Below are 112584 nucleotides of genomic sequence, written 5' to 3' on the forward strand. Positions count from 1 at the left end.
TCAGGAAAGAAACAATTATATCTCTGGGGAGATTTTTCTCCCTTGCTATCTTTGAATTAATTCTATAAATTTCATCAATTTCTTGCTCCACTTCTTTACTTGTTCTTCCCATAAATTCTGCCAGGAGATTCACCATTCTAGTTGGTAGAGCCTCATTTTCTTGTTCTGGAAGTTTCCTAAATCTCAAGAATTTTTCCTTATGTTTCATCTCCAACCAAAGATTGTCATCTAGGTAGGATTCTCTTTCTGTTTCCAGTCTTTCTATCTTGCTCTCCACATTCTCAAGTCTATCGTCCATATGTTTCATTTCATCTATTAGCTGGTTCATTCCCTTTTCCAGCGTTCCTATTTTTTTAACCTCAGTTTTTATTCCAATTAAATCCTCTTCAATCTTTTTAACTTTTTCATTTGTTTCTAGAATAGTATTTGTAATCCGATCCAGCTTGGCCAGCACCTCATTAATTGCCAGCTTATCAGGAGTGTTCATTTGGCTAGCTGATGTTCCTTGTCCTGTGGGCTGAGATCTCTGGTTTTGTTTTCTAGGTGTCATATTTGATTTTTTTTCCTTTCTGCCTTCCTGTGCAGCAATTAGTCTATGCAGCTTAAAAGACACAGGGGCTAGGCAAAGACCCTGGTTTAGGTTCTGTTTCCAACAGTTCTAATTTATAGTCTTATTAGACTTATCAATCATTATTTAGTAAGCGCAGACTCCGTGGTGTAACACAGTCAGTTAAATTATATAACGCTTAGCACCTTGTACTCGGCGGTGCCTCCAGAAGAGCTTCACCTATTGGCTTGAGACACAAATGGGAGATGGAGCTAGGGCAGGAAATTTTCTGGGGCGACGCCCCTGTTCCCCCGTGGTGCGCCTGATGGGGGCCTGCAGATTCCCCTTCTCTCCCGGGACTCGCCCCCACGCTCACCGCTCTTCGGCACTCTTCTTTAGTGCCTAGTCCTCACAGGTTTGCAGCTGTTAGCCGCGCGGGTTGCGCTGCTCCGGAGCTCAGGAGCTCTGCCGCCTCCACAGTCCGCCTCCCGGGCGCGCCTGTCGTCCCTTCCAACCCGACCCGCACTTTGCCCTTCGCAAAGCCCTTTATACCTGGGCTTTGATGTCATGCACAAACCTTGTCAGCAGCAAAGGCTTGTGTTTGTTTATGTCTCCAACGCTCCGGCCGCTCGCGGAGCTTCTCTCTCCACCAGAAGTAGCACCGGAAGCCATGTTAAGTTTCATCATCAAGGCAACTAATGGCTCCCCAGGGCCATTTGAGGTCAAGAGGATGGGGGCGGGGGGAACACTTAAGTCTCTCTCTACCCATGCCTCAGCCCTGGTCTATTTCAGAGCCCCCAAGTCAGAATTCTGAGTTCTGAGCACAGAACTCCCTACCCCTCCCCATTGGCCAGACCCAAAAACAACCCCAGGAAAATTATAATGTATAGTTAGGTCCTCATCCACAAAGCTCACTGGGTGATCTTGGGCCAATCACACTTTCTCACGGGTATGTTTTGAGGATAAAATGGAGGAGAGGAGAATGTCAGCTGCCCTGAGCTCCTTCGATGAAGGATGAGATAAACATAAATTAAATAAACACAAATGTTTCCTTACTTTTTTAAGAACATGAGGTCTGTTCTTCCTTGGGTCTAGGTAAAAGTCAGATGTGCAAAGACCTACACAATGTTCAAAATTTATCTGTGGTAATCCACATCAATGGTGAGTAGTAGCCTACACCCTACATTTCTACTCAGCTTTCACTCAGGTCTTCTCTTGTAACAATGCTCATATCTAATCCATGTCCATGAACTGTGTGAAGTCATGTAAAAACCCTGAGGATCTGATTTTTTGTTTTCTTTATTCTCCTTCAGGGTTGGGATTGGTCCCAACAGAGTTGGATCTATGGCAAGGAGGAAGGATAAAAGAAGCATCATCTCTGGAACCTGAGAAAAGGACTAACTTGGAAATGTATAGGACAAGTGGGAACCCACAAGGACTTGTGGGAGGCATCTCATTTCCCCTCCCCCACTATTTCCTCTCCTTGTCCAGAAAGTCCTCATAGCCTCTCTTTTTCCTGCTTCTTTCTGTCCTTCTAGGGTTGCCAACCGCCAGAATCACAATGCCCAGCATGAGAGCATTATTATTTATCTACTTATTTATACTAAATTTTCTCCCCAGTGGGGTCAAAGTAGCATGTATTTTTACTCTTCTCCTTTATATTGGCACAACAACCCTGTGAGGTAGGTTAGTCTGAAAGCATGTGGCTGGTCCAAATCACTCAGTGAGTTTTCACAGCCACCTTAGGATTAGAACATAGGATTGCCAACCTCCAGGTGGCACCAGGAGATCTTCCACTATTACAATTGATCTCTAAACCAATAAGATCAGTTCCCCTGGAGAAAATGGGTGGACTCTATAGCATTATCCCCTCCCCAAGCCCAGCCACCACAAGGCTCTCTGGGTATTTCCCAACTCAGAGTTGGCAACCTTATTTAGCCCCCACTGAGGAAACAACCAGAGAAACGTGAGCATTCTTCTGTCACAGGCCCTGGCTCTAGTTTGTCAGGACCAAACCTCTTCACACTGATCAGCTGGCATTCTCACAACAATATTTTTTTAGATAAAAGGCTAGCTGTGGTGACAATGACCCACTTCTAACCAATCACCATGCACAACTCACTTTCAGCCAATCACCACACACACATGGTTTAGGGCAAGGCTTACACAGAACAGGTTAAAAACCAACACAAACTAAACAGTGGAATGTGGTGGTTACTTGCTCTCTTGTGTACTCACCCTTCTCCCCCACTGCTGAATAATTACAGTGACAGTACCATCTGCAGCTGCCTGAGGAGAGTCATGACTGCTGGCAGCCACAACAGTGCCATTAACTGTTGTGTGGTGATACAGACATCTGGGAAGAGGAGCAGGTGTTCGGGAAGAAGAGAAGGAGGGGCAGAAAGGCAGGAGGGGTCACTGCCTCGATGTCCACCCATTAACCTTTGCATACCTGTGCAGGCATCCAGGAAGAGGAGGAGGACAAGGAGGGAGCTAGTAATGCAGGCCATGGTGGGGGGAGAAAAGGCAGGAGGGATTGGCTCCCTCAATGGGCACTGTTAACCCACCAATAGTTTTCTAGAACCTATTGTATTTGCTTGTACAATGGGCTTTACTGTTAGTGTTATCATACTAACTACTCCTTACTAATATTTTCACCTTAAACAAATGCAAATGCTGACTGCTGAAGTATTATTTAGCACTGCCTCTCTCCTTCTGTGATGCAAAATTATATTCCTGAAAAAAGGTCTCGGGTTTAAAGACTTATGGTCACAACTTTGTCCTTAATAAATTATACTGTTAAGGGACAATGTGAGGAGATATATTTTCAGAAATGCACTGGAAAGGTATTTTCCACAAGTGAGCCATTTGAATCAATTTGATATAGCAGTCTAAGATTGGAGAGACTCGGGTTGGAATCCCCGCTCTGCCTGAGAAGCTTGCTGGGTTACTTTGTGCCACTCACACACTCTCAGTATAACTTCTTTATGATTTTGGTGAGGATAAGGTAGAGAAGAGGATGTAAGTCACTTTGGGTCTCCACTGTAAGTCACTGTAAGACGCAATGTAAGTCATTTTGGGTCTCCATTGGAGACAGAAACGGGGATGCCAGCCTCCAGGTGGAACCTGGGGATCCCCCAGAATTACAGCTCTTCTCTGAACTACAGAGATCAGTTACCTTGGAGAAAATGGTCATTTTGCAGAGAAGACTCGCTGTGATTCCTGCCCTCTCCAGACTCCATTTTCAAATCTCCAGGAGTTTCCCAACCTGGATCTGTTCACCCTACATCCCCACCTGGTTGTCCAGGTGGAGTGGGAGGCCTGGCAACCCTAGCAGAAAGGCAAGGTATAAATCAGGGGTAGGGAACCTGCGGCTCTCCAGATGTTCAGGAACTACAATTCCCATCAGCCCCTACCAGCATGGCCAATTGTAGTTCCTGAACATCTGGAGAGCCGCAGGTTCCCTACCCCTGGTATAAATGAAGTTAAACGAATAAAATGAGAAAGAGCTGTGGCAGTTTCAAGGCTGTTTTGGGGAATATATGCAATCAGAAGGCTGACTCAGGTTCCAAAGTCCACATCCTCCACACACATTTTGCATAGATGCTTTCTGGACATACACATATTGGAACTTAATTCCCAGATGTGTGAGGGCACAAACTGGATTGAGACCATGGTATATAAGAAGTGGTGTTGGCTCCCCCCACTCACACATACCATTTTCTTGACCTAAAATACCCCCAGGTAATCACTGGGTATCTGTTGAGGAATCTTAGTTTTATGTATTGTCGAAGGCTTTCACGGCCGGAATCACTTGGGTGCTGTGTGGTTTCCGGGCTGTATGGCCGTGTTCTAGCAGCATTCTCTCCTGACGTTTCGCCTGCATCTGTGGCTGGCATCTTCAGAGGATCTGATGTTGGGAAAGCAAGTGGAGTATATATATCTGTTGGAGTGTCCAGGGTGGGTGGAGAAACATAGTCTGTGAGTAACAAAGAAGGCAACCAGGTCAATAGTTGAGGGCATCTGAATAGAAGTATGAGTAACAATGAAGACTATAGCATGGGAGTGTCAATGGAGATAGCAAGGTCACTGGTGGGAGCATCTGAATAGAAGTATCCTGGCCTTTGTTTCTTTTGTCTATGGTCATCCTGTGTTTGTGTGGAGCTGGTTAGACACTGTCTTGACTCTAGTATTTTTCAACACTGGCAGCCAAGTTCTGTTCATTTTCATAGTTTCTTCCTTCCTGTTAAAATTGTCCATGTGCTTATGGATTTCAATTGCTTCTCTGTGTAGTCTGACGTAGTGGCTTTCAGAGTGGTCCAGAATTTCTGTTTTTTCAAATAATATTCTATGTCCAGGTTGGTTTATCATGTGTTCTGCAATTGCTTAGTTTTACTGCTAGCTACACATAAATTTCCCCATTGGTGAAATCCCCTGAGGTTGTTTCAAGTGGGGGGGGGGGAGGGTTGGTAGGGAAGGAGGCTGAAACCCATCCCTAGGGTTTTAATCTGGATTGTGCCCCTGCATGCCTAGGAATTAAGTTCCCAGAACAGAATTCCTGGCAAACATCTGCTCCAGAGTCCTCATGGCAATGACACATTTACCACATGGATATAGTAATATATGAATGCTTACAATATATACTAATTATTAGGTGTAGATTGCTGTGATATTCATTAAAATTTGTTGTGCCTGCCATTCAGCAGTTTGACCACTAAGGGTTGCAACATAACAGAAAATACTTTTGTTTTTGTTCCATTAGGTATATCAGATTTTAAAATATAGATTCAAGTGATTGCAACTGTAACCCCTGTGTCTGTGTCCAAAAAAATAGCTGAGATGCAAGGTTATGCTGGTAGACATACATTGGAATGTCCAAAAATCTTTCAATTACGTGAGTCACTAAACAATTCTACATTAACTTAGCTGTCAAGGAATAAGATGATGGTTTTCTCATAGGCTGGCAACTGTGGTAACAACAGGAAGCAGAAAGAAGAAAGCAGATCATTCTCCTAAATAAACTATAGAGTCTTTGTATTGTCGAAGGCTTTCACAGCTGGATTCAACTGGTTCTGGTGGGTTTTCTGGGCTGTGTAGCTGTGATCTGGTGGATCTTGTTCCTAACGTTTCGCCTGCATCTGTGGCTGGCATCTTCAGTGGTATATCACAGAGGGAAGTCTGTTACACACTGTGTCCAGAGATAAGGAAATGTTTGGGGTATATATTGTCCATGTCCCAGGGTGGGGAACCAATCAGTAAGTGTTTGGGTGGAACTTGTTATGCAAAGATGTGGTTGATAGTATTGTATTGCGGGTGGGGCTTATCAGTCCAGGGAGTGATTCACATTTTCATGCCCTGCAGCAGCAGCAGTATTGGTGAATGCAAATCCTGTATTTGGGTGGAGTCCATTGTTCATGAACTTAGCATGCCCTTGGGTTTTGCTTTTGGTGTTTTTAAGTACTGGTATCCAAGTACTTTGTTAATTCTCAGAGTCTCTTCTTTCCTGTTGAAGTTGTCTTGGTGTTTGTGAATTTCAATGACCTCCCTGTGCAGTCTGACAAAGTAACCTTCTGAATTGTCCAGAATTTCAGTGTTTTCAAATAAAATGTTATGTCCAGTTTTGTTTAAGACATGTTCTGCAACTGCAGATTTTTCAGGATGGTTAAGCTGACAATGTCTTTCGTGCTCCTTAATACGAGTCTGAGTGCTGCGTTCTGTGGTTCCTATGTAGACCTTTCCACAGCTGCAGGATATGCGATAGACTCTTGTCCTTTGCTGAGCGTAGCATCTGCTATATTTTCCTGGTAGGTTTGAAGATGGTTTGGAGGTTATGTTTCTTCATCAGTTTCCCTATTTGATCAGTGATTCCCTTGATGTATGGTAGAAATATTTTTCTTATGGTGAACTGTTTCTCCTCAGTCCTCTGGGTTTCTCTTGGTCTTAAAGCTCTTCTGATTTCTGTTGTGGAGTAGCCATTAGCCTGCAGAGCCCAGTCTAGATGGTTCTGGTGGGTTTTCCGGGCTGTGTGGCTGTGGTCTGGTGGATCTTGTTCCTAACATTTCGCCTGCATCTGTGGCTGGCATCTTCAGAGGTGTATCACAGAGGGAAGTCTGTTACACACACTGTAAGCCTTTGACAATACCAGTCTAGATTATTGATTTCATCAGAGAGGAGGTGAGGTTCACAAATTCGTTTTGCACCATCTGTCAGAGTTTTGATTATGCCCCTTTTCTGTTGTGGATGGTGATTGGAGTTTTGTGTAGATACCCGGTCTGTGTGTGTCGGTTTTCTGTATACTGTGTGGCCCAATTGGTCCAAGACATGTAAAAAAGGCAGTTTTCATTCTTTTTCAGTTTCCATGGTAAATTGGATGTTTGGGTGGATGCTGTTAAGATGGTCCAGAAAGTTCAGCAGTTCCTCCTCACCATGGCTCCAGATTATAAAAGTATCATCCACAAATCGGAACCAAGTTGCGGGTTTCCTGGGTGCTGTTTTGAGGGCTTGTTTCTCAAAATGTTCCATGTAAAAATTGGCTATCACTGGGCTGAGGGGGCTTCCCATGGCTACCCCATCGGTCTGTTCATAGTATTCATTGTCCCATTGGAAGTAACTGGTTGTTAGGCAGTGTTGAAATAAAGCTGTGATGTCATCTGGAAACATCTGGCTGATGAGTGCAAGTGTGTCTTTCACTGGAACTCTGGTGAACAGTGAGACAACATCAAAGCTAATAAGTCTGTTGCTAGGGTTGAGATGGAGATTGTTAATTTTTTCGATGAAGTGGGCGGAGTCTTTAACATAATGTGTTGTGTGTCCAATGTGGCTTTGTAACTGTGAAGTCAAAAATTTTGCCAGTTCATATGTGAGGGAACCAATCACACTCACTGATTGGTTCCCCACCCTGGGACATAGACAATATATCCCCCACTAAACATGGACAATATATACCCCACTAAACATTCCCTTCTCACTGGATGCAGTGTGTAACAGACTTCCCTCTGTGATACACCTCTGAAGATGCCAGCCACAGATGCAGGCGAAACGTTTAGGAACAAGATCCACCAGACCATGGCCACACAGCCCAGAAAACCCACCAGAACCAATATAGATTCTTTGTTCTGAATTAGAACCTGTGATATTTCATTTGTTCATACATGATCTAAATCAGAGGTGAGCAGTGAAGTAGGAACACCAGATTACTCCAAATATTGAAAAATGAAACCAGATTATCAAGCATTCCTACAGGAAGTTTTCCATTTTGGTTAGTGGGCAACAATGTGGCATGCGAGGTTCAATGTAAGCAAGTATAAATTGAGTGTATTAGGATAAAAATTCCTAATGTTATACCAGGCCCACAGTAATGATAAAAGGCCAGGAGAGACATCTTGAAGTTGTTAGCTACCTGTGTCAAAGGACAGGGGGAGTGGAGCCATGGCTCAGTGGCACAGGATCTGCTTGGCATGCAAAAGGTCCCAGGTTCAATCTCCAGCATCTTCAATTAAAAGAAGAGTTTGGATTTATATCCCCCCTTTCTCTCCTGCAGGAGACTCAAAGGGGCTTACAATCTCCTTGCCCTTCCCCGCTCACAACAAACACCCTGTGAGGTTGGTGGGGCTGAGAGAGCTCCGAGAAGCTGTGACTAGCCCAAGGTCACCCAGCAGGTGATGTGAAGGACCTCTGCCTCAGATCCTGGAGAGCTGCTGCCAGTCTGAGTGTAGATAATATTGGCTTTGATGGACCAAGAGGTCTGATTCAGTATATGGCAGCTACATGGGCAAACATGAGATAAGGTAGGATATATATATTTTAAATTAAAGAAGTAAAGGCGATGGGCCAAAACAAAACACTATTTTGCACAGTGCATAATTAACTTGTGAGGTTTACTGCCATAGAATGTATTAATGGCAACTAGCTGGCTATCCTCTATAAATCCCCATTTAAGCCAATTAGTCAAGATGACTTAGTGGAATTTCCATGTTCAGAAGCAGTATATCTCTGAATACCAGTTGCTAGGGCTCAACAGCAGATGGAGGCTTTGGCCTTGTGAGCTTTCAATCACATCCTGTTGTCAGTGAGAAACAGGATACAGGACTAGATGGACAACCTGATCCAGCAGGGAACTTCTTACACTATTAATTATGCCAGTGGTGGCGAACCTATGGCACGGGCGCCAGAGGTGGCACTCAGTGTTCATCGGGGGGAGGAATTGCCCCCCACACACACACACACATCTAGGCTGGCCTGGGCCACTGGGCTCAATTATTAGCATTAAACCTAAGACCTAGTTTTGGGGAATCAGTGTCGGTAACCCTGTTAAGCGCTGTTAAACCCCACTGATTCTCATGCAAAGAAGTAAAGCGTGATCCTTTACATGGGAGTAAGCTCGGTTGCTGGCAATGGGGCTTCCTTCTGAGTAAACCCTCCTAGGGTCATGATTCACCCGTTCAAAGAGTTGCACGGTTGCTTCAAAGCAAAGGTAACGACTACCACCAAGCTTACTCCTGTGCAACGCACACCTCGGAGCCAATCGCTTTTTCTAAACTAAAACCTCAGTATTTAGGTTAAATTGCCGTGTTGGCACTTTGCAATAAATAAGTGGGTTTTGGGTTGCAATTTGGGCACTCGGTCTCAAAAAGGTTCGCCATCACTGAATTATGCCATCCTAAGAAGAAGTGGTTAACTCAATTTAAGATGACATTAATTGTAGTGCAATTCTGAGCAACAAAAACATGAAAAGCAGCCTGGTGTTTGGGGGACTGACCACTTCTTTTTCACACATCCTAATACATAATTGAGTAAAGGATAGAATATCACGACAACTTACCTCCCACGAATCAGTGCACAGGACTCACTTTGTGAATTCTGCACACTTATTGGTGGGAAGTTTGTTGTACCAACATTCCAACCACTTCCCCCACGACCACCTTCCCCCAACCCAGGAGCAAGCCAGGCCCAGTGGGGAAGCTGCCCTCTCCTCCAGGTCAGGCAGCAGCCTCCCCAATCCCCCAGCCACCCTCCCCCTGCCCCAAAAAACAATTCAGACCCAGCAGATAAAATGTGCCAACACTGCCAAGCCACCCTCCCACCAGGCCTTCCACTTGCCTCCCTATTTATCTAGTCACCCTCCCCATGCCCCCAAAACCAACCCAGGCCCTCCTGTCTGGGGTCTTGGCCTGCAGACACCCAGCCCAGCCCCAGCAGGGCCCAAAGGGTCGGAGCAGCCTGGAGCAACAGCAGAGCCAACAAAAACCATGGAGCAAGCCCAGCCGGAACAATTCCAGAGTAAGTTGTGAGGGTGGTTGGGGAAGTGGCAGGAGAAGTGCCAAGGGTGAGAGAAGGCAGGTGGCCAGGAAAACCTGCCACCAGTCCGCCCAGTCCCCCACTGGCATTCTCCCCCTACTTTAGAGTCCATTTTATTGCATTTTAAAATGAGTTTTATTGCTAGTACATGTCTAAAGAACCTTGAAAGGAGAAGGAATATTCTGCTCTGATGTAACTCTCCTCTGTTCTTTAAGCAAGAAACAGATAATCCCAGGGAAGGTATATTGAAGAAGAAGAAGAGTTTGGATTTATATCCCATCTTTCTCTTGTGTAAGGAGACTCAAGGTGGCTTACAAGCTCCTTTTCCTTCCTCTCCCCACAACAGACTACAAGGTCACCCAGCAGGAATACAGGAGTGCAGAAATACATCTGGTTCACCAGATAAGCCTCCACCACTTAGGTGGAGGAGTGGGGAATTAAACCCAGTTCTACATATTAGAATCCACCTGCTCTTGACCACTATACCGCACTGGCTCTACGACAAATAGCTGTGTCATGTTGTCACATAAGTAACCATGCACACTTGGGCAGTAGATGGCACTGTTACAGGTTTATACTATCTCTGTTACTTCAGCCTATAGGATAGAAGGCAGCTGAAGCCGGAAGGGATTTTGCACAGCAGGAGAACTGTGCCGAGCTGATTTATTATTCACAGGGCCTTCTTGCAGACATGTGGCAGCAGATCTTACAGAGTGTTCGGTGAGTGTAAAAAGGTAGCAGGCAAGTTTCTGGGGATGCTGATGAAGTTGGGATGGATTGCGGATGGCTTTTGGCTGGAATCTGCTCAGAGGGGGGTGGGGGTCTGGTGAGAAAGAAAGTTCAGCACGGGTTTAATTGCTGGACAGAGGGCCTGGAAATCAGAGCAGCCACTCTAGTTAAGTGTAATGAAAATTGAGAGAGGTGCTCACGGCAAACTCTCTGATTATGCACAGATTATGTAGAATAGATACCAACATGAAATTCAGTTATGTTCTCAGTCACTGAGGTGGATATATGATAGCCACTCCATACACAAACACATCTAGAAAGGCAGGGGCAGTGCATTTTACTCTTTTCAACCATTGTGACAGCGTATGTAAGCAGTTCTTTAAAATGTCTTTAAGGGGAAAGTAATGGATAATTATCATTGAGTCTGACTGGAATCTTAGAATTCCCCCTACAGAGGACGTCAGTCAAGAGGCTACTGAGCTGATCCTTCTTGAGGCAGATTAGCATAGCTAAAGCTGCTTGGGCATGGAATCTGTGCCATATTTTGCTACTGTAAGGCCTGTGAGCAGAGAAATGCATGAAGGTCCAATTACCTGTTCCATAAGCTGCTCACCTTTTTAAGAAACTGAAAAACTGCAAAAGGGAAACGCCCTTCCTGGCATTCAAATATCCAGCTTTTATTTAGTAGGCTGCAGGCACACCTTTTAAGACCTGCATCTAAAGTGTGTGATCTTGCATAAAACTCTTTACTCTTTCAACTGTGAATTTACTATGTAGCCTTAGGTAAGCCCCACCCCACTTACTGCAGAAACAACATCCTCATTGCAATTTCAGAATAATATGCTATTCAAGATAATGTAAACACAAAAAAAGTTTAAAAGCTTATTGTTACTATTATTACTTCTCCACTGTGCCTGCACAGGAACTTTAGTGATATCTGTGTTGCTTCCTTTTGGAGGCAAAGGGCAGACTTTTTGCTAACCATTAACAAAAGGAATCAGCAATCCAAAGCCACAGACTGGGTCAATATTCCCAGAGCATGCAAGAAAGAAAGGGGCCAAGGTTACAGGAGAGAATTGTACATTGTCTCTCAAGCTCTTGTTGGCCAACCCCATCAGTCCAGGTTTCCCCAGAGCGACTTCCTTGCTTAATGTAGAGTTGTTACTCATTTGGATCCAAACATCTTGGCAAACTTTGCCTACTCCAGCACTATAGACCACAATGGCTCCCTTTTAGTTTAAAGTGGATAACAGGTTACAGCCCTTGCTGCAAGACTACTACTTCTCCACATTTTATGTGAGTGATAGCCAGTTGCACTGCTGCTTTGAACCTGTTGTCTTGGCTCCAAAAGGAGGAGACAAGAGAGACTGGGGCCATATTAATGAAGGATACTTTGGACATATTTATATACGTGGCCATACACAACTTCTTTTCTGGGGGTGCAGAGAACTGAAATGATGCCCCCCTTCACTGTATGCCCCAACTTCATTATTTCTTTATTTAGAAACTGTGTATGCTGCCTCTCCAGACCTTTCCAAGGCAGCTCATAACAATGAAATAAAAATAAAAAGCTGAAGAAAACAAAAACAAATACCAATAAAAACATATCACTAAAATAGTCCAACCCACTTTAAAAACATGTAAATAAAAGCAATTCTGCGCATAAGCGCACATGAAATGGAGCAGACTAAAATAATATTGATAAAATAGTTCTCAGGCTAGGAGCAGACGATAAAACATCTTTGTTAAAAGCCTGGATAAAAGTAAAGGCTTTGGCCTGGTGCCACAAAAGATTTAAAGAGAGCTCTGTCTGTGGTCACCACCTGCTTTACCTCTGAAGCCAAGGGACACCGACAGTAGGGCTGTCAATAAGTAGGCAGTCCTTCAGATACCCTGGCTCTAATCTCCTTATGGTCTTACAGGAAAAAACTAATACTTTTAATTGTGTCTGGAAACAACGGGCAGTCACTGCAGATCTTTCATCATACATCTGATACCATTCCTGTATCCCACCCCTATTAACAGCCTGCCAACTGCATTCTGGACCACTGGATGTTTCTGAACACTTTTGAAAGGGAGCCCGATGAACAGTCCATCACAGTGATTTAACCTGAACCCAAACAGCATGGATCACTATGGCCAGATGACGCTTTTTGATGAAGGACTATCTAGGGTTGCTAATCTCTTGCGGTGGGGGTGGGGGGCTGCTGGAAATCTGGATTTATAGCTGTTCCACAGACAACAGGATTCAGTTTCCCTGAAAAAAATGGCTTTGTAGAATGGACTCTACGGTATTATGCACTGCTGATGTCTCTTCTATCCCCAATCCCTCCCTTTCCCAGGCTTTACCCCTAAATCACCAGCCCAAAGCCAGAAACCCTTACATCTGGCACAAAGGGGTATCTAGGGAAAATGTAGCCTGGTACAAAATCTGTGTTTTTTTGCACCAGGTCTTAAAGTCAGTATATGGACCTGGGGGGGAGGGGTGTGGACTCGGAGGGCGATTTCCCCCCCCCCACGTGACTAAATGGCCGTAGCCCAGGGACCTTTGACCCCATATATGACCTCCTATGTGCTGCACACCCCGATCTGGTATTATCAGTTGAAGCAGACAAAAAGAGCTGCATCCCATGGAGCAAATCTTGTGCCTCTAACTATATGTAATGGCAAGGCCCTAGATTCCACAGAACATTTTCGCTTGCAGAAGGAATAGACTTCCCTTGACTTCCCCTCCTGTAACAGGTCAAAATGCGCCCCCCCCCCCCACACACACACACACTGCTGCTCCTGCGTCACACTATAAAGAGTTCTGAAGTAAGGGAGGAACTTAGCAAAAATTGCTCAGCACTTCCATTATGGAAAGTCCTCCATGGGACTCAACCTAGCATACAGAAATATTATTTTACCAAAAGTTTAACCAGTACCATATTACATTACGCACTTTCCCCACTCTTCTAGGTTTTCATGTTCGCAAATGCAGATATCACTGAAGTCTAATGTTCCTATATGGTCTCTTTAAATTGCTAGCAAAGCCAGTGATGAGAGTTAGGTCTGAGACATTGTTGGATGCAGGTATTACTTCTTAGGAGAATCTTATTGGCTATTGCAACAGAACTGAACACATCTGCTGGCTGCAAGTTTTGAGGATTATTTTTAAAAATTATTCCTTCTAGGCTTGCCCAGGCTAGATCTTTATGTAGAACTGGGATGGAGAAAGATATGGAGTCAGTTTCCTTTTCCTCCAAGGCCTAAGGCCAGCAGAACAGTTAATTGGCTCTTCTAAGCTTGGTGTTACTTGCTGAAGAAAGAGGGAGATGTTTCTACAGGTACCTGCCTCTTCTTCAGCGCTTGCCTGCTTTTCCTTGAGATCTGGTTTGGCCAAGACTGGAAGATTCAGCTCCAGTAACTGGAGATGCTCAAGCAGCTGTCTCTTACTGGGTCTCACTAATTGCTGTCCAACAAGTGAGATGAGGAAAAGAAAAAGCAGCATGCAATTGCATTGTGCTGGCCCTCCTTGGAGAAAGCAAAATAGCAGAAATTCACTGTATTTTTTTCTGGACAGAGTCCAGGTTTTTTTTTTTGAATCAACACAGATGCACAAATAATCCCTCCTTAAAAATTACCAGTATTGGCAGAAGGGGCAAGGAGCAAGAGGCATTTCTTGTTTCACTCAGAAAGCCCAGCATGCAGCATCATTTTACAACCTCAAACCATCAGTTTGTACCTATGGCAAGAAGAGCAGCAATAAAACCCTCAATAAGGCCCTGATTTTGAAAATTATAAGTACTGGTTTTTATCTACAGTTCACAGTTAAGCAACTTTTATTAATGTCCATCAGAAGATACAGAAGATACAGATTGACAGAAAAGCATAGCTCTGTAGAGAAATGGACAGAGGGTGGGAGATGCCAGGAGAACAGATGTTTATCTTGGTTGTGCTCACCTCCTGGATTATCTGCACAGTTCCAGTTAAAGGAGACAAGTCCTCTGTAAAATAAGGCTTCTGATAGAAGTAGCTCACCCCCATTTTTGTCTTCTCAGTGTGTTTGAGTGAGAGAGTGAGAATTCCCTGGGAAAATTATGTCTGTGCATTTTTTTTCTCCAAGAGTTCAAAGAGGTGTCTCCCTTTTAACGCAATTACAGCCCTGTGAGGCAGATTGAGAAGTAGTGGCTGCCTCTGGACCACACATTAAGCACCTTAGCTCAGCGTGTATTTAGATTTCCACATTTCACTTTTGACAAGATATCATACTTGCAATGGGGGGGCGGGGCGGGCAGCACAACAAACAATAGACTCACTGACTTTATCAGCAGCATTCCTATACTAGTTCAGTGAGGTCCTTCTAGGACTTGCTGAAAGTGACAGTGAAATGGAGCTAACATCTCAGTTTAACAGTTCTCCTCTCTCTCATTCAGCTCAGCTGCATGCAGCTGGACTCCCCTAGTTCCTCAGAACCTGCACTGGTTCAAAAATTGCAAAGTGGAGAACATTTTTTAAAATTAACTTGAAAGTTAATTGTTTGTTTATCAAATTTATACTCCATCACTCCCTTAACAAGCAAGGCTCAGGGTGGCTTACAACAAAGTAAAATACAATTCAGTAGATAATCTTAAAAACAATAGTAATGATAAAGATATAACACAATTTAAACCACGTATATACATCTATATTGAAACACATCCAGCAATCCAACGGTAAAATGATCCAGTGGGAACACTACAAGAATTGCAAGACATGTGCAAATTAAAAGCCTGTTGGAAGAGCTCTGTCTTGCAAGTGCTATGGAAGCTAACAAGGTCCTGTAGAGCATATGTCTCCTCTGGTGTAACATTCCACCAGGACAGGGCTACTACAGAGAAGGCCCTCGACCTGGTAGAAGAGAAGTGAACCATTCAAGGGCCAGACACCACCAAAAGACTGCATGGTAAAGAGCACAGGCAATGTAATGCATTGTAATAGGAAAAAGTCACTCCTAACCAAGGTTGTTTCAATACCAGAAATGAGGAAAAAAAGAGACAGTTACAAATCTCAATATGTGCTCCCCTATCTCTTTTTCTTCTAAAGCTAGAAGCACCAGGAGTACTGGGGGGGGAGGGGGGTGGCACTTGCAATCCTTGAAAAAGGGTGGGTTTAGGCTCCTCCTTTTCCCCAACACCAGGGCCTAATGTATATCAGATCACTTGGTGGCATATTTTGTAGGTTAACTACAAGTCTGGGAATCAGAGTCTGGATCCCCAGCATGTGCTGTTTGACTGAAAGCAAGCTATAGGATACGACCCAAGCAGAGCCTCTCACTTGGACAAAAATATCCAGTTTTGTCAGTACCCATCAAGTCTGTCTTGCTCAGATTCTTTCAAACTCTCAGCAGAATTGTTACTTGTATAGCACACGATGGGAACAATGGCTGTTTTCCATTGTACACACTTTTAGAATAATATTATCACCTGGAAGAGGTGTAGCTAGGGAAAATGGAGTCCGGTGCAAAATCTGAGTTTTGCTCCCCCCACCCACCCATGGGTGGCCACTGTGATGCTGGAATCCACCCCCAACCAGCATAACTTTCAATGGTGTTTAAACTAGGGAGCCCAGATTCTCCTTTTAAATCCACCTTAAAGGGAGAATCTGAGGTCCCCAGTAAAAACAACATTGAAAGTGATGTTGTTTTGGGGTGGATTCTCCCCCACCCTGAAACAGCATCACTTTCAACGTTTAAACTGGGGACCTCAAATTCTCCCTTTAAATCCATGCTGAAGGGGGTGGATTCAAAAGGAAAATCTGGGAAAATTTGGGGGGTGCCTGGTGTCAGGGGTGCAATTGTTAAGCTAGCAGCATCCAAATTTCAGGGTATCTTTATGAGACTCTCCTGATGATACCAACCAGATTTGGTGAAGTTTGGTTCAGGGGGTCCAAAGTTATGGACCCTCAAAGGTGTAGCCTCCATCTTCTTGGTGGTATCATCAGGAGAGTCTCCCGAAAAATCCCAGAAATTTTGGTGCTGCTAGCCTAAAAACTGCACCCCCTGCAGCACAAAAACTGAAAAACACTTTAAAAAATGCAAAAAACACACACACAAATGAGCCTAATTTTTTTGGGGGGGGGGCAGGCAGTGCAACACTCACCCCCCCACCCCCCATCCCCCTAGTAGCTACACCTCTTTCGCCTGGAGATCCTGAATGTAAGCAAAGATGGATTGTATGGAATAACTGCAGTCGGTTCTTTACTCCCTACTGCCAATTAGATATCCATTCTACTCAATCACCAGAGCTGTGGTCACAATACAGCAGCTGAAGTATTAGAAATTACCTAATTCACATTCTTACCCTTCAGATATCTTATTTCAGAAATGATTTGGTTCACTTTATTATTTTTAAATTCTTAGAGGTTTTTTAAAAATAACTTCTATTGTTTGGTCCTAAGAAAACATCAAGCGCTCACCATCTTCTGCCTGTAAAAGGTGTCCTGTAAGGGCCAGACTAGATGTGGTGGCATCCTTGTGGCCATCTGTAGATCAGGTGTAATTCCAGGAGATCTCACCTGGAGGTAGAAAGTCCTAGCACCACTCCTGCAGTTGTTTCAGCACTTAAAAGGGCACCAGGAGAAACAAGACTTTTGCTTTGTCCTGGTCAGGGCCCTTGGGGCATTTTAAAATCACTTTAAAATAGCAGCAGCATCCTCATGGTGGCCACAAGGACACATTCACATCTAGCTTGACCCTAAGACTCAAAAATATTTGATGCTTATTCTGAATGTTTGCTTTCCTCCCTAGGTCGTATGACATGCCCCAGAGAAATATGATTGCAGTCTCCTGTGTGCTGGGAGGCGGAGGCCTCTTGGTTTATTGGCTTCTGTCAAGACACAGGATGAAGACCCTGGAAATGGGAGATGGATGGTGGGGTTCAGGGGCGAAGTCATCAAGAGACAAAGAAGATGAAGGAATTAGACCCTTTCAAGTGAAAACATCTGAGAAGGAAATTCAGGTACCAGTGGGGATTTAACAGAAATGAATCTAGAAGTGAATTAATAGTACTTGTATTATTTATGTAGCACTTTTTAAAAAATTGATCACATATAAGGTATATCAGGAATTACCAGTGATGCTTTTCCCTGTTAAGATGCTTCCTCCACATAATAATGATTTTTTTAAAATTACTGTTGCAATATCTCCAGTTATAGTATTTTGTGGGGATTCTCTTATCAGGATTTGTACCAGCGCCTTGACCAGGCACGCTATACTCCACCACTGGAGAGTTCTGGTTTCAACTATGGTTTCAACTCCAACTACCTTCAGAAGGTGATCTCCTATTGGAGGAACCAGTTTGACTGGCAGAAGCAAGTTAAAATCCTCAACCAGTATCCACATTATAAAACAACTATTGAAGGTGAATTCTCCATTGATCTACACCTGCCTCTCTTCTGTGTTTGGCCTAATCCTTTTTCTCAAACCCCCTTTCAGTTACTTCAATGAGATTTTCATGCTGATAGCCACCATGTTAACTTTGTTGCTTTTTTGGACAGGGATTGAAATTCATTTTATCCATGTGAAGCCATCTCGTAATCTGAGAGGCCTGACAGCCAAGCCTTTGCTGATGGTGCATGGCTGGCCCGGCTCCTTCTACGAGTTCTATAAGATCATCCCACTGCTTACTGACCCTGCTGCTCACAGGCTGAGTGATGAGGATCTAGTGTTTGAGGTCATCTGTCCATCCATTCCAGGCTATGGCTTCTCAGAGGCCCCCCACCAGCAGGGTAGGCAACAGACGAGACTGTGAGACTTTTTTTTCTAGGTTGGAAGTGAACATTCAAAGGTCCTTAATGATATGATTCTCTCACTTCACAGGCTTTGACACAATGGCTTGTGCTCGGATCTTTCACAAGCTGATGCAGAGACTGGGCTTCCAGGAGTATTATGTCCAAGGGGGAGACTGGGGCTCGCGAATCACCACAAACATGGCCCAGATGCTGCCAAAGTGAGTGACAGAAGTCTTTTTCTTTCAGTCTGTGACATTCTTCTTATTAACAGACTAGTGTCTATAAATGCGAGGTCACAGTCACCCATATAACAGCCTCCTTTCATAAACATTTGGCGTGGTGGTAGTTTGCAAGCAACTCTGCAACAGGCAAGGTCAAGAAAGCAGTCAACTGAAGAATGTTAGCTAGTTGAACTACCACTGCTGGAACTTGCATAAAATGATAACACTGCCAGTGGGTGTAAGCAGTGGATTTTGTCCTCTCAGCATGTCTTTCTCCCACATCTCTAATCTAGACATGGGTTGCGGTGGTAGAGATCCATGTGTGCATATTCACATATTATTCTGTTCATTAATAAAGCAGAGTGGGGTTCTATTTTTACAACAACAACAAAAAGTGAGAATGTGGAGGGCAAATTTTGCCTTCTGTGTTTCCTTGCCCCAGTGTGCTCTGTTGTACAAATGGTTTTCTGCATGCTCTGTTCCAGTATTATAAGTGAGCCAGAGTAGAAGAAAAGTCTTCAAAAGGAGGGAGGGTTTTGGAACAGTGGTCTACAAGATGGTGACTGCAGGTACCGTCGTGCCCACCAACACCTTTCCTGGTACCTGCCAAATGTTTTTGCAAAGTGGGCAGGGCCAGGTGAGACTTTTGCCCAGCAAGGCTTCTGATTGGTCTCTGGGGATTTGGTTGGCTATGCAGAGTTTTAAACGCATTGCTTTGGCACCAGCTGCCACCACAGCACAAAGATCTTCATTATATGACTTAAGGTAAGCTATGGCAGCCATTTTCTAGAAGCAGCCATTTTGTGGCTGCACCCGCCATGCTGTATCATAATTCCAAAGGTGCATGTGTAACCTCAGCTTGTGGTGTTAGGGACAGGTCAGAGCCCTGTCCTTAGAGCTAAAGCTCTCTCCTGTTACTCACAAATAACCATCCATAAGCTTCTTCAGTGTTCAGAGTTTATTGTTTCAATTCTGCGCAGAAGAGGGAACTCTCCTCTGTTTGCAACAGGAAGGAGGTTCGAAGAGCTGCCGCCTGTGCAACATAATTTATAGTTACAAAAACATACCTCCCCGCTTCTTGCTCATTGGGTTGAGTCAAGTAAACGTACAGACTTGGTCATCTTATCCCACCTCTTCTGCTAACCCTTATCTATTTGTGAATTCCTTGCTAGCTCCCTTATCTCTACTAACAGGCTTCAAAGGAGGAGATATGACAGTCAAGCCATTAATCTCTCCTTCTGTTCCAATTAGTACTGTTCAGGTGGGATATGATCTCAGAGCAGGTGTGCTTTATCTCAATTTAGCCAACAAACTTTAAGACTTCTATCTGCTGTCAAGGTCACTATGCTCCCTGGCACCCCTTCGCATTCTTCCGTGTTTACTTGATTTTTAGCAAGCTCAATTCCAAGCCTCATCAGGGATGTTAGCTAAGATGATTTTATATAACGTGCTTCACTCTTTGTGCAGGCTAACTTTTAAGGCTACCTATATGTGTCTATATGGCTTAAAACACTATAAATTATATATGTGTGCATATCAGTGGGTTCTGTGGGGCAGAACCTGGATTGAGTTTGCAACAACAATTTTTAAAAACAAAATGGTTTACTTTCTTGATGGTTTACTTAAGGGCTTGATGAACAGGCTTCAACATGATGAAGGTTTCCAGGAGAACTCTCACCCATTACAACCACAAAAAGAAACCCTGAAACAATAAACTCCAACATTTACAACATAGCAAAAACAAACAACTACCTTCCCAGTAGTTCCCAACAATATTGCTGTCACCTTAACAAGGTGTTAAGGGCTTATAGAAATCAAGGTCCGAGTCTGGTAGCCTTGTCTCCTCCAACTACATGAGGTCTGCTGCCTCGTGCTGCTCTGAGTCTCCACCCCTTACTGGGTCAACCCATTCTGAGCATGGGGGTTACACATGCAGGCTCAAAAAAGTTGGAAACCCAAATTATAGCACCTAACTTCTGAAAGCTCTGAACTTCATTAAAAATAGGCCACATCTTCCACTTTAATATGAATTAGACACATCCAGTTTAGCTTGGGAAGCTTAGGCAAACTTGTATGCAAGTCAAACCCGCTGGGATTATTCCTGAGTAAATATGTTGGTATCAGCCTGCATGCTTTATTTTCCTTGATTTTAGATCTGTAAAGGGGCTTCACCTGAACATGATGTTCCTGACAAAAATTGGTTGGAGTGGCTTTATGTCTTTACTGCTGGGAGCCTATGTGCCATGGTTGGTGGGCCTCACCAGGGAAGACTCACGTCGTTTATTTCCATACTTTAAGAAGCATGTATATGACCTCTTGCGAGAGACTGGCTACCTGCACATCCAGGCCACCAAACCAGACACAGTAGGTTTGTGAATTTACTTTATTTGTGGCTGTTATTGTCAGCAGCTCACTCTGCTCCTGCCCCTGCACAATGCTGATACTGTTGTTAAAATAAAGGAAGTCACAGATTAAACTATATTTGACTAAATGAAGCTTTCAAATGGTCCCCCATAGGAACACACCCTTAGATCTAGTGGACAAGGTTTTAGTGGGTTTTGTGTATCGATCCAGAGCCAGTTGCCTTTTCTCAGCACTTGTGCCAAAATGTAACAATCAAAAATCTGCAAACTGAAACTTGTACAAATAAGTGATTTCAAATCTTAGATGTCAACATGTTAGCTCTGGTCAATGTATTCTGAATCTTTCATACTAAAATGTTTAGCTCCTCCCCCCAACATAATAATGTAATATATGTACATACTTTTACTGCTATATCAGAGAGAATTGTAGGGAGAGCAGGTTCATAAAATGCTCCCTAGTGTGCGCTCACATGAAGAAATGCAGTGTGTGAGCTGAAACTTTATAAATAAAATGAGTAGCAATCCTTGTGATCACAGGAGTTTTTTTCTAGTCTTGCACATTTTTTCAAATTAATGGGATCCTTTCAAGAATAATCAAGACTAACGACAAAAATAGTATTTCATAAGAGGATGGGGTGGAATAAAATGAGTTGAAATACAAAGCCTGGATTTTCTTCCGGATCCTTGAACAAGTCTTTTGCATGATCCAGTTACTAACCCAAGGCTAGAAATTTGGAGACTGTTGACTGAAGGCTGTTGTGTTGCTTTCCTAACCTAGGGTGTGGATTGAATAATTCTCCTGTGGGCCTTGCTGCATACATTCTAGAAAAGTTCTCTACCTGGACAGATAAATCATTCCGGAATTTGGACAATGGAGGTCTGGAAAGGTAGGCATTTGTGCATTGGAAAAACAACCAGCAATTTAAAAACTGAGGAAGGGACAGGGTTAGAGAATCAAAAGGATGAATTCTCCATCTTTTATTATGAGAAGGCAAATTGTGTTAAGTGTCGTCAAGTTGCTTCCAACTTATGGCTACCCTGTGAATTAATGCCCTCCAGAATTTCCTATTGTTAACAGCCTTGCTCAGGTCTTGCAGTCCAAGGGCCGTAGCCTCTTTTTTCTGTCTTATATTGGATCTTCCTCTTTTTCCTACTGCCTTCAAGTTTTCCTGGCATTATTGTCTTTTCCAGTGACTAAATACTCTGCTCTGCCATTAATGCTTTTCTTATTCAGGAAATACTCTCTGGATGAACTTTTAACCAATGTCATGATTTATTGGGTGTCTTCCTCCATTGTGTCATCAATGCGCTTTTACAAGGAGAACTTGTCTCAGAGCCCTGCCAGTGCACCTGACGCCAGGTAAGAAATAGGTATTGGAAAGTATTCCAAGATAAGGCATCCCACTGCACACTGCCTTACATTGTGTAATAAATTTTATGAGGCCTTTTTTCAAGGAGCTGCTTACTCAGTTCCTGAAATATAAGATCATATTTTTGCCATAATGCAAACATAACATAGTTCTTTCTTCAACAGAAAATCTCCCTCCCCCAAACGTATTTGAACATTGTATGCTCTAAAGTTAAGACAGCTCATTTAAAAAAATAACTTGAAGTCACAATGTTAAGGATCCCAATGGCACTTTACAAATGGGTGCATGGTAACATATCTAATTGAAATGTGATTGCTAGAAACACAGAGTTGGAAGGGACCTCAATGGTCATCTAGTCCAACTATCTGCACAATGCTAGAAATTCACAACTACCTCAAACCCTACTTCCCCAATGACACCTGCTCTATGCCCAGAGGAAGGCAAAATAACCACTAGGATCCCTGACCGATCTGGCATGGACGAACATTCCTTCCTGGCCCCAAAGTAGTTGTTGGCATAATACTGGGCATGTAAGAAAGGGTTGCCCCCCACGCCAGATCTGCCTAAATTCACAGAATCAGAATTGATGTAGATGGTCCTCTAACCATCTTCTCAACAAGCCTAAATATGCTCAGCTCCTTCAACCTTTCCTCATACAACTTGGGCTTCAGACTAGGGGTATGCACCATTTTTTACCAGTAGTTTTGGGATTTGTGTTAAAAAGACCTGGAAATGTTTGAGAAAGCTGAAAATATCCAACACCCCTTAGAGGTTTCCCTGGCTTTTTCGGGTCTTTTGAACCTGATCCTGAAAAATTCTGAGCTGTAAGAGCTGTATGATGGGTTTGGCTCATCCAGACTCAGTATTCAGCTCTGCACCTTCCCCTCCTCTGAAGTCTGTATGGTCTTCGCAGGTGGCTACGCCAAGGTAAATGCTGGGCTAGGCCAGGCCGGGCCCAGCATTCAGTTCTCTGCTGCTTCTGAGTCCATGTGAACTTTGGAGGTAGCATTTATTAGATAAGTGATGGAGACAGGGAGGGGGAAGAGGGACCCCCCCCCATTTTTTTAAAGCTAGGGGACCAAAGTGGCTTTTAAAAATGCCACAAAAATATGGCAGTTCTCGGCTCCCTTAAATTACTGCCATTTGGGGGGCAGAAAAGCTTTTTTTCAAGTATATTTTCAGTTCAGCTTTATCTGGATGCACAATCCTACTTCAGACCCTTCACCATCTTCATTGCCCTTTTCTAGACATGTTCAACTTATCAACATCTTTCTTAAACTGCAGTGTCTAAAACTGAACAAAATACTCCAAGTGAGGCCTAGCTGGAGCCAAGTGATAGCATCACTTTATGTGATGCAGCTCAAAATTGCATTTGTCTTTTAGCTACTTCATCACACTGCTGAATCATGTTCAGTGTATGGTCTACTATACTCATTTCCACAGAAAGATCTAAATACAATTGTGAATTCATCTGCCACTTCTTCCTGGACTTAATTTGTAGTAGAATCCTCCACAGGGGTCCTAGTGCCTGCCTTGTTCTGTCTCCCACCCCCATTCGAACGAAAAAAATAAAAAATCATCCTTACCACTTTGTAGAATGAGGACTAACCGGGGAGAGGCACGCAAATTTATGTTTCATTTTTCCCGCTTCCCCCGCCTATCTTAGAGCTCGTACTTTCCTATTTGTTGCACCTGCCATTCTGTGTAAAATTCAGGAGCCTCTGTGCTGCTGCCACCACCATTTGCAGAACATTCCCAGGAGTTTCCTCTGCTTGCACCTCATTGGATAGCCATTTCAATGTAAAAAATTGATAACTAAAGTTTGTTTTTCCAGGCCGTCCCATGCACATGTCATTTCTTTCCTTTCCTTTTTTTTTTTTGAGGAAGGGATCTTCAGAGCTGTGACAACACTAAGAATCTCAGCTGCTTGGAGGGCTGGTCTACCTCGTATTATGAAGCAATGGGTAGACCATGTACCCATTGCTTTTAATGGGAGCTTGGCCAGCCCTCCAAGCAGCTATGATTTTTAGTGTTCTCATATCTACAAAGACACATCCCTCAAAACAAAAAAGGTAAAAAACAACACATTTTTATTCATGATAGAAACAGGTTTATTAACAAAAAAGATGTGTTTCTTACAAACATAACAGTGAGATAACAGAGAGATTTCTCTGAAGAATTTGAAAAGCCTGCTCCTGCTCTGTCGACCATTTTTTCAAAGGAAAGGAATGTTTTCGTTTGAAAAAGGCAAGTTGTACCAATAGTCATTGGAGGAAATATAAATGTTCTTTTATCAAACTACCATGTTTAATAGTGCACAGAATGATAGTTTTGACGAAGACTGCTCTTAAAAAATTATTCTTTAATGCTCATAGACATTTGGGGCTGTTTTCACCTGCGGAAATACATGACTTTCACTTCCACCACACCACTATTGACCAACCATGCATAGATCTTTTGGTGGAAAAGGGTATAAGACTCCTAAATCATTTTTGCAAATACTTCTGCCAAGACAGGTCTCCTCCATCCTATAATTATGAACTTGATTTTCCCAACCTAAATGCAGAACTTTACATTTATTTCTGTTGAAATTCATTTTGTTAGATTTAGCCCAGTTTTCCAGCTTGTCAAAATCATCCTGTATCTTGACTTTATCTTCGACTGTATTTGCTACCCCTCCAAATTTTGTATCATCTGCAAATTTAATGAGCACCTCCTCTATTCCTTCATCCAAGCCATTTTTAAAGATGTTGAACCTACAGGACCCAGGGCAATTTCCTGAGGCAGTCCATTTGCCACTCCTCTCCAAGAAGATAAACCACTAGGAAGCACTTGTTGGGTGTGATATGTCAACCAGTTACAAATCCACATAACATAGAGGATCCAAACCACATTTTATCACCTTGTCAACAAGAATATATGTGAAATTATCATAAGTCCTACTGAAGTAAAAATAAGCTATGTTCACAGTATTGCCCTGATCCTACAGGTAAGAACTCTTTAAAAAAAAAAGGAGATAAGGTTAGCCTGTCATGACTTACAGAAACATACAGTTGGAAGCGGCCACTCAGACAGTCCAGTCCCCTGCTCAATGCAGAACCAGCCTAGGCCATCACTAACAAGTGTTCACCTAGCCGCTAGTGCGTGGGAGCTCACTGCTTCCCTGGGTAGCCAATTCTGCTGCTGAACTACTCTTACTGTAAAATTTCCCTAAAATCCAGCTGGTATTTTTAGGCCCATAATTTAAATCCATTACTGCAAGTCTTTTCCTCTACTGCCAACAAGAACAGCTCCCTCCCTTCTCTTAGTGATTGCCTTTCAGATGTTTAAAGAGAGCAATCATGCCCCCCTCAGCTTTCTCTTCTCCAGACTAAACATTCCCATGTCTCTCAGCCTTTCCTCACTGTGCTTGGTCTCCAGGACCCAGATCATTCTTGTCACTCTCCTCTGCACCCACTCAATTCAGTCCACATTCTTGTTGAAGTGGACTCCAGAACTGCACACAGTACTCCAGGTGCAGCCTGGTCAATATTTTAAAATGCCTCCCCATCCACACTGAACAAGTACTGCAATTTAGTGGCTCCTTTTATGGTTGTTTAAAAAATCAAGCTCACCTCACAAAGATAAAAGCTTCATACATACCACTTGCTATTGTAGTCCAGATCTAAGATTAGAATCTAAACTTTAAGAAAAATGACTTGGTAGCAGTTAGGTCTACTAACCTAATACAAGAGTGTAGCAACAGATTTAGGTCTTAAGTTTTTGTACCTATTAGAAATAGAAAATGGCTAAAACGTATAAATAGAACAAAAATTTAATTTACTGTGCTGTAAACTGGCTTGGAAAAGCTAGACTCAAATCCAGTGGCACCTTTGAAACCAACAAAATTTTCAAGGTATACTTTTTTCAGAGCTTCCTTTGTCAGAAATCATCTGATAAAGGGAGCTTGGACTCTCAAAAACATACACCCCCCGAAAATCTTATTGGGTCTGTTAAGAAGCTACTAGACTTGAATCTAGCTGTTCTTCTGGAAACGAACATGATTGCCCTCTGAAACAGGCTAACAGAAGATATTTCTTGTCATTGCCTAACAAGCTTTCATGTGTTATGATGTCTCTGTCTACAGGATTGATGTTTATGTTCCCACTGGCCTTTCTGCCTTCCCTAATGAACTTGCCCATGCCCCTCGGTCCTGGGCAAAGAAGAAGTTTAAGAACATTGTCAACTATTCCTACATGCCCCGTGGCGGGCACTTTGCCGCCTTTGAGGAACCAGAACTTTTGGCTCAAGACATCAGGCACTTTGTAAGGAAGGTAGAGCGTCTTTGAAGAAACGGCATGCCATGAGCATCTCAGAGATACAAGAAAGAGCATGAAGCTTAGAGGCAATATGCAATAGTTAAAACAAAATATTGTAATTTAATTGCTGCTTAAGCTTCAGAGTCAGATGCTCCTCTTATGAGAAACTGTTGTTGTCACACAAAGAAGTTTTAAAAAATTATTCAATGTGAATCATGTCCTCTTTTATTTAAATTCATTATTCATTCTTCTTCTTCTACTTCATTTTACAGACATTACAGGCAGATTACATTCACACGTGATTTAAGTAGCACCTCTCCAAAACATAAAGCAACACTTTACAGAACATTGTGAACTTTTCAAAAAGAAATAATTTATTGCAGCTGGATTTTGAAGTACTTTTAAGGACTGAGCTCTACTTTATGAGTCCATTTTAGAAACTGCCACCTTCTCCCTGACCCCTTCATCTTCTGAGGAACTACTCCATGGCTTTCGAAAGCTTGTTTATAACAGAGCCTGTGTACAAATTACAGAATAGCTGCAGTGTTTTTCTTTGCTTTGAATAGACATGTTTGTTCAGCCTCTCCCAGAAAGTAATTCAGAACAAACTACCATTGAGTCCCAGAAAGCTTGTAAAGCTGAGATTAGAAAGCCTTTCCCTTAACAACCACTTCTTGCATGTAGCTATTCTATGTAGAACACTTATCAAAATACAATGCTGGTCTGAATAGTATTCAGATACCAGACAAGCAAAAGCATGTCCACATAACAGGCACTTTCCTCCATTTTAGTTTCTTGACACAGAATCTTGCTCTCAGGGCTCAGAAATTACCTATCCTATCAAGGTGCCCCATGTCTAGCTTCCTTTGGGATCTGCAACCTGCGGCTCTCCAGATGTTCATGGACTGCAATTCCCATCAGCCCCTGGCATGGCTGGCAGGGACTTATGGGATTTGTGGTCCATGAACATCTGGAGAGCTGCAGGTTACAGCCCCCAGCTAGTATATTCTTCCTTTGCTACAGAATAGCAGTCGGACCCCCATGCCCATGAGAAAGTCACTCTCCCCAATCTGTTAACTATTTTCACTAAACCTTAAAGAAATACAGTTCCTGACAGTGGCTTTGCTCAAATCATGTAAAGTTTATCTATTTTAGACTAGACCTAGTCTTACAGGAGTCCTCTATCTTAATGTAAGCACTGAATAAAAAATATCAGTATCACAATGCAATGCAGCCTAAAGGAGGTCAGTCTTTCATCTGTCTGACTTATACATTAATTTAAGTAGCACTTCTACTTTATCTTTGGTCAAAGCGAGGGTAGATGAGGTAAGCAACTTCTATATCTTTAGAAATGTAAACTGAAACTTCAAAAGCTGTGCAATTAAGATCTATTTCCACATGAAGCGCTTTTAGGATGTTTACCTCTAGCATTAGTTAAAGGTCAGCACAGCAGAACCATTGTGAAGAAAACAAAGTATTTGAACATTATTCATGCTGACAATTTAAGGGAGAGTGCCTCCTCCAAGATTACTCAAAATACTTCTCAGAAGACCAGTGTCTTCAGGCAGAGTCTAGAAAACATGGGTGAAAATATTGAAGGACTCCAGCTTTTAAATGTCATTATTCCTCCACACAAGAAAAAAGAAGTTTGCTAGGCTGATTTAAAGTTGGGTGTCCCTTATTGAGGTATCTATCATTGCACAGGCAAAGATGAAAATTATGGCTTTCACAATACCCTCAAAAAAATCAACAATGATAAGAGATTGGAATTTAGTAAACATTGCACAGTGATCTAGCAGTGAATATAGTCTACTGCTAATGTAATGTTCTGCAGGAAGTTCCTACAATAGCCCACTTGTTTCAAGTATTGTTTAACAACCAAACAGCAAGGAAAATAGGTTGATGGGTCCCACAACACTGTTTTATCCTTTGAATAAAAGGCTCTTGTAATCAGACTGGAGCTGTTTCCAAGTCCCATCATTCGGAGAAAGCTCTCTAGAGAGTACAGTACAGCCCAGTATAGCTCTTAAAGCACTTCTGGAAAATAGAGTGGAACAAGAAAATTGCAGTTGCAGATGATCAAAGACTTAGCACAGAGCAACATCAATATGAGGTTAAGAATGTCCCATTTAAAACTTTGTCAAGAAAAGTAACGGAAACCCTTCACTGTCACTGGAGCTTGGAACCATATATAATCATTCAAAGCAGAGTTTACTTCTGTGTAAGAGGAAGGGGTTGCACAATCACGGTCACTACAGGATAGGTTGACAGTCAGCTTCCTCCCTCGAGCTGGCACTTTGTAGTTTAGTTTGGGTCGAAACCAGTCAATGCCACAGTTGCGGTGTCCTTGGACCATAACAATGACGCCCATGGTGGGGACAGCTTGAAGATCACTGAAGACATCAGCCAGGAAGAGTGAATGGAAAAGCTTGCGAACACAGGATGCCGTCTGCAGGCTCTCCTGAGTGCTACCTACTGAAATACCCTGCAGGTTGATCTCATATAGTTCTTTAGGGCTCACAGCAGTACCCCCAAGCAGAATAAGAACTCGTGGGACCAATGTCAAACTGAACATAATTTCCAAGTGTTGGAACACTTTCTCCAGGTCACCTAGCACTTGCTGGCATTTTTTATTGCTGGCTGGATCTCCACGATAGACTTTTCTGATCACATCTTCATCCTGTGAAGTAAACAGAATTGAAGCAATGGGAATATTTTAAAAGGGGAAACAATACACACCTTTTATGTCCAAGTACTTCACATGCTTTACCTTAAGGCCTTTGTGGTAACATGTAGTATAGATTGTAATAATGAATGCTAATGAACCACATCACTACTGAACTAAAAAAGGACACTAGCTTCTGACAAAACTTGACACATTCTGCCATAATCACTCATCTTGAATTCTGACATTGTAAGAGATTTCTCCAGAAATTAAAACGTGTCACTAGATATAAAGATCACAATAGTTCTAATTGCTGTTATTCAACAGATTACAACAAAACAAGGTGTTATTCCACCTTTGGGATACTATTGTACATTTCAGTCTGGCATCCAGCCTGGCCATGGGACAGAGACCATGCTGGTCACTCTCACAGACAACCTCCATAGACAGCTGGATTGCAGTGGGTCAACACTGCTACTGCTGTTAGATCTCTTGACAGTGTTAGACATGGTTGACCACCATCTACTTAGTCTCTGCCTTGCTGCAATTGGGTTATGTGGGACAGCCCTTCAATAGTTGATCTTATTTCTTCAACAGAGGGTACTGCATGATACCCTTTGCTATGTAGGGTCCCTTGGGGCAGCACTTGACACCCAGATTTTTTGCTTGATGCACAGCCAGCCAGAGCACTGTCCCAGATACATTGGCCATGTGCTTGGGGGCCATGGTTGAAGCAGAGTCAGTTCAAATGGAATCCATCAAAGACAGACGTCCTGTGACTGGGTTGGGGATGCTTAGGGCCAGGGCCACAGCTCCAGACTCTAGAGGAGTTCAACTATGCCAACTTCATCAAGAATTTGGGTGTGATCCTAGATGTCTCCCTGTTTTTAGAGACCCAGGTCACAAATACCACCAGACCAGATTTTTTTTACCTTCACCAAACCTGCCCTAACCTGATAATAGCCATAGTGATCCATGCAGCAGTCACCTCCAGGCTAGACTATTATAACTCACTCTACACAGGGCTACCCTTGAAGTTGCTCCAGAAGCTTCAGCTGTTCCAGAATGCGGCGGTGTGTGTTCTTGTGGGGACCCCCCAGAGAGCACATATACAATCACTGTTCCACCAACTGCTCTGTCTCCATACTGAGTATTGCTGTTAAGGTGTCATTTTAAAGTAGCTTAGGTAGATTAAGTTTTAACTGTTTTATTGCTATATATGTAAGCTTTGATCATATTATAGATATATAGATATATTTATTGTATTGATGTTAGCTGGCCTGAGTCTGACTTCGTTGGGAAAGGGTGGGATAGAAATTAAAAATTATTATTATTACAAGTAGGTTGCTATTTAGCTGAAATACTTGCATTTACTTCATGAGAATATCAGATTTCATTGTGGAAAATCCCCATTCTACTCACTGAATAGGGCTGGGGAACTCTCTCTCATCCTAATCTACCTTGCATAGTGACTGCTAATAAAGAATAACACTCTACTGCAAACTACTTGGAGGAACTATATGTTATCACATCTCTACAAACACAAGAACATACATTTAGATTAACATGAGCAATTAGCCTGTGTGTTTATGCAACTCTCTGTATGGGGCAGAAAATAAAGGGAAATTATATAGACGGGGAACAAAAATATACCTGTCCTAGCCTACATAGAAATTAGGTGGAAGAATACAATGTTCCAGGAGCTTCACCTGCAAGCTAGTTTAGTCAGGATCTGACTTTGTGATTTCAGCAAGGAAGCAGACTAACCATGAATACTAGTTTGGCCTGGTTCAACAAAGGACTACGCATAGCTTGATAGCCTTTCCCTGGTGTCAGATTAAATTACTGGAGTGGCAAATCTGATTAGCATAGTCAAGGAGATGACCTGGCCATACTAGTGATTAGCGTTCCTGGAAATTCTTCATAGTAAGGCAGATTCTTTGATGGTCCTAGCAGGTGACTTATTCTCCTACAAACCTAGATCATTAAGTATGGCCTCAACTTTGATAAGATCTCAGCAAACCAAAGAACAGAAGTATTATCAAAGCAGGGTTTAGCCCTCCAGGAGAAACCGGTCCGTTTCCCTGTAAGTCAGCTTTTCTGTTGCCTACTGCCTGGTATCAGTTTCCGTAACAAATATGGTTTCCCTTCCCTAATCTCAGACAGCATATGGTCTGAAAAGTCACGGTGACCCAAAACCATCGTTCCCAGGTGAGGACTGTTTCAGAATTACATACACGAGGTTGAAAACTTGGTCCTTTGAAACACTTTGTGAAATTATGAAGTTGGTATTATGATGTCCAAATAGCGAGTGAGCAATTACAAGTTCTTCCTATTAGACAGGAACTGCCATTTTTAAGAAGTGACCAAAAAGTAATATTTATGTATTTCTCCCCTAATTGTAAACTCACCACAAGCTTTATTAGCCCATAATGTTGGGGGTGGGGGGGGTTAAACTCCCCAGTTGTTGCAAATTTGCCCCCCCCCCAGCTTTAAATTTGTAATTAGCACTTCTACATTTTGACTTCAAATAGCATATTATATTAATTGGCTTGTTCACGTTACAGGTAGAGGAAAATTGTACACAGAACGCAAGTAGCTAATACTTTGATTAAATTGGACTGGTCTAGGGAGCAATAAATGCCTCTCTGCGGAAGGGCACAATTCCAACCTTCTTGAAGGAAACAGTTGCTCAACCTTGCCTTAAGAAGGCATCCCTGGACTCTTGTGACCTGAGCAACTATTGTCTAGCAGCTAATTCTCCATTTCCAGGTAAAAGCAGGTGGTGGCCATGCAGCCTCAAGCAATCTTGGAGAAGACTGATTATCTAGACTTACTTCAATCTGGAGTCAGGCCTGAGTTTGGGCAGAAAGGACCCTGCTCATCTTTACTGGCCTGGGGCAGTGTTTAGAGGAGCACATCCTTGTTGATTCTCCTGGACCTTTCTGCAGTGTTTTGTGACACTGATTTTTCTGCTTGTGATCCAGAATGCATTTCAGCAAAATCCTTGTAGCAGAGACAAGCTATCTATGTGCAAGTCAAGGTGTAGATGAAGATTCTACACATTCCCCAAGATGACATCTCTGGTAGGAACTATTAAGTCAAAATAATATTGCAGCTCTAGGGAAGGCTTTTAACAGGCACAGGTAACTGGGTACCGGTTTACTCAAGTTTCCTTACTATTAATTATTACGCTTCCTCCCTTAGCACTTTGTCCATGACAGTTCAATACTACAGATTAGGGTATCGTTCTGAAGAGGCTGGTTAAGATGGGGGGTACTGTGCATCGGTAGTTCCACTCTTATTTGATTAAAGAACATGGTCCTAGGGGACTGCTTCTTGTTACTGTGGAATGTCCCAATGTCCTACTTGAAACTGATAGAAAAGGTAAGAGATTTGGAGTAAGGTGCCACCAGTATGTGGCTGACACCCAGCCGTACTTCACTTAAGATCTGTGTCTGTAAAAGTCCTGAGCAAGTGCCACGAGATGGTGATGGATAAAGGCTAATAAACTGAAGCTCAACCAAGACTGATGTGCTGTAGGTCAATGACAAAGCTGTTTGAGGACTGAGGAGTTGGCCTGGCCTGGAGGAAACCACAGTCCCCCAGAAAGAACAGGTCTGTAGCATGGGAATACTACTGGATCCTGACCTACATCTGGAGTTCCAGATCTCCTCTGTGGTATGGAGGGCCTTTTATTAGCTTTACCTAGTATACCAGCTGTGCCTGTTGCTCAGGAAAGTGTGGTCTGACCACAGTCAGCTATACTCTGATTACATCCAGCTTGGATTACTGTAATGTAGATACCTTTGAATACACTCTGGAAACTTCAGGTCATCTAAAATGCAGCAGCCGTACTACTGTCATGGGCAGGATACAGGACCCATTTGGCTCCCATTTGTTTCCAGGTACAATTCAATGTGCTGGTTCTTACTGTGAAAGTCCCTTCGGGGGAGGGCAGGATATAAATGGAATAAACTAAACTAAATTAGTAGGAGCCAAGGTACCTGAAGGCCTGCCTCATCTCATATTGTCCAACCAACCAGTTAAGATCAGCCTCACAATCACTGCTGTCTGCACCCATATCTCCAAAGGTGAGATGGATGGTAACAAGAACCATGGCTTTATCAGTGGTAGCACCTTGCGGATTGAATGCCTTCCTCCTTAAGGCTCACTTGGTACCTACATTGCTTTCTTTTAGATGCCAGGCCAAAAGATTTATGTTCATCCAGACCCAAAGAGGTTGATTTTTTAACACTTTAGTCTGAAAGCTTATTTTACACTCTTAGTGGTATGGTTTTGTATATTCTTATAACCTATGTTTTTATGATGGGCTCAGTTTTTAATTTATTTTAATATTTCATATATTTTAATACTTGGTTTTTAAAATTATTTTTATTTTGCAAGGCACCCCAGGCTGGTGGCATTAAAACATTATAAATAAATACAAAGAACATTCAGAATCTAATTGGAGGACAGGAGAATAGACAATACATCTTCATAGCACAAGCTGGACAATTTCATCTTTAAGTTTCCCCAATATTATTTATTTACTTCATATTTAGGCCATCTTTTTCTTGGGGCTTGTGGTAGATTGCAAAAGGGAAAACACCAATCATATCTCCCCAGAAACAGTAGGACTAGGATTACAAAACTAGAAAACAATACAAACAAAAGCTGCCTAAAGTCACAAAAACTGCCCAATGCTTTATATTGAAATCTCATAAAATACAAAGTCAGCACAAAAAGGCTCTATCCAAATTCCTTACCTGTTACATAAATATATTCTCTTCAGACAGTTCCTCCCACCCAACCCCAGAAATGACATTTAAACTCATACCTTACCACCTGCTGGCAGCCGGAGTGGGGGGGCAGGGGGGGGGGAATCTGGCAACCCTAACATGAATACCTTGGTAGAGCAACCCATCACTTCATTCTTCTATGTGCATAAACTAGGCCTGTTATTCATGACGGTGTCCGATTAGTTTGGATGTGGAAAGGACACTTAGGCCAAAGCATGCCTGATACAAAAATGCTCTTCAGTGGTGTTGCCAAGGAGTGACAGGGTTTCAGCCTCGTCCGCCACCACCACCACCCGCCCCCCAAATACCTGGCGCGACGTCCTCAGGAGCTGCCTCTGGGAGAAGCAGGCGAACTGCTCATAAGGCAAAGGCAGCTGCTGTCTCTGGTACAGGACGTGGTTCAGAAGCTCGCGAGTGAAATGAAAGCAGCCTTCGCGGGTTACCAAGCCAGGGAAATCCACGGACACCGAGAAGCCGCCGCCGCCGCCCGCCGTGGGAGCCAGAGGCGGGGGCGCCAACGCCACAGTCACGGCGACGGAGTTGGACTCCGGGGCTGATTCGGCCACGCAGGACAGATCGGCCGAAATAGGAGCGGAGAGGGCGGATGAGTGATCCGCCGGGCACGAGAGGTGACCCGCCTCCACCAGTAGACTCAGGCAGGGAGATGGGGGGCGAGAGGGGAAGTGCGCTGAGCCCAAGTTGTTTCCCTCGGTCTCATTTTCTCCCTCCTTTTCCCTCCGTGCGGCCATTTTCTGACTTTTCAAACTCGCTGTAATTTGAATGGCCGCCCACCCAGAGCATCATGGGAACGTTTACTTGCACGTGAGTACCAGAAAGTGTGCCCGCGTGTCGCCATGTTTACTTAGGGCGGAAGTAACTGGTTTTTCTACTTCTCTCGCCGATCCACTCAGAGAGAAGACTATTTCTTATCTTTGACCCAAAGTGGGACGTTCGCTGTCTTTATTCCTAATCTAGTCAAAATTATAGTTTGAAAAGGTTGTGCATTTGTATACTGCCTTACCCAAATAGGATTTACCTCGTCTAGGATGAGGTTGAAATTGGTTTCAAGTTCCAATTTCGCAGTTCCTAGTTCCTTTTTAGCCAATATATCCACAAATATTGATGATGCTTGAAAAGAGTTTCACCCCCAAAAAGGGATTTGGACCACCCCTTTTCAAACTAGGACTCTGTTGTTCAGGGTGACACGTGGATTCTGACACAAACCATGTTACATACAGTTGGGTTTTGCACAAACAACGAAAAACCAAAAGTAATAATCCAAAGGTTACCACACTATGAAAATCCAGTACTCTATATTAAGTGGAAACATATAATTACAATTTATGGACGATATTATAAAATACAAAGTCCAGTCACGATGTGACAACATAACAATATCCAACAAAAAGAGCCTATATTTTGGCACTCAGGGCTGTGTACAATATCATACTAAACTACAAATACCTTCACAGCAAAATATCCATAGCAAATGTAGAATGAAGGTCAGACAAGCAATTGGTGTGTCCACAGCAAACCAACAAACGGGTTTTTTGCACTAATTTCATCTAAAGAGTTCCTCAGTCTACTCCAAAACCTTTAGCTATATTTAAAGCAAAACATATGCCACAATTTCTACTGTACAGCGTAATTCATTATGATAACCCATAACATTGATTTTAAGAGAATCCTTTACTCTTTATATCTTTTATACAACGACTTTCTGGCTACCGCTTTAATTAATTGTGCAATGGCAATTTGGTATGATATTGTTCACAGGAAAGGGATTTGGGCGTCTTAGTTGATAGTTCCATGGGAATGTCAACTCACTGCATGGCAGCTGTGAAAAAGGCAAACTCATTTCATTTTCATTTCATTTTAACCTTTAATGGCATATATATAAAAAAAGGCAAACTCTATGCTGGGGATCATTAGGAAAGGAATTGATAATAAAACTGCAAAGATTGTCATGCCCTTATATAAAGCAGTGGTGCGACCGCACTTGGAGTACTGTGTCCAGTTCTGGTCGCCGCATCTCAAAAAGGATATTGAAGAGATAGAAAAAGTGCAGAGAAGGGCAACAAGGATGATTGAGGGACTGGAGCACCTTCCTTATGAGGAGAGGCTGCAGCGTTTGGGACTCTTTAGTTTGGAGAGGAGATGGCTGAGGGAGGATATGATTGAAGTCTATAAAATTATGCATGGGGTAGAAAATGTTGACAGAGAGACATTTTTCTCTCTTTCTCACAATACTAGAACCAGGGGGCATTCATTGAAAATGCTGGGGGGAAGAATTAGGACTAATAAAAGGAAACACTTCTTCACGCAACGTGTGATTGGTGTTTGGAATATGCTGCCACAGGAGGTGGTGATGGCCACTAACCTGGATAGCTTTAAAAGGGGCTTGGACAGATTTATGGAGGAGAAGTCGATTTATGGCTACCAATCTTGATCCTCTTTGATCTGAGATTGCAAATGCCTTAACAGTCCAGGTGCTTGGGAGCAACAGCCGCAGAAGGCCATTGCTTTCACATCCTGCACGTGAGCTCCCAAAGGCACCTGGTGGGCCACTGCAAGTAGCAGAGAGCTGGACTAGTTGGACTCTGGTCTGATCCAGCTGGCTTGTTCTTATGTTTCGATTCGATTTCGAATACCTTTAATGGCATATAAATTGTTTAAGATTAACTTAGCAAGGTAATAACAGCCTTTACAACTTCTGACGAGTTAATATGTTCTTATGTTATATTGTCACATTGTGGCTGGACTTTGTATTTCATAATATTGTCTGTAAATTGTAATTGTATGGTCACGTAATATAGAGCACTGCATTTTCATAGTATGGTAACCTTGGGGTAATTACTTTTGGGGGTTTTTTTTGCTCTGGTAACATAAGCTCCAATTTGGGCTGTCCTCAGGAAAATTATAGTAGTATGCTGGAAGGATTCACTGAATAAAGAACTAGGATAATCGCATGCCTTCTGCCACCCTCCACCCCAGTAAGTGGTGAACCATCCCAAATCATACATTCCATACATAAACCAAATAAACCACTCATGATCATGAAGCAACCTGCATTTCAGAGTTCAGGAGCACCCATCCTCTTCACATAATCAGACAGGGTTGGTTTGTCCCTGCGTAGCACAGATAGAGTAATTTCCTCAAGAACACCAGCCTCCCCAGTCAACAACACTTTTGCCGTGTCTGGATTCACCTTGAACTTGTTAACCTCTACCTTCTTGATCACAGCCTTCAAGCATAGGCATGTGACACACAGCTATGCTGGAGACTTTGATAAAGATATACAGCTGTGTGTTCTCAGTATATTGATAATATTCAACAACAAAGTTCTAGATGATGATCTCTTGTATAAACAGGAAAAAGCATCAAGACTAAAAGACCTTTATAAGTGTGTTCCCAGGTACTGAATCAATCTCTCCAGAGGACAACTCTGGGAGCATCTAAGCAGGTATAATCAAAAGTAACCCCCCTTTTATTTAATGGGTCTTACTTCCAGGAAAGTATTCTTAGGAGTGCAGCCTCCATAATCTAGCCAATTAAAAAGGCTCGAACCAAGAAAGGGCAGTATTGGTGACTCCAAAGCCTGGCTCTAAGCCAGAGATATTTACAAGGGTCAGATGTGACATAAATGTGACTTGGGAGGGCTGGGCCTGGGGAGGGCTGCCTTGGCTGGTGAGTCCCCAGCAGACTTACCAGCCCAGATCAGCATGAGGTAGAGTGGGGGGTGGCCACTTTGGCTGTCGAGCCCGCAGTGGGCTCAACATCCCAGAATGACACTGGGGGAGGTGGTCAGCCCTGCAAGGTGGTGGTGGCTGCTGCAGCTGGTAAGCCCACAGCAGACCTATCAGCCAAGATCAGCACCCGGGGGGGGGGGGGAGTTGGCTTGTGAGGCCACAGTGGGTTCACCAGCCCAGAATGGCACTGCTGAAGGTAGCTAGCACGGGGGAGGGGAGTCTTGCTGCAGCAGGCTCAACAGCTTGGGGTAAGGTGATTGCCTTAGCTGGTGAGTCTGCATTAGTGGGTGGCTATCTCAGCTGGGGGATGGCTACCTTTGCCGGAGAGCCCACAGCAACCTTGCTAGCCCAAATCAACACTGGGAAAGGTGGTCAGCACTGGGGGTGGCTGCCTCAGCTGGCAGGTTCACAGATGGCTTGCCAGGCCAGGTTGAGAGTGGAATGGAGTGGAGTGGGTAACTGGACTGGTGAGCCCACAGCAGGATGGGATGGCTGCCTGGACTGACAAGCCTGCAGCCGTCTTGTCAGGACAGACAGGCAGTGAGGTAGAATGATTGCCTGGACTGGCAAGCCCACAATGGGGGCAGAGGGTACCCGGACTGGTGAGCCTGCTGCAGGGTGGAGTAGCTGCCTGGCTGGCAAGCATGTAGAGGGGGTGGGTGCCTGGGCTAGCAAGTCCTCAGTGGGGTTGCTGACCAGATCAGGACCAAGGGGGTTGCCTCAGCTGGTTCGTGGGCCTGATAAACCCTCTAAGGGGCTGATTCCAACCCCCAGGCCACATGTTTGACACCCCTGCTCTAAGCAGTTCAACAAAATGACATGGTCCATTATAGACCAATCTAACGAAATCAGCAAAGAATGACCAGAGAATATGTCAAGGGTGGAGACCCAGCTTCAAGTTTGTCTTCAGCCACAGAATGACTTACTGACCTTTGGTATGCCAATATTTATTAATTAGAATATTGACAACCTGCCTTTTCAAACTACAGTTTACAAATGACAATTAAAAGCAATACAATTTATAATGAACAAGATAAACCCCCAAACCACCCCCAAATACCTGCAACTTATGCCCCAATAAAATATCTCATGTGTGAGTGTTAATAAAAATATAAAAAGCTTTTCTGTGGGTTTGTTACATTCTAGAGATAACTAAGAGTGCTAAGAGTATAGTGGTTAAGGTGCCAAACTAAGGTCTGGGAAACTCAGGTTTGAATTCCCACTCTGCCATGGGCAGTTGCTGCATGACCTTGGGCTAATCACACACACTCCGCCTCAACTCTGGCAAGTATTGGATGGGAGACTGTTGCGCCCCTGGACTGTTCAATAGCAAGACTCAGTATTCAGTTGATTTCTTTATTATGAAACAGCATCAGAAATAAGCATTTAGACTTTTGTTGCCAGAACTAAACATAGCCAGTATTGCAGCCACCATTATACCTATCAAATCACCCCACCCTACCTACCAGTTCCCAAGGGGAGATGGCACCCCTCCAGTCCCACTGTCTGTTGGAATAAGAAACTGCCTTCCCCACCCAGGGTCAAAACAACCAACATTCCACGCTACTGAAAGAGCTACAACGGCAAGTGTCTAATGAGCTGATAAGGCCTGAGAAGAAGCAAAGCAGGAAAACAAAGCACAGATGGGAGAGAAGAAAGTGAAGAGACAGGTTCCCACATCCTGGGCAGGAGACAGAAGACATGGCGGGATCAAACACAGGCGAATTGTGACAGATAATACCAAGGACATGAAATGGAGGCAGGAATGTCAAGGACGTGAAAATCCTGCAAGGTTGCAATAAGTCAGTTGTGACTTAATGGCAAGAAGAAAGAGAGAGAGAACTAACAGTGAATCCTAAGAACCCTTTTCTGAAAGGAAGACTGACTGACCAGACTTGAAAAGGAATCAGAGTGGATGTGCTTAGCACTGTTCTACAATGGTTTCAGCCTAGAGTTATGCCTCTCTAAGTGCATTTACTATGAAGAACAGAACTCCTTCCAGATAGGAGCAAGCAAATTACATCCTCCTCCAAACACAGCATCCCCAGGGATAAAGCAACCTGGAGTGGTTATCATTAGAATATCAATTATGTAGCTTACTAAAAAACATTATTTAGTTTTACTAAACCAATGTGATGTAATGACTAGCGTTAGATCAGAGACCTGATTCAAATTCACTCTGTGCCATAAAACTAACTGGGTGGTCTTGGGCCAGCAATAATCTCTCGATTTTAATTATCCTAAAGAGTTTGCAAATTATCCTAAAGAGTTGCAAAGATCAAATGAAAAGATGGATATGGATGATACGTTGAGCTTCTTGAAGGAGGGGTGGAATAAAAGTCAAATAATTAGTTTACTGCCACAGAGGGAGTATTTCTACCTCTCTAAAAATTACAAATATATAAATAATTAGGTCCCAATGTAATCTGACATCAATAATTCACTGGAAAGTTCAAGGCAGCTTCACCCATTTTCTAGTTGCAAGAGTTCTTTACAATAGTCACTGAACTGCACAGAGAAAGTCTTGTACTAATTGCTCTGTTTAGCAAAGGCATTGCATCAGACTAATGCACTGCATTTACTAAACAGAGCAATGTTTTCTGATGCAATGTCTTGCCAAGTACAGTAATACAGGGCACTGGGCAAAGTCCAGAACAAATACTGAAGACGTGGTTATTTTTAAAAATAGAGCCGCCTACTAGAAGCGAGGGTGGGAGGAGGTTGAGCTGTGTGTTCTGACTGCATGATGGGATCTGTAGTTCAGCTGCCTTAATTATTGTGAAGCGCACTCAAGACGACTTACGGCAAGCCACTAAGGTTTTCAAGGCCAGAGACTAACAGAAATTAGGCCACTCTTTAAATTTCCATTTCCTGAGAGTAAGTGCGACTGAATAAAACTTGACTTACTCCGAGCAGACCTGGGCTAATTACGCCCTGAAACCCTGAGGCTCTCGCTCTCCGGACTTCACTGTGCATAAAATCTCATAATTGCTTTACAGCGTCTGTGAGAATGACAGCATCTGCCCCTCCAAAGAAGATATTCAATTGCATTAGCCAGCCCAGGGATGGCACTGCCAGACTCATCTCAGTACCCGCACTGTTTACCGTTTTGGGTCTGAATCAGCGCAAGGGACACTAGGGATTGCATCCACTGCCTTACTTCGGCGAAGGGGCTGCTGGGAGTTGTAGTCAACAGCGTTGCCGTCGGCTCTGTTTCCCGTGGTGCCCTGCGGTTGTTTTCTGACGCTAGGAGCCAGGGCAGAGAGGATCTCAGTGGGAACTAAGGAGCATCTGGGGAAGGAAGGAGGGTCGGGCCGGCGGCGATCCACGATGGATTCGCGGGTGTCCGAGCTATTTGGGGGTTGCTGCCGGCCCGTCGGGGGTGGGAACGGCGGGGGCCTACGAGGCCGCGGCGGCAGCGGCTCCGGTGGTGGGTCTTCCAAGGGGAAGAAGAAAAACGGACGACACCGGGGAGGGAAGGCCAACAACCCACCGTATCTGCCACCGGAGGTGAGTGGATGATGTAGAGCTGTGGTGGTGGGATAAAGACTGTCCTTGGGATACGGTGGGGGATGTCTGCATACTGGCAGGTTGAACAGATCCTGGTCTCCCTTGGTTTTGGAGACTTTTTTTGCGGGCTGCAGTCCTGCACCTGGGTACAGTGCCTCCCCTGGCTTGGGGGAAGATTCAGGACCCTTCACCCTCGTAGTGAGAAAGGATTGCCTGGCTACAGGTGTGTCACTAGTGTGTGTGGGGCGGGATAGGGGTCTTTAGGCTAGGTTGTATTAGGGGAAGGGGTATAAAACCTGTTAGGGGTCGGGAATCTTATCCTAATAAACATCGTTTGGAGTAATTTGACTTGGTAGTTGTATGTTCCTATTATTCATTAGGAGTGTGTAGATGTGGTGGTGGTGGATTGCAGTTCTGCTGTCCTCGATCTTCCTTTTGTTTCACGCCTGTTGTTTTCCAAGCCGTCGCCCCGTCTGATTTGACACTTCTGTTTCCTCTGTTGTTTTGCTTGCTTTGATGTTTATCTGTCGTGTTAATTGCTCCATAATGGATGCCAGGCACACTTGGAAGCGTCTCTTGGCATCCCCGTAGCAGGGGGAAGCGTCAGTAGTTCTGGTAATGTAGCTTTGTCAGCGGGCGAGAGCGAAACTGAAACAACTGATTTTTTTCTTATAGCCACATTCCTGTCTCCCCCTTATTGTTGTCATACTAAATATTGTCTGCCTCCCTGAAGTTGCACTTAAGTTGGTTCAGACCTGGTAGGTTGTGCTCATCAAGAGCACGGTTTGTTCGTGCAAAAGATATTTAATGTGTCTTTTTGAAGATCAAAGGAAACTGTTTTGGGTAGTCCCTAAGAAAAGCTAATTCATACTGACACAGTAAATTCTGTCTGGGCTGTACTACTTTACATACTAGAGTTCTTCTCCTTGTGCCCCAAAACATTCTCATACAAAAAATAATTATTGGGAAAGAGGTTAATAGTCTATATGGGGCGTAGTTCTCGTTGAGGTTCTTGGCCTGTTTTAGGATTTTACCTCTTTGAATTGCAAGAGTCTCACCAAATGGAATGCCCTTTGCACCTTCATTGCCAGTAATTGGCTTTGGTAGTTTTCTTTGGGCACTTGCTAAGTACTGGGTTGCTATAGATGACAACACATTGCATCAGCTAAAAAAATTGTTCTATTCAGTAAATTCATTGCGTGTATACAGAATTTGCTCTGTACAGCTCATCTTACTATTATTGTAAGAACTGTAGCTAGGAGCTATGTGAAGCATCTCTGCCATCCTGGAATCTCCAGTAAATTAATATATGAAGATCAGGCAAAATTCTCCTTTAAAACTATCAGAGGCTAATTCCCAATTACCATTTTATAGCCCTTTAACATAGTGTTGTGCAGTTGCTGAGTGCTTTCTCATAGCATATTTTCATAGAAGGAAATGCCCATTAATGTGATGGGTGGAATTTCCACAAAGGAATGTATATTGTGATGACTCTGGGTAGTGATGGTGAAATTTTATAACACAGTTCTGTATTACCTTTAAACAAGCATTTCCAAGGCAATTTACATAAAGCAGTTTAAACATTTATTATTATTATTATTATTATTATTATTATTATTATTATTATTATTATTATTATTATTATTTATTTATTTAATTTGTATACCGCCCGATCCCCGAAGGGCTCCGGGCGGTGAACAACATTCACTACAATATCACATACAAACATTTTGTTAAAACTTTTCAGCAACAAAGCAAACGTAAAATCCTGTCTGTAGTTAAATTCCAAATTCCTGGCAGAATAATTATTTTATTTGTTTCCAAAATTAGTTTAGTGAAGAAGACATAGGCACTTGAGGAAATATACTCTACAGCTATGGAACTACACCTGTAAATGCTGCTCCTCATAGAAACTAATCACATCTTCCAGAAAGAAGCCCTTGGAACCCTCATAAGTGGATCTTATAACCCTAGAGGATTCATAGAGGAAGATGTATCCAGATATAGGTCCCAGGCCATGTAGGGCTTGAAAAGTCAAATCATGTCCTTTGAGTTGGGCTCAGAATCTAACCAGTGACCAAGGCAGATGTTTTGAACCTGGTGCACTTTGTTCTCGTTTGTGTTAACAAGCAGGCAGGAGCATTCTCTAGCACCTGAAATTTTTGGATCACTGTCAAAGGCAGCCCTAGGAATATAATGCTGGGCAATCGCAAATAACCCATTCTTTCATTATTTTTAAAATGTTTTGAGAGCACAAGCAACTTGGAATCACTCAAGTACCTGCACTCTGTGCTGTTCTCTTATTAGAGCTTGCTAATAGTCTGAATTAATGAAATACTTTGAGCCATTTAAGATGTGAGTTTTATCATTATTATCCTGAATTTCAGATAGCGAGCCAGGTCTCATCAGGTTCTTTGTCCCCAGGTAGCTGCATTGGACAGACCTCTGAAATTTCCACTTCCTTGCTGCCCTCAGATAACATTTGTGTACTGTTTGTAAATATATCTGTGCATGCTGTTTTCTTTATAACTTCCACTGCAGTCTCAATGGGTAATGGATACAAATTACTTGCTGCTTAGGAAGTATGAATTTTGATCCAGAGATCTAGCAGTGATTTCCCCCAAACTTCAGCTGGTAACCGAGGAGGGCGGGGTGGATGCTACATAAATACAATAAAAGGTAGACGAGGAGAGTCCTCCTTACTCTTCATATCTGATCATATAGTTCTCATTTGCAAGATGTGGATTCTAGGATATTAGTTTCTATGCCATTCTTAGGCTTTTCTTTTGCCAAAACAAGCCTACTGTAGACGAAAGAACTCTGAATCTGCTCGTGGCAAGAAACTATAATTGGGAAGAGACTTCTGTTTACTTCCAGACGAGAAAGCACTTTTCAGGAAGAAATTAAACAAACAGTTCTGTTTTCATTCTGCTGTCTGTCTGGTTTATTGCACCTTACCTGAGAATTATTGGCCAATCCCATCTAGGAGATTGAACCAAAATTAGTGTGATGTACTTCAGACATTCCTGCATTTAGAATTTGATTCCAGCCTTTTATAGGTTTGATATTTATAGGTTTGATATTGGTTGTTAGTAACTGGGTAGATTGTGGTATCCTTTGCTTGGTCACAAACTAGTTATTAATAGTGCATCCAACATGGGCCACACATTTACCAAATATGCAGCATTGTCTTTAGCAGGAATATTTCTGGAACTGTACTAAGAAGAGGCAATGGGTAAAATGGATTTTGATTTCATGTAGCTTCATCCTTTTTGTAAGTATGGGTCTAAAATTATATTAGGATGAAAATATTTTTGTCCAAACAGTCCCTGCTAAGTCCTGGCTTTATTGAGTGATCAAATGTGAGGTCAGGAGATATATTAAATGGCGATCTGTACAAGTATCACCAACTTGTGTCTTTTCTTTTAACTAGGCAGAAGATGGGAACATAGAATACAAGGTGAGCCTCTTGTGGGAGGAACTTGCAAGGTTAAAGTTCTTTAGTCTAAAAATTCCCTATCAAAACATGATGTAAATCAAGTTACTGCTCAGCAATTAGAATATGCTTTATAAATATATTTCCAATACACACGTCTATTAAAATTTGGTAAGAATTAAATCAAAACGAAAATACCTTTATTAAAAACTTTGTGCTGGCTGCCTCAAATTCACATTTGTGAATTTATCTTTAAAACTTGAATGTTAAGCCAACAGTGAGAACTTTTTTTGTTTGTTATATTTTCTCTTTTGAAAAATTGTCAACTGTGGTGTTCAGTTACATACTGTTCCTTTATTTAGCTTCCTGGAATTTAACTGTTCCATCTGAACTCATTTAGTGGAGTCACTCTAGGCAAGCTATTTTAATAAAAGGAAAGCTGGAAAATCCTTTGAACATGTTAATGACTTGTATAAAAATGAGCATGAATTCTACTGAAGAATTTACATGCATGCACAAACAGCTTTCCTTTGTGAGGTCCCCTTGCTTTCTGACTTTAATCACTCCTTCCTTTGGGCAGCTGAAACTAGTTAATCCTTCCCAGTACCGCTTTGAACATCTAGTAACACAGATGAAGTGGCGTCTACAAGAAGGTCGTGGTGAGGCAGTGTACCAGATTGGTGTAGAGGACAACGGGCTGCTGGTGGGACTGTCGGAAGAGGAGATGCGCGCCTCTCTCAAAACGCTGCGGCGGATGGCTGAGAAGTATGTGCATCCGCCCTGCTTCTGAGCCAAGGCAAACCAAATATGCTCATAATTTCCAGAAATGCTCTGGGACCTTCTGTTGACATCTCACAGAAAGTTTCCAACTTAAGAAATCTCTTCTAGTAGCCGAATGACTAGGATCTTTTCACTAAGGATATTTTCTCATATTACTACATTCCTTATGTGCACCAAGAAGCATTTCACAATTATAATAGGAAAACGTTTTTCCCTCCTCACATGCTGGAAAACAAACCAGTTCTGGGTGGTTTCTGACAAATCAGTGCTGACATGATCAGTATTAATTTTAATGAGGTTTATTAAACAAGAACTACAGAGACTCAGTATAGATGGACACCTTGTTTTACCTATTTCACTTCACAAGGTGAAAGTCTTAGTTATCTCTGTAGCCATGTCCAGTGATTTCATGTGAACAGGAGTTCTCTCTCTTGTTTAGTAGAAGGTTTTCCTACATGTGGTGTGCGGTATGTTACTACAATCCTTAAACTTTAAAATTAGGATACTTGGCTGATACCCATACCAAAGTGTAAATAAATTCCTAGAAAATGTATAAGCCTGCTGATATCTGTTAATGTACTAACTTTTGTTGCCAAGCAAGAAAGGAGTTAAAGTATCCCCTCTATCTGTCAATTAAATTTGTAAAAAAGCACTGCAAAAAGAACTGCTGAAGTGGGGAATTCTTGCATATGTTCACTTATATACATGTGTGGGATTTTTGTTTTGCCATTTTCAGAGTGGGAGCTGATATCACTGTGCTACGTGAAAGGGAGGTGGATTATGACAGTGACATTCCCAGGAAGATAACAGAAGTTCTTGTCCGAAAGGTCCCAGACAACCAGCAGGTAACAGCCCACTTCAATTTGAATGCCTTCTAATATGGAGGCTCACTCTTCAGGAGGTGGAATTTGACAGTGAATTGGAATCTTGTGCCATGGAGGCACAATTCTAGAATGTTCCATTTTAGGAAACTGTCCATCAGGAAGACTTGATGGATGGGCTGGGGAAGTCCTAGAAGCCTTTTCACTTTCTGAGTGCCACCTTCTAGACCTTGCTCAGTTTTTGGAGGCCAAAATAACTGATTCTAAATTCTTGGTATTGGTGGTGTTGTATCACAAAGTACTATGCATATTCTCCAAATTACCCTGGATCCTAGCAGATTAATTTGCAAGACAAAGTCCAAGTCAGAATTTGCATTTCAGAAACAACCATCTCTATGAATGCATTCAATTTCTTTTTTAAAAATTATAGTTTCCCCTTTTCCCCCCATAAGTTCTTAGATTTGCGAGTAGCTGTGCTTGGGAATGTGGATTCAGGCAAGTCAACTCTACTAGGTGTCCTGACACAGGGAGAGCTGGATAATGGGCGAGGCAGAGCTCGTCTCAATCTGTTCCGGCACCTGCATGAGATCCAGTCAGGGAGGACATCCAGCATCAGCTTTGAAATCCTTGGCTTCAACAGCAAAGGAGAGGTATGGGTCCCCAGCTATGGGAATTGAGTTGCCATTTTACTCCTCTAGGTACAAAGGATGCTGTTTTCTATGAATACTCTGTTTCTTTTGCCTTCTAGGTAGTAAACTACAGTGACTCACGAACAGCTGAGGAGATCTGTGAGAGTTCCTCCAAGATGATCACCTTCATTGACTTGGCTGGCCATCACAAGTACTTGAAAACCACCATATTTGGACTCACAAGTTATTGCCCAGACTTTGCCATGCTGGTGGTTAGTGCTAATACTGGAATTGGTGAGTGCATGTTCTCATTTGATCTACTATTGAGATTTTTTAGAACTACCGTAACATCTGATTAAAAGATGGTGTGTATACCTGTGTACTTTCCAACCATCTTTCATCAAGGTTATGAGTTTTTGTTGGTGCCATCTTCATGACAATGTACAGTAAATGTTTTCAGCAGGGTGATCGCAGAGTGTCACGTGTAACTAGGTTTGAGGTCCCTGCCTTCTCTCAGATTGTCTTTTCCAACATCATGTCTTATACAGCAGGTACAACACGAGAGCATCTAGGCTTGGCTATGGCCCTGAAGGTCCCTTTCTTCATAGTCATTAGCAAAGTGGACTTGTGCTCAAAAGCCACTGTGGAACGGACAGTGAAGCAGCTGGAGCGGATCCTGAAGCAGCCTGGTTGCAACAAGCTCCCCTTGCTGGTAACATCGGATGATGACGCTGTCACAGCAGCCCAGCAGTTTGCACAGTCTCCCAAGTAAGACTTGTTATGTCCCCTTTTTCTGGAAGTGGGAATGGAAGTCACTTGATAGCATTGGGTCAACTATGACTAAATGGTTGGAAGGGAGAGAAATATTAGGCCCTGTGTGGTTTGGTAGTGATGAAAATATGAGGGATGGCATAACTGGTTCCTGAAGAAGCAATTGGGGACTTGTTCCTCCTGTAGCCTGATCCTGTGTATCTTTATTTGGGTGCTGGTCCTATTGAGTTTAAAGGTGCTTTTTGCCTGATAACTGTACTTAGAACTGTAGTCTGCATAAAGCACTGTCCCTATACTTGCTTGTCTGCTGTGAAGTCCTTCCTGTGCCTTCAGTCTGGTCCCCAGGAGTTTAAAAAACCTTGTAGCTGTTCTGAGCCACTGTTTGGTGACAGTGTCTGACCATTTTCCTTACTCCCAGAGAGTACTGAAAACATAGTGGGAGACAACTGCTGCTACCAGCAATTCTGAGAGTATCTCTTGCTAAAGGGAATTGCACGCCTGGCACTTTGTACCTGCGTTGCTGCTTAGTTGCTGCACTTTTTGTTTTGCCCCTGCTAGCTACTGCAGGGGTAGTGTACTGCAGCTTTTCAGTTTCAGGCTATCTCACGCCAGTTCACAGCTGGGTCCTAACTCAAAATGCAGTCCCACTATTTGAAATGTTTGAAATATTGGGATGAATACTAGGTGTTAGGATAGAGAGATGCAGGGATCCTTAAAAGCAGGGGAGCCCTGATCTCAAAGAAAACATTCTTTCTCTGGGAACAGGACTGCAAAAATATCAAATTGCAAACTTGGAGGAGATGAATTTCCTGTATGAGCACAGATCAGCAGGATGAGAGTGACCATTTGTCCACCTGCCATCAAGGAGCAAGATAGGTGGTGATTTACAGGTAGCGAGTGGGTTCATGTATGTTGATTGGAGAAAAGGTACACATGGAGATCCACTTTCAGTTTCATGATAAGTCAAAGATTAACCCTCCCAGCCAGAATAGAAAGACATTTCTGTTAGTCGTGCTGTTAGTCTGTCTAGACATTCTGTCAGTTTTGCTAGCCAAGGGACAAGAACAGGAAACTAATGAAGTCTGTCTGGATCAGTCTGTAGTTCCAACGTTTTTGTAGGCTTACTTCCATTCCAGGGAAGGGAATGCATTGATGCTGTCATTAGAACTGTGATGGGAACTAACAAATTTCCTCCCCTACTCTGTGAAAACACATGGCCACAACTTATGTACTTATATTCGATCTGAGCTATACAGTTGTCTTCCAGCTGGAATTGTCATTATTAGGTATCATCTGAAGAAATACAAAATATTTCTCAGCCCATGAAAAATAACTCAACCAGAAGGAATCCTTGTGAATTCAGGGTAAACAGTTAACTGCTGGGCTGGTATAATCCATATGGATCCATTGCAGGAAAACCTTTGTTAATTCATCACTCATGGGGAGTGGGAGTTGCTAGTTTATCAAATGTGCCACATACTCTTAACATTATTCTGTCCCATTCCTACTGAGAAGAATCCCCAGCAACCATACCCTACCCCACTGGGAATACCACAATGACAGCTCCCATGCCTGGCAGGACTCTTCCCCTTGCTACAGAGCCATTAGCAAGAAAATAAGCAAGCCAGCTCTACCAGAGCCACTCCTGAGAGCGCAAGGCAGGCTGAGGTACTTGAGAACATCAGATGGCACTGATGACTGTTGGAGGCCCAGAGTAGTGGCAACGATCAGGCTGGCCTGCTGGAGAGGTGGAAATGGTGCACATGACCAAAGGCATAGTGATATGCTGGATAAAGGGGGTGAGGTTGCCCCCTGCAATGCCAGTTAAGTAGGTATTCTGGATAACAAAGATTGTAGTTTGCTTTGGGATAATCTGCTCCAAACCAGAGTGGTGGGTTTTTTAGTCACCAGTTGAATTCTTTCTTGTGTGTTTACAGTATCACTCCAATCTTCACCTTATCAAGTGTTTCTGGAGAGAACCTGGATCTCGTGAAAGTTTTCCTCAACATCCTTCCTCCTCTTACTAACAGCAAAGAGCAAGAGGATCTAATGCAGCAGCTTACTGAATTTCAGGTATACAAGGGTCTCTTCTTTCACTGGGGGTCTCGGTACTACCTCCATTGTTTGCAAGGGCAAGCACCTCTTGCATTCTTTCCATTGAGAGGTGAAAGTGTAGCGATCCATGGAAATAATGAATCTTAATTTATATATGAAAATAGATTTCACTTATGTTCCTGTTACCATTTAATTGCTTCTGAACCTTTTTCAGCTCTGAAAAAACATCTAGGGATTGTTCCTAAGTTCTAGGGAGGAAGGCCATGTGTTGACTCTCTGTCTCAGTTGTTGCAGTTGTATAGCTGAAGTGCCTGTTTCTGTCTGATTGCAGGTGGATGAAATCTACACAGTGCCTGAAGTGGGCACTGTTGTTGGAGGAACTCTGTCAAGGTGGGTGCTGCTCCATGCACAAAGTCTTGGGGTTGGCATGAATAAGGAGGCAATGCAAAGAACTTTAGGCCTGCAGAAGATTGGCCATGTAGCTGAGCATTTCCTGTTCTCATTGTAGACCTAGGAGTGCTCTGTGTGTCACTGCCTTGGGTCCCCTGCAATAGTCCTAATAATCCCCGAGTGCTGCACAGAAGTTCCCTACCTCTGAGTGGAACTGAGCCACCTGGGAGAGCTTCCCCTGCCAGGCCACCCAATCTGCACAGCACCAATATGGTGACTGCACGGCCGTGCAACTTACAGGGAACATTGGCCCCATTTTGCTGGCAAGAAGCAAAATACAAATACTGTAACTAGAACCAATTACTGTTTCACCTGTGACCAAAGGGAGTCAAATTGAATTGCAAAGACAGAAGCAACCGTGAAACCATGTCTTAAAAGATCTTGTGTGCCCATCTGTACAGATAGGTGTGCTATCTATTATTTGGAGAATATAAGACTCCCATGTTCTCTTGAAGTGAAGCTGTTGTTCTGGGTATCGAAAGCAAGCAACAGAGGAATGGTTTAACCTTGTGAATGGGAGCTAAATATGGTCTCTGGATTTTGTGCATTTGCCAGTGGAATATGTAGAGAGGGAGAGAACCTGGTGGTTGGTCCAACTGATGATGGCAAATTCCTCCAGCTGAAAGTGTGCAGTATCCAGCGGAATCGTTCAGCGTGCCGTGTGCTTCGGGCTGGGCAGGCTGCTACACTTGCCCTTGGACACTTTGATCGCTCACTACTGCGCAAAGTGAGTCCACCTCTTATCTCTGGAGCTATGGTTTTGAGACTCCCCTTCACCTTTCTTGGAATTGTGTCCTGAGTTGAAGCTATTGTGAAGGGTTGCAGACTGTGGTTCCTCTGGAAGATACTCTGGTTTCTTTTCAATAGGCATTTTGACTCAGGTTGGGAATAATGGAATAAGAGTCTTCAGATGGAAATCTTAAACTTGACCATGAACTTAAAGCCATAGAGCAGAAATTGGTCATTAGGTTGTTACTCACCCGCCCTGGTCCCTTACCTGGGTAGTCTTCCTGTATATATTTTCTCTGCTATCCCTCCATTCTGTAAATCTGGGTAACAACCAGCTTCTTGCAACTGAAGAACATCGGGAAAGATGGTAGTAGCCTGTTTCTGTACCTTTGGCAGAAACAGTTGGCTCTTGTGCTGGAGTCCCTCTAGCCGAGAGATTGTATCCATGCAGTAGAACAGATGTTGAATCATTAACTCATTTTTTTTCTTTAGTTGTGGCTTATTTTTCACTCCAAGGGCTTGCTTTATAACCCCTCTTGTGCTGTGTTTCCTGTCTTCTCGCATGATTTTCACTTTTTATTTCTTACGACTGGTAAAATAAGGGAATTACATTCTCTGTAGTTAAATGTATTCTTTCTGCTGTTAAAATTAGGAGCTTGCATGTATTACCTCAACCCAAGGATTGAACACTTTTTATTTAGTTTAATATTTGATACTTGTTTTTTGATTTGCCGAAAGTGCTTTGGCACGTAGGCACTGACATTTCTGAACTGGAACAGGTAGTAGCCCCCTTTTTGTCTGTGGGATAGGAAGGGATGGGTGCTGCTGTCAAGAGAACTGGCCTAACACTCTTACTGTCTCCCTTAGGGTATGGTGATGGTAAGCCCAGAGATGAACCCCACTATTTGTTCAGTGTTTGAAGCTGAAATTGTTCTGCTTTTCCATGCCACAACTTTCCGGAACGGATTCCAAGTAACAGTGCATGTTGGCAATGTGCGGCAAACAGCAATTGTGGAAAAGATCCAGGGAAAGGTAGGTCTGTGGCTGAGAAGAGTGTTGCCTTCCTCTCTTCTCAAGAAAGCACTCAGCATCTTATCCCCCTCATCAATATTTGCTGGCTATTTTATAAGCTGAGCAACCGTCCATTGCATTTAGGCCTCCTCCTTGAGATGCCTTCAATATCACCAGGGCTTTTGCTGTAGTTCAGTAGTCTCACTGAAGTAGTTCCAGAAACACTCCAGCACTTGGGGACAGAAACATCCTCAATGGGCCACCCTTCCTTTTCTTCCTGGTTTCTGGAATCCCAAACCCAAATAGCTAGGCTAGCTATTACCTTATAATCACACCATCTCCTCTCATTCAGGACAAGCTGCGGACAGGAGAAAAGGCTGTGGTTCGTTTCAGGTTCATTAAACATCCTGAATATTTGAAGATAGGAGCCAAGCTCCTGTTCCGCGAAGGAGTTACCAAAGGTATTGGACATGTCACACATATCCAAGCAATCACCATTGGAGAGAATGGCTTAGAAGAAGGCCTAAGCTCGGTGCTGGTCAGTTTCTGACTTGCATTGGATCTCTGAGATCTCCTGATGACAGCAATAGAGGAAGGGGAGGAGCCGCCTCCCACCCACCATCTGGAGTTTCTGCTTGGTCTGTCTTTTTACATCGGCATCTTTCTTCCGTACCACAGAGGGTTGCTGAACTGAGTGCTCTGGAGCAAGTTGAGAATGTTTGCACTTCACCTGCTTCATTTCGTTGCTTTCCCTGAAGTACACAAAGAGTGGCTGCATCTTTTTCCAGGCCTGGCAACAACTGGGTTTGTTGACTTTTGTTGGAAGTTATTTCTGAGTAGAGGGCAAAGCCCTGTGGGTGTTGGATTGTAGCTGAGGGATTCTGCCACCTGTGAGGCAAGAATAATTGACCCACTTCAGCCTTCTGGGCTCAGTCCCTGTTTGGTCCAGCTTTGCAGATTGTCACAGATGAGCTGAACAATTTGCACTGCTCACAGTGCAGCTCAGGACCTTTCTAATCATTTTTAAATTATTGCTGGTTTCATTTTAAACAGATAGTTCCTCAATTTTAATTAGTGTACTGGATTTTAGTAGCTTAATTTCCACGATGTTTTTTAAAGGGTTGGCGCAAGGAAGGAACATATCCCTGAAATAGCCTTTATTTGATGGTAATAATAATAATACCCCCTTCCCCTCATATCATGGCTATGAAGTTGTTAACAGCTACTCTCTTCCTCAGTAGAGCTGACAAGATTTCCTAAAGGAGTTCTAGACCAGTGTGGAGATCTCATGCACCTCAGTATTTGCTGGCTGTTTCCTCAGCTGAGCTCCTGCTGTTGGTAGCCTTAACTGAGATGGCCTTATGTTCTGATGAGTTTCCCTGATGAATCCATGGGTACCCAAGCCTAATGTGTTCCTCGATAAACTTGCCTTAATTTGACATGGTCAAACCAGTAAGAGGTGTTTGGCCATCACAGGGAAGCTTGAGACTTTACTGTAGTTATCATGATTCCCATTCAGCCTTTCTAACTCCAGCTTTTTGCTTACGTTAGCTTTATTCTTGACAGACAACCATCTCTACACCTACAGTATGCAACTGAAGCTATGGTCCTGACATTTGTATGCTATGGGACAGTTTTCAAGCATACAGAAAGCTGTGCCTCTTGAAGGATGTTGAAATTGACAACAGTGTTTTTGCTTAATTATTCCTATATATTTCAGCTGCTGTTTCAATAAGGGTTGAAGTAGTCAGGAGTTAACATGGCCAGTGAGGAGAATGACCTGTACTAAAATGCTCCTTCTATTACCATGTTTTGCTTTATCTTGTCCTGTTCAGAGAAGACATTTTTATAACTGCTGATAGTGCCACACAGATGGCTGAGTTATGTTTTCTTTCAAAGCATATTGGAACCCGTGATTGCTCTCCTTCCTGGTGATGCTCCTTGCACTTCCGCTGGTCATTTGCCTTCATTTGATGGGAGAGGAGAAGAACATCAGTCCGTTTAATCTGAGTATCATGTCTTAGGAGACATTATCCATCCCAGCTCTCCCTTAATCAGTCAGTGTGGTTCCATGTGCACAGCACTCTTGATCACACCTGATTATGAAAAAGAAACTGATCTCATAGTGTATACCAGGCTTGGTCTGGCCACATTGCCAGTGTCAATCTGCCCTGTAGCAAAGGAGTGTTTTATTATCACTGTGAGTTATAGTGAGTTATTCAGTTGCAAACTTTCAAGGTGCTGTTTCAACCCTTGTGAAAGATGACGTTTGGTTGTCTCCCACCCTTGCCTTCTATTGCGTGAGTGTTCTCAGTGCCATGCTTTTCATGTTCATGGTTTGTGTGGATTCTTTGAAGCAGCGAGGTGTTTTGGCCTCCTATCTATATATAATGTACAAAATAAAGATGTTTTATTGAATAATACTTGGTTGTAATGTCAGGGCAACAGTAATGCTGCTGAGAAATGACAGCATCAGTGTGTTAAGATGTTGAGCTGCCTCCTGTAAAATCCCTATTGCATGAAAAGGGGCAAGTACACACACTGTTTACCTGCTTATCTGATCTTCCGGAGCATGTGCTTGAGAACCTTACCAGTCTGAGCATAGCAATTTGGGTATGAAATTTGGGTATGAAAGAAGCAACTGAAGAGAGCAAATAGTTGCATAATTAATTTAGCTGGCTGCTACCTAAAGAATGGAGATGGAGTGTCACATTCCGGTTGCTTTCTATGTCTCATTTTCTTGTCTTAATTATACCCTAGAGTCACTTAACTGGTTTAGTGACCTCTACATGCTTTTTCTGTAATGGGACAGTTGCTGCCAAACAAAGGGTTATTGAAACTGCAGAACTGACGTCACTGGTGTTCTTAACATTAGCAAGAACAGGAAAGAGAGAGAAATATTTTCCCTTGAAAGAGAAAATAGCAATCAAGGTCATTGCAGAACTAAAAATCGTAGTATACTTCTGTACTTCTCTAGTCCTTCCTTTGGTTATTTTTGCTGTAACTTTCCCAGTATATAATTCAGCTGGGCCCCTTCTTAAACCATCTCTCATCTGAGCATCATAACCTCACCTACACAAACTATTTATGTGTTGCTGGAGTAAGAACTCCCAATCTTAGCTCTTTCAGCTCCGAATAATCCATGTTTTAGAACAGTGTCAGAAATTGAGGTAGCATTTCCCATGAAATTTATTTAACTTATGAATGCCTGCAGCATATATCACTACTTGGGTTGCCAACCTCCTACTGAAAAAAAAAGTGTTACCCCTTGAATAGCATTTAATGTGTGGAAACAGGCATGTGGAACTGTTTCATAGCACGGAGATAAGTTAACATCACCTCCCAAATAACATTCCATTTCACTTTTTAAAAGGACAGGAAACACTTTTTCCATGCTACTGGCAACTCCATCAACCAAAGAAGTATAGCTAAACACCAGTACAATTTAGGTGTTTTTGTTAATGTAGAAAATCTAGTTTATACACATAGCCTGAAAAGTTCACAAACAGTAATCTACAACTGGATTTCAGTTTGTTGGCCTGAAGTGGTGTGTATGCAGAAATCTGGTTACCCTGCTTGAACCTATTTTCCTTTCATGCTGCAGTCTTTCCTCAGGGTCTCCTATTTCCAGCTGCAGCTTCAGGGGGAGGGAAAGGGCAATAAAGTTCCACCCCAGCAATGGAAAATATGGTCTGGATCCAACCTTATGTACAACTTACTTCAGCAGCATCAGTGTCATTGACTTTTTTCTTGACATATCAATTTAAAGGGGACTTTCTAAAAGTAGTTAACAGCTGCTTGTGTCCAAGAGGTCTTCACAATGCCAGTCCAAGAAACAGTCCGTTTTAATGACAGTAAACCAAAAGAAGAGCAATGTTGACTGTAGCAGAAGCAGGTACTAGTACTCCATTCAGTACATGGGCAAGGAACACAACAAGTGGTGGCTCATTAAAGACAGAACATTTATTCCCACATAGACTTCTGTGAATTACAGCTCATCAACAGATGCTTGGAGAATAACAACATTAGGGGATGTAAAGTGCCTCTGTCCTGACTTGGATGGCCCAAGCTAGCCTGATTTTGTCAGATCTCAGAAGCTAAGCAGCATCAGGCCTGGTTAGTATTTGGATGGGAAACCACCAAGGAAGTCCAGTGTCACTATGGAGAGGCAGGCAATGGCAAATACCCTGTAAAATCTGTTGCCAACACAAGGCTAATGCAACACATACTTTATCAGAGAATCTGTATTCTTGCAGAAGTCAAAATGGGAGTGACCAACACTTCTTGTTTTCTTCAATTATGTAGCTGGCCACACAGATCCAGCTGATCTCAAGAGCATCAGCAGACCATAGCAAATTTAAAAACAGTGTTTATTGTATTTCATCATAAAGTTTAATCGTGAGACAGGCAAAAGGTACAGTTAAGGTAACTATCTTTTGCAGTTCCTGACGCTCTAAAGAACACCAGCTGGGAATAATTTATTAGTCATATTTTTAAAAGATGGGACACAGAATTCAAAGGTTCACCTTCTTTCTCTGAGATAAGGCTTCAGCTGTCCAGGTAAATGTCAGTCTAAGAAGGAAGACGCTTGAAAAACGAAAACAAAGTCCCAGCTATGTCTTTCCTTGCCCGTTTGGCACTGGAGGCTGTGGGTGTCCTTGGTTTACTCTTGCCCTTAACTGGAGAGCTGCTAACAGCCCCTGTTAACCTGACAGGGCTGGGTTCCAAGAGCATGTCCTGCAGTTCCACAGCAAAGTGATAGTCTAAATGCTCTGGATAATCCCACACCAACACCTCTTGTTTACACTTTTCACACTTGATTTGGTCCCCAGAAACAGTTTTCTCTTGGAAAAATCCAACCGCAAGTGGCACACTCTTTTCTTTCCCCAGATCAGGTTGCTCTGAAGAGGCCTTGAGCACCCCTGTTTGTACAAGTGCAGTGTTAACTTCACTAAGCACAGTGGCCTCTGCTGGTCCTGCATCAGAGCTGCACAAAGACTGTTCTACACAGGGCTGGCACTGGAAGTCAGAGTTCCTCCTGGGGATGCTTTGTTCCAGAAGATCATTTGCAATCTGCCGGTTAACGGGAATTAATTCTTCAGGCCATGAAATGGATGCTACTGATGGTATTGCATTTGCTTCAGTAACCCCAGAAGAACAGGACACAGTTGTAGTTTGAGCTTGTTTCTTTTCTTCTGCCCTCTGGAACAGCATCTGAATCGTATTCCCAGCCTTCTTGCTGGTCTCCTTTAGGGGGCTTCTAAGAGACTTGGCCTTTGGGCTAGTTGTACAGATACTATTGGGCTGGGTATACTTGCTGTCTGTACTCAGGAAAGTAGTAATGTCAGCAGAGGATAGCGTGGCAACCTCTGAAAACTTGCTTGCAGAAAGTTGGAGAAGCGTGATTGGAGGAGACCTAAAAATATGGACAAAAATTCCAATGTAAAACTTTTCAGAACAAAGTTGTTTAATGAGGCAACAGGCAAGGCAGACACTGTCCCATAAATGAAACTATCAAATATTCCTTTCCTCAATAATTTTGCCAACGGTTGGCTTTCATGTTAAGAGACCTTCTTTAACTTAGCATTAATTATACTAAATATCTCTGGGGCAACAAAAACCTCAGACTATTTCCTATTTGATGAAATAGCCCATAGCCTTTGCTCTCCTATATAATAATAATAAGCCTTTATTTGGCATAATACAGTAAGATCATAACACAATACAAAAACTGTGATAAGGAGTTTACAGATACAAAAGTGTGAGATAAAATATAAACTATTGGTTATGCATCACCTCCAATAAAAAACATGCTACCAATTCACAAGTTTCATTATCAGAACTGTCCAAGAGGAAAGGGAGTCTGCCTGACTCCCCCATTTCGCTGGGTATCCTAGAAAAGATATTGGAATATTTTAATCTGATGTTTGCAGATTTAGGGCAGCAGAGCAACTGATGTGCCAATGTTTCAATTTGTTGTTCACCACAAGAGCACACCCTTTTGCTCATTTTCAAGTTGTTAAATCTACCACGCAATAAAGCAGGGTGAAAAACATTGAAACGAGCAAGTGTGAGAGCTCTTCTCCGAATAGGATTAGTCAGAAAATACAAATAAGGAGCCATCCTATTTTGATGTAGAGGTATTGAAAGATGTAAGGGTGAACAAGTTTTCATAGCAGCCCTAATTAAATTAATCCATTAGCTTTCCAACAGTTTTTGTTTTAACAAGTTGTAAGATTCTGAACTGGATAGCGGGAAAAGTGAGTGGAGGGATATATCAAGTGATTCAATCTTTCTCTCTATTAGAGAGAACCATGGATTAACCTGGGTATCAGATAAAAGTAGGTGAACCAGCGAATGCTCGTTGTGTAAGAAATGCAGGCGAAGCCAGAATTTAAAGGCTTTCGACCAGGCCCTATAAACTAATGAATTTTGGCCCAGCTCTAAACAAAGGGCCGCATAGGGAACACAATTTGGCAGGCTTGTAATTTTACGAAAAAAATTGGATTGGACCATATTCAAGGAATTGTCAACTGCGCTGAGCCAGATAGGAACTCTATAAAGTAGCTGCGCTTCTATCTTGGAGTTAAAGATTTTTAGTGCTGCTGGGACAAGGGAGTGGCCCTTTCCATAAAAAAAGCATACAATAGCTGAATAACTGTTGGTAGCAGATGCAATAGCAGCTTTTTTGTGGGGTAACCACGAGAGGTTATAGGAGAAAATAATTCCAAGATATTTATATTGGTTAACCTGCTCCACTGGCACATTATTAATTGCCCAGTTGTGTTTTTTATATTGTTTGGCAAAGACCAAGATCTTGGTCTTATGATAGTTGATGGCTAGTCCGTTATCTACACAATACTGCCCACATCTATTCAGCAGTCGACTAAGTCCAACTTTTGAACGAGATAGAAGAACGGTATCATCAGCATATAAAAGTATTGGGATATGCCTTGTGCCTAATTTAGGGGCATGACTGTTAATTTCCGATAAGGCGGATGGTAGGTCGCTCAAAAATAGATTGAAAAGGGTTGCTCTCCTATATACTTCACAACATACTACAAGTTTCTGCAGTACCTCTGCATCTTCTGCAGTACCTCTCACATATGCTTATGGAAATCGTCTTTGTTCATCTTACATACAAAAGAAAAAAGACTACTTTTTCAGCATGATTCCGAACGTGAGGTTGTGTTCAACGTCATTTTACTTTTCATTCCATTCAGCATAGACTGCGTAGTTTATAGGCCAGTAGCAGGGATAAAATCTAACTCTTCTTTTCTGCATTCAGGAAAAAAATTCTCACCATGCAGTCTGCTGGCCTCCAGCTGTATTGTAATTCTGGATGACAGCGAACGCATCTCTGCTGATTTTCTGAGAATCATAATGGGACAGGGCACAGCAGCGGGATAGACCACTAGCATATTTACCACCCTGCAGGCGGATGCCAGTAGTCAGCAGTTTAGCTACTCGATTGTTCTGTTGAGAGAAAAACAACAGCATTCAGATAAAATGCACATTGGACATCAAGAACTTCTGAAGTTGACAGCAGATTACAACTCCTCAGATCTTCCTATTTTTTCCACTATTCTGTTCTATTACAGCAAAAAAATGTAGGGGGATTTAATAGAACTCTTTCAGTTCACAATAAAATTTGCCCCTGCAGCTCACTAGCTGCTCTCTGTACACTGCAAGAAAATCCAAATAATTAGTGTACAGAGAAGAAGAAAGAAAAAGCACCTGCCCATATCCTGGTGTTTATCTTGTAACAGTCACATCCAACCTTTCTTCAACATTCCTCAGTGTGACAGAAAAAGATTTTCCCATTAAAATAATTATGTGAAGAAGATTTGGCCAGGCTCATCCCACAAGCTTTAAGGCAAAACATGTATTCGAGTTTTTCCCCTACATCTAAGCCCAATATTATGGTAATTGCATCAAGCTTGCTATATATGTTTTGGAGCAAATGCACTGCCTGCATCAATTCACCTGAATTACCTTTAAGAAATGCCAAGTACTGTACCCAAGATCATTTAGCCAAATATTTTCAGTTACAAGGACTATCACCTGCTCAAAAGCATCTAGGATAGAAGGGAAAGTAATATATTGATTTATTTTTATTTATTAAAACATTTATACCTTGCCTTTTCTCACGATTCAAGATGGCTTACAATAACAGTTTAAAACATTTTCAGTTTAAAAGAAAAAATGAAGTACAAGCCCCAGATTTCTCTCTTTGCTTCCTATCATAAAAGACATCTGCAAATTCAGACCATTGCTTTCACATCCTACATGTGAACTCCCAAAGGCACCTGGTGGGCCACTGCGAGTAGCAGAGAGCTGGACTAGATGGACTCTGGTCTGATCCAGCTGGCTTGTTCTTATGTTCTTATGTTCAGACTCTCTCAAAAGCCTTGGTAAATGAGCGGGCCTTGCAGCATCTCCTGAAGAACTCCAAGTAGAGAACCCCCACCTCTTCAGGAAACCCATTCCACAGAGTCAGAGCTCCGGTCAGTGCCGGACAGGCCACCCTAGGATAGCCAATGGATACTACAGCTGGCACACAGAAGGAGGCGGGCCCTCAAATATGTGGTTCTCAGGTCGTGAAGTCTTTAAAGACCTTGAATTAAATTTGAACACATATTGGCAGCCCAAGTAGCTGTTTCAAAGTGGGCAACATATATTTCTGGCAATAGTCAGGTTGCTGCATTCTGGAGCAGTTATAGTTTTCAGGTTGTCTTCAAGGGCAGCCCCGTATCCAGCACATTGCAGTAATCCATCTGTGAGGTTACAGAAGCCTAGATCAGCATGGCCAGATCAGCTGAGTCTAGATAACAAGAGAGTTGGCAAATCAGATGCAGCTGACAGAAGATGCTCCTGGCCACTATGTGTACCAGCTTTTCAAACAGCAAGGCAGGACCATTAGCATCCCACAGTTTTTAAACCTGCTTTGAAAAAGCCAGTATCACTCCCTCTAGGACAGTGGTTCTCAACCTGGGGGTCGAACGACCCTTTCACAGGGATTGCCTAACAACTCTCTGCAGCTGTTCTCCATCTGTAAAATGGATAAATGTTAGGGTTGGGGTTCACCACAACATGAGGAACTGTATTAAAGGGCCACAGCATTGGGAAGGTTGAGAACCACTGCTCTAGGACAAGTGGAATTAGTCCCTCTAGAATATCAGCCTTCACAGCCACTCTTACCTCTGTTTTGTCTGGATTCAGCTTCAGTTTGTTCTGCCTTAGCTACCTGACCACAGCCTCAAAGCACCAGTTCAGAACCAAGCAGACAGATGTGGAAGCTTAGATAATAAAATATAAAGCTGGGTGTCATCTGCATATTGATGACATCCAACCCCAAAGCTCTGGACAAGAGAACAGAACTATGTGGCACTCCACAAGATAAATTCTACCCCATTGATTCTGCATGTCCAATGGAGATGCATTCTGTCCAATCAGACAGAAAAGAATGAAACCACCAAAAGAGTTATACCCTTAATTTCAACTCCACAGACAGGCCAGTGGATAAGAGTAGACTAGGCAACCACATCAAAAGCCACTGAGAGGTCCAACACTTTTAATAGGGAAGATTATCCCCTGTCCAACTTTAAATGAAGACTGTTCACAAGTGGAATCTTGGTATCAAAATCTTGGTATCTGGATACAAAATCTTGATACAAAATCTTGGTATCAATCCAAAGTCAGATTGAAATGGGCTAAGGGCAGATGGGTCATCCAGGAAGCCCTGGATATGCACTGCCACCACACACTCTTATCACCTTCCCTGAAGAAGGTAAATTGGAGACTGGCCTGGGATTAGCTACCTCACCCCTCACCAACGAAGGTTTCCAAAGCTAAGCTTCAGTATTAGAAGTGGGTTGTGTGTGCATTTCTTTAATAAGCCATTTAGTTTTTGATTCCCCCAGAGCCCAGCACTTGCTTGCTTCAGGTTGCCTACCGAGGGAATTGTACATAAGTTTAATAGATAGCTAAGCAGCAAAACGAGTATATTAAGAAACAGCACTAAAGGCAGCAGTTCTTGTTCCAACTCAAAACATCTCTCCTTTGGAAATTAAAAGGGCCTCTTCTCTTCTCCTACTTACTTGGTCTTGGTCCTTCTTAAGCCTCTCTTCCAGCTCCAAGGCCAGCTGCAGAAGCCAATGTTGCACCTGCAAACAAAGTGTGTTATTGCCCTTAGCCCATCACTCAATATGCTGCTACCATAAATAAGAGACCAAAGAATGCAACAAACAAACAATCATGCATGGTTTCAATCTGCTGGAATCCAACACTAAAAACATAAATCCTTCAAATCCACCAGAAATATTGCCAAGGAGCAACAAAAATACACACGCTGCAGAGACAACCAGGGCACTTGGACACGCAAAATGGAACAAAGATTTTGGTTAAAAGCAACATGCAGCCCTGGAGACAACTTCTTCTCTGCTAACAGTGTTTTACAGGAGGCTTAAGGAGTGCTCCACCCACTGGAGTTCCCGCTCTGGAATACATCCAAGAGTCCTTTTTTGTGGTTTTGTAGCCCTTGGGAGATTGGAACCAGAGAAAGGCAACAGTATTCAAACTATTTTCCAGTTTTATTTACTGTTCAAAATAGAGCCAATTCTGACTGCTCACAATCACTTACCTGTCTCTGAGTAATCAAAGCTGTTTTTCCACGAAAGTTCTTACTACAGCCAATGGATTTTGGCAATTCTCTAGGTTTTACAGGTTCATGCTCAATCCCTCTACATAGGTCATATAACCAGGAGCTGTAAATCACATATAGAAATCTGAGTTAGGAAAATAATATGTTTGGATTTTTTCAAGTACTTGGTAGCTCCATATTATTCAGTTTAGAACAGGAACATGCACAAGTTAGACCTTAAACTGTGTAGACCTTAAACTGACGCAAGGGGAAAATGAGAACTGCTTTCTATAAACTTTTTCACTACAATTCCTGTATTACACAAAAAACAAACCCACTGAGGCAGTTAATGTGTACTGGCAAATATTTTCAACTTGAGATGTAGTTCATAAAGGATGTGTGCAGAGCTAGAACCCTGTGCACATTAATAGGGCAAATGAATGAATAATTTTTTGTCAATGGACATTTTCCAACTATAAAGTCAAAGATATCTCTTACCCAGTCTTATCTCCGAAGTGCATCTGAAGCTTTGATTTACTGAACTCAACCAACTGTCCGATGTACTCCACTCCTAGGAGTTCAGTGATGGAAGCACCTAGCTTCCCTCCAAGACTGCGGCTATGTGGAGGAGAGCAGGAAAAGTGTTTAGATATCAGAGCCTATATACTAGCTAGCAGTGGGTATACAGTGACAAGAGACAGAGGGATGTAAAATTTGGTTTTATGAGTCAGCAGTTACACATAGCAATATCAGGAGCTAACAAATAGCATCTTCTCTGCCTTTCCTTGGATGAGACACTACCTAGGAAGACTGACTGCTACACAGAGGAAGCCAATGGGCAAACCACCTCTGTATTTCTCTTGCCAGGAATGCTTCTAAGATAAGATTGCCATGAGTTGGTTGCAGTTCAAATGCACGTTCTTCATTTCTGCCTACGCTACTAAATGGAAAAGAAGAGCTAGAAAGATTCTGCCCTCTTTATCACACATTCTTGGGAATCCACCTGCTCTTGTAAACAGAGCTGGAAAATATTACATTGTTTACCAAAGGCTTAAAAAGTTGAATTATTCATTCTGCAATAGGTTTTATTCTGGCTCCAATGAACTTGAAGATTACACTTCATTCTTTTCCCAACTGCATCTCCAGTCCTCATACCTTGTTAGTGATCTTTCCAAGTCTTTGATTGCTATAATTTGGCTGTTGCTAATCTCGTTTATTTATTTGCTTGTTTTACAGTAACATAGTAAAAGAAAATGTTAGTTCTACAGCTCACAAATGCAATCTCATATGAGGTCTATAGATGGAGACTTGTACATACTTACATGTTGCTGACTGGCATCTTGCTAAACAGTTTAGGGACAGAATCTTGAGATACCAGAGTCTGCCGATTGGGCTTGTTGAGGCCACAGGCCAGTTTTGCTAATACCTAGAAAATACAATAGCCAATTAATTATCTTGGCTTTCCACATTCAGGGGCACCACTTCAGGAGAAAAAACAAAAAACAGGACATGGGCACCAACTGAACACTGGCAGCTCATTTTTCCAAACTTCTCCATAACTTGAAGAGAATACATTTGAAAAGCTATCTAACTTCATCATATTATTGCTATTTCAAACCATGCTCAGTGTTCTAACAAATCAAAGTAACATGAAAATAAACATTGCATATATGGGGCTACAATAACTGAAATCGCTCTTTCCTCTCTCATTTCTTCCTCAGGCAGAAAACTAAAATAAGCATAATTACCCCTTGCCACCACCGGTAGCAGTAATGAAATAATCACTCAAAACACTGTAATGCTCTATAAATACAGCTCTTAAAATCAGGACTAGTTTTGTACCATGTCAGGAGTAACTTCCTATAAAGTACTCACTTCTGTTTTTATCTTTTATTCTTCTAATTGATTGTGCTGCAGTTTATGGCAGAAAGAACAAAATTTCATTCATTCCTAATAACTGAATCACATAAATGAACAGAAAATCATACAAGGACAGCATCAACTTTTATCAGGAGTATAATTTGTAGGCTCTCTCATTCTGCAAGAGAACTACTATGTGAAAGAGAAGATCCAAGTGGCAGAATTCTTCACTCCCAAGTGCTACCCATCCTGGCACACAACTGTGCCCTCTGAATAGAATTTATTTGGTAACCAGGTACTAGCTGTACAAATAATCCTGGGATTGACCATCCCTTATTCCTCCTTTTTTGTTGTCTCCTCTAATCTAATGTACTTTTGCTCTCAACAGATGGGAGGGACCGGGGCTGGGTAGGCAGTAGGACCCAGGTGGAGCATTCTACAACAAAGAAGGTCCAGCATGTAGAGTTCTGTGGCGGAGGAATATACAAACCTACAAACATCTTTTTCTGAAACAGAATAGTTCTGCCAAGCTGAAAATAAAAGTGTCTACTCATCTTACTTATACCTTGTTGTGAGAAATTCCAACTGAACACCTAAATCCAGTGGCAGATTCCACAGCTGCCCTCATTTCTTCCATAATTATTGCTCCCAAAGTTAGCTGCAGCTCAGGACTGCTAGGATCTCCAACAGGCAACAACTCGAGCCACTGGCACAACCCACGTTGCCGTAGTTCTTCTGGAAGAGACACAAAGCTCATTAAATGAGGCATCTCCTTTTTATCACAGATAAATGACAACACTGGAGAACTATGGGGGTGGGGAAAGAGGCAATGCTGTAGACAATCTACAGAAAGAGGATGTTAGAAAGCACCCAATGAAACCAATCTTTGTGTGGCCCCTGGCTTTGGGATGCAGTTCCTTTAAAGTAAGTCTTCAAGACTGGATTCATCCAGTGGGTAAGTCCAACCAGTACACTAGCATACATCTGATTCAAGAAGAAAATCCCATACAGTTCATCCTTGAAAGGATATGCCAGCATTAGCAACAAGAGTGTTAATAACAACAATAATCATAATCATCCAAATGGACAAAGTGTTAGCACAGAATACACCAGACATCACAGTGATCAAGGACAAGAAAGTGACCATCATCAACATAGCATAGTGACAGCAGGGTTGTTGAAAAAGAACATGAGGTCACTAAATACCATCAGCGACTATGGCATAAACCAGGTGAGGTCATTCCAGTAGAAATCAGCACCCTGGGCACCATTCTGAAAACACTAGTGCAGCACTTAAAACATCTTCCAATTGACAAAATCAACATCTATCAGATTCAGAAGGCAGCCCTACAGGGATCCGGACATATACTATGCTGATCCATTACAACTTCCTAGGCTTATGGGTGAGACTCGAATTGTAACGAAAGGCCAACATCAACCAGCTGACCACTTACTTTGTAACGAAAGGCCAACATCAACCACTTACTCCACATATGTTCAGAATGGCTTAAACCAGATACATGAGCTAAAGATAATAGAGGCTATGAATGTTAGGTAGAAAAATGCAGAACAAGCTTTAGTAATAAATACCTCAATCTCGATCATTCACTTTGCCATTATTCTAATTACCTATTCCTCTACAATGCTGGCCTTCCAGTGGTGAAACCCTGTTGTTCTCTGACCAAAGCACCAGGAGGCAGCCTTATGTTTCTCAGTGACACATAGAGGTCAAAGTCATCTGAACTGCACTAGCCTTTCTAAATGTACAAGTGGGCCCAAGAACTGTATCAAAAATGACCAAATAGGGCATGGTTACTTCTGTATTCACCAGTGGATGCATGTTAAGACCTGTCATTCAAAGGACTGGCAGGAAACACTGCACTACCATACCCAAGGCCATGCTGGCTTGTCACAATCTCATTGTTAGCCTTCTAACCCCGTGGTGGCGAACCTTTGGCACTCCAGATGTTATGGACTACAATTCCCATCAGCCCCTGCCAGAATGGCCAATTGGCCATGCTGGCAGGGGCTGATGGGAATTGTAGTCCATAACATCTGGAGTGCCAAAGGTTCGCCACCACTGTTCTAACCTATTGCACCCGTCATATGACACAGGGGGAATCAATCAATCAATTTGATCTTTTGGGATTATTTACATACCTTTACCATGCTCTTCCAGAGGCACATAAATTTCAGCTATCCCTAACCAAGCAGGAAAAAAAGCAAAATGAAATGAGCAAAAAAAAAAAGCAAAATGAAATGAGGTAGAGAAGCAAGACGGCCACTATTAAGTACCATTGTTCTCTGTATGCTCTTCCGCCACAGAGGTCTCTGGCAGTCCCTGGATATAGGTAGTTGCCAACTGTTCTGCTGCTATTGGTTGTCCTTTCATTTTCTGAAGCCTTTCCTGCACAGCCTTAGTTAAGTCCATGTAAGCCTCATCAATGCTGGCACGCTCGATCACTGCAAAGCGGGACATCACTTCCATCACCTCAGCACTTGCTTCTCGGTACCTTTGAAGGAAGAAAACAAGCGAATGCTCTGATAATCTCAACACCTATCATCATACACCACCATCAAATCAAATATAACTAATTCTCAACATGGGCCCATCTGTGAATACTGAAATCTGGAGACTGGAGCTATGAACAGACAAGACAAATCATTCTACAAACTTGGAAATCACCCTACGTTTCCAGAAAAAAAAAATCTGAAATCTAAAATAAACATAAAAATTGGGGGTTCAGCCACCTATTGGTAAAAGGAGCTTTAAGAAACAAATGCCCTCAGAGACCATTACTACGCAATCACCACCAGAATTGCTAGCCTTCAAGCCTTGGTTTCTGTCAGCTAGTGGTAAGAGGGAAGGGGCCTTTCAGCCTTTGAAGGTGGTCTCATCGGGACCAGGCCTGGCACCAACCACCAGGCAACTTACTAACATTTGACTTGCATGATTTACCAAGACCCAACGGCCTGCCACTGCTCAACAGAAGCCAATCCAAGTAAGTCAGTGTGGTGGAGTAGTTAAGAGTTTCAGACTAGGATCTTTGAATTAACCACTCTTCCATGGAAACTCATGCAGTGACCTTGAGCCAGTTGCACACATTCAGCCTAACCTACCTCATTGTGTTATTGTGAGAAAAAAAACGGAAGAGAATTAGGTAAGCTGCTTTGGAACTCCATTGTGGAGAAAGGTTGGGTACAAATGAAATATTGCTGAAAATGGAGGGCACATAAAAGGTAGGTTGATTTGTGACGGAAGAAGGAAGATATGGGGTTGCCAAGAGGAAGGAAACAGGAAGTAGTGTAGGAAGGGAAACACAGGGGCAAATGACAAGCCCCCCACAATCCTTGCAAGGTCTCCACTGCACAACTGGGCCCTTCCCAGCACCACGTTTTCGACAGAGGAAAAGGAAGGGAGGAAAGCTGAAGAAAGGGGACCAAATTAAGGGAAGTTGCCTGGCAGGTGGGAAGGAGAAGGAAACAGGAAAAAAGGGGTGGTTATTGGGATTTTCAGGGAAGGGAAACAGTAAATAGCGGGAAAGATGAAATGCGATCCCATCTGCAAGTTCTTACGAGTGTTCCCTTCTAATTAGGGTGACTATTTTGCCTGCCAGCAAATTAAGAAGCAGAAATTATTTGTATTTATTACACTTTCTTCTAACATGGAAATCAATGCAGCACACATGGATTATCCAGGTTGTTTCTAATACAGGTACTGGCCAAGCTTCAGTGAAGTTACTCAGTAAGGATCCGTGTATTACTCACCCAGTATGAATAAGTGGACTTGATCTGCCTGGTGGAACACTCTTCCTCCAACTGCTAGGGCCCTGCGGGACCTTGAGGAGTTCCGCAGGGCCTGTAAAACTGAGTTGTTCCACCGGGCCTTTGGGGAGGCCAGCCACGGAGCTGCCACCCGCTGCCCCTCGACGCCCCCCTCTGATTCCATCTATACCATCCTTCTGCCAACAGTTCTCTGTGTTGCTGCTACTGTGTTTTAAATTATATTAATGTTTCTATGTTTATATTTTATCACTGTATATTGGGTGTTGCCTCTTTTGGCCTTATTGTTACCGCTCAGAGCCCTTCAGGGGTTGGGCGGTATAGGAAAATAAATAAATAATAATAACTATACTGAATACTTTTACATTCCACAGGTGTTCACAATGAGATAAAAACAGGAATCCTGTATTAAATAACCATTTATTAAACAAAAGAAGCCACCAGTCAGCATCAATCCCAGAACTTACTTAGTGAGATCCGCTTTGCCGTGAGCCTCTGGCACTCGAGCTAACAGAAGGTCTGGGCACAGCTTCTTAGCATCAGAAGCCCACATGTTCCTGGTAACTCCAAAAGCACGAGCTTCATAGCTCACAGCAATTATTCTGAGTCAAAGATGAAAATATTACCCAGTGATCGACGTGAAAAGGCACACTAAACAGTTTTTCAGAACATTTCCTGTTTAGCACCAGGCAACAAAATTTTTAACAAATTAGCATATGTTAAAATAAACACCCCCTTTGGCAACTGCTATACATAATCAGGGCTAATGAGGACTTTTCTCCTCTCCAGAGCACATGTTTATGTTCATGTTTAGGAAGGGGATTCACGGATGACTAAAAATTTGGAGGATGTCAGGCTGGGAGAAATACTATGATTTATCTACATTTGAAAAACAGTTTATGAAATTTCAGGATTGCACTAGGGCACAATTGACAGAAGTATGATTTTTTTCGAGAAGTGGATTGCATTATGATATGTTTTCTTTTTACCATCTTAAGAAAAGACAGCAACACATCTTAAGCAGAAAGACTGGAACAAAATCATTTCACTGTGTCAAGCCCCTAGTATTGATCCAGGGGAAAACAGACATGGAAATCATTATTGTTTTCATGTATAATCCACCTTTCTCAGTGAAACTCTAGAATTACAAATTATGAAAAGCAATTTAATCAGACAGCAAAGACCTCCAATAAAAAATGCAATAGGATTACATAACTCACTCTTCCAAAGAAACCATAAAAGGCATGAATTAGCAGCATGACAAAGGAACTGCATTAAAAAACACTTAAATCCCAATCTTCATTTGAGAAGCAAAGCTCTTTCCTCCCTCCAAATTCTATTAGGGAGGCTTGATAGAAAGACGGTGGCCTGTGATCACTCAGTATTATGATCAGTATTATTTCTGGTTGAGTGGAGATTTTGAACTAAGTCCCAAACTCTACAACAATGGCCCGGAAGTAGCACACCCTACATTCTGTCCTCCCCCTTGTTGCTATTTACAGGCGGCAAGAACCCAGTATTGCACTTAGTCACCTAGTATTGCACATATCTGGGTTCAAATCTCTCCTCTGCCACAAGGTTTAATGGGTATCTAATGGGCGAGACACTCTCTCAGCCTAACCTACCTCACAGGGTTGTTGTGAGCATGAAAATGAGGAAAAAATACGTCCTTGGATGGTGGGATAACTAAAATATTAAAGTAAATAAATGTTTAAAAGTGTTGCCCATACCCGCCGCCTTTCCACGTCTTGTACTGCACCACGGCGCACGGCTTGCCGCGCAGACTAGGATCAAAGCGCTGCTCCACCTGTATGTAAAAACAGTCCATGTCCGCCAACGCCACCACTCGGTCCCGCCCGCGAGACATGACGGACCACGCAAGTCCACTACTCGGTCCGTACAAGGGGATTGTCACATTTGCAGTTTAAACGTGAGAGATGCGGTTTGGATCGGTGGGTGCCCAAACTTCTCTCGATTCCCGCCCTCACTGCTGCTGCAAAGGAAGAAGCGCTCACAACCCCCAGCATGCTTCCTTCGAACCTCATCCGTTACCATAAAGAGCAGCAATGTACCCTGGGACATGTAGTCTTAGAGCGAAATCTGTCTCTCGAACGGCGACCGGGAAAAAGTCATCCAGGGCACGCCCTTGAGGAGTCGATGATGAGGAGACCTCGATGGGACATTTTCCCTTCGTCTAATAATCCGATGGGATTCGTCCAAGCAGAGAATGGAAACTTACTTAACACAGGGTCCTAAAGAACATTCTATAGAAGTACACGGGCCCGTTAAGTTTGTATCCTGCTAGCATCTCACTGATAATGAAGCCTGCAAAATCAGGTTTTACATCAGGGAATGTGTTTTCCGTCATTGTGTCTTTTTAAATCTTGTAACATCAAGCTTAACGAAGAGCCCTGGTGGACTCAGAAGCTTGTACAATGTCCTGTGATTTAATTGTCCAATAAAAGATGTTGTTGCATGGATTTATTCCTTTGACTGCCTTACCAGAGGTCCTCTCTCTCACACACAGAGAGAAAGTCACAGGATATAGTGGGGAAACCCAGGATTTGGGTTTTGCAGTCATTTTAGAACAATGTCGCTCATGCAAAGATTAAGTTTTTGCTTCTTCAGTGCAAGTCTTTTTGCACGAAAAAATGATAATATAGTGGAAAGTTATTATCTCCATGTTACAAGCAGGTGAGACTGAATGATTTATGCAAACCTTTACAGTTAACAAAGTCCAGAGGTGAGTCTGGTCTCCTCCCCTCACGAATTGGGCTGCTCCTCCTTCCAAAAAGCATTGGAAGTCACAACTATATCTTGTGACATGTCAGTCAGTCTTTATTACAGCCTACATTGAAAAACAGAAAAATGTTTATAACATTAATGATCTACAGTGGAACCTCGGTTTTCACTGCCTTCGGTTTCCATCAGTTTCAGTTTTCACCGATTTTTTCAGTGAAAAATTTGTCTCGGTTTTCATTGATTTGCCTCGGTTTTCATCAATTTCTAGTAAGGGACAGGGGTTTGTGGAGAAAAATCACCCGGACAAAGCTGTTGCAGGCCATGTCTGCAACTTGTTTAATGACAATGTCTTACCCCATTTCAGACAAATCTTAAAGAGGCGTCAGAAACAGACCTCTTTGGACAGCTTTCTGGTGCAACATTGGTCCACTGGCTCTGAAGCTGGTCCTAGTGTTATTGTTCGTTACTGTTTTCAGCATTAAACACTATGTTTATTCACCAAAATATGTGTTTTTGGTATGTTTTTTTGAGTGCCTAGAACGGATTAATTGGATTTACATTGATTCCTATGGAAAAGTTTGCCTCGGTTTTCATCGATTCTTTTCGGACGGATTGCCAACAAAAAACGAGGTTCCACTGTACATAGAATTTCAACATTATTTGTCCTGATATGTGTAACAGTTTAAGGGTTAGAATCTGAGTAAATCATCCACGGGACATTATCCCAGCCTGAAATTCGCTTGCAGAAAATAGTAACTTTGGTCATCTAGGTGCAGAAAGCGGCACCTTTTCAAGTTTTCTCTCCCTCCCTTTGTGCTACATAGTGTCACACATGTAAATGAACCATTGAGCTACCCATCCTTGAGCTGGCAACCCTACTCCACCCCCTTCTCTGCTGGTGGCCGGGGTAACTGGTAATCCTAATACACAGTCATACCAAAATCAGGCAGCGGAAGAAAAGATCCCAACATAAAATATGTCACAGGCTACAATTTCCCACACTCCAAACCGAAAAACAGATCTCTACTGACTTGAGACACATCATACTCCGCTCATTTTTATAAACACTTTGTATTTTATAAATACTTTGTATTTTATAAACATTTTGTATTATTCACTCTATCGGTGAAAAACTGGGCTCTTTAAAAACCCACAGGAAACCAAGGGGCGTGCCTTACTCTTCTCTTTCTAACATTATGGGATTTCGGGACGTCGTGTTGCCATTGGTCCACTCCATCGAGGAACCGAGGTCATCGTTACTGCGCATGCTCAGAGAGTCGGCCTTGGGATTCACGGCTCGCCCCCCCCCCCTTGCGTGTGACGTTCCATAGAGCGGCGTTTGATTCTCTCTGGAGCTTCGAAAAAGGCTAAATAAATAGGTTGCCTCGTAATTGGCGCCTGCGCAATACGTCCCTGTGGTTCCCTGGTCTCGTCGCGGCGTTGCTCCCCTCGCTTTTCCCGTGCCTGGTTGCCCGGGGCAACGGCCGCTTCCCTCCTCTCTTCCCCGCAACATGTCTGGGGACCAGGTGAGCAGTCTCTGCGAGCAGTTGGTGAAGGCGGTGACGGTGATGATGGACCCGGCCTCCTCGCAGAGATACCGTCTGGAAGCTCTCAAGGTACTGTGGGGGAGCTGTTCTGGGGGGCTCCACCTGTTTCCCAACCCTTTCTGTAGGAATGTCCTTCGGATCCCAGCACAAGCACATGGCCAGTAGCTCTGGATATCCGACAACATGAGCATTGCCTCAGGCACATTAGCATCGGCATGCACAGGTTGCTGGATTTAAAAACGTGCAACTCGCACGGTTCTTCTCCAGCAGTCGTGTGGTTTTTGAGAGGGGAAGCCCGCAGGCTCCCTTTAAATCATCTTCTGCTGTAACACGGCACACCAGACCATGATGCCCCCCTCCCATCCCGTCGCATTGGTCCACGTGGCCGGTAGCGTGGTTTGTGGGGCCTGTGCAGGTTAAGCAGTCCGCACGGCTGGCTTTCCATAAGGAAGAGCAGGAGAGTGGAAACAAAATAACATACCATTACTTTGGTGCTGACTGAGAGCATAAGAAGTGCCTGTAAAATGAACCATACTAATGCAAAAGGAAGACACGAGACTTTAAAGGAGTAGCAGTTTGATTTTATGACTGCCGCACACACACTCTGCCAGGGCCTCTGTGAGGTCAAAGCTGCCCTGACAAAAATGCTTTAGAGAAGATCCTACCATCCATGTGCAGGTTGAATTTCTGCTTGTCAGGCAATTCCTCTATATAACAAGCACAGGATCTCAGGTAGGACAGAAAGAGACAACTCTAGGTTGTGTTAAAATGTTTACAATGTTTTTGCTGGGGGCTGATGTGATATGGTAGTCCAGTACTTTAACCACTACAGGAAATTCTAGTGTGAGTGTAGAAATTACCAAGAGACTGCCAACAATAAGAAAGTTGCACTCGTGTTCAGCATTTGTCCCCTTAACGCATTTAGTTCCTGCAAAACATTTGGGGTATATGTCTAGAGGTTTGCATGCATTGCAGTAGATAGTGAAAAAAATCTGGTAATAATAGTAAGATTTGTTGGAGTATAGCTACATCAGCTGTAGTTTGTTCTTCAGAACCATACTGTACTTCTGAGTGTAAAACAAGTTAGCTCTCAGTGCAGTATCACATACCTTTCTGCATAACCAAGCCACATGTTTTTGCTACCTTTTCAAAAAGAACTGCGGGGGTTCATGTGTATTTTCTTTACCTCACAGTCCAGAACCCTCTCATGTGTCTACTTCTACATTATTGTAGTTTTCCCCCCTTTCCTTTCTCCTTTTTCAGTTCTGTGAAGAGTTTAAGGAGAAGTGTCCAATATGTGTTCCCTGTGGACTGAAGCTGGCAGAGAAAACCCAGACTGCTATTGTCCGACACTTTGGTCTTCAGATCTTGGAGCACGTGGTAAAGTAAGGGAGTTTGTTTACTCGGTATTGCAACTTTTACGAGTTCCACTTGCCTAAATACAGTCACACCCACACAAACATATCTAGCTACTTTATACTGCATCAGTTAATTGGTCAGTCAAGCTCAGTATCGTTTGCTCTGACTGCCAGAATCCCAGGCCAAGATCATTTTCATTATCTTCTATCCCATCCCTTTAAATAGAGATGTCAGGGATTGAACCTGAAATGTTCTGCATGCAAAGCAGATGCTCTCTGCAGCTGAACCATATCCCTTCCTCCTCGATTATCAGTAATAATAATCTTTGATTATTTATTCATGTATGATCGAACTTGGTAAGTGCTGTAAAAGGATAAAATGTGCTGTTTGAACAACACACACACATGTGCATAAGCAATAAAATCCTAGAATATCATCCCAGGAAGGGGGAGATACATTTTTGGTGATCTGTGTGATAACTAAAGGGAACCTGCATCTCAATTTTAATATGCCATTTGTCAAGTTGTCAGAGGAGTCTAGATGGATCGATGTTAATTTCTTTGACAGGAGCCTTAACCACCTTATCCAAACTTTTGAATTAAATGATCAAAAGCAGGCTTGAAGGGAAAACTTGAACAGTGGAACCCATATCCTCCACAGGGCTTTCGGACAGTTCAGGGAGGCAGAAGAAACAAAACCCTCCATGGGGGAAAATAGACTTACCATCCTATCAAAACTCTCCATGGGGGAAAATAGACTTACCAGCCTATCAAAACTCTCCATGGAGGAACTGTCTGAGTCAGGCCCATGTCCTTATTTGCCCTCCTGGCCAGCTTAAGTGCTGTTTATACCAGCCTGGAGGGCAAAGCATTGGTGCCATTCTGCTCCCTCCCCGCATCTGGATTGGGCTGTTAGACTCTACTCTGAAATCTGATGGGGTTGAAAAGGAAACTCCCCAGGCTGCAGGGTAATCAATATAACTGTCAACTTAGCTTGTAGAAGATTAAAAAAAGACCCTGTCAGGCTAGGCCAAAGATGCCAAGGAATGTGGGGGATCTTCTTGTGTGAAAACAGGGTTACCGGTAGCAAGCAATATAATTTTTGGTCCTGTTGTGAAGAATTCTGTTTCTAACTCTCTGTTCTGCTTAACTGTGCTTTGTAGGTTTTATATGTAATTATTGAAGTTTAGTGAAAAAGCATTATGGCAGTCTGCAGGGGTGACATGGCAAATTTCATTATAGGGAAGTAGGAGGAAAAGGTGGGTGTTGTATCAACTTGAGGAAGGCATTTATGTTCATTAGTTCTGTGTTAGCAGACTGACCTCTTTGTTGAATAATCTAGAAATTCCATATTCTATTTGCCACTTCAGCACTTCCTTATTCTTTGCATACATAATATTGACTCCAGCCCAGTTCTTCAGTTTAGCTGCTGATGCACTAAACCATCTGTTTAGATGCACTAAACCATCATCTATGACCTGTTTCATCCTATTGTTTAAGCGTTTCCATAAGGAAATGGGTACTTCGAGACAGTTTCTCTTCATCTTCTCTTTTACCCTTTCCATACTAACAGAAATCACCTATATATTTTTACCAGTTCTTGATGGACTGATTTATTTATTTATTTAACATTTTTAAATACCCCCTTTTCTCATGACTTGAGGTGATAAAACATAATTTAAAACCAACAAATAAATATTCAGATAACCTCCCTCACCACCACCCTCCCCTGAAAAATGGGCCTGGAATCTATACCCCATTAAAAGCCCTGGAAACGAAAATGGCTTTGCAGAACCTCTTGAAGATTGTTGCCTTCTTTGTTATTTGGCAGGTTCCGATGGAACAGTATGGGTCGGCTTGAGAAAGTCTATTTGATGAACAATGTCATGGGACTGATATCCAGTGTGAGTTTGTCTGTTTATAACATTAAATTGCTACATCACAGTTTTCTTGCCTGTGTTGTTGAGATAATCTCTATATATTAGAAGAGGCAGGACATGGCATTGTTTGTGAGAGTCAGTTAGCAAACCTTATGGGAGGGGGTCATTTCAGTACTTTAGCTACCACTTCTGGAGAGAATATTGTTTGTAATTCTCAGAATATTTATTGAATGCCAGATTTTCTTTATGCTTAATAACCTGTTCTTTCTGGGTTTAAATTGTCCCATTCAGGTACATTTAAAAATACATTTTAATTAAAGTGATAGTTTTCTTGGTACAGGGAGTCACTTGAGTTTTGATGGGCATATTTGCATGACTTCATTCAACCTTTTTCTTATTCTTGTTATATGATAATGAACTTTTGCTGTAAAGTAAGTATTGGATTATCCAGGGCAGCCATTTTCCATTTCGTAATTCTTCCAGTTTTTCATTCACAGGGTACCCAGAATACTTTAGAGGAAGAAAGTCATATAAAGGATGTTCTCTCGCGCATTGTCGTGGAGATGATCAAACGCGAATGGCCCCAGCATTGGCCTGACATGTTGGATGAACTGGACACACTCTCCAAGCTAGGGGTATGACATGCATCTTACTATCAGATTACAGTAGTACCTTTATAAAATTATCCAAGGGTTTGTGGGTGTGTGGATGTTATAGTGGGACTACTCATGTGCAATATGTGCTCACTGTCCTCTGAAGACTTCAAGGTTAATATAATGTATGGGGGGGCGGGGGCATGTTTTGTTTTCTTTTTTGGAACTTTAGGAAACCCAGACAGAGCTGGTGATGTTTATTCTTCTGCGCTTGGCGGAAGATGTAGTGACCTTTCAGACAGTACCAGCCCAGCGACGACGAGACATCCAGCAAACTCTCACGCAAAACATGGAGAAGATCTTTACTTTTCTACTCAACACCCTTCAGCAAAATGTTAACAAATACCGACGCATGGTAAGAGACTAATTTCCACTGGTTCAGTTAGTGCAGGAAACCTTCAGACTTTCAGGAGCTATTAGCTGCAAGAGTGGGACATCAGTTCTGTTGCTGCATTTCAGGGTTACATTTCAAGCAAGGAACCATGTAGGTTGACCAGAAAAAGCCTCAGGATCCAAGAACACCCATTGACTATCCATAGTTGCTGGGTAGTTTTTTAGCTGTATGAGGCCCTTATTATTGGATGATGTGATTCCAGTTTTCTGGTGCCTGTAGATCTGTTTCTTTGATGCAATCCCCCAACCCACTTAGTCTTAAAAGTAGAACTGTAGAAATTAGTATTGATTGAATCAAAAGTATATCAGAGCAAGTGCTTTTTTCAGACCATGGGCTCTCCCCAGAAAAGTGAAACAAATTTGAAAAGACAAGATGATTCAATAACAAATCTAATTTTTATATTCAATACGTTGCTTTGGATTTCCTTTTTCTAATTTGTTTTGGTATTAAATTTTGAGGTCAGTCAATCAGAGTTAGAAGACGACAACTTACTTGCAAGAAGAAACAAATCAGTCTTGATTCATTGGCATATTGTCCACAAGGACCCTTGCATAAAGCCTCATCAATTTTAACTTAAAAAGAAAAGGATTGGGAGTGGTTACATCAATTAGTCTGAACCCAGCCAGGCTTACTCAGAAGTATACTAGCATCAGTGCACGTTATCTCTGACTAAACATGCTTAATTGAACGAGGCATGAAATGAGGCAGGGGATTGAAACTATAGTTACATTTGCTAATTGTGGAATCCTCTTAATTGGCAAGGTTGAAGTGCTCAAGGAACAAGATGCCCTCAGGTTAGCACAACATTTCAGTTGTTTATGAGTAGGGTAATCCTTGAGGGTCAGGTTTCCTGGCTATCAGTGTGACATGTTATGTTTATGGGGAGGCTGTTACCCAGCATGTTGTACTCTCACATTACCCATACATACATGGGGTGATTTACTGTTAAGAGTTATCAATCTGTGTTGGATGGCTGAGTGAGTGAAGACCCATGTGTTTGGAACATGAGCTTGTTCAGTTATGGAAGTGGCAGTGTGAAGTTTTGAAGGTAAAAACCTCTATGGCAGAGGGGTTTTTACTATCTTCACACACAAGAAAGGTGAAAAAGTGCACCATTAGAAATATTATTTGGGACTATGATAAGATTGCTTACTTGTGGGATGGCTTGTATGCATTGCAGAATATATATGAATCCCCTAGGGATGGTAACAGGCAGTGAGATCTGCAGGTTCTCCAATTTTTACAGGCTTTACTGTTTATTTGTTTCATCTCAGATCATTGGATTGATTAGAAGAAAGGTAACTGCACCATAATGTTCTGTTAATTGGTTATGTTGGTTGAACCAAAGCAGTTGATGACTGAATAAAAGGGGGAATTTCTGCAGGTTCTTGCTGCTGTCTCTTATTAGAAAAGCTCGTCTTGCTAAAATTATCCCTTTTACTTAGCTGTTATGAGGTGCAGAAGCTTTCTGTCATATTCCCTTAACAAATCTGCACTGAAATCCTTCAAACAAACAAAAAAGTTTAAAGGGCAACATTTTTATGCGTGGAATGGTTAAGGTCATGTAATGTGAAAAGGTTGTTTAGCTATACTAAAAATTGGTTCAAGTAGAAATATATCATTTTAATTTAGTATTTATTAGTTCTTTTTTACAGATGGTGTTGTAGTCTGTGTTGTTTTAGCGTGTATGGCAAGGATTGTTGATAGAAGCTTAAGAAGCTGCTATCCTGAATAACAGCTGCTGTTTATATGAACAAAGAACATTAGTGGGGCTCCAGGCACTCCTTCTGAGAATCATGGCTCACCAACGTGTCACTGTGGGCAGCTTCTCACACTATAGGATAAAAACATGCACTTTTATACATGTGGAAAGGAACATGGGTCAGTTGCTAGCTTCATAGCATGGATACATGTCTTCCATACCAGTGTACTCATTCTTCAAACCATGTATCTGTGACTCTTGCACATTACGAATCTAATGCAATGGTGCATCATGTTTATATAATTTGTTGAAGTGGCTCAAAGCGTTCTCTGTGGAACTGTGAATTCCGTCCCTCAGAGGTGGCCTCTTGCCACTGTTTATAGGATTGCATGTGCTGTGTTGAGTCTTGCTGAAGAGCAGTTGAACCTCTTTCAACTCACTTCAGCCTGTGAACTAAAAACAGCACTGAGGTTGAAATATAGCTTATTTGTGCATGTTCAGTTTTCACAACCGTGGATGGATCTGTTGAAATATCCCATAGATCAGTTCTAGCGGGACAAAGCAGAAGCACGCTACAGAAGCTCACTCACTCTTTGTTCTCTTTTCCAGAAGATGGATGCATCTCAGGAACCAAAGGTAAGCAAAGCCAGAAGGAGCAGTGCAAAACTTTCTACAAATCGTAGTGTTCAGAAGCTAGTAGTCAGTTTTGTCCCTAAGCTGCTGCCAGCCATATACATTAGTTCTTAACTTCAGTGAGTTAATTGTAAAGAAAGTGAGGAAATTCTTATTTTGACAGATGGGGGGGAGTTCCTGAAATTATAGAGTTAGAAGGTGAACTGAACCCTTCCTGAACTGGTTTTTCAAGTCTTACTTTCAGAAAACTGCTCTGATTGCATTTCTTAGTTTAGTTCCTTTGAAGGGAAAATAAGATGCTACGGGTATTCTTTGGCTTGTGCCCAGGTCAAAACCTGGCAGATTTGTACAAAAATGACATTCGTTGTTTACCTTTTAATTTGTTTTCAGCCTGTTCAGCTACCAGTAGTGCCAATGTATTAATGAGTTCCTGTGCCAAGTAGATAGAGCAAAATTCTCTATGTGTGTGACCCTTCAACTTCCATCTGTTCACAGGCACAAGCAAACTGTCGAGTGGGAATAGCAGCACTGAACACTCTGGCTGGCTACATCGATTGGGTGGCTATGAATCATATCACAGCAGATAATTGCAAGCTCTTAGAAATGCTATGCCTTCTCCTGAATGAGCCAGAGCTCCAAGTGGGAGCAGCAGAGTGCCTCTTGATTGTAGTCAGCAGGAAAGTAAGTTCCTCTTGGATCTCCTCTCTTCCCACATCAGCGCATGCTGCTTGACTATTCCTCTTTCCTCCTTGGATTTATTCTTATTGCATAGTAGCTGAGGCTTAGTTTGTTTGATTGGTAAAGAATTGAAATCAGTGCCAGTTCAGACATCTAAGGTTCTGGGTAGAGCTTGGAATGGATGACAAGTAGTGTTCAGGAGAGTGTTCATACAATCCTATGCACCAGACATCTGCAATAATCAAGCTACTTAGTGGTCGTGCTGTTTTACAGGGAGCAGTATGGTATCCAGCGCTCTGCTGTGCCAGGGAATCGCTTCATTTATTGATGTACTTCTGTTCCTTTTAAAAAGTTTTTATTTTATAATTGTCATTAACATTTATTAGTACCTTGTTTAATTCCTGCACAGAGCTGCGCTGAAAGGTGCTGAATTCCACCTTCGCCCTCCCAAGGTCTACAGCAGCTAGGATGCCATTTAAGATAGTCCAGCACCATTTATTTAAACGCTTTTATTAAAATAATCAAAGACAAAAGTTCTTACGAAGAATAATAAACATCTGTTAAGTGCTTAAATGCTGCTGTGTGAACTTCACCTTATTTTTGTCAGTGGACTTCAACATCTGTTAAGTGCGTAAATGCTGCTGTGTGAACTTCACCTTATTTTTGTCAGTGGACTTCAACACAGACAGATGGCAAGACTTGTAGTGCTCACTAAGCATAATTTTGGGGATTGCAAAGCAGAACTGGCAGTTCAGCATCCTTCTTCATTCAGCACCTTCCTTCCCATTACATTAATATTTTATCTTCCTCTCCAGACACTCACATCACATTAGCAATAGTCTTGACTACAGCCATTTTGTAAGGTAAATCAAACTCAAGGATGATAGGAGGATATTCTGTTATATAAAAGGCTAGCTGTGGTGGCGATGACTCACTTCCAGCCAATCACCACACACACACAGCTTGGGGATATGGCTGATATAGAACAGGTAAAAACAACACAAACGAAACAGTGGAATGTGGCGGTTACTCACTCTCTCATGTGTTCACCCTTCTTCCCCACTGCTGAATAGCTAACGTCACAGTACTATCTGTATCTGCTTGAGGAGGAGCAGGTGCCAGCTGCTCCCCGTAGTAGGGTTGCGACTACTGGTGGCCACAGCCTTACCGTTAACTGTTGTGTGGCAATACAGGAGTCCAGGAAGAGAAGCAGGCATCCAGGAACAGGAGGAGGAGGGAGCTGGTGATCCGGGGCCAAGTGAGGAAGAAAGGCAGTAGGGGTTGGCCCCCTTGTTGGGTGCCGTTAACCCACCAGCAGTTTTCTAGAGCCCATTGTATTTGTTCATACAACAGGCTATACTGCTAGTGTAAGTACACAGTCATGAGATTATGTAACTTGACTGTGTCTTACTGAAATAAATATTTATTTAGTTGGTAGGTGAATATGCTGTTGCTCCATGCCTTTTCTGTCCAGTGCAGCTCACCAAAGATACAAAGTTACAAAATGACAAGCAAAAAAATCATAATAAAGTAATAGTGAAACTGAAAAACAGGAATAAAAATGCTTACTCGGAGGCTCTGTAGGCTGGGTGGGATTTGATAAGGAAGCCAGACTAATCTCACGTGGCAGGGAGTTCTGTTCTATGGGGGCAGAAGTTTAAGTTTTCACTGGAATCCCCATTGGGTGGTTTTGAGGTAGTATGCATTTCTGTAGAGAAGTCCTAATCTTGAATAAGATTTTGTGGCCTTAACTTTATACTTATTGGATGTGATGCCTGTTTAGTCTGGCTTTGGTCTTAGGTCTGTAGCATATAAATCAGTGTCTGGTATAATCCAAGAGGAAGCATAAGGCCATCAAGCTTTATCTTGCCTATTAAAGCTTTTCTTTTGGATTGTGCTGCTTCGCCCTGACCCAGTTTGGCAACTCATCAAGGGCCTGACTGTTTGGAAAGATGACATTTTCTAAGCCTATCTTTTGACCGACCCTTACAGTGCTGCCTGCTTGCATTTGATAGTGTCTGTTTGCGTCAAGTGGATGGAGAAAAATGGGATTACCTTAGTGACCATCTTCTGCATATTTGCAAAAGAAGGTACCTGGTGTCAGTGATCAACATCTTTTGTTTCCTCATTGCTGTTGAAGAGTTCTTTTTCTATGCTATGGTAAAGAGTTCTTTTGCTTTATGCGTAGGGGAAACTGGAGGACCGCAAGCCTTTGATGGTTTTGTTTGGAGACGTTGCCATGCACTACATCCTCTCAGCTGCCCAGTGAGTAGTTCAATCCTGCTGCTATGAGTGCTTGTTGACTTAGAAATAGAAACCTCTTAGTGATGACATAGCTCACTGGTTTCCCAAATCTTAAATAACTGCAAATTCAGATTTTGTCCCCGGGCTCCATTTTCCCTAGATAAACCTCTGGTGACATCAACATCACAACTTTTATTAGGCAACTTTGTTTATTGGCTACCTGAAACAGACTTCTGTCGGGTTTGAACTCAGGTCATGAGCAGAGCTTTGACTTCAGCATTGCAGTTTACCATTCTGCGCCATGGGGCTACACCTGTGCAGCTTATTGCCACAAGATTTCTCATAGACGTTCTCACCTTTTCTTTACTGTTCAGGACAGCAGATGGAGAAGGCCTGGTGGAGAAACACTATGTTTTCTTGAAGAGACTTTGTCAAGTCCTGTGTTCTTTGGGCAGCCAGCTATGTGCATTAGTGGTGAGTTATCTGAAATGAGGCATCATTGGGGGCATGTATATGCAAAGTGCCACTCCATCACCATCAACTACACCCATCCCTTGCATTTCCAAGATTAGAACTCAACACTTTTAGGTCAGACACCAAGGATACTCAGCATGCTTCCATCCTGATGACTTGCTTTTTAGAAATTAAATTAGCAGTTAGTCAAGAGCCAATGGGGTGTAGTGGTTTGAGTATCAAACTTGGACCTGAGGGACCTAGCTTCGAGTCCCCCGTCTGCCGTTGAAGCTTGCTGTGTGACATAGAACCAGTCACTCTTAATCTAACCTACCTCTTAGGGTGGTTGTTGTGAGGATAGAGCAGCATAGAACTATGTATGCTGCTTTGGGGAGAAAAGTGGGGTATAGAAAAAAACCAAGCATAAACTGGGGTAACCCCTTTGAAATGTAACTGTAGTTCTACTTTTCCCCACTCTTCTAGGTGTGGATAGAGATGACTGGCAACTAGTAGCTGTTAAAAAGTTTAGCTCATCAAGCCTACAGTGATAAATGAAGAACTGTACTCTGCTATGTCTGCTAGGAAATTCAACGGGGGTGGGAGTCACCCTGCACTGAACTGTGTGGCTGAACAGTCCAAATATGCAAAAAAAAAAACCCAACAGCAACCCAGTTAATTAGAGGCAGTATTCTTTTGTGTAGTTTGTATATAGTTGTCCATCAACTGAATCCATCCTAGTCTTCCAGTGCCTCACCTCCCCTGTTTTCTAAACAGGGTCCTGACACAGATGTGGAAACACCAGCCAACTTTGGGAAATACCTTGAGTCGTTTTTAGCTTTCACAACCCATCCCAGCCAGGTAGGTAAAATTCAGTATAGAATGAAAGCCGTATGGGCTGTGTGGATCCTGCTGTTTTTTTAAAAAAGGACTGGTGGTGAATTTATATACTGCTACATTTTTTAAATGCTATGTGTCTTTCCCTTCTTTAAGGAAAAACTTTACGGGCAGTATAAACCTTAGCCCAGAGGGCATTTGTGCTGATAGACCCCTGAGCCTCCTCCATTTCCTACTCTGAAAAACTGGAATGCAACTTTCTGCCCTCTAGCATTCATACGGATCCAGTTTGCAGTGGAGTTCTTGGGTTTCTTGTCTTGGCCTTTGAGTGCTGGTACTATTAATTTTTGGTTTCATTTGTATTCGAGTAGCATCAGTGCCTAGGAGGGAAGGCCAACAGTGGTCACTGTTGTGTTTTCAACATCTGATTTCACATTTTTCTGTTAAGAGATTTCTAATTTGATGGATTCTTTGTTTCCCCTCTAGTTCTTACGCTCTTCCACCCAGATAACATGGGGAGCTCTTTTTCGGCATGAAGTTCTATCACGTGATCCTGTGTTGCTGGCTATGTTCCCCAAATATCTGCGAGCATCTATGACTAATCTAGTCAAGGTACAGTACTACAAGCGGATTTGATTCTGAACTGGGTAATATGTATGCATGCATGTGTGTCTTACAAACCACAGTTTTTAAGTGACACATGGCAGTTTTGCCAGGGGCAAGCTCCTCTCTTTGTCTCTTCAACTGGTGTCTTGATTTGGCCAGTGTTACTGCCTGCTGCCTCCTTAAATCAGTGTCTTTCATGAGTGCCTCACAACTCCATTGTAGACTGATTCTACCAGGCTCTTTGGTTTTGTGAACTTCAATTGCAGGTCTCTGACGATTCTGTTCCTTTAATTCTTTATTCTGTGATGAAACAGGACACTGTAAGGACATCCCCCCCCCCCCCCCCAATTTTGTCCATGTTATACTCTGGGAGCTTTAAACAGAGCATGCGTGTGTGTGTGTGTGTGTGATGGGGTCTTACTAGGGGACCTGTGAGAATTCTGCAGTAAATGGATTTATGCAAATTTCTATTTTAAATCTCATTATTCGGAGTCTGAATTTTAGAGTGGGAGGTACACTGTGTATGGTGGCTTCCCCTTCAAACTGGTGCCCTTTTGTTTTGCAGGTGGGTTTTCCTTCCAAGACTGACAGTCCCAGTTGTGAATATTCTCGCTTTGACTTCGACAGTGATGAAGATTTTAACTACTTTTTCAACTGTAAGTCACTGTTGCTCCTTTCTCCTTTGAAGACAGCCCAGAGTCCTCCACATTTTATTTCAGATAGCACTAGCATATCTTCTGTTCAAATATTCCTACAGGTTTCGGCCTTAAAGAACTCGCTTGTGTTTGAGGTTTCTGTCAAGTTATTTATTTATTTTATTTATTTATTTATTAGATTTGTAGACCGCCCCATCACCAAGGGGCTCTGGGCGGAGTTGGAGACTGAGGCCCTCCTTGCTATTTAGGGAATGGGAACAGTACCCTGTTTCCCCGAAAATAAGACATCCCCTGAAAATAAGACGTAGTAGAGGTTTTGCTGAAGTGCTAAATATAATGCATCCCCCAAAAGTAAGATGTAGCAAAGTTTTTGTTTGGAAGCGTGCCCGTCGAACAGAACACCAGAGCATGCAGCTGTGGAGTGGAAAAACAAGACATCCCCTGAAAATAAGACATAGCGCATCTTGGGGAGCAAAAATTAATATGACACTGTCTTATTTTCGGGGAAACACGGTATCACTTAAAGCTCCTTCTGTGTGAAGAAGCTGCTGCTTTGAATAGCATGGCTATGGATGGTGGTGACAGAAGTAGGAGACTGAATGTGAGTGAACCTCACTAAAAGAAACGGTCCCGTCACACTTTAGACATGCACCTAATGAAGGGGACTCCAGTCCACAGAAGCTTATGTGGACACAGACTAGCTGATTGCAGATTCCATTCCAGAGCAGGTCCATTCAGAACAAGAATGAGATGTGCTGCAAGTCTCCACGCTTCTTTTTTTCCCATCAAGTCACAAATGACTTATGGCAACCTGGGAGTGGGAGGGGGGAGGTTTCAAGACAAGAGACATTCGGAGGTGGTTTCCGTTGCCAGTCTCCTTACGAGCGTGGTATTCCTCGGAGGTCTCTCATCCAAATAGTTGCGAGGGTTGAGGCTGAGTGTGTGATTGCCCAAGGCCATCCAGCCAGATTCCATGGAGTGAGTGGAGATCTGAACCTGGGCTTCCCCTACGCATACTTCCTATCGAAACAGTTGTTGAACACATCCAAATAGTAGTGCTTATATAGCAAGCCTGCAGCTCTTGTCCTGAATGCATCCCTGCAAATTCATCCTGTGCAGGTCCAGCTGCAGGCAACAGCAATTGTGATTCCAGCAAGACCCATGCAGCCTGCTGTGACCCCCCCACCCCCATAGTAAAAGACTTGGTTTTGCAAGATTTGTGGGTTTTTTTCCTACTTCTGATTCAACATGCAAGTCTAAACCAAGCAGATGATGAGCTTCCAACTTGTACTACTTGAGCTAGTAGCAGAAAGTTCTTCCACTCTCAGAAGTGGGTAGTGTTCCTTGGTTGCACCCAAACTGGGCTCTTTGTGTTCAATTCCCTTGGCAGCTTTCCGTGCCCAGCAAGGAGAGGTGATAAGGATGGCGTGTCGCCTGGACCCTCGGACTGGTTTTCAGATGGCGGGGGAGTGGCTGAAATACCAACTCTCTTCTCCTGTTGATACTGGTCCCGTGAACTGTAAGTGTTCTTAGTAGAAGAGGAAGAGGACTGGGACTCCCAGCAGTGGAGCACAGCTAATTTTTATTAATGCAGTTTTTATCTAGATGTTTCCAAGTTGGCAGATGCAGGAGCAAGCAGGGAAGTGGGAGTTCCAAAACTGAACTGTTCGTCTTTCTTTCAATGTGTATAGATTATCTGTGACCCACCTTTGGAGCTTCAGTTGAGGGGCAGTATTGACACATTTTAAATAAACGTTTGCTTTTTAGTTGAAAACAGCTTTTAAAGAAATTGCAGGATTCAGCTTGTTATCTTCAAATAAATTGCTTTGTTTGTATCTCAAGCAAAAATGTCCCTCTGGTCTCCAGTAGGGTTACTGTGTGTGTGTTAGCTCTCGGAACCTTAAGCCAATAAATGGACTCTGAAGTATTGATCAGTAGCATTTATGGAAGAGGTATCGAAGCACCCCACTTGGCCAAGCCAGTTCTGACAAAGCTGGCGTTCATAGTCACCTTTGTTCCCCTCTGGAATCCCCCCCTCCCGCTTTCCAAAGAACTTGTGAAAAACGGTCTTTGGCACTAAGGTGCCTCTAGGTCGGCAGCAGATAGTAGGAGAGAGCCACCCGGCTTCCTGCCCCACGAGATAACAGATGTAATTCTTTGTCAGCACACTCACAAAGCACTCCAACCCTGGTCTGATAAGCCGCAACAAGAAGCAGTCTGAGACAGTTGTTTTCTTTCCATCTGGAAGGCTTTTTATCTCATTGCTTCTCAGGAACAAAAGACAAACTGTGCAGAATATACAAGCTTCACTCTCCAACTGACTCTCAACATTTCTCCTCTCTACACACACTCACATTATGGGTATGACCAGAGGTGGGATCCAGCAGGTTCTCACAGGTTCCCGAGAGTAGGTTACTAATTATTCGTGTGTGCCAAGAGGGGGTTACTAATTGGTGATTTTGCCACGTGATTTTTGCCTTAGTTACACCCCTCCTCTCAGCAGTAGCGCGCAGAACTTGAAGCAGTCTAGCAGGAGGTGCACTGGCGTGCGTGGCAGCCTGCGCCTGCGTGCATTCGTTTCCCACCCAAGGACCGGTGCAGCAGCTGCGTCCTTGCCACAGCCCCGCCCAGGAATGCCCCACCCCCGGAATGCCTGGCCATGCCCCCGTCGTGCGCCGCCCAGCCCCACTGGCGCTACACCACAGTTTGAATCTCACCACCATAGGAACCTGTTACTAAAATTTTTGGATCCCACCACTGGGTATGGCCCAATGCCAGAGCACATACACTTCCCTGCACCTGGAGGCTGACATCAGGCTTGACCTTTCCCTTATCTCAAGGTTCCTTTGCAGCATACCATGAGTGCAGTAAATGTCACCATGATTTATCTAATTTCCTAACATTCTTTTCTCATGGGTCCAAGTTGCCGGGGAAGCCTAGTTGTCTACAAAGCGTGTGAAGCCATAAAGAAAAGATCAAGGAAAGAATTAACAGTGGTTACATATAGCAGGCAGGTTACAAATTATCCAGAGCAGCATTGATTCATTGGTCTTAAGCAATTACACAGAATTGGAAATGCATCTCAATCACATAGATAACATCCCCCTGACAGTGTGGGATTTTCCTGGGAATCTTTTATATTGTCAGCTGGTGTGGGATAATATATTCCTATCCGGGGGGAGGGGGGAGCAAACGTTGCTGCATCTCCAGAGGTCTTTCAGTTTTCTCCTTTTCTCCCTCTTCTAGCTAAAACTGGTGAAGGCCTCTGCTCCATCTTTTCCCGTTCCTTCGTGCAGTGGGATGCTATGACCTTTTTCTTGGAGAGCATCATTAGCCCAATGTTCCGGACTCTGGATAAGGAAGTATGTAGCTCAAATCCTCTAGATGTTGTCTTCTGGATGGCTTACTGGCAAGGTTGTTTCTTAAAAACCAAGTTCTGGGGAACACTAGCCAGCAGTAGTCAGGTTGAATATTTGTATGTTACCTTGTGTTCCTTGGGAAATGCCTGTTCAAAGATAATGTTCAGGTGTGGTTTTTTTAAAGTGAAGAATGAAAGATAGGAAAATTGTAGGAAAATTCCTATGAAAGATGGGGAAATTGACAATTTAATTTGTGAAGGCTGACTCTGCCTTGGTGCAGTAACGTGACCAACTCTGGCCTATGTAGGTTCAGATCCCTCCCTAGTAACTCACCAAAAATGAAGCAAAAATGCTTTGCTGAAGAAATTCAAGAAAAGCAATTAAAAGCAAGGCATATAGTTCAGCAGAATCATACAAAATAATAAAACTGCCTGTGCTACTACAAAACTGCAAAATTGTTTTTTCTTATGCCTCAACAATTTTGCAGAGCACGACCCCAACGTGATTATATGTTAGAGCATTGAGAAAAAAATCCCTGTTCTTTGCTTAACAGCCTTAAAGGTTCACGAGGCCAGTAATTATCTAGATTCTGGCTAGCTGTTTACTGTTATTGTGTTAAAAATATATATTTACTGTGTTCCTATGTGCCTGTATTGTACAAAATTCCTTTGAAATAATTTTTCAACACTGCTATGATGCTATAAAATTTCTTGTGATTTTTTAGTCTTCAGCCTGGTGGGTACACATTTTCTCTTATCATTATTGTACTCTGCAGAAGCATATTTGTAGCAGCTTTCCAGGAAAGAAAATGGCAACCTATGATGCAAAATGAGCCTGAAAATCGAATAGACCCTGCCACAGCATTAAATTTTTAACTCTCCTCCAGGCCTTACAATACCGTGCCATAATCTGCCAGTTGAGCTTGCTTCAAGAGAATACAGTGTAGATATGATGGTTGTAGCATCAGGTTGACCTTTCTGCAACTGTTAGGATTGTCAGTTTTTATCTAAAAATACAGAGTTAGACATCAGGGTTTGCTTGGGGAAGAAATTTTGGCATTCCACAAAGCCTCAGTGTGTTGACCATTGATCATTTCCCTTTCTGTTGTTACAGGAAATCCCAGTGTCCGGTGGCATAGAGCTGCTGCAGTTGGTTCTGAGTTTTGAAACGAAGGATCCACTCATATTGTCTTGTGTCCTGTCTAATGTCTCTGCACTCTTTCCATTTGTTACTTACAGGCCTGAATACCTGCCAGAAGTTCTTTCCAAGGTAAGCTGCGCTATCACTGGGACAAAATAGGCTTTAAGACTTAATACTCTGCAATCCTCACCGTTGAACTTTTTATAGAAAAGCTGTAGGAAAGCTATAAATATTACTGTTGTGACTGGACCACAACAGGTATTCAGCTAGATTGCTAAACTGGTGAGATTTAACAGATTGTGGATTAAATCAAGACAACACACAACATGGTGAGGAAAACTGTGCTAGATAGCTGCATATTTGGTTGGTTGACTTACTTATTTAGCACATTTTTATCCTATCCTTCCCATTCTTCTCAGGGCTGCATTTATCAGTCTCCTCTTCTCTGTTTTATCCTCCCCCTCACTTCTAAAAAGGTTTAAAAAATGGTAAAGCTCTCTAGCCAGGGAATCCATATAAGAAGAAGAAGGAGAGTTTGGATTTATACCCCACGTTTCTCTCCTGTAGGAGACTCAAAGCGGTTTACAATCTCCTTTCCCTTCCCCCCTCACAACAAACACCCTGTGAGGTGGGTGGGGCTGAGAGATCTCTGTAGAGCTGTGACCCAGCTGGCATGTGTTGGAGTGCACAGGTTAATCTAGTTCCCCAGATAAGCCTCCACAGCTCAAGTGGCAGAGTGGGGAATCAAACTTGGTTCTCCAGATTAGACTGCATCTGCTGTTAACCACTACGTCACTGCTGCTCCCAATGTGAATACTGTGTTGCTCTTGTTGCTGTTAAACAAGAGTATCTGCAACCTGATGAAATCCTAGTCATCTTGTGTTTTACTGGAAATAGGAACAATACAACGATAAAGACATTTTACTGAATGTGTGCAGTTGTTTGTAATATAACCAGTGTTGAGCAGTTGGGAAAGAATGGCTACTGATAAGTGATTTTTGTTCTTGTTCCCTTAGCTCTTTGCCTCTGTTACCTTTGAGGTTGTAGAAGAAAGTAAGGTCAGTACATTTGAACCACGTTGTACTAAAACATTTGGTAAAAGTTGTTATAGGACCACATATCAAGGCAGCGTCTCTGTTAGATCATAACAGAGTCTACATTATTTCTGTGATGCTAATGATGAAGCAGAGTGCCTCAGTGGCAAGCTCTATCAGTGCTGTTGCAGCCAGTGGTTTATGAAAACATAACCAAGTTCCGAAATTTTAGGCTAAAATTCGGTATCCCAAAAAGGTACTTGAATACACTATTCCCCTTGGGAGATAAATTTCAATACTAGCTGTGTGCATCTTTAGTGCATGCCTACACATGGATATGGTTGGATATGGTTGACTCCTGCCCACCACTGAGTGGTGATGGAAACAGTATCTCAGAAAAGTGCGTTTATCCTATAAGCATGTACTCTGACTCTGTCATGTGCAACCAAAGCAGATTTTACATTGGGTATAAAGCAGTGGTTCTCAGGCTTTAGAAACCCAGGGACCACCATTTTGATTTAAATTCTGATGCAGTCATCCAAACATTTTTGCTGTCTTGCCAGAATCTATCATCATAAGAAACTGTCATTTGATAGCTCTCCTTTATAGCATCTAGCAACCTGTGCACCAAAAAAGTCTTTGTCTTACAGTGTTCTCAGAACAATGCAGTGAAAAACCCATTGGATACACTTTAAAATCGAGTTTTAAGTAAAATATTCGTGCTGTCTGTACATGGCGTAGAAGGTTAGGTCCTAGACAGTAGTTGATTCTGTAGGGCAACAAAACTCAGTGTCCTGACCGAAGTTCTAATATATCTTATTCTTTAACTAGAGGTGACTTTATATTTGAGACAGCAAGAAACTTCCTTGTTGATTAGAAACTTCTAGGAAAAGATCAGCATTCCAAATTTCCAGTATTTAGTTGAAAGCTGTCATTGGCTGTTGTCTGAGTGTATAATGGCAGCTGTCTAAATCTTTTGTATTTAAAAAGGAATGAAAACTAGTACAATTTTATAACATAAATAACTATGATTAGGATCACCTCTGGGTTCTACCAGTCAATTAGCATTCCAAGAGCTGAGCTATTGAATCTTCATAATCTGAACTTTTTGTGGCTAGGAAACGATATGGGAATGATAGTTGGCAATGGCTGTATGAGTTCCTTCTCTGCAGAAAAGGGGGAAGGTCCATTTCATCCCCTTTTTGCTGAGGTGGGGTCCATGCCTCAGTATGTGAGAGAGCTCTGTTTTTGTGCATCTTTCGCCTTTTCCCCATCATTGGAGGAGATCTTAAGAGCTCTACCACTTTCTGAAGTCCAGGCAGAAACATCTGGAGAATGCTTGTCAGGCAGATTCTTTGTGTTGGTTCTCTGCTGTCTTTTCCAAGGATGGATGTGTATTAAAGGTGCTTTTCATCTTTTTAAATGGGTCTAATCAAGGATGTAATCTTTTTGTTTACCACCTGGATGAATCATCTTATGGGTATGACCTACAGGTAAAGTCAGCTCTGTGATTTTTGGTACTGCTTAAGCTTACAAAATAAAATGCAACCTAGACATTTTGTTGGTTTGCTTTCCCAGGCCCCAAGGACCCGTGCAGTGAAAAATGTGAGAAGACACGCCTGCTCTTCAATCATAAAGATGTGTCGGGATTACCCTCAGCTTGTCCTGGTACTTAATTGAACTTGTATCCCAAGGAATGGCACTGTTTCAATACAGGCTATTCCTAGAGGATTTGAGAGTTATTACAGCTTGTGGTTTATAGCTCCCTATGATCAGTATGTCTCTTTCTTATTGCTAGTCATATTTAGATAATAGTTGTGTATGAATTTGGACGTTATGAATGGTAACGCCAATTGCTGTTAGCAAACCTTGCACTGAGACCAGGTACCTTATGAAGGATGTAGGAAAATGTGGAAGATAGACCTAAGATTCAGGGTGAGACATTGGAGTTTAAAACAGGAGCTCCACAATTATGGTAGCTGTGGGAAACAGCACATCTGAAGATCTTAATTGAACCACATGATTTACTTCCATACAATAAAATTTGCTGCAGAAAACTCAGCTATGACACTTCCTTAAGAGAGGGCAGTTATTTCTTTCTAAATACTTTATGAGGGAATATATGCAGGCAGTAAGTCTATTTTGGATTTTTTAGTTGACTGACCCTTGGATCTGTTCCTTCTAGCCAAACTTTGACATGCTGTATAACCATGCGAAGCAGCTGTTATCCAATGAACTGCTCCTAACTCAGATGGAGAAATGTGCTCTTATGGAAGCCCTGGTCCTTATCAGCAACCAGTTCAAGGATTACCACCGGCAGAAAGCTTTCTTGGAAGAGCTGATATCTCCTGTTGCTACTCTTTGGCTGTCTGAAGAAATGAAAAGGTGCAAGAACTTTGACCATTCTTACTTTTTTTTCTTTTGCCATCAAGTCACAACTGACTTCCAGTGACCCTGTAAGGTTTTCAAGTTAGCAGACATTCGGAGGTGGCCTAGCCAATTCCTGCCTCTGTGTAATTCCTTGGTGGTCTCCCATCCAAATACTAACCAGGACTGACCCTGTTTACCTTTTGAAATCTGATGAGATCAGGCTAGCCAGGTCAGGGCTCTTCTGAAATAGCACAGAGCAAACATTTTCTGAGCTAGATTGAGAATTGGAGTAGGAGAGTCTTTCAAGTGGTTGTGCAGAAACCAATCAGCCAACCATTGCAGACACCCCATTAATATTGTTGTTTGGTATATTTGTTCTCTTAAAAGAAACATGGCAAGTAAATATGCATTAGTGTGAACTGGTAATAATTGTTAATGACTGCCTTTTCCCCACAATAATTATTTGGGTTAATGTAGATTTATTAGTACTAAGAAGTAGATGTTTGCCATTCTAACTCCCTTCTTTTCTCTCTGTGTGTGTGGGTCAGAGTCTTAATGAATCCTGAAGACTTTATCCATTACGTTGGTGCTGATAACAAAATAGCAGACCCAGTCATGGAAGATCCCTGTGGTCTCAACCGTTCACGAGTAAGTAGGAATTATCTGACAGAAATCAGATTGCAATGGAGAGGGGACAGTCATATGGTAGGCTCTTTCCTGCATGCATGGACAGACTTCACTATTAGTTTATTCAGCAAAGTATCTCCTAGGTTCCTTGAAAGTATTCTAAAAAGGTATCTCGTTCTGTGATCACAGAGAGCCTGGAATGTGCCAATTCTGTTGGACAAGGTGGGCCCATCTTGCAAGGAGGCCACAGTATGGATTGTAAATCCAGTGTCATGACAAAACTTATTTATCTACATTGCTGACAGAACCATCAGCAAATGATTTTATGCAAGATTTGACAATGCCAGATGCTGATTTTTTCTTTTGACAAGCCTAAAAGTGGCAGATGGCTTCAGTCAGAGATGGGCTGCTTGTAAGATGTCAGCAAAGTAATATGAAATCTTCCAGTTTTCTCTCCCTGCTTCCCACCTTCCTAGCATAATCCAGGCCTACTCTAATGAACTGGGCACTTCTATACCATTACTTTTAGGAAAAGTAGTCTTTGGGGAAATTAAGTTCTCAAAGAGAGCTCTTGGTTAAGGCAGGCTAAATGCATTAGCAATGTTTTGTTCAGATTGTTGCAATCCCAGTCCTGTGACATTGCTCATTAGATGACATGTTCTGTTGCCTCTATTTGACTTGCACTGTGTGAGCCACAAATTTTCAGTCCAAGATGCAAAATGGTTATACATGTTGTCAGAGGTTCATCACACATGATCTTGCATGCATTCTGGAACATGTTTTTTCCTAATAAAAAATGATCTCCTTAGATTGAGTAAAAACATTAAGAGTTCTGCATTTCCAAGGAAAATGGCACTTTCAACTTTCTGTTCAGTTCTTCCCTCAGTTTGAAGGACTCTCTTGATACCTGTTTGTTTCTGTTTAGATAAGCTTCTGTGTGTACACCATTCTGGGAGTTGTAAAACGTGCACGTTGGCCCACTTCACTGGAAGAGGCGAAGGCTGGAGGATTTGTGGTTGGGTGCATGCCTAACGGCAGTCCTATGTATCGCAACCCTTGCTCTGTGCAGGTCTTGAAACTTCTTGACAACTTGCTTGCTCTCATAAGGTGAGTCCAGGTCACATGATTCCGGACTTATACTGTAAATGCTTGGGACAGTGGTACTCAGAGTAGCCAGTTCTACCATTAAATTAACTGCTGGAAAACTTGTGCATTGCATGGAAGGAGATGAGGAGAAAAGGAGCTCTAAATTCTGTACTACCTTTTGGAGCTGGGGAGATTTGGTGTAGCATAGTGGTTAGAGTGTTGGACTAGGATTAGGGACACATGGGTCAAAATTCCCCCTCAGCCCTGAACAATTTTGGCCTAATCATTTGCACTCAGGTTAATCTACTTCACAAAATAGTTGCTAAGGTGAAATAAGGGTGGGGAAATTATGCACACCAACTTGACCTCGTCCACAGGGTTGTAAGGATAACATTGAAGGGGGGAGAATAATTCACTAATCCTAAACTGTTTGGAAGAAGGATGAGATACAAGACATAGTTGATTCTGACAGGGTTGGTTTCTTACAGCTATAAAAGTAAAATGAAATGCAGCTTTTCACACTTAACATCCTTGACCTTTCTTCAGGCCTCTGCTCTATCTGTTCTCCACACCTCATTTTAAGTTTCAGGCTCTTTCTCAAGTGCTGAGATCATTTGAGTCTAGTCAGCAAAGGGTAACCTCCTTAAAACCATTTGCTGAGGACATTTGTGGCAGATGTGTTGAGGCTCTTTTTTTCTTCCTAGCAGTTTTTAAAATCCTCTTTTGTCAGTTATTTATGGGGAAATGATGACATGAAATCTCAACTCCACTGATGCTATAATGCAACCAGATACAAAGCATATTACCTTTGGAGAGAAATAGGAATTCAGGTCAACTTAATTCAGTAAAGTAATTTTGATGGTTAGGAAGACTTACTGCTGAGTGCTAAGAAGGTGTGATTTATGAAACTAGACAGGCTAAAAGTCTGCTGAGGAGCAACTCTAGTTGGGCATGTCGAATGACCGACAGTATCAGGAAAGCTAAGTTAAATTATTGTCATTAAGAACTGTCCATAGATAATAGCCAACAAAAATGAGTAAATGCAGCTTGGTCTTCATCTCCGTTATGCCCCAAAAATAAGACTTGTGACAAGTTCATTAGTTAAAATGGTTTCTTGTGTGCTTCTTCAGACACACAAAGTGAATAGGTACTTTTAGACAGGAAACTAGACCTGATGAACATGTGTTCTGAACTGGAATGATTGTACATAAGAACACTGGTCACCAGAAATACACAGATCATCTAACTGTGATACTGATGCAATATCATGCACATTCTTTATTTAATGAAGATTGCGATAGCCCTTGCTATCTCATTATTTACATGGTGTTTGAAACACTGCAGTGATAAAGACCAAGAACTTCTGCACTTTTATGTTAGCAGCTCCTGTATGTGAATTCAGATTGCCTTTTCTTTAATTAAATAATATCCATATTGGAGCTTGAGTTGGTCTCTGTTCCATACTGACACAAGGGCCATGTGAAGCTCAGCTTCATCTGCATTGCAATCTGAATGCTCTTGGTATTTTCTAAAGGCATTCTGGGTACAGAGCTACAGCTACAGACTTGATGTTTATGCATTGCTCCTTATTTTGAAACTGTGCCTTGAGGTACTGCCTATAAAAAAGCAACTAGCACTTTTTAAAATAAACGGAAACTGTAGCATCACTTATGGCAACCATAGCCTACAGTGAATTGTTTGCCTTTCTCTCTCTTAAGAGTTTGTAGCCTGTTCTACATATGTAGCAGATGAAGATGGGAATATGCAGTTAGACCTTTGGGGATATACTGTGAGCTGAACATCAGGCTGCCAGAAAGAATTGGTATTCTGTTGCATGAAAAGAAATCATTGCATGTTAAAAAACAGAACAACACAGAATGGGCAAGGTTAGAACCAGTACTCCAGATGTACTTTTTTTTAGCATAATGATTTGAGATACTGTATCCCCTGCAGTCCAAAATGGCACAGTTCCCACTTTATTTATATTTCACTTTTCTGCCTAACAACTACTGGTGGTGACTGATTCCTCTTTCCATTGTATCTTGCCTGTGTATCTTGAGTATATAGTGCTGTTCTATACTAAATCAGGCCATGATTTCTGCTTGGCTTCGGAATTGTTTACTAGGACTGGGTTCTCAAGGTAGAAAAAGGGCTTTCCCAAAACCAGATAACTGAGCTCTCTTAACTTAAGATCCTAGGAAGTGAATCTAGGATCCTCTACTAGCAAAACACATTATCCATGACTGCTCATGGCCCTCTTACAGTAAATTCACTTCCTTTACATGCATGACACCAGAATTTGTTAGTGCTAAAGAACTAGATAGTGAGAACAGTAAAAGTCCCTGGGTGGATTCAAATAGGTAGCATTTGCACACAAAGCACTGCTATCATGAATGATCCCATCTGGAAAGATAATAACATCAAGTAAATAGCTGCACTTTATCTTCTCTGGGTTTCTTGCTCTGTAACAGATGAAGCTGTGGATGCAGGTAACAGTCTGCATAAAGGTAAGTTATATGTGTGAAGTTGGTTTTGGTAAGCCCTTGGAAAGATGACCAGTTAATTGTACATAGTTAACATGTAACAGCTGGAAATCATTGCAGGTGTTTCAGTTTAGGAAATTCATAGTTGTATGGCAAATTTTGTTCTTGATCTAACTGTCATTGGCTGCCTAGTTTCATCTTGTTGGATGTTTCTGCAGGATTGTTACCCTTACTATTCTTAACTTTTGATTTTACAACTTCTCTAATCACTTGTCAGCTTTTCTTGTTTTATTACAGTTTTTAATTCCTTAGTGGATATTGAACCAGAATAAGGGGACCTTCATTCCTTTTGTGCAGAGTTCATGAGATGCTCTGTGTTTACCCACTACCTCCTCCTGGGCCTGTGGATCTTTATAGTAGAGCAAAGTATTCTACACAGCAACAGTTTCTTTGTGGCTGCCATTTGTGGGTTGTGTGTTAAACAGAACCAGTCATGGCCATCTGTCTTCCTCATCATACTGATACGCTTGTGAGCCTTGCAAAACAAAAGAGGAGAGGGCAAATTTGGGAGAATGTGATACACTTACAAGCACTTTTAGAAACTATTGGACAACAGTAATTAGCTGCTGATGAGGGCCAGGTGACTGTTCCTTTTCCATAACTTGGATCCAGACTAATGTTGCCATAGGCAGAAAGATATCCACCTACAGATCATGATTTCCCCTTCCCCATTTCCAGAGGGGAGGGAATCCCCAGGATTGGGGGGTGGGGTGGGCAATCACAGTGAAAGTCTTTGTGCCTGTGAAATATTAATCTGGAACCAACCCCAGGGATACCTAGGAAATCATTTTGCTTCATCTCAAACAAGTCTACCTACACTTTGTGTCACATATATGGTCTTGATCAAATACCTCTACATCCATATTCACCTTAGCAGTGTGTCCTAGTAAGTTATTTCCACTGAGACTGTTCCTCACATCAGTTAAATTCTGCATTTAGCAACTTTGCTCAATAAAGTCTCACTACATGGCTAAGGGATGTTAGCAATAGTAGTAAATAAACATACCATGAAAAAAAAAGCTAATAAGATGCTACTATTGAGGAGTTCTGAAGATTGTGTTGCGGCCCTTGAATAGCTGTGGCTGGATTTCCTTCTCTCTTCCTTTGCTTGCTGGACCTCTGAGAAGCTCTGGAAAGACTCATGCTGGTCTTCAGTAGTCAGGAAATGTCTTTGATGCCTGACACTGAGGTCAAGGGTCTATTAGCCACTCAAGTACACTGCTCGTTGCTTCAGACGTGCTTTCCAGTTCCTAATATACTTTCAAATGTTTCTCTCTGTCCACTAGTATCGCCTATTTTCTACCTTTGTTTTTGACCTTTGGGTTGAGAACTTTGGTAGTGTGTCCTAGACGTGCATGCTAAATCCAAACAACTGACTGGGTGGTTTAGAATCAAATTATATGAGTGTGCAACAATAAGAGGAGGGTGTTTACCAACAGAGATGTACATTTTATTTCACCAGGCACATCTAGAAGATGCTGACCACTGCATTCCTCTTCATGCCTAGTTTATACAGCTATAATCTTCGCAATTCTCCTGTCACGTTACTGAGAGCCCCATTTTTGTATATTGAGCATGAATATAATGCAATAAGGTCAGGCTGTAGCATTCCTTGCTGCCTGTTCTATGAGTCATGCTACAGTTTGGGAAATCCCATTCTACCTTAAATTGAGTCAAAAACCTAGAACACTAAAGTAGTCAAAAACCTAGAACAATAAAGCTTCAAAACCATATTGAAACAGATTTGAAAACTGCAAAGAGAAGCTGTTTTAAAAACAGATGCAGTGCCCTGGCTGATGTTGGTATTGGGCACTGTGAGAAGGGGTTTGGCTATCTTGAGATGTGCAAGTCCCTTAGGCATTTTACATACTTCTCCAAGCTGGCTTTGTCTTGGGTGGTAACATAAATGATTAAACAATAAACCCCCTATTGTGCTTAAAGCCTTAGCCAAAACTAGTAGTTATTCGGTCTTCATAATATGATGCTTCTCCTTTCTTGCAGCCTCTGTTAGCACCCTTTGAAATGAATGGGCAGTTCACACCTCAGAACTATTGTTCCAGGCTCTCTGCAAGCTCAGGCAGACATCGCTGCATTGGTTGCACTTGGGTCACGTTCTTGAACAGCTAGAGACTTCTAAAAAATGAAAGCTGGGACACTGGAAAGAAATTGAGAGGCCTGCCCCGGCCGCCTCCTGTCCTAGTCCTCTGTTCTCCCTGTACTCTCTCACTCTGGGAAAATGCTGCTCTAGGGGGAAATACTGAGTTACCCTTGATCACCTCTAGCAGCAGGCACAGTGGCATTGCAGTTTTGGCGGAGGCTGCTGAGCCGTTTTGCTGCTGAATTTGTGCTGTGTGCAGTTGCTGAAGCCCTGAGTGGAGGTCTGAGGTCTCAAAGGAGAGAGGTAGGTGAGACAGAGACCCTTCCTCCCCCCACTCAGATATTATATCTGTCTGGCGAGGGACCCTCTTTGGCCTGGATGGCAAGAGAGAGGCCACCCTTGGCTGAATGGGGGTCCCTCCCTGGCTGTGGTTAATGCAGAGCTGTGTTTCCTTTAGGAGGGGGCATCTCTCTGCCACACAGCTGCTTATAGCATGTGAGCATATTGCTATCTGCTGCATTCATCCAGTGCCACCTGCCATTCTAGGGACTGTGACCCATCCTTAGGGGGGCAGTGTGTGTGTTTCAGAGGTAAGGCAGCCTTTCCTCTGCAAGCCAGTGCAAGCAGAGGATCTCGCTAGAAACGTAACTTGCCTGTGGGTTATGAGGCCTCTTTCCGACAGTGGCCTTCTCTTCTGCATTGCAGCCAGCATTTCAAAGGGCTGAAATGAGGTGAGCTGTTGTGTGGGGCAGCTGGTACCCTCTGCGCAAAGTGGAGTCTTCTCCATGTCCCCGACAGATGAGTGTTTTTCTTGGTAAGGAAGGGGGATCCCATGCACAAGTGCTTGGTCTCACCTTCCTCATTGCCCAACACAGGAGCTGTTCACAAGCTGAAGGCAATTTCCCACTGTCAGATGACTAATGGGTACAGCTGGTGACAGTGTGACTCCCTGTTCTGTTCCAGGACCCACAACAATCTGTACATGCCGGAGATGGTGGCTAAATTGGGGGAGACTTTTTCAAAGGCCTTGGATATGCTGGAAGTTGAGAAAAATGCCATCCTAGGTAAGTATCCACTTACAGTGCTTTCATGTTCTCTGTTTGCCTTAGAAATGCTTCATATTTTTCAAGATGCAGGAGTTGTTTTTGTGCTCTGTATCTACAATCTGAATGTTCTTAAAACAGACAAATGCTTCTTTTTTCTAGATCAGTGATGCCTAAAGGGTAAGGTAGTTTCCTCCAAGATGACACAGTGGCCAGAAATTTGAGCTCCTGCCTTCAATTTCCCCGTGACTGATTTGCATAGGGGGCAAAGCCTACCCCCCCCAGCAGCAGCGCATGCTCTTCCACTTTATGTTGGGGGTTCTCTTGCAAGTTTTTGTTCCCCTGTAGATGCTTTCAGAACAGTGACATTTTGTGATTCTCCAAGAGATTAGTTGTTCCAATAGTGTGTTTCTGGTGGTTACTTGACTTTGCTGATACTGTTGTCTTCTTCTTAGGCCTTCCTCAACCTCTACTGGAGCTTTATGATGCTCCTGTTTACAAAACTGTCTTGGAAAGGATGCAGGGCTTTTTCTGCACCTTGTATGACAACTGGTAAGAGCCACTGTAATTTCCAGTAGTACTGCATTGGTGTGTACTAACAGCCTGGAGATTACTTTGTTTTTTATGCTACCCAAATAACCACAAGCAGAAAGAAATTCATCCAAGTAATTTGCATAGCCTTTGAAAACTGTTTAACCGGGAGGATATTGTTTGGAAAATCTTGTTGCACCGCTTAATCCTGGGGAAAGAACCTATTACATGTCATTCTCTGCTCTGGTCTTCTGGTTCTTTTCACATCCCATTCAAGTTACTACCATCAGTGTGTGTGTTTTCCTAACATAGCAAAGATGCATGGTAAAAGTCTTCTCAGCTGAGAGGATAACAGAAGTTCCGGTTTTTAGCACATAGCCAGAGGTGGGATCCAACCAGTTCTCACCACTTCTCTAGAAGTGGTTACTAATTTTTTCTGAGTGCCAAGAAGGGGTTACTAAAGCAACCTCCCTGCCCAATTGCGACTGAAGGTGCGTGTGTGCGGCGGTGCCACTGTTTGAATCCCACCACCATCGGAACCTGTTATTAAAATTTTTGGATCCCACCACTGCATATAGCCAATTAACTTGCAGAACTAAACACCACCAGTTGCATTAAGATCAATCCCTTATATGACACTAAAAAGAATTTTGCAAATTTCTATCCAATTTATTAGCTCTGGTAATGTAGCAGAACCCCCCTTTACAGAGGTAGTATATTTCTGGTTGTCAGATCCTGAACTGTGCCATTTGAATTACAGCTTCCACATTCTGGGGAATGCCGGCTCATCAATGCAGCAAGATTTCTACACTGTTAATGGCCTCGCATCTGAACTTCTTAACTCTGCCTTTGTCAATCTTAACAATATCCCTGACTACAGACTCCGCCCTATGCTTCGTATCCTTTTTTATTGTTTGTAAGCTTATTTCTTAAACCAGATTGCAAATTATAAAATAAAACAATCATAAGATGGGGTCCCGAACCTTTTTGACCCCTTTGGAATTCTGTTGCAAGAGGAAGACCAACCACAAAATGTCAGGGAGTGAGTTTATGGATGAACTCGTAATAGCAACACTTCAACACTTCAGGTAGAGGCTCCTTTACCTTTAAAAATGAACATGGAGTTTTAAAATATTTTCTTGCATATACAAATTACCTTCAGTCATGCAGTGAAGATACTTGTGCTTTGGTGACAACTTTATAAAAACCTGCAAAGCCAATCAGATCTCTAATCACCTCTCAAATGTGCTGCCAGGCAAAAACGTCACCTGGCCCTGCCTGCTTTCTAAAAATTCTTGTGGGTACCAGGAAAGGGGCCGGTGGATTGTGGAGAAGCTCTCCAGAACTTCTGTTGGTCCTGGATTTCCTGAAAGTCTTCATCAGCACAGGAGAACCTTGTGTCAGTAGGATGTTTGCATTAGGAAACTGTTGATGTTCATATGTGCAGCATAACTTCTTTAACTAGCTCTTGACAGGTGTGTTTGTGAAACCCTTGGTCCTCTCTTGCCCTCCAGAACACTATGAAACTCTTATCTGTCCTATACTTGGGCCACTGTTCACCTACTTACATATGGTAAGGAAGGGCAGAGCATGCGTGTATGTGAGACTGCTAGTGCAGGTCAGCGTTTCCATGCTGTTAACAGGTTTTTTTCATGTACTTTTTGCACATACATCCAGCTCAGAATGGGAACTTGCCCAGGAACTCAGCAAGTTTTGTAGCTGAAGGCAGATTCTAACCTCAGTTTCCAAGACCAAAACTAGAACCACTGCAGCACAGTGACTTTGGGTTATGTGAAAGCCCAGTAATGAACCTAGGAGGCTTCAGACTGTGTCGGGAGTGAGGGGCCAAGGGGGTGGGGCATAAAATTAAGCAGATTTTCCAGGGCAGGACAGGGGAGAGTGTGTGTGTCCTTCGATGCTATTCTCTGCTTATCTATAAGAAAGAGAAGCATGCTGGATTATGTAAGTAGATGCTCAATTACATAACATGTGCCAGTTACGGAACACTTTATTGACAGCATTTGGTTGTCTTGATGCAGAATCTTAAACTTTTTAATGCAGAATATGCCTTCTGCTAAGTATATGCCATTGATTAGGCCATGCTGTTTTGTACTGCTTTTTCTTCTCTGTCAGAGGCTGTCCGGGAAATGGCAAGTCATCAATCAACGGAGTCTGCTTTGGTAAGAGAGGCAATATAATCAAAATAGAGAGGACTGGGCTTGACACTTCCATCTTGCTATTTACCCTTCCGCTGTTGGTGTGTAGCAATTGCTCCCAAGATCAGTGTATTAAACATCTCCTGTAGGGGGTGTTCACAGCAAGTGGGAATACAAAAATGCCTCCCCTCTGGAGAAGAATACTTCTGGGGTTATCCTTTTCCTGGTTCTGCAGTTCAATTTGATATCAGTTGGAAGTGGTTAGATTGTTCTGCAAGTTGTTCTCCACGCTCAGGGTATGGAAAAAGAAATGGTCCTTGCCTGTAACTTGGCTTTTGGACAGAACTTTGTATAGCCCAGGTGCCAAACAACCGCCACATCTGCCAGTGAAGATGGTAGTATGCCAGCAAATAAAATGGTGGGGCCAGGGAACAGGGCTTGGAACAAGTCAAATCCTGGTACTTTCGGGATTCATTTTATACTTGGCCATGCAGGTCTGGAAGGCAATGAGGGGCAGAAGCAATGCGTGTTGGTTCTTCCCACACCATTAGCCCCAGAAGTGCAGTCAGTGCTTAGGTAGTTCAGGCAGGGATCTGATCCTGAGTACCAAGAAATAGTCCAGTGTGCCACTGTTGGCCAAAGGTGACCTACTTCTGGTATAGTTTGACTACAAGCAATGTTAGATTTTAACTTTTAGAAGTCTTCCAGGCTTGAGAGCTAAAATTCCTGCAGGAATACACTTAGTATCAGCTGGCTTCTTCAGGTTTATACTGTATTCACAAAATCTTCCACCCTCTCTCTCATCAGCGACGAGGACACAACTGATGACAACCCAGAATCCCAAGAAATGCTGGAAGAACAACTGGTTAGGTTGCTCACCCGCGAAGTCATGGACTTGATCAGTGAGTGAAAGTAACGAAGTGCATGAAAAGCCTGAACCATCTGTGTTACGTGCTTAGGAGTGCAGAATGCATGCCTGTGGTCGGTTTATGCTGTGCCTTAGGTGGCTAGCCCAGACATAAGTACTTGAAGATTTGCTTTTCATACCCTTGTAGACCTCCCATTTTTGCCAAGGCATTCGTATATCTGGGTTCTTACTCCAAACCTCAGCCTAGATATGGATAAATCAGAGTTTAAAAGTGGTTTAACGGTCAGTGCTTGATCAGTAGGTTTTTATTAATGATGAGCTTTGAAAAAACATGTCTATCATAATAAGTTTATAATTGTATACAATGCTTCTTGAGTTTGAATGTAACCAGTAGGCTATTTCTTAATTCTTAGCTGACCTTTCTATGGATTTTTCCCCCGTTTTGGGTTGGTTGAGGATATTTCACAAACACACACACGCACATTCTTTGCTTAGACAAAACACCCAAACCACATGGTGGCATTGGAGTGTTAGGCATATTCTTTGGCTCATTCTCAGATCACACAGGATAATGGCAGGTGGTAACTTATACTTCTGATAGTATCATGTATGATCTCAGACTATATTTTGAAATCTGGCTTGGAATTCTTTGCCATGTGCAGAGATTCTGTAGCAGATGGACCAGCTTTTTATAAGATAAACAGGGGAGCTACTTCCAAAGATATGAAACCTTAAAGCCACAAGTCAAAATAATTACCAAGGAAGGTCAAAATCTGATCTTATATTTTGGCACTTGTCTTTGACTGCTGAGTCCAGCTCTGTAAGTACGTAATAATTCAATCCAGTGATCCCTAAACTGCTCCTGACACTACTTTGGACTGAGAGAGGCTTTTTTTGTGGTTCTAAAATGGGCCTGGAATAAATGCTTACTTAGAGTAATTTAGAACAGCCTAAATAGCTCTGACAAGCCTGATCTTGTCAGATCTCAGAAGCATAGCAGGGTTGGCTACAGTCAGTATTCAAATGGGAGACCACCAAGGATGAATGGTGTTGCTATGCAGAGAAGGATAATGGCAGACCACCTCTGTTCATCTCTTGTTTTAAAAAGCTTCATGAGGGGCACCATGAATCAGTTGTGAGTTGATGGTGCATGATTATTTAGTTAGAGGGGTTTGGCACAATAGTGGACAGATTTATGGAGAAGTCGATCTATGGCTACCAATCTTGATCCTCCTTGATCTCAGATTGCAAATACCTTAGCAGACCAGGTGCTCAGGAGCAGCAGCAGCAGAAGGCCATTGCTTTCACATCCTGCACATGAGCTCCCAAAGGCACCTGGTGGGCCACTGCGAGTAGCAGAGTGCTGGACTAGATGGACTCTGGTCTGATCCAGCAGGCTAGTTCTTATGTTCTTACTCCTTCTCTTCAAACTTGCTTCAGTTCCCCAGTGTAGAGGGTTCAAGTCAAGCATTACAGAGGAGAAACAAAATTTATTGCTCTGTGGGAAATGCATGATGTTTAGTAGTGATTCTCTGCTAATGTTTCTTTTTCTCTGATGTATTTGCAGCTGTGTGCTGTGTCTCAAAGAAGGGTGCTGAGCAGAATAATGCTGTTGCTGCAGATGGAGATGGTGGTAATAAATTAATATATCCTTTCTGTTTAACATTTGATACCCTCTACAGTAATAATTTCTCCTTACATGTATAAATCCATCTTGGCTATCTCTAGACTTAGCTTTTATGATACCCTCCATGCTTTGTGGATGGGATTTCTAGGGTCCTTAGTTTCATTAGTCAAGAGAGCCCTTTACATGGGGTACCCTGTATATATAAGATGGTCTGTACAATGGGGTCACAGTGCATGCTGTAGTTTTTTCCACATAAAGATGACGATAAATTTGTATATTAATCCACCATTTCCTGAATCTCCTTTGTAGTAGAATGCTCCATGGGGGTGCCAGCGGAAAAGAGTATAGTGCATACCATCAGAGGCATAGCTCCAAGGGGGCGGATGATGCACTGAGCGCGCACCCTGTGGGGGTGTGGTGGGGGCGGGGCAGGGCAGGGGTGGAGGATGCACCAGTGCACCGGACTGTTAGCCTTGCCACGCTTTCCCCCTTGCTACGCCTCTGCATACCTTAATACTGGAATCCAAGCCATCAGACAACTTACATGCCTATGAGAAGATTGGGCATGTTTTTCAAAGTTTAACATGAGCCGGGTCTGCAGTGAAGAAATGGTTTTCTTTCTCCACCAATGGAACTGTCTCCCATTAGAGTTTTTCTGTAGTTTAGCTTCTGAATAATTGGAATCTTTTAAGCTGATCCCACAGAGAGGTGTGGCAAGGTGAGAAAACGAGTGTAAGTCAAAAATGTGTGTGTTTTTTAGTTCAGCTCAGTTGGTTGCTTCTTGGTTTTGTCTGACGACTTTGCCATGTAAGAATGTGTTAAAGTTGTCATTTTAGATGAGGAAATGATGTCCACAGAGGTGACTCCACCATCCAGCTCTGAGCTTACTGAACTGGGCAAGTGCTTGATGACACAAGAGGTAAGAAAGCTGAGCTTCAACTCCTCCCTTAGGCTAGGTGTGAGCATTTTTTAAAAAAAGACCTCCTTTTAGTAGAATACCAGCAGTAACTCCAAGCCACCCAGAGTTGGGAAGTTCAATAGAAATTCACAACAAATCCAAAACTAGTTCTGAGAACAATTTCATCTTTATACTGCCTTCTTTTAGAAATTACACTACCCATTTTAGTTCTTTTAAATCAACCATTATTGTATACATCAGAGCAGGAATGCAGAAGGCTGCTGAATTCTGGAAGTATCATAATCCAAACTATTAAAAATCTGCAGTACATACCCCTTCCCTTTCCCTGTTTGGTTCACTACTGGATCATATAGGAGGTTGTATAAGTTTGCGTGTTTCATGGAAAATGCTCTTGAAATGTAGTTGACTGCTAAACAGCCAGGAACTTAGAAGGCCGTAAAAGGCATATAGGATAACAGTGGTCCTTTCTCTCTTTCATTTTGCTATGAACATTGGGGTACCTGTTCTGTGGATAAAAGGGCAGGGCAGGATCTTTAACAGCAGAAATTACTTCCTATTCTTAAACTTGGCTCGGCCTTGTGGGAAAAGAGACCCTGTATAAGGCCAGGTTAGATGCGACATGGCCATGTTGGTTACATCTTCCCCCCATATCCAAAGTATAGGAAGGGCTTTCCTTGTCATTTCGGTATACCCATGTGCAGTGGGGGAGGGGCACAAGGGGGCTAGAGCCCCAGGTGCCACTTCCTGAGGGGTGCATTCCCCCCCCCAAACTGTGCCCCAGCCCCGTTAAAGACCTGCTGTTCCCGAACTCCGCATGAAGTTCAAATGCAGGACCAGGCGCCCTGTCCCAATATCCACATGGAGCAACCATTAGCTACTGGTGTCAACTGGCTCCAAGCCTCAGTGAGGCCAGCAGCAAACTGAGCACCAGCTGGTTCTCCTCTACTTTTACACTGTTGGTTTTGCCCCCAAGCACCACCTTTGGTCAGGTGGAGCAGGCAGGCAGGCGGGGGGGGGTGGGGGGGGAGAGAATGCAGAGCCAAAAATATAAAAGTCAAAGAGGACTGGCAGTGAGCTTAGTCTAAGTCTGGCCTGAGCCAGGCTTGGATCCAGTTCTGCAGGATCCTCAGACCAGGCTCAAATAGGGCCTTGCCACACTGGTCTCTATGTGGATTGGCTGACCCCACACCTGACCTCCACATGGAGATGGGGGTGGGATGAGCTGTGCTGGCCCATTCCAAACCTCCACATGGAGGTTGGGATGTGGGGTGAGCCCCGCTTGCCATTCAGCTGCACTTTTGTCCCCAATGTGTGTCATTTTAACAAGCTACGCCCCTGTCTGTATATAAATATATTATCCACCCTGGTACATTTTCTGTAAACCTGGAAAATTCTGGATGAACCAGAAATCCAGATTTGATTTCTACCTGAGCCCCAACACAGTCTTTGCAGATCCAGCAGGATTCTTGTAACTCCAAAAGTTGTCTCTGGGTGTCCTAGTGTCCCTATTGCTAGTTCCAAATAATCATTAGCATTGTTTTTATTATTATTATTATTATTATTATTATTATTATTATTATTATTATTATTATTATTAGTTTAATTTAATATACCGCCCTATCCCCGAAGGGCTCAGGACGGTGAACAACATAAAATCATACATAAAATCATCACAAAATTAGTGATCATAAATACAATTAAAACAACAGTTGATACCTAACATAGCGTCCCACGAACCTTTGTTTACACCCTCCCCAGAAATAAATATATATGATGGGTCCTAAAAGTATAAGGGACCCATATGGGGCAAAAAGGAGGGGCAGGGGGCACCCTCAGCGGCTGGTCTCACCAAAGCCCCGGTGGAACAACTCAGTCTTACAGGCCCTGCAGAACTCTCCAAGGTCCTGCAGGGCTCAGCAAGAAAGCTGGAGACAGCGAGTGTCTTAATTAGGAAGCCGGGCAGCCAGAGCCGTGAAGGCCCTGGCCAGAGTAGAGGCCAACCGCGTCATTGAGGGGCCAGGGACTTCCAGTAAGTTGGCCTCTGCAGAGCGCAGAGGTCGAGCCGGGACATATGGGGTAATGCGGTCCCGAAGGTCCCAGGCCGCGTAAGGCCTTAAAGGTCAACACCCACACCTTGAAGATGATTCGGAATTCAACTGGGAGCCAGTTTCATGACCTCTCGCTATTCCCTGTAATATATATTTTGGCACAGGGTGGAGGATGGCTCAAACCTTGTAAGATCTTTCCTAATCTGCCAGATTTTTTAGTGGACAGTCTTAAGGAGGATGTCTTGGTTTTTCCTATTTTAGGTATCATAGTATTTTCAAGTCCATAGGAATGCTTTTAAAGAAATATAAAAATTAAGTCTTTTAAAATAATACAAAAATTGAACCTTTATTTTTCCAGAATATTGGCACTGCTCTGCTGATAACAGCCTTCACCTCCCTTTCCTGGAAAGATACCCTGTCCTGCCAAAGAACCACCACCCAGCTTTGCTGGCCACTGCTCAAACAGGTATTTCCAGTGCAACTGCCAATAGTAAAATGTGAAGTGAATTAAATATGGCTAAGAATGGATATACCTTTAGGGACTGCTCATAATCTGAAGAACTTGCTATACATTGCCTCCTAGAAGAGAGACAGGCCTGTCTTATCATCTCGCTACATGTTTGTCTCCCTTAGGTCCTGACTGGGCCCTTGATCCCTGATGCAGTGACCTGGTTTTTCATAAGCGTGTTGAAAGGATTACAGATGCATGGACAACATGATGGCTGTTTGGCAGCTCTTGTCCACTTGGCTTTCCAGATATACGAGGCTTTGGTAAGAAGAAAGCTGCTTCCAGCTTAGATTAATTGTGATCAAGCACTGAATCAATTCCTGTGTTCTTCTGGGGGAGGAGGACATGGCAATATCTGTTCTGGCAAAACTCTGAATTGACTATCATCTTTGCTACTTAAAGCGTCCACGCTATGCTGAACTTCGGGCAGTGATGGAAGAAGTTCCAAAAATTCTAAAAGAATCCTTGGAGCAATTTGATACCAAGCTGCTCAACCCAACCCTGCAGAGAGTTGCTGACAAGCGCAGGAAAGACCATTTCAGGCGCTTAATTGCAGGCTGTATTGGGGTAAGTCTTGGTATTGAGCAGTAGAGAAATCAGCAGTTGTTTCAACCTGTATGGTGCATATTGTCTCTTATTAATCTGTGGTTGTGTACCTTCTCCTTTTGCTTACTATGGTAGATTGCATACCTTAAGCAAGATCATTAAACAAGGTCTATGATCCTCACATAACAGATTAAGCACCCAGTTGTTTAGGTTCACAGATATCAAGTTTTTCAGTAAGTAGTAGATTGTGAAAGCAGAATGTCAGATTACTGATACAAGCTCCAAGAATTGTTACTAGTAGCAGAGGATTGTAAGGTTCTTGCACCTTCTTGAATCACTGGAGATGACATTCGGTGCTTTGTTTTCATATAATGTTTCCAGTTGAATTTCAGCCCATTGCGTCTCAGCCCCAAAGGAAGAGTGCTGGCCAGGCTTCAAGTGCCATAACATTAACTGGAATTGGCTTTATCCTGTTGTGACTCTGCCTCTTACATTTACCCTTTTGCCTCCTGCAAAGCAACATGCCTAAGGAACATGGAACTAGGAAAAAGGAGAACCTGTGGGGTGCTGTCCTAGAGGGCTGTGGGTACAATGTGAAAACCAACATCCAGAAATATGACTCACAAAATATGCCTCCTCCAAGGATGTGCACTTTTCCTCATTGGGGAAACATGCTTCCAGCTGCATCTTTTTTCCCCTACCCAATTTGGATGACACCTTCAGAAAATTTGGCACTCTTCCAAAGGACATTTCCAGCCCATTTTCAGGCATACAGGAGAAAGCATTCCAGTTCTGTAAGCCAGCCACCCCTAGGAGGTGGAAGTTATTGCAGAATGGGCAGGGTTGTATTAGACAATACATAAAAGGCAGGCAGAGGCATTTGGCACTTCATAAAGACAAGTAGCAGGACAAGTGGGACTAGAAGCTTGCTTCTCAGAGCAAACACAAACACTTTTATTACTCACTTGTGATAATCACTTTGAGTGTGTCTACAAGTGACAAATTGACTATAAATGTGAGTCCTGCTGAATCACACCTCATGATATCTAAATGGCAACACACTTGCAAAATAGCAAATTAGTCACAATCTTAAACAGTAGCAATACTAACAGAAAGAATCAGGCAATGCTGTTTCAGAAGAGTAGGAGCTCAAGGGGATACTTATGGGGCGGGAGAAACACTACTTGCATAAGAGCCCTGCCCAATTCTTCAGTGGAAAGAGAGAATTATTTTCTGTTACAAGAGATCAGGAGAAATCTTTGCTGTTACAAGACCTGTTTTATCATTTTCGTTGGAAACATTTTCTGTTATTTTCTTTCTCTTGACAGTCTCCTCTCACTGAGTCAGCTTCAGAATATTAACTATTACTGAATGCCTTGAGTGAGCGTATTCTGGTGGATCACTTGTAAAATATCTTATTCCTAATATAGACTTGCCTTTTCCTTACAGAAGCCTCTAGGAGAGCAGTTCCGCAAGGAAGTTCACATCAGAAACCTGCCCTCTCTTTTCAAAAAGGTGAAACCACCGGTTGAGTCAGACCTACTGGATAACAATGAAGATGGAAATCTCAGCGCACTCTTTGAACCATAAATTTAGAATGCTTCCACTCCACCTATGCCATTGTGTGGTGCATTCTTTCACAGTACCCAGTTGTTTACTTTGCTCGCTCCAGAGCCTGGATAAAGTTCTTACTAGCCCCGACCTTTTTCCAGTTAGGACATGAGAAGTACACATTCAGTCCAGTTTACTAGGTGTGATGTGACTGATTTTTATCCCTTCAGCTTAGTGTACAACTGGCTTTTCCTTCAACACAGCCCCAGCCATTTAGTATGAAGGTTCAGTTCTTCCCCACCCCACAAAGCTTGTACTGGTCCTCTAGGAATGAACCTCTACCCAAACACACAATATTTTCCCCATGAAGGATTCAGGATATCTACACTGTGGCTGCCTCCAAGCAACACTAACATGAGCCTCATCCTCCTTTTGGAAGGGCCACATTTTCCTAACGTAACAGGACTGCACACTGTTTGATGTACTGCACCACCACTCCATGGAATTTATCTTAGTATTTTCTTCTGGAAAGTAGCATATACGCACTAGCAGCAAGGAACGTTCCGGAAGAAATTGCTTCTGTTATCTGTTTGATTCAACCATGCCCCCAGAGGTCTAGTATAAAACAAGGTGACCTCGACTCTTAAAAGTGTTAATACAAAGCAGATGTCCCACTTCCAAAACGAGCTTCAGCTGGCAACACCTTGCTTAGTCTAGTGAACAACAGCCCACAGCTACTTTTATGTAACAACTAGATCTTTGGTTGAACTGTTACAGTAGTTTGAGGAAGTATAACAATGTTTTACTGAAACAAGGTGCATTTTAAGGCGCACCTAGCCCTAACAAGGTGGGCAACCTTTGTGATTACATTCAGATCCTTACTTCTAGTTAGATGCCACTGGGATGTCTTTATATCCACTGTCCCCTCTAGTAACTTTAACAAAAGTCCCAGCTCTAAAGGCAGCTTCTACTTATTGTGTCATTGTTTTAACTTTCTGTGATGGTAAACATTTTAAATCATAGAGGGTTCTTCTGCAGAGATGTAGTATCTACAGATGTCTATGAATGAATTGTGATACACTTGAATGCCAGTAAAGATCTTTCAGTTCTATTTGTATTCCTTTGGCTGCTTTCTATCTGACTTGTTGCCAAGTTTGTACTGCTGCCCGGTGGTTTTAATAAGCACCAGTAAGTTTTCTCAATAGCAGAATTACCACACAGTGGTAGAATTAAATTCATAGCTGAAAAGCTCCGAAAAGCAACTGTGCCTTCTGTTTAAAAGTTATTGTGTTAAAAAACATCGGAACCTTAATACAACGAACATGGCTACTGCCCTCAGAGCATCCAACCATTTCTTTTAAAGGTGTTAACTGACTTGCTTTTAGGCAGGCATGAAGGGCCAAGCTCAAATATGACCTCAGTGACACTTTACCATAACTGGGTTTTTATGCACTTAGCAAATTGTAAGTAGCTCCAGGTTCAAAAAATACCTACCTACATCAAGAGGACTTGAATCTTCCATTTGGCTTTTTTCTCTTTCCCATGGCCACGTTAGAAGATAAGGAACAGCTTCAGCAGACTCAGGCCAGGCCGAGCCACAGCCATTCTGAGGAAAGGGTTTCTTAAGACACGTATGTGTGTGCACTGAGATTCCCCTCCTTGATACTCCCATCTTACCAATCATTGAAATACTTACCTCAATCCAGCAGCTGGCTTTCATGCTTTTTTAAATAACTTCTCTATAATTTAAAGCAAATTATGTCCATCCATGTTAGACCTGTGTTTTAAAAAGTGTGCTGGTTTGGTTAGCTACATACTTTTATGAGTAGCATGTCTTCTGCTGGTTGGCCAGGAGAAAGCAGAGCCTTTGTTCAGGCAAACAA

The 112584-nt window shown here is 42.6% G+C and overlaps 5 protein-coding genes across 8 annotated transcripts; 3 read left to right on the forward strand and 2 right to left on the reverse strand.

Annotated features, from left to right (window-relative positions):
* Window positions 1–10435: 10435 nt before the first annotated feature.
* Window positions 10436–26787, forward strand: LOC125425855 (epoxide hydrolase 1-like). The gene is made up of 9 exons (XM_048483580.1): window positions 10436–10564; window positions 17340–17550; window positions 17772–17952; window positions 18089–18319; window positions 18411–18540; window positions 20697–20911; window positions 21685–21793; window positions 22141–22266; window positions 26403–26787. Exons 1-9 carry the CDS (start codon window positions 10536–10538, stop codon window positions 26602–26604), a joined length of 1434 nt encoding a protein of 477 aa, XP_048339537.1. The 5' UTR covers window positions 10436–10535; the 3' UTR covers window positions 26605–26787.
* On the reverse strand, window positions 26777–34825 carry LOC125425861 (MAD2L1 binding protein). The gene is made up of 2 exons (XM_048483593.1): window positions 34350–34825; window positions 26777–29254 (listed from the first exon to the last, which is right to left on the reverse strand). The coding sequence occupies exons 1-2, from the start codon at window positions 34788–34790 to the stop codon at window positions 28715–28717; spliced, it is 981 nt and encodes a 326-aa protein (XP_048339550.1). The 5' UTR covers window positions 34791–34825; the 3' UTR covers window positions 26777–28714.
* A 6252-nt stretch (window positions 34826–41077) lies between these two features.
* GTPBP2 (GTP binding protein 2) lies at window positions 41078–54405 on the forward strand. The gene is made up of 12 exons (XM_048483628.1): window positions 41078–41300; window positions 44734–44760; window positions 45317–45501; window positions 46253–46361; window positions 46790–46987; window positions 47086–47260; window positions 47515–47734; window positions 49675–49810; window positions 50124–50182; window positions 50798–50969; window positions 51839–52003; window positions 52335–54405. Exons 1-12 carry the CDS (start codon window positions 41121–41123, stop codon window positions 52530–52532), a joined length of 1824 nt encoding a protein of 607 aa, XP_048339585.1. The 5' UTR covers window positions 41078–41120; the 3' UTR covers window positions 52533–54405.
* Window positions 54406–55923: 1518 nt separating this feature from the next.
* On the reverse strand, window positions 55924–70308 carry POLH (DNA polymerase eta). Of its 2 annotated transcripts, none has more exons than XM_048483612.1 (10): window positions 69998–70308; window positions 68735–68869; window positions 66780–66997; window positions 65050–65216; window positions 63947–64050; window positions 63123–63242; window positions 62625–62748; window positions 62083–62148; window positions 59286–59458; window positions 55924–57398 (listed from the first exon to the last, which is right to left on the reverse strand). In XM_048483612.1, exons 1-10 carry the CDS (start codon window positions 70132–70134, stop codon window positions 56555–56557), a joined length of 2088 nt encoding a protein of 695 aa, XP_048339569.1. In that variant the 5' UTR covers window positions 70135–70308; the 3' UTR covers window positions 55924–56554. The 2 variants fall into 2 exon arrangements, with proteins under 2 accessions (XP_048339569.1, XP_048339560.1); XM_048483603.1 differs by having other exon boundaries at window positions 65050–65219; window positions 69998–70307.
* A 2007-nt stretch (window positions 70309–72315) lies between these two features.
* On the forward strand, window positions 72316–111812 carry XPO5 (exportin 5). Of its 3 annotated transcripts, none has more exons than XM_048483638.1 (32): window positions 72316–72625; window positions 73820–73941; window positions 75746–75818; window positions 76292–76429; window positions 76620–76802; window positions 79153–79179; window positions 79672–79857; window positions 82043–82119; window positions 82473–82572; window positions 83326–83409; window positions 83872–83997; window positions 84557–84647; window positions 86038–86166; window positions 87894–88009; window positions 89120–89275; window positions 90163–90204; window positions 91759–91848; window positions 92366–92565; window positions 93099–93198; window positions 94103–94284; window positions 99868–99968; window positions 100403–100499; window positions 101239–101375; window positions 101954–102051; window positions 102612–102658; window positions 103442–103536; window positions 105070–105135; window positions 105954–106048; window positions 108455–108562; window positions 108730–108867; window positions 109007–109171; window positions 110600–111812. In XM_048483638.1, exons 1-32 carry the CDS (start codon window positions 72521–72523, stop codon window positions 110738–110740), a joined length of 3615 nt encoding a protein of 1204 aa, XP_048339595.1. In that variant the 5' UTR covers window positions 72316–72520; the 3' UTR covers window positions 110741–111812. The 3 variants fall into 3 exon arrangements, with proteins under 3 accessions (XP_048339595.1, XP_048339603.1, XP_048339612.1); XM_048483646.1 differs by having other exon boundaries at window positions 105966–106048; XM_048483655.1 differs by having other exon boundaries at window positions 105070–105132; window positions 105966–106048.
* Window positions 111813–112584: the final 772 nt, after the last annotated feature.

The sequence above is a fragment of the Sphaerodactylus townsendi genome, linkage group LG01, assembly GCF_021028975.2.
Source record: "Sphaerodactylus townsendi isolate TG3544 linkage group LG01, MPM_Stown_v2.3, whole genome shotgun sequence".
Classification (NCBI taxonomy): Eukaryota; Metazoa; Chordata; class Lepidosauria; order Squamata; family Sphaerodactylidae; genus Sphaerodactylus; species Sphaerodactylus townsendi.

Excerpts from the sequence above, each read along its gene's own strand:
- GTPBP2 (XM_048483628.1), top strand. The coding sequence starts at position 41,121 with ATGGATTCGCGGGTGTCCGAGCTATTTGGGGGTTGCTGCCGGCCCGTC. Across the intron at positions 41,301-44,733 it reads CACCGTATCTGCCACCGGAG|GCAGAAGATGGGAACATAGA; the intron begins GTGAGTGGATGA and ends TCTTTTAACTAG. Across the intron at positions 52,004-52,334 it reads TGGAAAAGATCCAGGGAAAG|GACAAGCTGCGGACAGGAGA; the intron begins GTAGGTCTGTGG and ends CCTCTCATTCAG.
- POLH (XM_048483603.1), bottom strand. The coding sequence starts at position 70,134 with ATGTCTCGCGGGCGGGACCGAGTGGTGGCGTTGGCGGACATGGACTGT. Across the intron at positions 64,051-65,049 it reads TTGGAATTTCTCACAACAAG|GTATTAGCAAAACTGGCCTG; the intron begins GTATAAGTAAGA and ends TGTATTTTCTAG. Across the intron at positions 57,399-59,285 it reads GGAGGCCAGCAGACTGCATG|GTCTCCTCCAATCACGCTTC; the intron begins GTGAGAATTTTT and ends CCATATTTTTAG.
- XPO5 (XM_048483638.1), top strand. The coding sequence starts at position 72,521 with ATGTCTGGGGACCAGGTGAGCAGTCTCTGCGAGCAGTTGGTGAAGGCG. Across the intron at positions 89,276-90,162 it reads TGCCAGAAGTTCTTTCCAAG|CTCTTTGCCTCTGTTACCTT; the intron begins GTAAGCTGCGCT and ends TTGTTCCCTTAG. Across the intron at positions 102,052-102,611 it reads TGTTCACCTACTTACATATG|AGGCTGTCCGGGAAATGGCA; the intron begins GTAAGGAAGGGC and ends CTTCTCTGTCAG.
- LOC125425861 (XM_048483593.1), bottom strand. The coding sequence starts at position 34,790 with ATGGCCGCACGGAGGGAAAAGGAGGGAGAAAATGAGACCGAGGGAAAC. Across the intron at positions 29,255-34,349 it reads TCCTGAGGACGTCGCGCCAG|GATGAAGATGTGATCAGAAA; the intron begins GTATTTGGGGGG and ends TTTACTTCACAG.
- LOC125425855 (XM_048483580.1), top strand. The coding sequence starts at position 10,536 with ATGTGGCAGCAGATCTTACAGAGTGTTCG. Across the intron at positions 17,953-18,088 it reads TTATAAAACAACTATTGAAG|GGATTGAAATTCATTTTATC; the intron begins GTGAATTCTCCA and ends TTTTTTGGACAG. Across the intron at positions 22,267-26,402 it reads GCCAGTGCACCTGACGCCAG|GATTGATGTTTATGTTCCCA; the intron begins GTAAGAAATAGG and ends CTCTGTCTACAG.